Source organism: Anomaloglossus baeobatrachus, chromosome 2 (genome assembly GCF_048569485.1).
Source record: "Anomaloglossus baeobatrachus isolate aAnoBae1 chromosome 2, aAnoBae1.hap1, whole genome shotgun sequence".
Taxonomy (NCBI): domain Eukaryota; kingdom Metazoa; phylum Chordata; class Amphibia; order Anura; family Aromobatidae; genus Anomaloglossus; species Anomaloglossus baeobatrachus.
This window is the reverse complement of record NC_134354.1, coordinates 62190796-62334974: the sequence shown is the minus strand read 5'-3', so window position 1 is coordinate 62334974 and position 144179 is coordinate 62190796. Positions and strand designations below refer to the sequence as shown.

Sequence of the window (144179 nt, the reverse complement as noted above, 5' to 3'; positions counted from 1 at the left end):
TCACTTGTAAGGCCACATCTAGAATATGGGATCCAGTTTTGGGCTCCACATTTTAAAAAGGACATTCAGAAGTTAGTCAATTCAAAGGCGGGTAACTAGACTACTACAAGGAATGGAAGGCCTCCCATATGATGTTGAAAAAGATGGACTTGTTTAGCTTAGAAAAAAGACGTCTCAGAGGAGATCTCATTTATATGTATAAATACATGTGTGGTCAATATAAAGGACTGGCACATGACTTATTCCTTCCAAAGACAATACTAAGGACCAGGGGGCACTCACTGCGTGTGGAAGAAAAGCGATTCCGACAGCTAAATAGGAAAGGGTTCTTTACAGTTAGAGCAGTCAGACTGTGGAATGCCGACCACAAGAGGTAGTAATGGCTGATACTATAACCGCTTTTAAAAAAGAGCTGGATGATTTCCTCAGTACACACAACATTGTTGGTTATAAATGATTTAGTGACAAAATGTATAATTGGTGGAGGAAGGCGGAACTAGATGGACCTAGGGCTTTTTCATCCTATGTAACTATGACGCCGGCCGATCAGACACTGATGACCCCGGCCGATCAGACACTGATGACCCAGGCCGATCAGACACTGATGACCCGGGCCGATCAGACACTGATGACCCAGGCCGATCAGACACTGATGACCCCGGCTGATCAGACATTGATGACCCCGGCTGATCAGACATTGATGACCCCGGCTGATCAGACATTGATGACCCCGGCCGATCAGACACTGATGACCCTGGCTGATCAGACACTGATGACCCTGGCCGATCAGACAGTGATGACCCAGGCTTATCAGACATTGATGGCTCAAGCCGATCAGACATTGATGACCCCGGTCGATCAGACATTGATGACCCCGGTTGATCAGACATTGATGACCCCGGCTGATCAGACATTGATGACCCCAGCCAATGAGACACTGATGACCCCGGCTGATCAGACACTGATGACCCCGGCTAATCAGACATTGATGACCCCGGGTGATCAGATACTGATGACCCCGGCTGATTAGACACTGATGTCCCCGGCTGATCAGAACATTGATGACCCCGACTGATCAGACACTGATGACCCCGGCTGATCAGACATTGATGACCCTGGCCGATCAGACACTGATGACCCCGGCCGATCAGATATTGTTGACCCCGGCCAATCAGACACTAATGATGACCCCGGCCGATCAGACACTGATGACCTCGGCTGATTTGACATTGATGACCCCAGCTGATCAGATACTGATGACCCCGGCTGATCAGACACTGATGTCCCCAGCTGATCAGAACATTGATGACCCCGGCTGATCAGACACTAATGACCCTGGCTGATCAGACATTGATGACCCTGGCCAATCAGACACTGATGACCCCGGCCGATCAGACACTGATGACCTCGGCTGATCAGATCAGACATTGATGACCCCGGCCGATCAGACATTGATGACCCCGGCCGATCAGACACTAATGACCTATCCTAGGAATAAGCCATCAATGTAAAAGTAGTGGCCAACCTCTTTTAATCATGATATTACGCGTAGTCCTACAGCTATGATTTTCCCTAAGTAATTAAATTATGCATTTTTTCCTTTCTGGAAAAATCAGTGTCCAATAATTTATGGCAATCCCATTTATTACTTTATGGCTGCATATTAAACAAAGCCAAATTTTGATTAATTTAGAAAAAATTGCATCTGCAGGAAAATCAGTCACAGCTGTTAAAGTTATACAATAGAGAGAGATGAAGAACGTTCATATAAACTAAATAATTTGTGTAAAAATTCCCCATCGGGATAAGCTAAGCTTGACTAGGTGTGCTATAGTCTGGCCTGAAAAAGACATTAAATATGTAGCCGTGTGCACTTTTTAATACAACTGTAAGGAAAAAAAGTAAAATCTCAATACATACACAGCTGCCGTGCATTAATAGCTAGGACCACTACAATAAAAGGTTTTAGTCATTAGCTCTCCCCCATATGTGGCTCTCAGGACTCCTCTTGGCCACACAAAAGGTTTCTATACTTTTTCAAAACCAATTTTATTTTATGGACCACATCACATTTAAAGTGACTTTGAGAGGCCTAGGTGACAGAAAATACTCAAAAGTGACCCCATTGTAAAAGCTGCACCCCTCACACTGCTCAAAACCACATCCAAGAAGTTTACTAACCCTTTAGGTGCTTCACAGGAACTAAAGAAATGTGGAAGGAAAAAAATGAAAATTTTACTTTTTCCCGCAAATTATGCATTTTTACAAGAGTAACAGGAGAATATGCACCATACAATTTGTTGTGCAATTTCTCCTGAGTACGCTGATACCTCATATGTGGTGGAAAACTAATGTTTGAGCACACGGCAGGGCTCGGAAGGGAACAATCGCCATTTGATTATTTTTTTAAAGTAAAATCATCTGGAATCGTTAGCAGATGCCATGTTGCATTTGCAGAACCCCTGATGTGCCTAAACAGTGTAAACCCTCACAAGTGACCATATTTTGGAAACTATACACATCAAGGAATTTATCTAGATGTTTGGTGAGCATCTTGAACCCTCAGGTGCTTCACAAAATTTTATAACATTGAGCAATGAAAATAATTAATTATATTTTTACCAAAAAAATGTTGCTTTAACCCCACATTTTGCATTTTCACATGGGTAACAAGAGAAAAAACACCATAACATTTGTTGTGCAATTTCAACAGAGTATGCCGATACTCTATTTTTGGTGGAAAACTATTATTTGGGTGAAAGGCTGGGCTCAGAAGGGAAGGAGTGCCAATTGACTTTGGGAGTGCAAAATTGTCTGCAATCATTAGCGGACACTATGTCACATTTGGAGAGCCCCTGGTATGCCTAAACAGTGGAAATCCCCCACAAGTGACCCCATTTGAGAAACTACACCTCTCCGTAATTCATCTCGGCATTTAGTAAGCAATTTTAACACACTGGTGATTCACGGACTTGTATGACATTGACAAAGTTTTATTTTTGAAAAAGGGTAAATGGAGATAATGGGCCAAAGAATTAGTTATACAATTTCTCCTGAGTTCGCCAATACCCCATATGTGGTTAAAAACTACTTTTGAAGCACAGTGCAAAGCTCAGAAGGGAAAAAGTGCCATATTAGAGTTCAGATTTAGTTGGCATGGTTTGCAGGTGCCATGTCGCATTGGCAGAGCCCCTGAGGAGTCTTAAAAGCAGACCCCCCACAAGTGACTCCATTTTATATACTACACCTCTCAATTAATGCAACTAGGGGTGCAGCGATCTTATTTACATCACAGGTGTGTCACAAAATGTTATACTTTTGGGATGTGAAGAAAAAAAATAATTTAATTTTTACTACTAAAATGTTGTTTTAACCCCAGACTTCCAATTGCCACAAGGGAAATAGATAAAAAAAAAAGGTCCCATAATATGTTACACAATTTCTCCTGAACGTGCCAATAGCCCAGATGTAATTGTACAGTACTGTTTGGCCACAGCACAAGGCTCAGGAGGGAAGGCGAATTTTGAAACACAGATTTTCCTAGAATAGTTTGCGGACTTCATTTGCAGAGCCTCCAAGTGCCAGAACAGCAGAAACCCCCTCAAGTGACCACATTTTGAAAATTACAACTCTTCAGGAATTCATCTATGGATGTATTGGCGATTTTGTCCCAGAAAAATAAATAAGGAGTTAAATACAGTGAATGTTGCAGAATTAAATATTGCAAATAAGCCCTTGTAATGCCCAGTACATTGTAGTTCTGGTACATTGTGCCCAGCTCATGCTTCTGGAGACACACACCCCATAAATTCAGCAAGCTTTCTCACTACAACAATGCCAAACATGTGGATGTTTAGGCACATTGTGGTGCTTGGCAGGGAGGGGGCACTTGGATTTTGGAGTTCAGATTTTGCTGGATTTCTTTTATTGGGGGGGGGGAGCTATAGTGCTTTTCCAGTTCTTTTGTGTTACCAGTAACGAGGAAGTCCCCTATTTTTCTGCAAACAGATGGCGAACCTCAATGGGGACTTGTGTTTTTGTGGGTTGAGTTGAATGCTCTTTGTGGCAATTTTGGTTACAGAACATTTTGGTTCAGTTCACATTTATCCTGTGCTCAATGCTGAGCACTTACATCAGGATTCCCATCTACATCTACAAAATACTTGATTCAGGTGAAAACCCCGATGGATCCCATCACTATAATGAGGCAACAGAGTTACTCCAAACTGGCCTTTGTTCGGCGGTGTCCGTCTTTTCAAAGGTGCACAAAACTGTCGTTGACCGCACTTTTGTGTGCGCCTAAAGAGACATATAAAAATATGGACACCGCTGGACCACAAGCAAGATGTGAGGCCAAAGTGACTCCCTCTTTCTCATTACAGTGAACTTTCCATTAGAAATATTGTCTGAATCACATTTTTCAGAGATTTACATGTAATTTCCAATGTAAACGCTCAGCGTAGAGCACAGGATAAATGTGAGCTGCGCTGTAATGCGATCTTTGGAAGGCAGAATGTACAAATCAACAGCAGAATTAACTTTATTACTATTTATACGCCATTCACCTTGTGGCATAAGTGATTAGGCGGCTTTGCCCCCCGGTCAGTATAATTACAGCAATACCAGGTTTATATATTTTTTTTTTTAGGTTTGGCTACTATCACAATAAAAATGCTTTTTTACAAAATAAAGATTTTTTTGAATCACTGGATTTTGAAGACTATAGTTTTTTTTTGACGATATACTCATATGAGGGCTTGTTTTTTTACGGCATGATTTGGAGTTGTTAATTGTACCATTTTGTGCCATATAATATTTTTTAATCACTTTCTATTCTGCTTTTTTAAGGCAGAATCAAGAAGAACGAGCAATTTAGTATTTTTTTTTACGCTATTCACTATGTCGTAAAAGTGATAAAACAGCTTTATGCCTTAGGGCCATACAATTACAGCGATACCACATTTATGTTGTTTTTTTGATGTTTTGTCGCTTTTACACCTTAAGACCAATTTTTTTTTTAAAAAAAAGTTGTTTTTGCATTGTTGTATTCTAAGAGCTATAGCTGTATTATTTCTCTGCTGATGGAGCTGTTTATTGGCTTATTTTTTTGCTTGACAAGATGATGTTTTCAGTGATACCATTTTTACATAAATATACACATTTTTTTTGTTCTTTATATTGTGATCAATTAAAAATATTTTTACAATTTCTTTTTACTTTTATTTAATTCTTTTTTACTTAGTCCCTCTCTGGGACTTTAACTTTTATTACTTTGATTACTGATATATTCCATTGCAATGTACAGTACAAGCATTGCAATGGATTATACCTGTCAGTTTTATGTGCCGCCCCTGCAGCAGTCGCCCTGCTCGGATCCGGGGTCGCTGTGTCTCGAGGGTCTCCGGACCTGGGGGCTCGCTGCCACTTCAAATGAAAAGGGGGAGTATTTACAAGGGGAGAGTTCGTGACGCCACCCATGGTGCGCGGTAAGGGGACTACTGCCGCTGCCGATGGGAATACCCGGTGGAGATGGAGTGGGACAGCCAGATGGTGTTCCCTCCACGGGTAGGTAGGGGAGACTTCGGGACTCTGGATGGATTGATGATGTAGGGAAGTGTAGGCTGCATAAGCTGGAAAGTCCTATCCCCTTCGTTGTGTTGTTGCCTTCAATCTCTGAGCTCTTGGGGACAGTTCATAGAGAGACTTTCCTCCTCAGGTGAGTTACCAGGTTGCGTGAAGCTACTCCCTGATCTAGGGTCCTGTACCCTGCCATGCTCGGTACCGGTCTGGTTACTGGATTTTCTGCTGCCGACCGTTTTCCAAAACTAAGTCTGGGCACCCTTCTCCAATACCCTGCGACCGGGTCTCCGACTCCTCCGGTCCCAGACCACTGCCTGCGACCTAACCAAAAGTCCCACAGGGAGCTCCAACTCCCAGCTCCTCACTCTTTGGGAGCTACTACTGAACTGACTCTAAGCTGACTTCCTCCCTCCCACCAGTCTGCCTGACCCATAGGCGGGTGGCCCTGTTCCAGCTAGACCACCCACTGGTGTGCCTGACAGGGTGTGGTGTGAGGTGTGGTTAGGATTTGAATGCTGATGGAAGCAATACCAACAGTTAGGATCTCAGAACCATGGGGGGTGAGCTCTGCACCATATGAGAAAAGAGTGCAGTTCGCTGTGACACCCTGATAGATTCAGGGGCATCACATTCCCCCTTGGTTAAACGTAGCTCGTCCCCGAGCTACAGGACACCCAGAGTTTTTATTTATTTTTTTAACTGAAAGAAAGAATAACAAATTATGCATACTTATTTATCCCACACAGGTGAGACACAGTGCTTAAAAGTTACGTAACTCTCAAAGTTCATTTACTTAGAACAACGGGGAATGCTACCGGTTGTAGCGGTAGTTGGTGGCTCAGCCTACTCTGCTGCAGCCCTTTCCTGCGACAGTCCATTTCCATTGTCCCTCTCCCTTCAACCCGTCACCCAAACAACCTGGATCCTTGGTGCCACCTCTAATCCTGGTGGGCACCCTTTTTCCAGGCACCTTAGTAGCTCATGGTGACAGCGTTTAAGTCCTGCAGGTGCAGAAGACGGCTCTGGTAACTGTCCTGAGTAACCTGTTAGCCGTTACCTATTTGCGCCAACCTCCACCAAGGGCCCCTAGTACCGTCTACCAGCATCGCACCATCCAAGAACCAGATGGCCTTTTTACCTTCAACGGAGCATGGGAAAAAGGTTCAACAAGAATGACACAATCTATACTGCATGCATTAGCTCTCCTGTCACCCTCCACCGAGTACTCTGTGACCGGTCTACGACGGCCTTCTCCGCTTGAACATAACACTGGAGAACGTTCAACAAGGGTGGCAAGTCCAAATCACCATTTCTCAACCTTTTTAATACACTTGTGGGTAGCTATCCGGGTTCAGCTACCACTGCTGCTCCTAAGAACTGGTTCTGGCTCCTGGGTGTTGGGCGTTCCCTGGGCACACTCTAGCAAAGTGCCCTGGCAGGCCGCAGAGGCGACATATGGGTACCACAACATCAATAGTATCAGCCGGGGACTCATCATCCAAGGTGGACTCCTCTTCCACCTCCATCACCACTAACTCTGACACCAACCGTGCTGCCAGGGAGACCCGGTAGCCGTTTCCTCCAAAGCGTGGAACCCAGGCGGCTTCCAGGTGTACTGGAGCCTGAATCCATCTCTTCCTCCATCTCCTCCGTGTCTGAGGCAATGGGGGCCGGAACAACTTGATCGGCATCCGCAGCCTGGTCGTCCTCCGCGGGGCTCGGGAGTTCCACCACTGGTGTTGCGGGCGGTGTCTCAGCGGCAGCTTTAGTTGAGGGCAGAGGAGGCAGTATGATGGTGGCGATGGCCGGGGGCAGACCGGGTTCCGCGGCCGGGTAGGCCGGATCAACCGGAACTGGGCTTCTGATACCAGCTCCACACACAGGGTTTCCATCTCGCAGGCTTGCACCGCCGCGGCCACACTCCTCATCTCGATCCAGGCAGCCGTCCCGGGAGTAGCTCCTTCTGCCGACCGGTCACGTTGCTCCGACATCTTGTCTCTCAGAGTCCCAGGAACTTTATGGCAGAGTCCTGGCGTCCCTGAACCACTTCCGCTGTTACATCACGCTACACCCCCTTGGTTTTCGGCAGCGAGCACTCCAGCTTATGCTGCGCTCTCAGGACAAGGGGCGGCGCTTTGGCTTCATGCGCTTTTGATCGAGAAGATGGTGTAGTTGTCCTCTATAGGCACCAAAGATGGCGGAAAATGGTGGGAACAGACTTTCAACACCGCAGTTCGGATTTTCCAAGGCGCACGTCACCCAGGTTAGTGGGCCCAGTCCGACCCTGTTCGTGACGCCAGAAATTTGAGGTCTGCCGCCCCTGCAGCAGTCGCACTGCTCGGATCCGGGGTCACTGTTGCTCGAGGGTCTCCGGACCCAGGGGCTAGCAGCCACTTCAAATGAAAAGGGGGAGTATTTACAAGGGGAGAGTTCGTGATGCCACCCGTGGTGCGCGGTAAGGGGAGTACCGCTGCTGCCGATGAGAGTACCCGGGGGATATGGAGTGGGGAAGCCAGATGGTGTTCCATCCACGGGTAGGGGAGACCCCGGGACTCTGGATGGATTGATGATGTAGGGAAGTGTGGTGCAGGCTATGTGGCAGGCAGGACGCAGGGGAGAGCAGCGTACTCACTCAGGCCGTGTGGATGTTGATGCGACCATTAAGTAGACTCTGACACATGAGTAAACCAAGTCTCTGGGTGCCGCTGTCACTCTGGGGGAGCTCATCCGGGTATCCATCTCCATTGGTAACGCTAGTGGTCCGAATCCTGTCTCCATGCACATGTATTTTAGATGTTTCTGAATGACCCCTCGGCCTGAAGTGGTCGGGGTCCTGCTCCCTATCGTTAGACAGAGGAGCTGTGCTCTTGATGGCTGACACTTGGGATCTTTGCAGGCTGCATAAGCTGGAAAGCCCTATACCTCTCGTTGTGTTGTTGCCTTCAATCTCTGAGCTCTTGGGGACAGTTCATAGAGAGACTATCCTCCACAGGTGAGTTACCAGGTTGCGTGAAGCTACTCCCTGATCTAGGGTCCTGTACCCTGCCGTGCTCGGTACCAGTCCAGTTACTGGATTTTCCGCTGCTGACCGTTCTCCAAAACTAAGTCTGGGCACCCTTCTCCAATACCCTGCGACCGGGTCTCCGACTCCTCCGGTCCCAGACCACTGCCTGCGTCCTAACCAAAAGTCCAACTCCCAGCTCCTCACTTTTTGGGAGCTACTACTGAACTGAGTCTAAGCTGACTTCCTCCCTCCCACCAGTCTGCCTGACCCCTAGGCGGGTGGCCCTGTTCCAGCTAGACCACCAACTGGTGTGCCTGACGGGGTGTGGTGTGAGGTGTGGTTAGGATTTGAATGCTGATGGAAGCAATACCAACAGTTAGGATCCCAGATACATGGGGGTGAGCTCTGCATTATAAGAGAAAGGAGTGCAGTTCCCTGTGACACACTGATAGATTCAGGGGCGTCACATTTACACTGACAGAAGCTTTTTAGACTATGCTTCTGGCATGGTCTAATAGGCTTGTTGTAGCTGGCTGCCCCAGAGGTCGTCTTGAAGATCTGCAACAATTGGCCCTCATGATAAAGTAGCAAGGGTCCAGGTCGCTTGCAAGAGGAGCTCCCTTCCTTTCTCAGACTCCTAAATGCTGCGATTGCTATTGACCGTAGCAATTAGGGGGTTAAACAGCCACTCTTCGCTGTGAAAGCTGAGTCTCAGCTATTACATAAGCTGCAGTCCCAGGGCCGATCGTGCATGCCAAGTGCCCGTGCGATCGCCATGACATACCACATACGTCAAAGGTCAGGAACCTCTTCCAAGCTATGATGAATGGGGTATGTCATTGATCATGAACCCCTTCCAAACCATTATGAATGGGTACATCAACAGTCAGGAACCCCTTCCAAACCATGATGAATGGGGTACATCATTGGTCAGGAACCCCTTCCAAACCATTATAAATGGAGTGCGTCACAGGTTAGGAACCCCTTCCAAACTTGATGAATGGGGTACGTCATAGATCAGGAACCCCTTCCAAACCATTATGAATGGGGTACGTCATTGGTCAGGAACCCCTTCCAAACCATTATGAATGGGGTACGTCATTGGTCATGAACCCCTTCCAAACCATTATGAATGGAGTACGTCATAGGTCAGGCACCCCTTCCAAACCATGATGAATGGGGTACGTCATTGGTCAGGAACCCCTTCCAAATCATTATGAATGGAGTACGTCACAGGTTAGGAACCCCTTCCAAACCTTGATGAATGGGGTACGTCATAGATCAGAAACCCCATCCAAACCATTATGAATGGGGTACGTCATAGGTCAGGAACCCTGTCCAAACCATTATGAATGAGGTACGTCATAGGTCAGAAACCCCTTCCAAACCATGATGAATGGGGTACGTCATTGGTCAGGAATCCCTTCCAAACCATGATGAATGGGGTACGTCATAGGTCAGAAACCCCTTCCAAACCATTATGAATTGGGAACATCATAGGTCATGAAAGGGTTAAAAAAATCTACCTGCTTTCTTTACCTAACAGTCTGTGAAAATTGGACCTCACTCAGATGGCAGTCGACTGCTGACCGATGTTCTTCACAGGTCCCATAGATATGCATTTTCGATTTTTGTGCGGAAAATCAACGGCATGTGAATGATCGCATTTACTACTTACAGGACGAGTGCTAACCGTGAAAAACAGACAGAACTCATACATAAAGAATGGACACCTGAATGAGGCCTGACACTGCAAGAGAAGGGCGTAGAGCGCTGTCCGGAGCTCTATATAGCCTGGAAACACCAGAAGACATTTGATATACACAAGGGAGGATATATTTTTTTCTCAGTAATCTGGCAGTATTATGTGATTCACTACAACAAGCAAAACACATAGGAATGTTAATGAAGACTCGCACTAATGTCCACTGAGGTCTGACTCACTGCGACATAATACAGTATCTTTACTACGGGACACGGCGTCCAGACAAGAAGGATTCTGCTTAGAAGAATAAAAGTTCCAAAAGAATCGACAACACAACTTACAATCAGACGAGGAGCTCTACAGAGAAAATCACTGTGTGAACTGCCACATAATGAAGAATATATATCCCAACAGGAAGAAATACGGATTTTTTCATCCCAAAAAGGAGTATACAGTGTCTCAATAATACAAAATTAATTTTTATTGACATTCAAATTTTAGAACAACACCACACAATTAAAATGGTAAATTGCAGTCAAAAAGTATGTGTATCAGGGTGTAGCGGTATCAATATTGCACATAATATCCAAATAAGTGTCTCATACTATATCCATATACGCATAATCTGGACTAATCAATGAATATCGCTTCAGTTTGTCAGAATATACCTGTGAAGCAGACTTCAGCACAATGGTCGCTATATGACGACCTTTGCGACCTTTGCGTAGCTCCGGGATGTTCAATGTAATGCTAATGTGTACCCATAGGACCTCCTCCCATGCTAAATCGACTCACCCCATCCGATGTTAACGCGTGTGAGCCTCGACCAATGTCAACAGTATGGCTCCACTGCGTATCACTTGGAAAAATTATGCAACAATCAAGGGATGGAGAGAGCCAAATCAGCATGAGAGGCGTGTCAAAATCCTCTAATCTACCACCAAATTTATGAATAGTATATGCATGGCCTGGGAACATATGCTATATCCAAATACATATAATAAAATTTCTTGGATAACCAAGATAATAAATGCATATAAATAAATTCAATGTGAAAGACAGATAGAGCACAGAAATCCCTATATTAGGGCTCTATTACCATTGAACAATCCCGGAAGTGTAGACACCGTGCCGAAATGTGCTTAACACAGCCCTCCTCCCATATTGGATCGCAATCACTCCATTCAATGTTGCTGTTTGTGTGCAAGTCACCCGTGCACAAATTCAACGTGCCTCTCGTGAATAGTTGTTACAGCACACATTAGATGGAGGGAGTTAGATCAGCGTAAAGGATATACGAATAAGTCCAATCGGACACTTTGGAATGTGTGCAAGGTCTCTATTGCTATATCATAATACCGCACTTAAGCGGCTTCCTAGATGTCAGCAGTAATCGCTCAATAGGAACCGGCAAGGTACAGGACCTCCGATACAATGTGCTAGCATGACATCACGGAAGTGAAGCAAAGTTACCTTAATGCGTGCACCGCCAACACCCGATCCCCGACACGTGTTTCGCTCCCGGCTTCTACAGGGGGCATGTCGGGTCACACTAGCCACAGGGGTTATATGCACTGAACCCACCTATCAGGGATCCATTGTGCGCTTGCCAAAATCCGTCACTTCCTATTGAACAAGGGAACTTCCTGCCAGGCGATAGTGGAACGCACTCTGCGTGTCAAGCACCGGATGTGTGCATCGACGCAGGAGCGTCCCCCATTCATACGCCTATTATTCAGTCCGAGGAAGATTTTGGACTCCTGCAAGCGCTCCGTCCCAAGAATATTAATTCCATCTATGCGCGTAAATCATGTCGGGCTGAAAGGAACACCACATATACATATATAAAACATAACTATTACCAAAATGCTATCACATTCCTATACAGCTATTAAGCAAATATTTATAATACATGGTCCTCCTCTTCAAGCCCGATATTTCATTCATACTCCAAGAAAGAGAATATAGTCCCATCCTGGATAGGTCCAATAAGTTCTCAATTTCATCATTTCATCATGGAACCATCATCATTAAGGTGGGTACAGATTATGGTATGCAAATATGCAATTTATCTACGAAAAATTAAAACACAAATACATGAATACTCACTATAAACACATCCTGCATGCATGCCCTTCCCCGCTAACCAATAACCCAACATGAAAAATAAAACAATATACAAATTTAAAAAAGATAAAAGACCACGGATTGACCAGGAGACAGAGAAAAGGTCCACCAAGCATCTACATAGGATCTACAGGAACGCCCCGAATCCAAGGGTCTCATTGAGACCCTGTGGATTCAGTGTACCCAACCTGAAGATCCACCGACTCTCCACCCTCGCCAGAATTTTACTTAAATCACCCCCCCTTATGCCCAATTCCACCTGATCAATTGCTTTTACTTTAAGGGCATGAGGGTTACTGTTGTGCATTTCTTTGAAATGACGTGGGAGCGTCTTGAGTTGAGTGTTATCTTCCACCGTTTTTGCTTTCGCAATGTCCCTACAATGTTCACGTATGCGAACCTTGAATTCACGGGTCGTAAGACCCACGTACAGCAGGGTCTTACGCAGGGAAAGGATCGATCTAGGAGTTCATCGGTGCAGTCGATGTCATCTAGCATTGCAAGCAGTAATGCATCCATGGACCGTAGCCACGGGGTGAACACACGTTCAAGGAACAAACAAAAATTCACTAAGCGCCCATATGATATTTTTAATAGAGACAATGTGGAAAACCAGCAACAACTTAAGGTGATTAATCTTTCTCAGCATAATTTGACGGAATTACAGATATTGCTTCTGAGTAAAGGCTTATCATTCTCTCCCACTTGTTTGGCAGATCCAGTCACATCCGTAAAGGATTTGCACATGTTTGCGAGGAAATTATTTTTTAGACGTTTATATAGCAGAACAGAACAATCCCAAGATCAGTGGTCCACACGGGAGGAGGAAGCTTTGGCTATTCTGGAATCATTGGAAGAGGAGAGTCAATCACAGATGGTGAGTGCGTTTCCGCATGATCTTTTAAATAAATCCACCAAATTCCCGGCCTTCAACTCGTGCCCAGCCATAGAAATATTTACACGTATGGTTACACAGGAATTTCAGCAAAAATTCACAGGACCTTTTGGTCCTTCGAATTTAACTAAAGGAGAAAGGGCAGCGTTGATGGAGTTACAGACATGGGATGATGTTGTGTTCAAGCCCGCCGATAAAGGCGGGAACATAGTGATATGGCCTACCACTATGTATGAGCGCCAAGCTTACAAATTACTTAACAAGAAGCAATGTTACAAGAGATTGACCACCAACCCTCTCCCTCTGTTTAAGGAGGAGTTATTATCTATTATTGAAGCAGGCTTTGGACAGGGAGTGGTACCCAAGAAATTAGTGGACTACATCAAGAAATTGCACCCTAGGTTAGCAACATTCTACTTGATACCGAAGGTACACAAGAGCATAACTGATCCGCCGGGTAGGCCTATTGTGGCGGGAAATGGGGGACTGTGTGAAGTCGTCTGCAGCATCATTGACCACTACCTGCAGCCATTGGTCGGTGAATTACCATCATTCATTAGGGACACGACGTCGGCCTTGTGTAGGCTGGATGGCATACAGTTGGGACCAGGTATGACGTTGGTCACGGCCGACGTCGAGTCCTTATATACGTCTATCAAGCATGCGGACGGACTGCGAGCAGTCTCATATTTCCTCAACAATAGTAGCATCGAAAAACCTATGATTGAATTGTTATTGTTGCTATTGGAGTTTGTACTCACGCATAACGTATTTACATTCGATCAAAAATTCTTTTTGCAAACACAGGGAACTGCGATGGGGGCGGCTTGCGCCCCCTCGTATGCGAACCTTTTTTTGGGGGCGTGGGAGCGGGATATTTTTCTGGGGGAGACCATCCCGGGGTGTAGTTGCATCCTCAATTGGATGCGATACATCGACGATGTACTGTTTATCTGGGATGGCCCCCCCGATGGTCTTGATCAAGTGATGCGATCACTTAATGATAATCAGTTAAACATCAAATTAACATTCAAACAAGGGAGGGAACTTGACTTCCTTGATATTCTAATTCAAACTAGAGATGATGGTTTTCTCTCAACTTCCATCTTTAGAAAGAGCACGGCTACTAACAGTCTGCTGCATGCTTCTTCTTCGCATCCTAAATCAGTAATCTCAGGGATACCTGTGGGCCAGTTTCTGAGAACCAAACGTATATGTTCAGATCAAGAATCGTTTGAAAGACAATCAGGGGAACTGGCCAATAGGTTTAGAGAAAGAGGCTACAGTAAAAAAATGATCCGGAAGGGTTTTCAACGGGCTGTACATACCCCAAGGAATATCTTGCTATTTCCCAGGAGTCAAGAGGTTGGAAGAAGTGGTGGTATGGAGAAGAAAGAACCTATACGATTCATCACCACATACCATAACAAATGGATGGAGATGAGGGAAATAATGATTAAGCATTGGGGGATCTTACAATCAGACCCTATTATAAGGAAGTTTCTCCCTCCTAAACCCCTTATTACAGCATGTAGATCGAAAAGCCTTAGGGATATATTGGTATATAGCCATTTTGACCGGGAGAAAATAAACAAAAAGGAGATACCGGTATCGGATCAGGGCTTCTTCCCATGTGGCCTTTGTAAGGCCTGTGCCAACTGCGTTAAATCGAGAACTTTCTCCAATTTTGATGGTACCAAACAGTTTGATATACGGAAACGTCTAACTTGTTCCTCGAAGGGGGTTATCTATGTAGGTGAATGCCCTTGTAAAAAGCTGTACGTGGGTCTTACGACCCGTGAATTCAAGGTTCGCATACGTGAACATTGTAGGGACATTGCGAAAGCAAAAACGGTGGAAGATAACACTCAACTCAAGACGCTCCCACGTCATTTCAAAGAAATGCACAACAGTAACCCTCATGCCCTTAAAGTAAAAGCAATTGATCAGGTGGAATTGGGCATAAGGGGGGGTGATTTAAGTAAAATTCTGGCGAGGGTGGAGAGTCGGTGGATCTTCAGGTTGGGTACACTGAATCCACAGGGTCTCAATGAGACCCTTGGATTCGGGGCGTTCCTGTAGATCCTATGTAGATGCTTGGTGGACCTTTTCTCTGTCTCCTGGTCAATCCGTGGTCTTTTATCTTTTTTAAATTTGTATATTGTTTTATTTTTCATGTTGGGTTATTGGTTAGCGGGGAAGGGCATGCATGCAGGATGTGTTTATAGTGAGTATTCATGTATTTGTGTTTTAATTTTTCGTAGATAAATTGCATATTTGCATACCATAATCTGTACCCACCTTAATGATGATGGTTCCATGATGAAATGATGAAATTGAGAACTTATTGGACCTATCCAGGATGGGACTATATTCTCTTTCTTGGAGTATGAATGAAATATCGGGCTTGAAGAGGAGGACCATGTATCTATATATATAATTGCCTTATTCTGTCTGTCTGTCTGTCTGTCTATCTGTCTGTCTGTCTGTCTGTCATGCTCCGAAATTGTGTCCTTACGGTGACACAAAGCTGATTGGCCGCTGGGCTCGCCATGGCCCCGCCCCCCACACGGATTGGCCTCTCGCCCCGGCTCTCTGCAGGCCCCGCCCCCCTCACGCAATGCACGCTGGCTGTGGCCCAACTGACACGGAGCCGCAACTCCCAGGTGAGTACACACACACACATCAGATCACACTCACTCTCACACACACCTCACACATCACAACATGCTGGGATATCGCTTGCTTCTACACCGGCTCCGTCAGGATCCCGGCAGCGCCACACATAACCTTGCGATGCTGGGATCTTAACGGAGGCCGTGAAAGCTGGTAACCATTATACACATCGGGTAACTAAGGTCCCTTAGTTACCCGATGTGTATCATAGTTACCAGTGTACACCGGCTCACACTCACACACACATCACATCGCATCCACACATCAAGGTCCTGCAGCTGCAGAACATACATAACATAACAGCACACACACACACACACACACACACACAAATCAGATCACACTCACTCACATACACACATCAAGGTCCTGCAGCTGCGGAACATACATAACATAACAGCACACACACACACACACAAATCAGATCACACTCACTCACACACACACATCACATCGCATCCACATACTCACAACATCCTGGGATATCGCTTGCTTCTCGGCGGCGATATTGTGCTGTGAGCTTCCAGGACCTGCGGGAGGATCACATGGCCAGAAGCATGTGATATCCCCGGATGTTGTGAGTATCAGCGCGTATGTGCAATATCGTCAGTGTCTGTGTGTGTGAGTGGATGCGATCGGGTGTGTGTGAGTGGATGCGATCGGTTGTGTGTGTGAGTGGATGCGATCGGGTGTGTGTGAGTGGATGCGATCGGGTGTGTGTGTGAGTGGATGCGATCGGTTGTGTGTGTGAGTGGATGCGATCGGTTGTGTGTGTGAGTGGATGCGATCGGTTGTGTGGGTGAGTGGATGCGATCGGTTGTGTGGGTGAGTGGATGCGATCGGGTGTGGGTGAGTGTCGGCAGAGGAGCACGGCGTGCTGGAGGAGGCTGGGAGCAGAGAGGCTGATCTTGGGGAAGGCTGGGAGGGGGGGGCTGATGCTGAGGGAGGCTGGAAGGAGAGAGGCTGAGCAAACGTGCTCCATCCGCCATACTGCGCACTCCCCATCGTGCTGCATCCCCCATGCTGCGCACTCCCAAACGTGGTCCATCCGCCATGCTGCGCACTCCCAAACGTGGTCCATCCGCCATGCTGCGCACTCCCAAACGTGGTCCATCCGCCATGCTGCGCACTCCCAAACGTGCTCCATCCGCCATGCTGCGCACTCCCCATCGTGCACCATCCGGCATGCTGCGCACTCCTAAGCGGATGGAGCATGATGGGGGGTGCGCAGCATGGCGGATGGAGCACGTTTGGGAGTGCGCAGCATGGCGGATGGAGCACGTTTGGGAGTGCGCAGCATGACGGATGGAGCACGTTTGGGAGTGCGCAGCATGACGGATGGAGCATGTTTGGGAGTGCGCAGCATGCCGGATGGTGCACGATGGGGAGTGCGCAGTATGGCGGATGGAGCACGTTTGGGAGTGCGCAGTATGGCGGATGGAGCACGTTTCGGAGTGCGCAGCATGGCGGATGGAGCACGTTTGGGAGTGCGCAGCATGGCGGATGGACCACGTTTGGGAGCGCGCAGCATGGCGGATGGAGCACGTTTGGGAGTGCGCAGCATGGCGGATGGAGCACGTTTGGGAGTGCGCAGCATGGCGGATGGAGCACGTTTGGGAGTGCGCAGCATGGCGGATGGAGCACGTTTCGGAGTGCGCAGCATGCCGGATGGTGCACGATGGGGAGTACGCAGTATGGCGGATGGAGCACGTTTCGGAGTGCGCAGCATGGCGGATGGAGCACGTTTGGGAGTGCGCAGCATGGCGGATGGACCACGTTTGGGAGTGCGCAGCATGGCGGATGGACCACGTTTGGAAGTGCGCAGCATGGCGGATGGAGCACGTTTGGGAGTGCGCAGCATGGCGGGTGGAGCACGTTTGGGAGTGCGCAGCATGGCGGATGGAGCATGATAGGGGGTGCGCAGCATGGCGGATGGAGCACGTTTGGGAGTGCGCAGCATGGCGGATGGAGCACGTTTGAGAGTGTGCAGCATGGCGGATAGAGCACGATGGGGAGTGCGCAGCATGGCGGATGGAGCACGTTTGGGAGTGCGCAGCATGGCGGATGCAGCACGATGGGGAGTGCGCAGTATGGCGGATGGAGCACGTTTGGGAGTGCGCAGCATGGCGGATGGACCACGTTTGGGAGTGCGCAGCATGGCGGATGGAGCACGTTTGAGAGTGCGCAGCATGGGGGATGCAGCACGATGGGGGGTGCGCAGCATGGGGGATGGAGCACGATGGGAGGTGCACACCTCCCCCCAACACACACACACACGCGCACTGCACAACACACACACACTAGGAATCACAAACAACGCCCTACACAGACACCCACACACACAGACAACGCTGCACACACAAATATACGCACATACTGCACAACACACACATTGCTCAAAACATACCTCCCCCCAAAACACACCACACCCACACAAACCGCACAACACACACACACACACAACGCTACAGACACACAGCGCTCCACAAACAACGCAACACACGCAACACACATACAACACCGCTCTCACCCCCCGCGACACTCAGAACATGTACAGCGCCCTACACAAACACTTGGTAACTACACACAACAACATCTATATATATAACAAAAATCATACATGAACTACACAATACGTAAATTCTAGAATACCCGATGCGTAGAATCGGGCCACCTTCTAGTTATAAATATTTGCTTAATAGCTGTATAGGAATGTGATAGCATTTTGGTAATAGTTATGTTTTATATATGTATATGTGGTGTTCCTTTCAGCCCGACATGATTTACGCGCATAGATGGAATTAATATTCTTGGGACGGAGCGCTTGCAGGAGTCCAAAATCTTCCTCGGACTGAATAATAGGCGTATGAATGGGGGACGCTCCTGCGTCGATGCACACATCCGGTGCTTGACACGCAGAGTGCGTTCCACTATCGCCTGGCAGGAAGTTCCCTTGTTCAATAGGAAGTGACGGATTTTGGCAAGCGCACAATGGATCCCTGATAGGTGGGTTCAGTGCATATAACCCCTGTGGCTAGTGTGACCCGACATGCCCCCTGTAGAAGCCGGGAGCGAAACACGTGTCGGGGATCGGGTGTTGGCGGTGCACGCATTAAGGTAACTTTGCTTCACTTCCGTGATGTCATGCTAGCACATTGTATCGGAGGTCCTGTACCTTGCCGGTTCCTATTGAGCGATTACTGCTGACATCTAGGAAGCCGCTTAAGTGCGGTATTATGATATAGCAATAGAGACCTTGCACACATTCCAAAGTGTCCGATTGGACTTATTCGTATATCCTTTACGCTGATCTAACTCCCTCCATCTAATGTGTGCTGTAACAACTATTCACGAGAGGCACGTTGAATTTGTGCACGGGTGACTTGCACACAAACAGCAACATTGAATGGAGTGATTGCGATCCAATATGGGAGGAGGGCTGTGTTAAGCACATTTCGGCACGGTGTCTACACTTCCGGGATTGTTCAATGGTAATAGAGCCCTAATATAGGGATTTCTGTGCTCTATCTGTCTTTCACATTGAATTTATTTATATGCATTTATTATCTTGGTTATCCAAGAAATTTTATTATATGTATTTGGATATAGCATATGTTCCCAGGCCATGCATATACTATTCATAAATTTGGTGGTAGATTAGAGGATTTTGACACGCCTCTCATGCTGATTTGGCTCTCTCCATCCCTTGATTGTTGCATAATTTTTCCAAGTGATACGCAGTGGAGCCATACTGTTGACATTGGTCGAGGCTCACACGCGTTAACATCGGATGGGGTGAGTCGATTTAGCATGGGAGGAGGTCCTATGGGTACACATTAGCATTACATTGAACATCCCGGAGCTACGCAAAGGTCGCAAAGGTCGTCATATAGCGACCATTGTGCTGAAGTCTGCTTCACAGGTATATTCTGACAAACTGAAGCGATATTCATTGATTAGTCCAGATTATGCGTATATGGATATAGTATGAGACACTTATTTGGATATTATGTGCAATATTGATACCGCTACACCCTGATACACATACTTTTTGACTGCAATTTACCATTTTAATTGTGTGGTGTTGTTCTAAAATTTGAATGTCAATAAAAATTAATTTTGTATTATTGAGACACTGTATACTCCTTTTTGGGATGAAAAAATCCGTATTTCTTCCTGTTGGGATATAGTTGGATTATGGGAGTGTCCATAGATGGATTTGACCTATTGTGTGGTATTATAATGAAGAATATGTAAAATCCCTCTCTAAGCCAACAGGAACTAATATAGGACTAAGAAAGCCATACACACCCTATAGGCCATGTCACAGGGGTCCATATTGAGAAAGACATGGCAGAGATCCACTGATGATCGAGCAGCTGCTCATTTGTCCTCATTATTGTTTGCATCCATGTGAAAAAGTCTTTAACCAAGGACTGATCAATTTTCTAAATTGTTAATTGATAATAATTATGGGCAAAAATTTGCCAGCTTAAATGTGTCTTAAAGGGGTTGTCCATCCTCGGGGGTAAAGTCTGCAGTCACTATATATGATTGCAGTCTTGTGAGGATTCTCCAGTGCCAGCGCCGAGAGTGAGTGGTCATGTGATTTGCACACTTCCGGCCACATTCCAAATAGACGTATAAGGCCTCACTCAATTCTTTTGCATTCAGTGAGGCCGCACACGCCTAGTCTGCATGTGACACGTGTTTACACACACTGCACATGCATACCAGGCTGTCTCCTCTTCAGCTCTAGACTCCTACAGTTAAGAGACCTTTGGTGACATCAAGGTCATATAAAGGTCCTTAAGCAGTGTTAACCTCACAATAGAAAGCTCAGCGCCCCTAAAAGAGTGGGGTCCTGAGAATTTGCCCAGTTTGACTTTCCCTAATGCTGACTGATTGTAACTAGGGATTATTTTTGGAGTAGGACCTATATTTCAAGCATTATCCAAAATGTCGTTTCTGCGGCAGCACACATCGCTGTGTGTGAAGCCACAGGAGCGAGGAACATCTCATTACCTGCCTCCACCGGCTATGCAGAAGGAAGAAGGTGGGCGGGATGTATCCCGCTCATCTCCGCCCCTCCGCTTCTATTGGCTACCTGCCGTGTGACGTCGCTGTGACGCCGCACGACCCGCCCCCTTAGGAAGAAGGCGGGTTGCCGGCCAGAGAGACGTCGCAGGGCAGGTAAGTGCATGTGAAGCTGCCGTAGCGATAATGTTCGCTACGGCAGCTATCACAAGATATCGCATGTGCGACGGGGGCGGGGACTATCGCGCTCTGCATCGCTATCATCGGCTACCGATGACGCAGCGTGCAAAGTACCCCTTAGTTTTGGGGAAAACAGCAGAGCCACCTGTCTATACGTTCTAAGGCCCATAGTAAAAAATTAAAATAGTACCTGACAATCCCTTTAATTACGACATTTTTAAAACTTTCTAGCATAAAAAGTATATATTAAAAAAAAGCAAGTTAAGAGAAGAACTTCCAGGATGGTGAGTGGACTGTTTTGTAAGACACACTGGATTATAAGACACACCCTAAATTTAGAAAAAGGAAAATAGTAAAAAAAAAAATTTTTAATGTTAAAATGGGGGTCCATCTTATAATCCTAGTGTGCCTTATAATGGCTCAGCAGGGGGGAGCAGCGATGGTGGAGCGGCTCAGGAGGCACGGTCACCGATGCTGCGGGCTTGGAGGAGTGGGATGCCGCGGCTCAGTGGGGTCAGTAAACATAGGGTTGACAATGCTGTGGGCTTGGAGGAGGGGGTGTTGTGGCTCAGGTGGGTCAGTGGACGGAGGGTCGGTGATGCTGCGGTCTCAGAGGAGGGGGTGTTGCGGCTAAGGAGGGTCCGTGGACAGAGGGTCGGCGATGCTGCGGCCTTGGGGGAGGGGGTGTTGCGGCTAAGGAGGGTCAGTGGATGGAGAGTCGGCGATGCTGTGGGCTCGGAGGAGGGGGTGTCGCTGCTAAGGAGGGTCAGTGGACAGAGGGTTGGCGATGCTGCGGCCTTGGGGGAGGGGATGTTGCGGCTAAGGAGGGTCAGTAGAGGGAGGGTCGACGATGCTGTGGGCTTGGAGGAGGAGGTGTCACAGCTCAGGAGGGTCAGTTATACTGTGGGCTTGGGGGTATCGCAGTGGCGACGGGTGTCGCGGGCGGAGGAGGGGACGCTGCGCTCTCCCACTGCTCGGGTCCGGCTGCCGCTGCTGCTGCGGCCGCTGCTGCTCGGTGGCTCGAGCGATGGGCCGGATCCCGAGGACTCAAGCGGCGCTCCTCGCCCGTGAGTGAAGAGGGGTTTGGTTTTGCGGATTTATTGTCCGTGACGCCACCCACGGTTGTGGTGATTCTTGGTAACACCACCGCTGCTCTGTATGGGGATCCCGGGAGCGGTGACAGGGAGCAGCAGAGTTGTTAGTTCTCACCTCCGTGGGTAGGGGTTGGTTGTCCCGGGGCCCAGTGATGGGGTGGAGGATGAGGGATGGCAGGCCAGGTGCGGGGCCTGGTGAAGTGCAGGGTCGCGGGGGCAGCGCTGTGCCTCACGGCACGGTGGTACTCACTCAGCGTGAGATGATGACACTGTTCTCGGTAAAACACACGGCTGGAAAGACGGTTCCCACGGACGGCTGCTGTTGCTTTTCCCCGGTAGGTAACGGTGACTGTCTCTTTCCCTGCACCTATGTTCAATGTTGGTAGCGATGGATTCCCACCGGTAACCCGCTCCCCGACTTGGATATGGGCCAGAGGAGCCCCTCTTTGCCCGCAGGCGATGGCCCTGAGAAACTGGTGCCTTGGCGGTGGTGGTGTCTCTCTCATACGGTTGGACGGTTGCCTTCAATCGGGACTTAGTTGTTTGGAGACCCGGAGGTCCCCTTCACTGACGGATTTGGCAAATTCACGGTGACTCCTAGCCTTGCCGGGATCCGAAAGGCCCCTGCCAATGGTGCTGGCTTCTCCTTGTGTACCGGTCCGGTACCGCCGGGCCACCACCCGTCCGCGGTCCTTACGGTAACTCTGATAGGCCACTCCTGCAGACGGTCACCGCCGTCTGCTAACCTTGCTGTCTCGGTCCGGGGCACACACCCGGACCAACTTCAGGCTTTCAAACTGTCACTTTTCCTCTTTCACTACTGTCCCTCCTTCTACTTCAAACTCCAAACCTATCTGCCTGGTTTTCCTGCCTCCGGGACTGTGAACTCCTTGGTGGGCGGAGACCAACCGCCTGGCTCCACCCCCTGGTGTGGAGATCAGCCCCTGGAGGAAGGCAACAAGGATTTCAGGTCTAGCTTAGGTGTGCCTAACCGGGGTGTAGGGTGTGGTGATGTCATTACCTGTGACCCCTGGCTTGTCCAGGGCATCACATTCCCCCTTAGCAAAATGCAGACCGTCCGCGGGCTGCCCGTCCAACACCGGTTTTATTTTTCTGAAAAAAAGATAAGAAAACAATACAAGTAGAAGAACATCATCCCACAACGGGAGGCACTTTTCTTAAACGTTACGGTAACAGTTTCAAACGGTTACCGCTTTCCGCTCTCACCCACCCAAGTAACCTGGCCCTGATGCTGCCCCTAAGAAAACAGGCAGCACCCCTTGACCCCAGTCCTGCACCAAGTTACCCGAGCGGGATCTGTCCTTTCCAGGGGACCCACGTCCATGGGGAACCCCTGGAACCCCCAGAGGGTAGCCACCGGTTCCGGTGGTGGCTGGGTCCCAGCCTGCTACACTGCGGGCCCTTCCTCCAACCTGCCTCTCCGGAGGCGGTAACGGTAAGCTGCAACAAAACATTTTTATTTACATTCCACAAGTTTGTGGTTGCCCTGCAAGTTCACGGGCTTGTCCGTAAGGAGTCCCTTACGCAACTTTTCAATCGGTCCCCACAGGGACAACGGTGCCGGTAACGACCGGTTCAATCAGCAGGTTAATCAGATGACTTTTCACGGTTTCATTTCTCTTATCATTTTCAAAAAGTTTTAACTTTAACACATACAGGTGGTCCCAACGGGGACTGTGACAACGGTGCTCCGCTGCCCTTACTGTGACTCTTCTGTGTCTGCTGGGTCCTCTGCCACCAGCATATCAAACATGCAGTGACAGGCTTGCTGTGACATGGGCGCCCGGTATCCATTCCCACCATTACGCGCGGTGTAATGAACTACCAGTTCCCCCACATAGCGGAGACGCTCACTTGCCTCCTCACCTTCAAGGGCGGGTTCAACACCAGAGCTGGAGTCGCTGGAGTCACCATCACTTGCATCTGCGTCAGGCGGGTTGCCGCCAGCTGCCGCAGCTTCCTGGCCTCCAGCATCCAGCATATCAGATCCTTCTGCAGTAGCACGGGGTAGCAGGTCAGGCGAGTTTACACTGAGGCACCCCATGAGTAACGGCAGGGGTGAAGCATAGGTCGAGACTAGGCCGGGCCCCTCAGCCACAGTGACCGGTCCTGGTAGGACATAGGGACGTGGGTCACCAGTCAGCTCTGTTACATCTGTTCCCCTCCCGTACATCGGGGCAGTGGCAATCAGCATCTCCACCTCGTTAGTCCACTGCTCCATCATCCGGAAGATCTGATCCTGTTGACGTTGGTGGAACGCAATCACCCGGGCCTTCATCCATGCTACGGTCCCGGGCTCGGGGTCTGGCGCATTCACTGCCGGGACTTCTGGCACATTTGTATTAAGGGGCCGCGGCCCCAGTGGTTCCCCCGGGAGTGATTCAGGGACGTCCTGAGCGTCTGCAGCCAGTTGGTCCGCCGGGGCGGATTGGCAGGGTATCGCTACCGGTTGGGCAGGTAGCGGGCCTAGTGGCGGGGCGGCAGCAGCTAACACGGGTAGCGGGGAGAGAGGCAGGGTGAGCGGATGAAGGCCGGGCTCCTCAGCCTCAGTGGCCGATCCCTCAGGAATACAGGGGCGTGGGTCTCTTACCCGCTCCTCCAAATCCTCTTCCACCTCGCGTCTCCGCATAGCAGCCACTACGTCCGCCATGTCGGTCTCCCACTCCTCTAGGAGGAGCTGCATATGGGCTTGCAGACGGTTATTTAACGGGGCCGTCCGGTCTCTCAGCCACATCGCCGTGCCGGGTGCGGGAGCGTCCTCGTTGGCGGTCGGACTGTGCATCTTGACAATCGAGCCTTTCAGGAACCCAGTAGTGCTGCAGAGTCCTGGCGTCTCTGCTTTTATAGCCGCGGCTACATGTGATCAGTCGCCATTTCGTCCCCCCTAGCCTCTTTCCGGCTCCTCCTCTATCGGGGCGGGGTTTTGGCCTTCGCGCCTCCACTACTCGAGGAGACGCTTGAGCGGGAACTTTTCGCACCAAAGATGGCGGCTTCTGAAATTTTCCGGCCGGACACCTCCGGCGGTAACAAGGCGCACTTCTACCCAACAGCAGAGCGGTAAGATCCTGTTAGTGACGCCAAGTTGTCGCGGGCGGAGGAGGGGACGCTGCGCTCTCCCACTGCTCGGGTCCGGCTGCCGCTGCTGCTGCGGCCGCTGCTGCTCGGTTGCTCGAGCATTGGGTCGGATCCCGGGGACTCGAGCGGCGCTCCTCGCCCGTGAGTGAAAAGGGGTTTGGTTTTGGGGATTTATTGTCCGTGACGCCACCCACGGTTGTGGTGATCTTTGGTAACACCACCGCTGCTCTGTATTGGGATCCCGGGAGCGGTGACAGGGAGCAGCAGAGTTGTTAGTTCTCCCCTCCGTGGGTAGGGGTTGGTTGTCCCGGGGCCCAGTGATGGGGTGGAGGATGAGGGATGGCAGGCCAGGTGCGGGGCCTGGTGAGGTGCAGGGTCGCGGGGGCAGCGCTGTGCCTCACGGCACGGTGGTACTCACTCAGCCTGAGACGATGACACTGTTCTCGGTAAAACACACGGCTGGAAAGACGGTTCCCACAGACGGCTGCTGTTGCTTTTCCCCGGTAGGTAACGGTGACTGTATCTTTCCCTGCACCTATGTTCAATGTTGGTAGCGATGGATTCCCACCGGTAACCCGCTCCCCGACTTGGATATGGGCCGGAGGAGCCCCTCTTTGCCCGCAGGCGATGGCCCTGAGAAACTGGTGCCTTGGCGGTGGCGGTGTCTCTCTCATACGGTTGGACGGTTGCCTTCAATCGGGACTTAGTTGTTTGGAGACCCGGAGGTCCCCTTCACTGACGGATTTGGCAAATTCACAGCAACTCCTAGCCTTGCCGGGATCCGAAAGGCCCCTGCCAATGGTGCTGGCTTCTCCTTGTGTACCGGTCCGGTACCGCCGGGCCACCACCCGTCTGCGGTCCTTACGGTAACTCTGATAGGCCACTCCTGCAGACGGTCACCGCCGTCTGCTAACCTTGCTGTCTCGGTCCGGGGCACACACCTGGACCAACTTCAGGCTTTCAAACTGTCACTTTTCCTCTTTCACTACTGTCCCTCCTTCTACTTCAAACTCCAAACCTATCTGCCTGGTTTTCCTGCCTCCAGGACTGTGAACTCCTTGGTGGGCAGAGACCAACTGCCTGGCTCCACCCCCTGGTGTGGACATCAGCCCCTGGAGGAAGGCAACAAGGATTTCAGGTCTAGCTTAGGTGTGCCTAACCGGGGTGTAGGGTGTGGTGATGTCATTACCTGTGACCCCTGGCTTGTCCAGGGCGTCACACGAGCAGCATTGATCTGCCGGTGTGCTGCGGGCTCCATTGAACTGTCAGCTGTTTACGCAATGGACTTCAAGAAAATGGCTGTAGAAGCGCCACGTGCACAGATTGGCCTCCGCGTCCATTTTCTTAAAGTTCATTGCGTCAACAGCTGGCAGTTCAATGGAGCCGCAGGGCGCTGGAAGATCAGTGGTGCCTGCTGCCGCAATACCCCTGAACCCACAGTGTCGCAGACCCTCTGTCCTGTAACTCTCTTGATCTGCTCCACTGCAGTGATACCCCCCTCCTCCGAGCCCTCAGTATCGCCGACCAAGTAAGCCATATTTGGATTATAAGATGAACCCCTATTTACCCCCCAATTTTGGGGGAAAAAATTGTGTCTTATAATCCAGAAAATATGGTATGTCCTAAGAGGAATGAAAGGACCTGGGAATGTCTAGTTTGCAAAAAAGAAGGCTAAGAGGAGACTTAATAGTTGTCTACACATATCTGAAGGGCTGTCACAGTGTAGAGGGATCATTCTTCACCAAACCCTGGGGTAATATAGAAGAAAAACAAAGATTAAAAAAGTCAGGAGGACTTAGGGGTACTTTGCACACTACGACATCGCAATCCGATGCTGCGATGCCGAGCGCGATAGTCCCCGCCCCCGTCGCAGCTGCGATATCATTGTGATAGCTGCCGTAGCGAATATTATCACTACGGCTGCTTCACACACACTCACCTGTCGTGCGACGTCACTCTAGCCGGCGACCCGCCTCCTTATTAAGGGGGTGGGTCGTGCGGCGTCACTGCGACGTCACACGGCAGGCGGCCAATAGGAGGGGAGGGGCGGAGATGAGCGGGATGTGAACATCCCACCCACCTCCTTCCTTCCGCATTGCAGCCGGGACGCAGGTAGGAGATGTTCCTCGCTCCTGCGACTTCCCACACAGCGATGTGTGCTGCTGCAGGAGTGAGGAACAACATCGGACCGTCGCGTCAGCGTAAGTATGGTTTTCGCTGACGCTGCACCGATGATACGATTACGACGCTTTTGCGCTCGTTAATCGTAATATCTAGGATTTACACACTACGATGTCGAGAGCGACGCTGGATGTGCGTCACTTTCGACATGACCCCACCGACATCGCACCTGCGATGTTGTAGTGTGCAAAGTACCCCTCAGTTTGGGGACCACATGAATTCCCAACAACAAGACCCCATGATTACCTTTTGACAGGGCACCCTACAAAATAAGCTTTTTTGCGCACCAGACGCCTCTATACTACCTAGAAAAATAAATGTGGTTTTTATATAAAGTGGGGTGACACATTTGTTCACTGTTTGCACTTAGATCTGCTCCATTTTGTGCCATCTCCACAAGTTCTGGCTGCAGGAGGGATATAATCACAGGCCGCTCCTCAGACTCTGTGCTCATTTATCATTTGTGACTTTGCCAAGTTATAGCATTTTATTTTTTTGAGGAAGAACGAATTGAACTTTTCCTGACCACAAGAAATTTTGCTGATATGGATAAAAAAAATGAAAGTATACGAAATGCTAAATGATCAGATATACTCGTCACATTCTCCCTGTAGATCTCAGTGGTTGATCTATATGGATTGCTAGGCTGCGTTTTGAGTCGGCCATATACTATTTTGACTCTCAGAAGACTCCGCTCATCCTATCAATGGCCGCAGACTTGCCCCCTTCAGTAGTCATTTCTTGTGAGCCAAGAGGGACCAGGGAAATTTGGGACAGGGATAGCAGAGATTAGTGGAGATATCACTAATTTTCTTTTGTTATACCACTTGGAGCCTTTTTAAAGGGAATGTATATGCTGCCCTCTGTGAGAAAGAGGCAGGCACATTGTATCACTTGCTTAGTTTACAGCTGTAGTTTGGATAAAATCCATGTTTTCTCTGCTGCGGATTTAGCAGTTCCCTTAATGCTGAGCTCTGTATAATGTCGCCTACACCACTAATTGACAGCTTTCTGTATATGCTGTGCGTAGACAGAAAGCTGCCAATCAGTGGTGGAGCGGGGTTATACAGAGCTCTGTATAATCCTGTCCATACCACAGATTGGCACCTCTCTGCCTATGCACAGTATATACAGAAAACTGGCAATCAGTGGTGGGACGGGGATATACAGAGATCTGTATAATCCTGCGCACACCACTGATTGGTAGCTTTAGGCTATGTGCGCACGTGTGCGTACTGCATGCAATTACGCTGCGTTCTGCACCGCAGCGTAACTGCATGCGTCCTGCGTCCCTAACACAATCTATGAAGATTGTGCATGAGACATGCGCACAGATGTCACACGGAACGCAAACGGACCACACAGAGTTGCTCCGTGTGACACGCGCCGGAGAAAACACACGTATCTGAAAAAAAAACCTTTACTCACCTTCTCCAGCCCTCCTGCCTCTGCCGCTGCTGTCACTTGCTTCGGACCGTCGCTCATTATGCTCATTGCATCTTCGCTTCACTGCGGCCGATAGCAGCAGCAGCGGGGAGTCGGCAGGACCGGAGACCAAAGATCAGCACCACGGACAGCAACGCCAGGGACAGGTGAGTAGAAAGTTCCTGTTCTCCGTGTGTTATCACGGATAACACACGGAGAACACACGTGTGCCATAAACACGGCTCACGGAGGGCAAAACGCACCTCTGACACATACGTGAAAAACGTGCGTGGTTTTTCATGAACGTGTGAAAGAGGCCTTATGTGTAGCGTAATTTGTGCATAGGCAGAAAACTGCCAATCATTGGTGGGGGGGTAATACAAATCTCTGTAAAATCCCACCCACACCACTATACTGTGCATAGGTAGAAAGCTGCCAATCAGTGTTGGGTCAGGGACAAACAGAGCTCTATATAATCCTACCCACACTACTGCTTGGCATCTTTCTGTGTTGTATACACTGTACATAGGCATAAAGCTGCCAATCAGTGGTGGGGCAGGGATATATAGAGCTCTATATAATTCCACCCACACTACTGCTTGGCAGCTTTATGAGTAGCGTACATTGTGCATAGGCAGAAAGCTTCCAATCATTAGTGAGGGGGTTATACAGAGCTCTGTATAATCCCACCCACACTACTGCTTGGCATCTTTCTGTGTTGTATACACTGTACATAGGCATAAAGCTGCCAATCAGTGGTGGGGCAGGGATATATAGAGCTCTATATAATTCCACCCACACTACTGCTTGGCAGCTTTATGAGTAGCGTACATTGTGCATAGGCAGAAAGCTTCCAATCATTAATGAGGGGGTAATACAAATCTCTGTATAATCCCACCCACACCACTATACTGTGCATAGGTAGAAAGCTGCCAATCAGTGTTGGGTCAGGGACAAACAGAGCTCTATATAATCCTACCCACACTACTGCTTGGCATCTTTCTGTGTTGTATACACTGTACATAGGCAGAAAGCTGCCAATCAGTGGTGGGGGGGTTATACAGAGCTCTGTATAATCCCACCCACACCACTGATTGGCAGCTTTCTGTGCAGTGTACACTGTGCATAGGCAGAAAGCTGACAATCAGTGGTGGCGGGGTTATACAGAGCTCATGAATATGGAAGACTACACTAAGCAAGTTTACTAGTCCTCTAGTGATAATCTCCTGCTGATAAAATATTTATTTTATCAGAACTACAGCAAGCAGACCAGTAAGGGACATATTGCTGGAAACAGGGTGTGTGCCACTACATTATGCTTCTCACATTAGCTGGTAAAATTTGTCAACAAATTTCAATGCTTTTTTTTAAATAAAGTCTCCAGTTTACACCTTAGGCCGGGGTCACACCAACATGCGAGAGAATTGGATCGATTATGGTAATAACACTCCGATCGGAGTTTGATCAGAGTGTCAGCTTAGTGGGATCCGATTATCTCGGATGAGAGAATCATAGCTCTGTCAGGAGAAGATAGAGAACAAAATTCCTCCATCGTCTCCGCTCCGCTCTGAGTCCGCAGAAATCGGACGGCACTTGATGCCATAGACTTGAATTGGTGCGCACTATCAAATTTGTGCTGCCAGTCACATCTGCCATCTTTTTTTGATGCCAAATTGGCATAAGAAAAAAAAAAGACGCCTGTACTTCCCCATAGTATAACTGTGATGGGATGGCTGTCAGATAAAGTTATACAATGGTGCCAGCGAGCCCTCACTCAGAGGCCTGCACATCGCTGTAGACTTCAGGAACCAGTTAGGTCACTCCGAGAACCAGTCTTTATATTTTTATAAACCACACAATAAGGAACTCTTTAAACATCAACAGAAAGAAAAAAAAAAGTTCAGAGCAAAGAGAGACGGAATTTGTACTGGATTACGAGAAAGGCTTTCCATGTGACAGTGAATCATTTTTCCATGTGGGAATGATCCATTTTGTCACCAATGTTCAGTTTAAACATTTTGTTTTCCTTTTGCACATTAAAAGGAACCTGTCATCAGCAGATCATCCACCGTGAATCACTCACCCGCTGCACAATTGGAGCCAGGTAAATTTTAGGTAACAACATAGTATAGGGCTTATTTTCGGGAGACGTCTTGTATTTTGTATTAATGTCAGTGATTGGGTCGCCTGTTAATGCAAAATTAATATTCACCCCTTCCCCACCCATAATCCCACCCACCACTCTGTTAGCGTCAGTGATTGGAAGTTGTGTTAATGAAAAATGAATATTCACCTTTTTCTCTTGCATAATCCCGTCCACCCCTCTGTCAGCGTCAGTGATTGGAAGTTGTGTTAATGAAAAATGAATATTCACCCCTTTACCTTGCATAATCCCACCCACCACTCTGCCGGAGTCAGTGATTGGAAGTTGTGTTAATGAAAAATGAATATTCACCTTTTTCTCTTGCATAATCACACCCACCACTCTGTTAGCGTCAGTGATTGGAAGTTGTGTTAATGAAAAATGAATATTCACCCTTTTCCCTTGCATAATCCCACCCACCACTCTGCCAAAGTCAGTGATTGGAAGTTATGTTAATGAAATGAATATTCACCTCTTTCCCTGCCCATAATCTCACCCACCACTCTACCGGAGTCAGTGATTGGAACTTGTGTTAATAAAATGAATATTCACCCCTTTCCCTGCCCATAATCCCACTCACCCCTTTGCCGGCGTCCATGATTGGAACTTGTGTTAATGAAATAATGAATATTCACCCACTTTCCTGCCCATAATCCTACCCATCACTCTATCGGAGTCAGTGATTGGAACTTGTACTAATGGAATGAATATTCACTTCTTCCCTCGCCCATAATCCCACCCATCCCTCTGCCGGCATCAGTGATTGGAACTTGTGTTAATGAAATAATGAATATCCACCACTTTCCCTGCCCAATCTTCTGTTCTGGGTGTCAGTGATTCCCTCAGACTGTCATATTACTGACCAAGAATCAAAGAGCAATACTCACACTGGCCGGTGGCTCTTCTGACTCGAGCGTATCAGCATGTGTTACTATGCAGCTGTCATGCTCGGGTGAGGAGATCTGCCGGTCAGTCCAAGCATTGTGCTGCGATCCTACAATGACAGCTGTCGCGGGCGGAGGAGGGGACACTGCGCTCTCCCACTGCTCGGGTCCGGCCGCTGCTGCTGCGGCTGCCGCTGCTCGGTGGTGGCTCGAGCGGTGGGCCGGATCCCGGGGACTCCAGCGGCGTTCCTCGCCCGTGAGTGAAAAGGGGGTTTGATTGTGGGGATTTGGTTATTGTCCGTGACGCCACCCACGGTTGTGGTGAAGTTGGTGACACCACCGCTGCTCTGGACGGGGATCCCGGGAGTGGTGACAGGGAGCAGCTTTGTTGTTAGTTCTCCCCTCCGTGGGTAGGGGGTTGGTCGTCCTGGGGCCCGGTGATGGGGTAGGGATGGATGGCAGGCGGGTTACGGGGCCTGGTGAGGTGCAAGGTCGCGGGGGCAGCGCTGTGCCGCACGGCACGGTGGTACTCACTCAGCCAATGATGAGGACACAGTTCTCGGTAAAACACACGGCTGGATGGACGGGTCCCGAAGACGGCTGCGGTGTTGTTTCTCCCGGCAGGTTGATGATGACTGACTTTCCCTGCACCTATGTACGGTAAACGGTTCCAATGGGTTCCCACCGGTAACCCGCTCCCCAGCTTGGATATGGGCTGGAGGAGCCCCTTTTGCCCGCAGCCTCTGGCCCTGGGAACGGTAGCCTTGGCGGTGGCTGTGTTTCCCTTTCACGGTTGGACTGTTGCCTTCTGTCGGGACTTGGCTGCTGGGAAACCCAGGAGGTTCCCTTCGCTGACGGATTTGGCAAATTCACGGCAACTCCAAGCCTTGCCGGGGTCCGTAAGCCCCTGCCAGATGGTGCTGACTTCTCTTTGTGTACCGGTCCGGTACCGCCGGGCCACCACCCATCCACGGTCCTTACGGTAAACTCCGATAGGCCACTCCTGCAGACGGTCACCACCGTCTGCCAACCTTGCTGTACCGCCCGGGCCACACACCCGGACGCTGTCAGTCTGCTCCTCTACCACTTTCCTTCCTCTCACTTTCTCTTCCCTCTGTGACCCCTGGCTTGTCCAGGGCGCCACATTCCCCCTTAGTAAAATGCAGACCATCCACGGGCTGCCCGTCCATCACCGGTTTTATTTTCACAACTGAAAAAGATAACGGTAAAACAATGATTACAAGTAAAATAACATCTTCCCACATCGGGAGGTACTCTTACGTTAACGTTACTTAACGGTTACGGCTTCCGCTCTCTCCCACCCAAGCAACCTGGCCCTGATGCTGCCCCTAAGCAAACAGGCAGCACCCCTTGACCCCAGTCCAGCACAAGTTGCCCGAGCGGGTTCTGTCCTTTTCAGGGGACCCACGTCCATGGGGAACCCCTGAAACCCCCAGAGGATCGCCACCGGTTCCGGTGGTGGCTGGGCCCCAGCCTGCTCCACTGCGGGCCCTTCCTCCAATCTGCCTCTCCAGAGGCGGTAACGGTGAAAGCCACAACAACATTTTTTTTTACATGCCACAAGTTTGTGGTTGCCCTGCTAGTTCTCGGGCCTGTTCGTAGTAGTTTCTACGCATAATTTGAAAAAGGAGGGTCCCAACGGAGACCAGTTGCCGGCAACGACCGGTGCAATCAAGCTGACAATCAGGTGACTCTTCTCGGTGGATTATTCTTTTCATTCATTTAAATGGTACTTTTATGGTCCCAACGGGGAACAACTGCAACGGGACTGTGCCGCCATCACTCCGATTCCTCCGTGTCTGTTGGGGGAGGGGGCGCGGTGCGCACTCGGGCCTCCTGACTGCCCCTCAGCTTCGCATCCAATGCGAACCACCCCCTCTCCCCACAGTGCCGGGTATACTGCACCAGGTCTCCGGGCATCAGATTGCGGCCTGGATCCTCCTCCGGCAGGTGGGCATTAACATCCCGCCGGGCTATAAAGACTTCGGCCTCCAGGCCCGGTTCATATATAAAGCCATAGCCCCGGCAGACATCAACCCGCCTCACCTGCCCTTCATACAGGGGGCCCCAGACATGGAAGGTTGCTTGCCTCAGACTCCCCTTTTCCCGTATCGTACGGGCCACCAATTCCGCCTTCTTCCTTTCCCTTTCCGCGATCTCCGGGCCCAGCGGCGTCGGCTCCCTGTCCCAATATGGAGCTGCTGCGAGCTCCGGCGCACGGGTCGGGCCCCGCGAGACCTTCTGGACACTGCCCACCACTGGCAATCTGGGTGGAAGGTCCCGCGGTGACTTGGCCTGGGGTGCTGCTTTGCAGCGGCAACCCGGCGCAACCTCAGTCGAGGTGTGGGGAATGGGCACAGGGGCTTTCCTCCGCTGGGCCTTCTGCACGGAGCGACCTGTCGGCTCCGGCTCGGGGAAAGTCTCTGTAAATGCCTCCGGCTCGGGCTCCTGTACTTTCCAGGGCAGCACTTCCGGTCGGTCACGGGCTCCGGCTACAGGTCGATCCGCCTGGGCGGACATGCAGGGTACCGCTACCGGTTACGGGGGTAGCGGGCCTAGTGGCGGGGTCACGGCAGCCGATACGGGTAGTGAGGGAGGTAGCAGGGCGAGCGGGTTCAGACCGGGTCCCGCAGCCACGATGACCAACCCACTAGGGGTACCGGGGCGTGGGTCACTCACCCTCCCTTCCGAAGCTCCCTCCTCTTCGCGTCTCCGTACGGTCGCTATAACCTCCGCCATGTCGGCCTCCCACTCCTCCAAGAGGAGCTGCATCTTGACCTGCAGCTGTTGTTGGAGCTGCGCGGTCCGGATCTCCACCCACGCCGCGGTTCCAGGCGCGGGGGCTACGGTGCTACGGGACGGCATATACATCTTGCTGGCGGCCTCTCCCAGGAACAAGATGGCCGCAGGGTCCTGGCGTCCCTGCTTTTATAGCCGCGGGCTACATTGGGCCAGATGCCATCAGTTCCCCTTAGTCTCTTTCCGGCTCCTCCACTACAGGGGCGGGGTTTTGGCCTTCGCGCCTTCACTACTCGAGGAGACGCTCGAGCGGGAATTCTTCGCGCCCAAGATGGCGGCTTCACAAATTTTTCGACCGGACACCTCCGGCGGTCACACAAGGCGCACTTCCACCAGTTGGTAGAACGGTAGGATCCTGTTCGTGACGCCAAGTTGTCGCGGGTGGACGAGGGGACGCTGTGCTCTCCCACTGCTCGGGTCCGGCCGCTGCTGCTGCTGTGGCTGCCGCTGCTCAGTGGTGGCTCGAGCGGTGGGCCGGATCCCGGGGACTCGAGCGGCGTTCCTCACCCGTGAGTGAAAAGGGGGTTTGATTGTGGGGATTTGGTTATTGTCCGTGACGCCACCCACGGTTGTGGTGAAGTTGGTGACACCACCGCTGCTCTGGACGGGGATCCCGGGAGCGGTGACAGGGAGCAGCTTTGTTGTTAGTTCTCCCCTCCGTGGGTACGGGGTTGGTTGGCCCGGGGCCCGGTGATGGGGTAGGGATGGATGGCAGGGGGGTTACGGGGCCTGGTGAGGTGCAGGGTCGCGGGGGCAGCGCTGTGCCGCACGGCACGGTGGTACTCACTCAGCCAATGATGAGGACACAGTTCTCGGTAAAACACACGGCTGGATGGATGGGTCCCACAGACGGCTGCGGTGTTGTTTCTCCCGGCAGGTTGATGGTGACTGCCTTTCCCTGCACCTATGTACGGTAAACGGTTCCAATGGGTTCCCACCGTTAACCCGCTCCCCAGCTTGGATATGGGCTGGAGGAGCCCCTTTTGCCCACAGGCTCTGGCCCTGGGAACGGTAGCGTTGGCGGTGGCTGTGTTTCCCTCTCACGGTTGGACTGTTGCCTTCTGTCGGGACTTGGCTGCTGGGAAACCCAGGAGGTTCCCTTCGCTGACGGATTTGGCAAATTCACGGCGACTCCAAGCCTTGCCGGGGTCCGTAAGCCCCTGCCAGATGGTGCTGACTTCTCTTTGTGTACCGGTCTGGTACCGCCGGGCCACCGCCCGTCCACGGTCCTTACAGTAAACTCCGATAGGCCACTCCTGCAGATGGTCACCACCGTCTGCCAACCTTTCTGTACCGCCCGGGCCACACACCGGGACGCTGTCAGTCTGTTCCTCTACCACTTTCCTTCCTCTCACTTTCACTTCCCTCACTGAACTGCCTGGTTTTCCCGCCTCCAGGACTGTGAACTCCTCGGTGGGCGGGGCCAACCGCCTGGCCCACCCCCCTGGTGTGAACATCAGCCCCTGGAGGAAGGCAACAAGGGTTTGTGTCTGACTTCGGTGTGCCTGACCGGGAGTGTGGGGTGTGTTGGTGTTGTTCTCTGTGGCCCTTGGCTTGTCCAGGGCGCCACACAGCCATAGGGAATCACTGAAACCTGGTACAGCAAGTCTGTGCGGCGAAGGGGGTGAATATTCATTTTTCATTAATACCAATTGCAATTACTGACGCCGACAGAGTGGTGGGTGGGCTTATGGGTGGGCAAAGGGTAAATATTCATTCCATTAACTAGCCGGTATGTGACTATAAACTTCAGGGGTATACAGCAACATACACCAATAAATGTTATACTGAAAGGGCTGCCCAAGCCCTATTTCAGGATACTATTAGCATGATGATCCACAACTAGGGTTTATTTTTGGAGTAGGGCTTATATTTTAAGCATACTTCAAAAAAGCCAAAAAATCCTCCTAGGGCTTATTTTTGGGGTAGTTCAGGCAACTTTGCTTCTGCAGAATGGGAGACGCTTGGTGGGACTAAAGCTGGTCAGATCCAACAATTTTGCCAATTTCAGGTCGGTGTGAATCAGTTCTAAAGGAAAGAGCCTGCAGGCTGCTGTTAGGGCCAGGTGGACGGGCAGACCCAGGAGGTGGATCCACTGGGCCGAACTCCTTGATGATGGTAAGGGGTCCGGTAGCTGGAGCACTACAGGTAGCAGAACAGTCCGTGTACAAGAGGAGAATGCAGAAGTCCCTGGGACCACGGAGTCACTGATGGTAGTCCGGGTGACGGAGCTCAGGTTCGGAGGCCAAGATGTTGTCAGGCGGAGTCCGGAACCGATGGAGCGAGCAGACGGGTCACCGCAGGGATCAGAGATGGAATGGACTGTCAGGATGGCAGATAGGCAGCGTTCGAGGTTCGGGATTCGGCAGGACCGGATGGCGAAGCAGGATCGGCTCTAGAAGAGAGAGAGGTGAGTATCTCACAGGAACACAAGGAGACCTGACTCCTAGCTTGGGAAACACGAAGAACAGGCCCCGCCCACTTGGACACTTAACCCCTTTATACCCTGTACCTGTGTGCCCAATTTCCTGTTAGTGGACGCTGGCCCTTTAAGAAAGGGTCAATGACCGCGCGCGCGCCCTAATGCGCATGCGCGAGGCCCGAGTGCCAGAAGCCAGGGCAGGGAGCGGTGAGGAGGAAGCAGCAGAGCCGGGCTGGGGCTGAGAAGCCGACGGGCGCCGGGAGCGGGGACCAGGACGCCTGGGAACCGCAAGCAATGGAGGCTGGAGACCGGGGAGCGGTGGAGACCGGACAGAAGAACCGGGGAGCGACGCAGGGAAGCCGGGGAGCGTGGCAGGTGAGCCGGGGAACAGAGCAGGGGACCCGGGGAACGTGACAGTACCCCCCCCCATGCCCCCCTCCCCGCAACCGGGATAGGAAGGCACGGATCAAAGGAGTACCCACATTCTCCCGGGGTTCCCAGGACCTATCCTCAGGACCATACCCTGCCCAGTCCACCAGGAAGAACTGTCGGCCCCGTACAGTTTTCATGGCCACGATATCCCTTACCGCATAGATGTCGTCATCGGCAATAGGAGGGGGAGCCGAACTGGCAGCAGCGGAGAAGGGACCAAGGACAACCGGCTTGAGCAGGGAGACGTGGAAGGAGTTGGGTATCTTCATCGTGGCCGGGAGCTGCAGCTTGTAGGAGACCTCATTGATCTTGCTGAGGACTTTAAACGGCCCGATGTAGCGAGGTCCTAGCTTGTAGGATGGTAGCTTCAATCGGACGTACTTGGAAGCAAGCCAGACGAGATCTCCTGGAGAGAAACACGGAGGGTCCAGACGCCTCTTGTCTGCGTGTCTTTTCATCCGCAGGGAAGCACGTCCAAGGGACGCCTTAACAGAGTCCCAAATGGTTGCAAAGTCACGGGCTACAGCATCAGCAGCAGGGACATCCGAGGAAGAGGATACAGGTAATGGGACGGAAGGCTGAAGTCCGTAAACGACATGGAAGGGAGAGCTGGAGGAGGACTCACTGACGTGGTGGTTATGGGAGAATTCAGCCCAAGGAAGAAGCGTGGACCAGTCGTCATGATGGGCGTTGACGTAGTGACGTAAGAAGGAGGTCAAGATCTGATTGACCCGTTCCACTTGGCCGTTCGACTGAGGATGGTAGGCTGAAGAAAAGTCCAGAGTCACTCCCATATGTTTGCAGAGAGCCCTCCAGAAGCGGGAGGTGAACTGAGTTCCTCTGTCGGACACAATGTGTGATGGAAAGCCATGCAAGCGGAAGATGTGTTGTACATAGGCGTCAGCGAGTTCCTGGGCAGAGGGCAGTCCAGCCATAGGGACGAAATGAGCCATTTTAGAGAACCGATCCACCACGACCCATATGACTGTGTGTCCGGAGGACAATGGCAAGTCCGTAATAAAGTCCATCGCAATGTGTTGCCACGGTACTGAGGGTATAGGCAGAGGCAGAAGACGGCCATATGGCAGATGTTTGGGCGTCTTATTCCTGGCACAAGAGGAGCAGGCTGAGACAAAAGAAGCGACGTCCGTGCGAAGGAATGGCAACCAGTAATGACGTACAATCGTACTCCATGTTCTCTTCTGACCAGCATGACCGGCTATTTTCAAGGCATGGCCCCAGTGTAACACTTTTTGCCTGTCAGTCTCAGAGACATAGGTCTTCCCGGGCGGTATTTGGGCCAGAGTGACAGGAGTCACCGGAATGATCTTACTAGGGCAGATGATGGGCTGGGATGTCTCCTCCTCCTGCTCCATGGGCATGAAAGACCTGGACAAGGCATCTGCGCGTACATTCTTGTCCGCGGGTCGGAAATGGAGCTGGAAATCAAATCTGGCAAAGAACAAGGACCACCCGGCTTGCCGTGGGTTCAGTCGCTGAGCAGACCGCAGGTATTCCAGGTTCTTGTGGTCCGTGTAAATAATAACGGGGTACACTGCTCCTTCCAGAAGGTAGCGCCATTCCTCCAGAGCCAGTTTGACTGCCAATAGTTCTCGGTCACCGATGGTGTAGTTGCGTTCAGGCGCTGAGAAGCTCTTGGAGAAGAAACCGCAAGTCACCATCTTCCCGGAGGAGGACTTCTGCATGAGCACTGCTCCAGCTCCCGAGGAGGAGGCATCCACCTCCAAGGTGAACTGTCGGTTTAACTCCGGACGGTGGAGCACAGGAGAGGAGGCAAATGCCCGCTTCAGAGAGCCGAATGCGGCGTCGGCCGCAGGTGACCAGTCCTTTGGATTAGCCCCCTTCTTGGTCAAGGCGGAGAGAGGAGCAGTCAGAGCCGAGAAGTGAGGGATGAACTGGCGGTAATAGTTGGCGAATCCCAGAAAGCGTTGGATTGCCTTCAGTCCAGAAGGAGGGGGCCAGTTGAGAATGGAAGAGACCTTCTTCGGATCCATCTGCAGTCCGGTATCGGAGATGACGTAACCCAGGAAGGGAAGAGAAGACTGCTCGAAGACACACTTCTCGTACTTGGCGTACAGACGATTCTCCCTCAGTCGTCGTAGTACCAGCTGCACGTTCTCTCTGTGGGTCTGGAGGTCCAGAGAAAAGACCAGGATGTCATCGAGATACACCACCACACAGATGTAAAGAAGGTCCCGGAACACGTCGTTCACCAATTCCTGAAAGACTGCTGGTGCGTTACACAGGCCGAAGGGCATCACACAGTATTCATAGTGCCCATCGCGAGTATTGAACGCGGTCTTCCATTCGTCCCCCGAGCGGATGCGGACCAGGTTGTAGGCACCCTGAAGATCCAACTTGGTGAACACACGAGCTCCTCTAAGCCGATCAAACAATTCGGGGATGAGCGGCAGGGGGTACTTGTTTTTCACGGTGATTTGGTTTAATCCCCGGTAGTCTATGCATGGACGTAGGTCACCTTCTTTCTTCTTAACGAAGAAGAAGCCTGCTCCAGCAGGAGAGGAGGACCTCCGAATGAATCCCCTTGCCAGGCTCTCTGTGATGTAAGTAGACATGGCCCTTGTTTCGGCTGGAGACAGCGGATATATCCGTCCTCGAGGTGGTGTAGTTCCCGGGAGCAGGTCGATGGCACAATCGTAAGGACGATGTGGCGGAAGTACCTCTGATTCCTTTTTGTCGAAGACATCTGCGAAGGGCCAATAGGCCGAGGGCAGTCCCGGTAGGGACTCTGGAACCGGAGGTCGTCGGATGGGTTGTATGGTCTTCAGACACTTCTCGTGGCAAGAGGAGCCCCATCGGGTGATTTCACCAGTAACCCAGCTGACTGATGGTTCGTGTGTCCGTAACCAGGGAAGTCCCAGCAGGATTTGATGGGACATGTGTGGAAGGACGTAGAGAGCGATGTTCTCGGTGTGCAGGGCACCGATACGCAGTTCGACCGGCCTGGTGATCCACGAGATGGTGTCAGAGAGGGGTCTCCCATCCACAGAGGCAATCACGAGGGGTTTGTCGAGTGGAGTAACAGGCACCTGGTACTTGTCCACCGTGGCCTGCTGGATGAAATTGCCTGCTGCCCGAGAATCGAGGTACGCCTCAGCCGTGAACCGCGTCTCTCCCGTTGTCACTTGCACAGTCCAGGTAACCGGGTCTGAGAGAGTCCCAGCACCTAGGGTGGCCTCTCCTACCAACCCTAGGCTTTGGAGTTTCCCGGCCTTTCTGGACAGGAGCGTAGCAGGTGTGTGCCCTCTCCACAGTAGAAGCAGAGGCCCTTGGCGAGCCGCTCTGCTCGGCGTTGTTCAGACTGCCGCACACGGTCGATCTGCATGGGCTCGTGGACGGAGACACCAGATGCCGTTGACTGAAGTACGGCGGGCTTCTGCGGAGGAGAGGAATGCCGTACCGGACGTCTCTCACGGGACACCTCTTTGGATCGCTCCTGAAAGCGAATGTCCACTCGATTCGCTAGGGTAATCAGGGCATCCAGGGTGGACGGTACGTCACGACCAGCCAGCTCATCTTTAATTCGACCCGAGAGTCCTTCCCAGAAGGCGGCGGTTAGAGCCTCGTTGTTCCACCCGAGTTCCGAAGCCAAGGTGCGAAAACGTATGGCGTATTGACCCACCGTCAGAGTCCCCTGACGTAACCGGAGAAGAGATGAGGCAGACGCGGAGGCGCGTCCGGGCTCGTCAAAGGTGCCACGAAATGCCTGCAGGAACTCCTGGATGTTCGTGGTCACAGGATCCTCCTTTTCCCACAAGGGGTTCATCCACGCCAGTGCCTCACCCTCTAGATGGGACATGATGAACGCGACCTTGGCTTGGTCGGAGGCAAACAAATGCGGCAGCTGCGTGAAATGGAGGGAGCATTGGTTTATGAATCCCCTGCAGGTCTTGGGATCTCCGGCGTACCGGGGTGGTGAGGCCAAACGATGTCTGGAAGCATCCGAAGAGGCTGCCACGGGGGCTGGAGCCGTGGATTGTCTAGTGGAAGCCCGAGATGCTGAAGATGTAACCGACGCTTGTAGCGTGTTCAGGCGGGCGTCCACAGAAGACATGAATTGCAGCATGCGGGTCTGAGTCTCTCGCTGGCATGTGAGTTCCTCCTGCAGGGCTGCTAGTGCTTCAGCGGGATCCATGGCCTGTTCTTACTGTTAGGGCCAGGTGGACGGGCAGACCCAGGAGGTGGATCCACTGGGCCGAACTCCTTGATGATGGTAAGGGGTCCGGTAGCTGGAGCACTACAGGTAGCAGAACAGTCCGTGTACAAGAGGAGAATGCAGAAGTCCCTGGGACCACGGAGTCACTGATGGTAGTCCGGGTGACGGAGCTCAGGTTCGGAGGCCAAGATGTTGTCAGGCGGAGTCCGGAACCGATGGAGCGAGCAGACGGGTCACCGCAGGGATCAGAGATGGAACGGACTGTCAGGATGGCAGATAGGCAGCGTTCGAGGTTCGGGATTCGGCAGGACCGAATGGCGAAGCAGGATCGGCTCTAGAAGAGAGAGAGGTGAGTATCTCACAGGAACACAAGGAGACCTGACTCCTAGCTTGGGAAACATGAAGAACAGGCCCCGCCCACTTGGACACTTAACCCCTTTATACCCTGTACCTGTGTGCCCAATTTCCTGTTAGTGGACGCTGGCCCTTTAAGAAAGGGTCAATGACCGCGCGCGCGCCCTAATGCGCATGCGCGAGGCCCGGGTGCCAGAAGCCAGGGCAGGGAGCGGTGAGGAGGAAGCAGCAGAGCCGGGCTGGGGCTGAGAAGCCGACGGGCGCCGGGAGCGGGGACCAGGACGCCTGGGAACCGCAAGCAATGGAGGCTGGAGACCGGGGAGCGGCGGAGACCGGACAGAAGAACCGGGGAGCGACGCAGGGAAGCCGGGGAGCGTGGCAGGTGAGCCGGGGAACAGAGCAGGGGACCCGGGGAGCGGGACAGCTGCGCGGTGCTTCTTGCCTAGGTCACTTAACACTCTGAGACTACAGAAGTGGCCGGTAACCTTAGCAACGATCTACACGTTATAAAATTAAAAATCCTTTTTCTCTTGAGAATGGAAAGTAGCTTTGCAATAAGATAAAGGCAAAGTTAAGTGTTTTACAAACACTTTGTAAATACAGTGGAAAGTATTCAGACCCCTATAAATTTTTCATTTTTTTATTTCATTGCAGCCATTTGGTAAATTCAAAAAAGTTCATTTTTTCTCATTAATGTACACTCTGCACCCCATCTTGACAGAAAAAATCCAGAGATTTAGAAATTTTTGCAAATTAATTAAACAAGAAAAACTGAAATATCACATGGTCATAAGTATTCAGACCCTTTGCTCAGACACTCATATTTAAGTCACATGCTGTCCATTTCCTTGTGATCCTCCTTGAGATTGTTGTACTCCTTCACTGGAGTCAAGTTTTGTTTAATTAAACTGATAGGACTTTATTTGGAAACACACACACCTGTCTATATAAGACCTCACAGCTCACAGTGCATGTCACACCAAATGAGAATCATGAGGTCAAAGGAACTGCCCAAGGAGCTCAGAGACAGAATTGTGGCAAGGCACAGATCTGGCCAAGGTTACAAAAGAATTTTTGCAGTACTTAAGGTTCCTAAGAGCACAGTGGCCTCCATAATCCTTAAATGGAAGACATTTGGGATCACCAGAACTCTTCCTAGACCTGGCTGTCCAGCCAAACAGAGCAATCGTGAGAGAAGAGTCTTGGTGAGAGAGGTAAAGAAGAACCTCAAGATCACTGTGGCTGAGCTCCAAAGATGCAGTAGGGAGATGGGAGAAAGTTCCAGAAAGTCAACTATCACTGCAGCCCTCCACTAGTCAGGCCTTTATGGCAGAGTGGCCTGACGGAAGCCTCTCCTCAGTGAAAGACATAGGAAAGCCGCATACAGTTTGCAAAAAACACATGAAGGACTCCCAGACTATGAGAAATAAGATTCTCTGGTCTGATGAGCCGAAGATAGAACTTTATAGTGATAATTCTAAGCGGTATGTGTGGAGAAAACCAGGCACGGCTCATCACCTGCCCAATACAATCCCAACAGTAAAACATGGTGGTGGCAGCATCATGCTATGGGGGTGTTTTTCAGCTGCAGGGACAGGACGACTGGTTACAATTGAAGGAAAGATGAATGCAGCCAAGTACAGAGATATCCTGGAAGAAAACCTCTTCCCGAGTGCTCTGGACCTCAGACTTGGCCAAAGGTTCACCTTCCAAAAAGACAATGACCCTAAGCACACAGCTAAAATAACAAAGGAGTGGCTTCAGAACAGCTCTGTGACCATACTTGATCGGCCCAGCCGGAGCCCTGACCTAAACCCAATTGAGTATCTCTGAAGAGACCTGAAAATGGCTGTCCACCAACGTTCACCATCCAACCTGACGGAACTGGAGAGAATCTGCAAGGAAGAATGGCAGAGGATCCCCAAATCCAGGTGTGAAAAACATGTTGCATCATTCCCAAGAAGACTCATGGCTGTACTAGCTCAAAAGGGTGCGACTACTCAATACTGAGCAAAGGGTCTGAATACTTATGATTATGTGATATTTTAATTATTCTTGTTTAAAAAATTTGCAAAAATTTCTACATTTCTGTTTTATTTTCTGTCAAGATGGGGGATCGGGTGCAGAGTGTACATTAATGAGGAAAAAAAATTAACTTTTTTAAATTTACCAAATGGCTGCAATGAAGCAAAGAGTAAAAAATTTAAAGGGGTCTGAATACTTTCCGTACCCAGTATATATCCATTTACGAACTGGAGACAACCCCTTTAAAGGTGTATTACTGTCTCCAAGACCCTATCCCAATATGTAGTAGGTGTAATAATAATATTAGCAAATACCTCTAATCAGAAATGTAGTATAGTTCTCCTGATATAGCCATGTCTCTAAACCTCATGTGCAGGGTATTGCAGGAACTTAGGGGTACTTCACACACAGCGAGATGGTTGCTGAGTCACGGTTTTTGTGACGCAGCAGTGACCTCATTAGCGATCTCGCTGTGTGTGACACTGAGCAGCGATCTGGCCCCTGCTGTGAGATCGCTGCTCGTTACACACAGTGCTGGTTCATTTTTTGGACGTTGCTCTCCCGCTGTGGAGCACACATCGCTGTGTTTGACAGCGAGAGAGCAACGATCTGAATGTGCAGGGAGCCGGCTTCTGGCAGCCTGCGGTAAGCTGTAACCAAGGTAAATATTGGGTAACCAAGCAAAGTGCTTTGCTTGGTTACCCGATATTTACCTTGGTTACTAGCGTCCGCCACTCTCAGGCTGCCAGTGCCGGCTCCCTGCTCCCTGCACACGTAGCTGGAGTACACATCGGGTAAATAAGCAAAGCGGTTTGCTTATTAACCCGATTTGTACTCTGGCTAGGAGTGCAGGGAGCCAGCGCTAAGCGGTGTGCGCTGGTAACCAAGGTAAATATCAGGTAACCAAGCGCTTGGTTACCTGATATTTACCTTAGTTACCAAGCGCAGCATCGTGTCCACGCGTCGCTGCTGGCTGTGAGCTGGTCATTGGGCGCTGGTGAGATCTGCCTGATTGACAGCTCACCAGCGACCATGTAGCAACGCACCAGCAATCCTGACCAAGTCAGATCGCTGTTGGGATCTCTGGAGCGTCGCTAAAGTGTGACGGTACCTTTAGGTTATGTCCAAGAGCAACTAATTAACTGTGACTATATGCATGGTTTTAACCATGGATACCTAAGCTGCAATACCCTGCACATGAGGTAAGAGACATGGCTATATCAGGAGAACTATACTACATTTCTAATTGGAGGCATTTGCTAATATTCTTCTTATTACTCCTACTACATATTGGGATAGGATCTTAGAGATGGGATTACCCCCTTTAATATTATATTTGAATAAGGGCAGCAAATTAAATATTTCCCCTGCAGAAAGAGCATTTACCGAAACAGTCGGTACTTCCCGCATCCATACAACCACATGAGGAGGGGACGGCAATCGCTGCTTTTGTTTACAAATATCTCCTATCGGAGAGCACAATATCGTGTTTTTCGGATTTCTTTCCTGGGAATCCCTGACCATCTGACCTGCAAACAAAGAAATGTATGGGTACCTCAATTAGATATGTCTTATCCAATTACGGGATATTCTCCTGACAGACAGGAGGGAAGACTTCAGCCGTCCTGTAACAAGGGAGCATTATTTCCCATTACAATTATCCCGCTGACTAAGGGGTTTGAAGCAACAAAGATTTGCTCTTAGCGCTAATCCGTCGCAGCTCATCATTGTGTTAGCCGAAAATACATGACTACGCAATCTGTCACAAACATGAACACTGATGCACAAAATCCAGATATTTACCGGCCGGAGACGATCAGAGTTTAGAAAGTTACAAAATACGGTATAAGCAATAAGTGAAGTGCGGCTCCCGGCTGGGATCACGGCGGAGCGACGACCATCGGTGGATTATCAACCAAATCAAATCCGGAAGTAGGAAAATTCCAAGATTTATATAAAGATTAGTTGAAACTTTGTAAAAAAAAACCCCAAATACCGTTTGTATACAGAATAGGTCATTAAAGGGATCAGATCAGAAGAGCCTGATTCGCACCACGTCATTGTGGGGTCCTCCTTGATGCATTTGTACCATAAGAAAAAGTGTATACTGTATTTTTCGGATTATAAAATGCACTTTTCCTCCCAAAAATTTGGAAGGAAAATGAGGGGTGCATTTTAAAATCCAAATATAGCTTACTGGGAGGTGGAGAATTGGCGTGGGAAGCTGTCTGTGTGGGTGGCCGGCTACTTCTCTGTGCGGGTCTCTGGCTTATCCGGGCTCCATTCCTTTGAAGCCCTGACCGCCGACAGAGCATCTTGGACACTGGGCTGCTCCACACAGCCACTGCAGCTTCTGCTGCCAGTACAGACCCACCGCTGCCAGGACAGACCCCACCGCTGCCAGGATAGACCCACTGCTGCCAGGACAGACACACCGCTGCCAGGACAGACCTCACCACTGCCAGGATAGACCCACTGCTGCCAGGACAGACCCACAGCTATTAGGACAGACCAACCGCTGCAAGGACAGACCCCACCGCTGACAGCACAGACCAACCGCTGCCAGGACAGACCCACCGCTGCCAGGACACACCCCACCGCTGCCAGGACAGACCCCACCGCTGCCAGGACAGACCCACCGCTGCCAGCACAGACCCACCGCTGCCAGCAAAGACCCACCGCTGCCAGTACAGACCCACTGCTGCCAGGACAGTCCCACCGCTGCCAGGACAGACCCACCGCTGCCAGGACAGACCCCACCGCTGCCAGCACAGACTCACCGCTGCCAGCACAGACCCCACCGCTGCCAGCACAGACTCACCGCTGCCAGGACAGACCCCATCGCTGCCAGCACAGATCTCACCCCTGCCAGCACAGACCTCACCGCTGCCAGCACAGACCCCACCGCTGCCAGCACAGACCCCACCGCAGCCAGCACAGACCCCACCGCTGCCAGCTCAGACCCCACCGCTGCCAGCACAGACCCCACCGCAGCCAACACAGACCCCACCGCTGCCAGCACAGACCCCACCGCTGCCAGCACAGACCCCACCGCAGCCAGCAAAGACCCCATCGCTGCCAGCACAGATCCCACCGCTGCCAGCACAGACCCCACCGCTGCCAGCACAGACCCACCGCTGCCAGCACAGACCCACCGCTGCCAGCACAGATCCACCGCTGTCAGGACAGACCCACCACTGCCAGGACAGACCCCACCACTGACAGCACAGACCAACCGCTGCCAGGACAGACCCACCGCTGCCAGCACAGACTCCTCCAGCACCGCCCCTGCCTCCTGTGACTACTCCATCACTGCTGCCACCCCCCCTCCGGTAACACAAAACCGGAGTATAAGACAGACCCCATTTTTTTTACTTTTTTATCTCTAAATTTGGGGTGCATCTTATAATCCGATGCGTCTCATATAACAAAAAATACGGTATTTACATAAAAACAGACATCACATTGGATTCTACTTCTATTCTGCATATAATCGTTTTTCTTCAAAACACAGTTTTTTCATCAAAAAAATAAGCATGAAAAACAGTTCTTTTTTTACAATATTTCACCCTATAGAAGATAGATGGAAAAGTTTTGTTATAAGTTTGCAGTCTTATTGTTACAATCAGATGATCTTGTGATATTCCCTCCAAGTGTCACATTAGGTACGGGAAATACCAAGTGCACGGTGAAATGGAAGGGAAACCCTATGTCTAGGGAAAGAGAAGATGGTGACCCCTGACTGACCCTACTGCTGGTCACTGGGGTCCCTCACCACCCTAGATAGGTTCTGCACCTATGCACCGAGCAGGATACCTGACCCTAGGTATCTCTAGTGCTGGGCCCTAAATAGGGAACGGATGGGATGAGCTCTTTGTCAATCCCACTAAATAGCTAAAGAAGACAAGGGAAACTCACAGGAGGAAAAGCATGAACTACTTATCATTAGATGACTCAGGTAGGAGTTCAACAGAGTTTTCAGCAACAATATCACAGAGGAGTACAAGCCACTTGTTTGCAACCTCGGCTTGAAGGAACTGAAAATATCACCAGCACCAGTTCACAGGAAGGAAGGGGTATACTGTATAAACACCAAGATAATGCTGATGGCAGTAAAGGCCACTTTACACACAGAGATAAATCTTTGGCAGATCTGTGGTTGCAGTGAAATCATGGACATATTGTTCCATTTGTACACAGCCACAAACCTGGCACTGATTGTCCACAATTTCACTGCAACCACAGATCTGCCGCAGATTTATCTCTGTGTGTAAAGTGGCCTTTACAATGGAAAGTCATAGAGCAGTCTGCACAGCCAGACGCTGTGACCTTCTATGGCCAGAAACCACATGACTGTCTGTCACACATGACTGACACACCAATGACACCATATCATTTAAAAGAAAAAAACACATCATTTTAATAAAAAAATAAAAAAAATGCAAATGCATGCAACGTATATGTAAAAAAAAATAAAACAGATAGATTTGCTTTAAGATGCATCCATTTGTATTACAGTAGTTTTTTAGTTTTTCAACAGATCAGGGGTTTTTTTTTACAATAAAAAGACATGAAGCTGTTAGTGGTTACAAAATTGTGTAGTGAAGTAATTGTGTAAATTGAAAAAAAAAATTGTAAAAAGGAACGCTTTAAAGAAGATATGTGAAATGTATCAGCAGCTGGTTATTAATACAGAAAATATCATAAAAAATATAAATAAAGTGGAGCTAATAAGAAATATGTGGGCATGGAGCAGTAGCCAATGGTAACAAGCCATGTGGCTACTATGGAGGCCATGGCGTGGTGGTGGTGGCACTGACAAGCGCCTGCCTGATTGTCCTGAGATCTGCTGTATAGGCCTCATGTGCAGTCTGCATTTTTTGCCGCATTTTTCGGGTGCAGTTTTGGTCACCAAACAACATGCATTTCCTTCCCCAGCAAAGTCTATGAGATTTCAGTTTTTCTGTCCGCACGTTGCAGCTTTTTTGGCTGCATCTTTGTGTAGTCAATTCTTTCTTCGTTTTGTCCCTACGTTTCTCACGGGGGATTCATCCCTGGTATCTGGATAGATGCCGGTTTTCATATAAAGTCCATGGGGACAAGAATCTGGTGCAAAGGGGTTGGAGCAAGAGCTTCATACTTACCGAGTCACCAGCGCAGCGGTACGCTCCTACTCATTACCTTCATTGCATATGCACTGCTTCCTCCACCCACTGGCGTCTGTGATTGGTTTCAGTTGGATGCGCCACCATGCTGAGTGACAGCGTGCCTGATGCTTCCAATCACAGACACAGTTAGCGGGTCTATATCGTACAGTGAAATAAATAAATAAAATGGCATAGGGTCCCCCCATATTATGAAACCCAGCACAGATAAAGCATATGGCTACAGGCTGCAGCCCTCAGGTGTACGCTTATATTGGCTGTCTATCAAAATAGGAGGAACCAGATGTGGCTTTTTTTTTTTTAAATATTTCAATAAATAAGTTTTAAAAAACAGCGTGTGGCACCCCTCCAAATTTGATACCCATCCAAGATAAAGTCAACAGCTGGGGGCTGGTATTCTCGGGCTGGGGAGACCCATGTTTATTGGGCGCCCTCCAGCCTAAAAATAGCAGCCTGCAGCCGCCCGGAATTGCCCCATCCATTAGATGCGATAATCCCAGCACTTTGCCCAGCTCTTCTCGATTCCCTGATGTAGTGGCAATCGGAGTATAGAGTTAATGGCAGCTCACGGCAGAAAAAAAATACACACAAACACCCCAAAAATCCTTTATTTGAAATAAAATACAAAAAAGCTCCGTCTTTCACAACTTTATTAACCCCCAAAACACTCCTGCAGGTCTGATGTAATCCACGTGAGGTCCCACAATGATTCTAGCTCTGCTACATCTAAAATCACAGTGAGTGATCATACAACATGACTACCTGCTGTGAGCTTCAGGCAGAAACTGAGTGAGCCACGTGATCAGCACTGACGTTCTCGGGTTAGTCGCGCCACAGCTGGATGTTCCTACGGCCCTCCACCTGTGGCCACAGGTAACCTGATCCTAGGGGACCTAAATGAACTCAGTGAAGTCACCTGAGGTCAAGTTACCTACGGTCACCAGTGGAGTGCCGTAGGAACCTCCAACTGTGGCCACGACTAACCTGAGTGAAGTCGCCGCTGATCACGTGGCCACCATAAAAGGATGTTTTTAGGGAGCTTCTGAAGCTGTGTAAGTTGTGGATTGTCCTAGTTTCTTGGAGTAGAGCATTGAGAAAATAACTTTTATTTCGTATGCAAATGAGGTAACTTTGGTGCTCCCTTATTATTCCTCATTTTCATATTAGGGGTCTTCACCCCCATCTCATTGACAGTGCTTGCTTCCAAGAGTGAGCACTGTCTAAATGTGTCCAAAGGTTGCAGGCATTGCAGACTGTCATGGCGGTGTCAGGATTTGGGGAAACTTCAGATTCTTACACTCTGCATTCTAACTTCTCTGATGTTTGTGATCATTGCAGGGTGACTGGGGCATCTACTCACAGACCTGTAGTTCATAGGCAGGCTAGCAAGAGTTAATATCTGTTGGACTGCTTGTTAGTCTTCTTTAAACACATTCTATGGGACAGCCAGTCATATTCACTCTCCTCCTATATATGCTTGCTGGACTCTTGCATTAGTGCCAGCTATAGCTTGACTATAATGGCCTGGAGAGGTGGATTTATCCAGGCTTACTGGTGGTTGTTATATTTTTGTTGCGTGTGGTTGTGGTGTTAACTCTTGTTATCCTCCCCTTTCCAGCGGTCCCAGGTGTCCCATTCCTGCCCCGGGGCCTGCCACAGCCTCTTCCTGCTTCCAGGCTACACGCAGGCCTTCTGCGAGTACCCATAGGGTGTGCGCAGCCACGCTTCCTGTCTTAAAGAGCCAGTGTCCTATTACCAGGAAGTTACCCCTGAGGTCAACGATCACCCTGAAGGTATTTAAGACTGCCTCCCCTTAGGGGAGGTGCCTGTGCAACATTGCCTATACTTAGTGTGTTGCTAGTTCTCAGGTCCCATACCTGCTACTGCGTCTAGTTCAGTGTTATGTATCCTAGTACCAGTGTCTTGTTCTGCTAACCTGTGTCTCTTCTTAGAGCCTGCTTTCTGCCACCACCTCCGTTCTTCCACATTCGAGTTACCACCTCCGTGCTGCCACGTACAAGTTACCACCTCTGTGTCGCCATATCTGAGCAAACCTGTAGCAGACATCCGAGACGCACCAGTCCATCAGAGCCGACTTCACTGGTCCTGGCTGCCGTGTATTTCGGACCTCTGGGCCTGCGCCTGACAATCCCTGTATCGGGTATAGCTCTATAGGTTAGCTCCTTCAGGGGAGTCCAGTGTATGGCACAGTGGGCCCACTCCCGGACGTTCGCCGCCTATCGGCAACCATAACACTGTTTATTCCTGTGAGTTTGCAAGGTGACAAAGTTTCTGAAATACCTGTCTGTTTTATCTGTGTTTCCATCACACTCCTGCTTCTTCCTTCCCTGGGGGAAGGAGGGAATAAATTATCTTTTCTCAGGACGTGACTGCAGCATCTCTACCATCAGAGGTAATCTGGAGGATAGGGAAAGTCTAGAGTCCCCTAGTATGAGGGACAGATAGGAGCCCCTGTCACTTGTTATCCCACAGTCATACCATGACAAAATGCTGCTGGTGTGTGTGCGGCTGTGTGAACACGCAGCGATTGCACATTCTCCTTTCTGTCTCCTTTCTTCTAATGCTGCTTGCTGCACTTCCAGCTGAATTAATAGAGAAAGCGGCATCAAAAGAAGGACACAGAGAGAGACTGTGCGCAGCAACTGCGTGCACAAACAGCCGGACACAGGCACTGCGCATGCGCACACTCGCCTGCAGCATTCAGACAGTTTATTCAGCCAATCAGTAGAGGGGAATAGCCCCCAGTATGCAAATAAAGAAGTCTATCTGTGCCCCAAACTCTTGGCCACACCAAGGGTACACCGAAGTCTCCACATTTACCTACAAATTAAAAGTTATTTTCTCAGGCACTGTATCGGTAACATCAGGGCCGGGTCCAGGTTTTTGTGGACCCCGGGCAGAAGAGTCCCAGTGGGCCCCCTAAACACGCAGACACACACACATACACAGATGCGTACACGTACATATACATATTTAAAGACAAACTCACAAAAATACATATAAACAGACAAATCTATACAGTCATATACACTGACATACATAGATACACATCATACATGCATACAGACAGACACACTGCTCTGCTGCATACATACAGACACACACACACACTGCTCTGCTGCATACATACAGACAGACACACACACTGCTCTGCTGCATACATACAAACGGACAGACACACACACACACACACACTGCTCTACTGCATACATACATACGGACAGACACACACACACACACACACTGCTGCTGCATACATACATACAGACACACACATACTGCTCTGCTGCATACATACAGACACACAACTCTGCTGCATACATACAGACACACACTGCTCTGCTGCATACATACAGACACACACACACACTGCTCTGCTGCATACATACAGACACACACACACACACACTGCTCTGCTGCATACATACAGACAGACACTGCTCTGCTGCATACATACATACAGACACACACTGCTACAGACAGACACACACACACTGCTTGCTGTATACATACATACAGACAGACACACACACTGCTCTGCTGCATACATACATACAAACAGACACACACATACTGCTCTGCTGCATATATATATACATACAGACACACACATACTGCTCTGCTGCATGCATACATACACACACATACTGCTCTGCTGCATACATACATACAGACACACACATACTGCTCTGCTGCATGCATACCTACATACAGACACACACATACTGCTCTGCTGCATACATACATACATACAGACACACACATACTGCTCTGCTGCATGCATACATACATACAGACACACACATACTGCTCTGCTGCATGCATACATACATACAGACACATACTGCTCTGCTGCATACATATATACATACAGACACACACATACTGCTCTGCTGCATACATACATACATACAGACACACACATACTGCTCTGCTGCATGCATATATACATACAGACACACACATACTGCTCTGCTGCATGCATATATACATACAGACACACACATACTGCTCTGCTGCATGCATATATACATACAGACACACACATACTGCTCTGCTGCATAAATATATATATATAAATATATATATATATACATACAGACACACACATACTGCTCTGCTGCATGCATACATAGAGACACCCACATACTGCTCTGCTGCATACATACATACAGACAGACACACACACACCTTGCTTTGCAGGGCCCACACACGTGGCTCTGCGGGGCCCACATACCTTGCTCTGCGGGGCCCACACACGCGGCTCTGCGGGACCCACACATGTGGTTCTGCGGGGCCCACACACCTTGCTCTGCAGGGCCCACACATGCGGCTCTGCAGGGCCCACACATGCGGCTCTGCGGGGCCCACACACGCGGCTCTGTGGGGCCCACACACATGGCTCTGCGGGGCCCACACATGCGGCTCTGTGGGGCCCACACATGTGGCTCTGCGGGGCCCACACACGCGGCTTTAGCGAGGGGAGGGGGGGCAGGGCATACATCGCGGGGGGAGAAGCCCAGACAGTTCACCGGGGCCCATAAATCGGGGGGCGGGGAGGGCACATACAGATCGAGTAGGGGGGAGGGGGGAAAGAGTCCCACATACTGCTCAGGTCACGGAAGAGAGGGGGCCCACACAGCGCCGGAGGGGAGTGCTGTGCTGGGGGTCGCTGGCTGGCACTGCGCCTCCTTCATCTGTGGGACCGAGCAGGACGCCGGGCGGTAGCTCTGCCCACAGATGAAGCTCAATCCAACGAACGCTGTGGTCTGCGCGCCCTTAAAGGGACGGCAGCCACAGTTTCCTGCCGAGGACTGTGGTTCCCAGAACCCGGCCCGGGGGCTGCAGAACTGACGAGGCCGAGTGTGCCCCCCAGCTCTCCAGGGCCCTGGCATTTGCCCAGGTATGCCGGGTGCTGACGCCGGCCCTGGGTAACATGTACCGTGCTAGTATGGTTGTATCTGGGGCTCAGTCCCCTGCAACACAGTATACCTCATTTAATATACATTTTGGGGGTGACAGACTCCCTTTAAGGGCTATGATGCTTTGCAGCAAACAAGATGAAGGGGAGCAGTTATCTAATCTACAGAACTTTAAGGGATAAATAATCTTGTTTCTGTTTATTCCATATTGAATCTAAAAGCAGCTGAATTCCATATTTGCTGTCAGCGCACATAAGTGGATTAACCTCGATGTGCAGAGCGGTGTAATTAGATGGTGTGTAGCACATTGCTTGTTCCTTGCTGTATAAATTATAGTGCAAAAATAATAACCAGAATAGAAAAGCTGCAGGCTACAGAAACAATGATTTATCCAGAGACTGCATCTGTAAACTTTCCTAACAAATCAGTGCCGGTGTGTTATTCCTCCGCACTGCGCTGGAGCAGCGGACACTCAGGTGAAGCCGGATCATTACCAACATGGAGCTAAAAATAAAATGTGCAAAAGGCAAAGTGGCCAGAGATCACTGGTGTCATCGACCTATGCAAATACCCCATCCCAGTGAGTAGAATGGAAACCAACAGGGTAAGATTTAAAGAGCCAACACCCGAAATAAGAAAAAGTCCCTTAGGTCTCATGCACACAGTATTAGAACCAGGAAAACAGGAGCTTTAAGGTCAATTATCACTTTTTTTTTAATTTAATTTAAACACAGTAAAACCACATATAATAAACACTCATAGAAACGGTGGTAAGAAATGCTACTTGAAAGGGAACACCCACAAGCATGTGAGAGACAGGGGCTAGGAGTTATGTAGACAGAATACTAGGGAGCCCAAGTAATGTTAAATAATGCAAGTTGTCTAGCCGTTAAAATGAGGCCATCAAAAGTAATAGATTCAGGCACTTGCTTATTTGTAATCATAAACTGATCAGCAGCTTACTCATAGTTAGTATGCCTCACCCCCGTGTCCACATGAAACAAAACCTCTCCAACGCACGTTTCGCGTAGCACAGTGTCAGCTTCCTCAGGCACATGGTGCTAATTTTTCTTGTCTGAGTTTAACCACTGTTTTGGATCTGTTCTATCAGAATTTTTTGTCTGTATTTATCAGTTCTATCAGTGTCAGTTTAACCAGTTTCATAAATGTCTCTTATACCCCCCAAAAAAAAATCTACAGGAGCTTTTGCCAGCTTCACACAGTCCATAAAATCTGACATAGCATCCGAGAGGTGTCCAATATCTTCTCAGATCCATAGACTTGAATTGGCAAATTTGATCCATGACGGGGTTCAAAATAGGACAAGTCTCTGTGTTTTGGTGCAAAAAAGAGTCATGGAACAGCCATACAGACCATAATAGGTACGAGTACTATCCGTGAAAAAACACAAATGAACCCCGTGAAAAAACGGCATCTGAACTGTACCTAAATATCAGTCCTTGTCTGTCTAGTATTCCAAAAGCCTAATAATCTGTCATTAATGCTGACAACAACAGTGCCTGCCATTACATATTCCATAAGAAATGTCAACCAAATTGGTTAAGTGCAATAATCTATTTAGTTATGTAGGCGACTTTGGGTGTCACGCTAGGTACGGGGGAGTACCAAGCACACGGCAAAAGGACCTTGTGTCTAGGGAAAGGGAACATAGTGACCCCTGATCGAACATACTGCTGGTCCCTGGGGTCCCTCACCACCCTAGATAGGTTCTGCACCTATGCGCCGAGCCGGATACCTGACCCTAGGTATCTCTAGTGCTGGGCCCTAAATAGGGAACGGATGGGATGAGCTCTTCATCAGCCCCACTAAATGCTATAGAAGACACAAGGGGAAAATGCATGAACTACTTATCTACAGATGACTGAACTAGAAGTTCAGCAGAGTTTTCATGAACGATACCACAGAGGAGTACAAGCCACTTGCTTGCAACCAAGGTTTGAAGTAACTTAAAAATATTGCCAGCACCAGTCCAAGGAAGGAAGGGATATTTAGCACCAAGGGAATACTGATGATCAGCAGCTGGGTGAAAGGCGAGCTCCTGCTGGGCCTAAAAGGGAGAGAGATGAATCCAGCAGGAAAGCTACCTATATACCAATGAATACCGACAACAGAAACAATGGAAAATCAGGGAACATTCTGCACTGCCAAACACTGTGATCTTCTATGGCAGAAACCACATGACTGTCTGTCACCCATGACAAACCCTTGACAGACACTGATCGAGTGGCTAAAGATGGCTGCATGCTACTGCTGTATGGTAGTGTGGTGCAAGTGAATGGGGCTGCATTGTAACCCACAGTTAACATCAACAATGGGACTGTCCTATATTGGGGATCTGCTGGGGAGCATCTCCTCACCCATACAACAGTGGTGTAAACCGGTGGGCGAGTGCTAGAAGATGAAGTCATATTAATAGCAACTTGACTGATCACTGGGGATTCCACTACTGGGACAGCCATCCATCCCTAAAGCACGTCAATTCTTTCCAAACGTTTGTTTTCCCCACAACTATTTTTACTACAGGAAGAAGGCCAAGTATGAACATACCCTTAAAGGGAACCTGTCAGCAGATTTGGGGCCTATAAGCTGTGGCCACCACCAGTGGGCTCTTATATACAGCATTCTAACATGCTGTACATAAGAGCCCAGGCCGCAGTGTAGAACATAAAAATCACTTTATAATACTTACCTAATTGGTCGCTGCGGTGGAGTTGGGCCATATGGGCGTCTCCGTTCTCCGGTGCCAGCGCCTCCTCTTTCGTCCACCTTCATCCTACTTCTGAAGCCTGTGTGCATGACGCATCCTATGTCATACACACTCGCCGATCCCGCGCAGGCGTACTACAATACTTTGAGCTGCCCTGCTCAAGGTAGATCAAAGTGCGCCTGCGCAGTACCTGAATGCCAGCGAGTGTGGATGACGTAGGATGGCTTCAGAAGAAGGATGACAAAGATGGCTGAAAGAGGAGGCACCGGCACTGGAGAACAGAGACACCCATCTGACCCAACTCCACCGCAACGACCGTTTAGGTGAGTATTATAAAGTAATTTTTACGTTCTACATAGCGGCCTGGGCTCTTATATACAGCATGTTAGAATGCTATATATAAGAACCCACTCGTGTTGGCCGCAACTTACAGGCCCCAAATCTGGTGACAGGTTCCCCTTAATATGATTGTCCAGTGAGTTATTGCCTATCCATCAGGTACGTGGAAACGTATTGATCGTTGGCGTCCAAGGGCTAGGACCTGCACTGATCAGCATATTTTAGCTTTTAGCACCATTTCAGAATAGTGTGGCAGGTGTGATAACTACTAGGGATGATCGAATATCACAAATATTCGGCAATATTCGGCTTCGCGAATATCCAATGAATAGGTCGCCAACATGCGAATATTCAATGCGCAATGTAAGTCTATGGGAAGCCCGAATAGTTGCTATTCGGCAACTATTCGGGTTTCCCATAGACTTACATTGCGCATCGAATATTCGCAAATAGGCGAATATCGGCGACCTATTCATCGGATATGGGCATAGCCGAATATTTGAGGTATTCGATCATCCCTGATAACTACATGTCGCTCCATTAATTTTCCTATGGGTCTCCCAGGAAAGATAGTGCAGAGCTCAGGTGCCCCATAAGAAATGAATAGTATGTCAGTTGAGCATGCGCAGTGTCGCTCCATTAATTTTCCTATGGGGCTCCCAGGAAAGATAGTGCAGAGCTCAGGTGCCCCATAAGAAATGAATAGTATGTCAGTTGAGCATGCGCAGTGCCGCTCCATTCATTTTCCTATGGGGTTCCCAGAAAAAGCAGTGCAGAGCTCAGCTGCCCCATAAGAAATGAATAGTATGTCAGTTGAGCATGCGCAGTGCCGCTCCATTCATTTTCCTATGGGGTTCCCAGAAAAAGCAGTGCAGAGCTCAGCTGCCCCATAAGAAATGAATAGTATGTCAGTTGAGCATGCGCAGTGCCACTCCATTCATTTTACTATGGGGTTGCCAGAAAAAAAGAGTGCAGAGCTCAGCTGCCCCATTGGAAATGAATGGGGTGTCGGTCGAACACTCGCACTGCCTCTCCATTCAAATGGGGCTAAAAGTTCCCATTCTGCTGATCGGTGCAGGTCCCAGAGGTCGGACCCCACTGATTAGTGAGCTATCACTTATCCAGAGGACATAAGACGAATGCAGAATTGTCGTTTTTTGTTTCGAGTCGGGGCTCAAACTCTTCCATTCAATCAATGGGTCCATGAAGAATAGACAACACAAGGAGGCCCGAGCACTGATGGAAAATGCTCCTTATTTCCTCGTATGCAAAAATAAAGGCTTTCTGGATGAAGCCATAGTTACTGAGTGAGGTTTTCATGTTGAAACCATTAGTTTGGGGCGTCCCAGATACAAATTACTGAAGGAATTACAGTCATTTTATGACTCAACATCATTCAGAAAATATCATTTTTTTAATTTTTTTTTCAAACATCACATCTATGGAGGTTCCACCTCTAGGAAACAGTCACACGAAGGAAAGTGGGATGATTTTTTTTTTGGCATCCATGTGCAATCTGTTTATTTTTACTCAGTGTTAATCATTTACAGTTTCTTATGTTACAGAATTGCAACATAAATGTAAAAATTGGAGGTCATGCTGCAATCTGCTGCAATAGTTTTTTCACGCTGAATCGGCATGACAGAGAAAACGTTCATCAGCACTGCCTCATTGAATAAAGACGGGTCCATGTCAATAAATTAGAAGATCATCAAAAAGTTAATTAATTTCAGTAATTCAATACAAAAAGGGAAACATATATATTATATAGAGTCATTATACACAGAGGGATCTATTCCTATTTAATATATAGAGTCATTACACACAGAGGGATCTATACATATATTATATAGAGTCATTACACACAGAGGGATCTATTCCTATGTATTATATAGAGTCATTACACACAGAGGGATCTATTCCTATATATTATATAGAGTCATTACACACAGAAGGATATATTCCTATATATTATATAGTCATTACACACAGAGGGATCTATTCCTATTTATTATATAGAGTTATTACACACAGAGGGATCTATTCCTATATATTATATAGAGTCATTATACACAGAGGGATCTATTCCTATATATTATATAGAGTCATTACACACAGAGGGATCTATTCCTATATATTGTATAGATTCATTACACACAGAGGGATCTATTCCTATATATTATATAGTCATTACACACAGAGGGATCTATTCCTATTTATTATATAGAGTCATTACACACAGAAGGATCTATTCCTATATATTATATAGAGTCATTACACACAGAGGGACCTATTCCTATATATTGTATAGAGTCATTACACACAGAGGGATCTATTCCAATATATTATATAGAGTCATTACACACAGAGGGATCTATTCCTATGTATTATATAGAGTCATTGAACACAGAGTGATCTATTCCCTATATATTGTATAAAGTCATTACACACAGAGGGATCTATACCTATATATTATATAGAGTCATTACACACAGAGGGATCTATTCCTATATATTATATAGTCATTACACACAGAGGGATCTATTCCTATTTATTATATAGAGTCATTACACACAGAGGGATCTATACCTATATATTGTATAGAGTCATTACACACAGAGGGATCTATTCCTATGTATTATATAGAGTCATTACACACAGAGGGCTCTATTCCTATTTATTATATAGAGTCATTACACACAGAGGGATCTATTCCTATTCATTATATAGAGTCATTACACACAGAGGGATCTATACCTATATATTATATAGAGTCATTACACACAGAGGGATCTATTCCTATATATTATATAGTCATTACACACAGAGGGATCTATTCCTATTTATTATATAGAGTCATTACACACAGAGGGATCTATACTTATATATTATATAGAGTCATTACACACAGAGGGATCTATTCCTATATATTATATAGTCATTACACACAGAGGGATCTATTCCTATTTATTATATAGAGTCATTACACACAGAGGGATCTATACCTATATATTATATAGAGTCATTACACACAGAGGGATCTATTCCTATGTATTATATAGAGTCATTACACACAGAGGGATCTATTCCTATTTATTATATAGAGTCATTACACACAGAGGGATCTATTCCTATATATTATATAGTCATTACACACAGAGGGATCTATTCCTATATATTATATAGAGTCATTACACACAGAGGGATCTATTCCTATATATTGTATAGAGTCATTACACACAGAGGGATCTATTCCAATATATTATATAGTCATTACACACAGAGGGATCTATTCCTATTTATTATATAGAGTCATTACACACAGAGGGATCTATTTCTATATATTATATAGAGTCATTACATACAGAGGGATCTATTCCCTATATATTATATAGAGTCATTACACACAGAGGGATCTATTCCTATATATTATATAGAGTCATTACACACAGAGGGATCTATTCCTATATATTGTATAGAGTCATTACACACAGAGGGATCTATTCCTATATATTGTATAGAGTCATTACACACAGAGGGATCTATTCCAATATATTATATAGTCATTACACACAGAGGGATCTATTCCTATTTATTATATAGAGTCATTACACACAGAGGGATCTATTTCTATATATTATATAGAGTCATTACATACAGAGGGATCTATTCCCTATATATTATATAGAGTCATTACACACAGAGGGATCTATTCCTATATATTATATAGAGTCATTACACACAGAGGGATCTATTCCTATATATTATATAGAGTCATTACACACAGAGGGATCTATTCCTATATATTGTATAGATTCATTACACACAGAGGGATCTATTCCTATATATTATATAGTCATTACACACAGAGGGATCTATTCCTATTTATTATATAGAGTCATTACACACAGAAGGATCTATTCCTATATATTATATAGAGTCATTACACACAGAGGGACCTATTCCTATATATTGTATAGAGTCATTACACACAGAGGGATCTATTCCAATATATTATATAGAGTCATTACACACAGAGGGATCTATTCCTATGTATTATATAGAGTCATTGAACACAGAGTGATCTATTCCCTATATATTGTATAAAGTCATTACACACAGAGGGATCTATACCTATATATTATATAGAGTCATTACACACAGAGGGATCTATTCCTATATATTATATAGTCATTACACACAGAGGGATCTATTCCTATTTATTATATAGAGTCATTACACACAGAGGGATCTATACCTATATATTGTATAGAGTCATTACACACAGAGGGATCTATTCCTATGTATTATATAGAGTCATTACACACAGAGGGCTCTATTCCTATTTATTATATAGAGTCATTACACACAGAGGGATCTATTCCTATTCATTATATAGAGTCATTACACACAGAGGGATCTATACCTATATATTATATAGAGTCATTACACACAGAGGGATCTATTCCTATATATTATATAGTCATTACACACAGAGGGATCTATTCCTATTTATTATATAGAGTCATTACACACAGAGGGATCTATACTTATATATTATATAGAGTCATTACACACAGAGGGATCTATTCCTATATATTATATAGTCATTACACACAGAGGGATCTATTCCTATTTATTATATAGAGTCATTACACACAGAGGGATCTATACCTATATATTATATAGAGTCATTACACACAGAGGGATCTATTCCTATGTATTATATAGAGTCATTACACACAGAGGGATCTATTCCTATTTATTATATAGAGTCATTACACACAGAGGGATCTATTCCTATATATTATATAGTCATTACACACAGAGGGATCTATTCCTATATATTATATAGAGTCATTACACACAGAGGGATCTATTCCTATATATTGTATAGAGTCATTACACACAGAGGGATCTATTCCAATATATTATATAGTCATTACACACAGAGGGATCTATTCCTATTTATTATATAGAGTCATTACACACAGAGGGATCTATTTCTATATATTATATAGAGTCATTACATACAGAGGGATCTATTCCCTATATATTATATAGAGTCATTACACACAGAGGGATCTATTCCTATATATTATATAGAGTCATTACACACAGAGGGATCTATTCCTATATATTGTATAGAGTCATTACACACAGAGGGATCTATTCCTATATATTGTATAGAGTCATTACACATAGAGAGATCTATTCCTATATATACATATAGAATAAGTGGAACCCCTCCAAATCCTAAAAGACACAGAATGGGAAAATGCCGGGAAGCGAAACACACAAACAAACCGCAGGGAAAAACAAGATTATCCTAAACGGAGGAGCTGGAACTCCAATCTTCCTCAACCTTCGAATATAACCAGCAGAGAAGGCATGAAGATGGTGAGTATAAATAGACCCTACCAAAATGTGAGAGGGCAAACAAAACGAGGAAGGGAACACACCTGAATAAAGTGAAACAGAAAACCAAAGCAATGAAAGGAAAGACAAGAGAACTAACAGCAGTTGGACTGAGATACATCAGGTATAATGCCACGCCAGTACGTCGCATGCGAGCATGTGAGTGAGCGTGGACCCACTGGAGAACAGGAGGAGCTGGGCTAAAAAAATATCAAAAATAACAAAACCCTGCAGTAGTGCCTTGAACGGTTATTCCCATCTCCAAGATCCTATCCCAATATGTAGTATATGTAATAATGATATTAGCAAATACCTCCAATTATAAATGTAATATAATGTTCTCCTGATATAGCCATGTCTATTACCTCATGTGCAGGGTATTGTAGCTTAAGTAGCCACACATATAGTTACAGTTACTTAATTACTGGTGGTTGTAACCATAGATACCTAAGCTGCAATGCCCTGCACATGAGGTAAGAGACATGGCTAATCAGAACTATACTACCGTACATTTCTAATAGGAGGTATTTTCTAATATTATTATTATGATTACACCTACATATTGGGGTCGGGTCTTGGAGATGGGAATACCCCCTAATTCCTCCCCAGTGTCAGTCAGCTTCTGACATAAACCCTACAGGGCAGTCAGTACACACATTGGACACGAGCATCACACATAACTGTATCTTGCTCATGATGGTGAGGGAATATTCCATTACTATTCTCTGCAGGAATAGAATTAGCTCAACATTTATAGGAAACCACAGGTGACTCCATGAACTACAATTCCCAGCGTTCCCTGCCAGCCACAAAGCTCCTCTGTGACCCTGGGACACGGACACCTGTAGTCAGAGCGCCTGATGCTGCGAGCAGAAGGGATGCTGGGATTTGTAGTTCAGCAGGACAGGTGCGCTGCAGAGGTCACGTGACAGGTGCAGTCCGCTATCCTGCCAATCATCTCCCTGTAGTAGGGGAGGGGGGGTGCAGGGAGTGTCCGGCCGGAAGTGACGTCACCGTTCACCTGCTGCTGGCTGGGCAGAGCCGGGAGGCAGCGCACAGTGAGCGGGGAGTCTGCGCTGCGCACGGTGTCCGGCACCTCACAGTTCACCGCGGGCTACTGACGGCCGGGTCTGGGCGGATATTACCGGCGCACCTTGTGGAGCAGCAGGCGGCGGGATGGCGATACTTGTACGACTCTCCCTCCTCACCCTGAGCTGCGGTAAGTGCCGCCGTGCGCCCGTGTCCTCAGCACTCGCTCTTCATTAACTATTACCGCTTACAGCAGAAGCTGCGACTTTCCCCCGCGGCTGGAGATGCAGGTCCTGAGCTCGGCGCTGCTCGGAGCGTCCGCTGTGTGTGCGCCGCACAGGACAAAGTGTCGCACACCTGCGCCCGGCAGCCGAGCCCCGGAGGGAACAGTAACTTGTCGCGGGCGGCGGGGATCCGCTCTGCTTTGTTTTCAGCCAGAGAACAATAAATCCACATTTATCTCCCCATCAGGAGCCTTGTGTGTCAGGGACAGAATACTCCAGAGACTGTTGTAGGGTCATCTTTATCACCGTGTATGGGGGAGGGGGTGGAGGGTACATGGGGGCTGGTAATGGGGGAGGGGGTTTGGATGGTGCTAGCAGGGGGGTGTTTGGAGGGTGTTGATAACGGTGGCGTCGTTTGGATGGCGCTGGGGAACGGGGAGTGGGGCACTGCTTGGATGGCGCTGGGGAACGGGGAGTGGGGCGCTGCTTGGATGGCGCTGGGGAACGGGGAGTGGGGCGCTGCTTGGATGGCGCTGGGGAACGGGGAGTGGGGCGCTGCTTGGATGGCGCTGGGGAACGGGGAGTGGGGCGCTGCTTGGATGGCGCTGGGGAACGGGGAGTGGGGCGCTGCTTGGATGGCGCTGGGGAACGGGGAGTGGGGCGCTGCTTGGATGGCGCTGGGGAACGGGGAGTGGGGCGCTGCTTGGATGGCGCTGGGGAACGGGGAGTGGGGCGCTGCTTGGATGGCGCTGGGGGACGGGGAGTGGGGCGCTGCTTGGATGGCGCTGGGGGACGGGGAGTGGGGCGCTGCTTGGATGGCGCTGGGGGACGGGGAGTGGGGCGCTGCTTGGATGGCGCTGGGGGACGGGGAGTGGGGCGCTGCTTGGATGGCGCTGGGGGACGGGGAGTGGGGCGCTGCTTGGATGGCGCTGGGGGACGGGGAGTGGGGCGCTGCTTGGATGGCGCTGGGGGACGGGGAGTGGGGCGCTGCTTGGATGGCGCTGGGGGACGGGGAGTGGGGCGCTGCTTGGATGGCGCTGGGGGACGGGGAGTGGGGCGCTGCTTGGATGGCGCTGGGGGACGGGGAGTGGGGCGCTGCTTGGATGGCGCTGGGGGACGGGGAGTGGGGCGCTGCTTGGATGGCGCTGGGGGACGGGGAGTGGGGCGCTGCTTGGATGGCGCTGGGGGACGGGGAGTGGGGCGCCGCTTGGATGGCGCTGGGGGACGGGGAGTGGGGCGCCGCTTGGATGGCGCTGGGGGACGGGGAGTGGGGCGCCGCTTGGATGGCGCTGGGGGACGGGGAGTGGGGCGCCGCTTGGATGGCGCTGGGGGACGGGGAGTGGGGCGCCGCTTGGATGGCGCTGGGGGACGGGGAGTGGGGCGCCGCTTGGATGGCGCTGGGGGACGGGGAGTGGGGCGCCGCTTGGATGGCGCCGGGGGACGGGGAGTGGGGCGCCGCTTGGATGGCGCCGGGGAACGGGGCGCCGCTTGGATGGCGCCGGGGAACGGGGCGCCGCTTGGAGGGCGCCGGGGAACGGGGCGCCGCTTGGAGGGCGCCGGGGAACGGGGCGCCGCTTGGAGGGCGCCGGGGAACGGGGCGCCGCTTGGAGGGCGCCGTGGGAGGGGGTGCTGTTTGGATGGCGCTGGGGAACGGGGAGTGGGGCGCCGCTTGGAGGGCGCCGTGGGAGGGGGTGCTGTTTGGATGGCACTGGTAATGGGGGGGTTAAGTGGTGCTACAAAGACTTATCAGTGGGCTGTGGAGATATAGTGGTGAGTACGTGAGTGGGGTGTAGTGAATTAGGTCCTATATCGCCGGCTCTGGTTTATACTTTCTTGCTTTGTCTTTTGCACAGATCTTGGATATTTTGTGATCACCTACACTACAATCCAGTGAGCAGCTCTCATTGGGGGTGGGGGGGGGGATTTTATTTTTTGCATTACTACATGAAAGGGTTAATCGTGTAGATTTCTACCCTGTACTGCCTCCTGGCACTGTGCCCTTTATGTCTAGCATGTACTTATGATCTGATTATCTGGGTTGATGGGCACATAGCTTTGACAAGTAACCAGGATGACCACCTCTTGAGGTGTTGGTGGGTTTCTGCCTTCTGAATCCTATTGTAATCATCAGTCGCGGTCACATTTACCCCACAAGAAACATAGAAATACGTTGTGTTGATGCGCCACTTGGTGAGTCAAGAGGATGAGGACGCCGCTCCTCCCTTATTCTTGAACTGAAAGTCTGTGACCTAAGGGGTATTTTGGGGTTACGGCCTCCTTAGGTCTGTGGCTTCGGTCGATCTGAGCTGTGTAGTACCCACCTCAAGGGACTGCCCCATGTTCTGTTACTCGTGGAGCAGATTGTGGCTTGTCCGTGCTGCTCAGGGGTCTCTGATCAGGCTCCTCTTATCTCTGCCCCATGGTCCATTTTGTTTCATTAGCTGAAAGTTGCCCTCTTCCCTCCCTCCTCCATGTGCTTTTTCTTCTTTATCTTCTTCCCATTGTGGTCGCTGGGGGGTTTCTTACATTGGGGGATGGTGATGGAGACCTGATCCTATTAAACAATAAATAAGAGGGGTCTTAACCAGAGGTGAGGAGGGGGCTGCTGACAGTCTGCTCGGCTGAAAGACGCATCTCATTTCCTTTGATGAAACATTCATTGGGTGTCAAAAATGTATCAATTATTTATCTATTTGTAGCAACAATGTCACAACTGTAAACAGAGCGGAACAGGAAAGTAAAGCGAGACTGGAGACTGGAATCGGTGAGTCTGAGCCTTGTGATGGCAGAACCAGCTCCATTATACATGTCTGGGTATACAGAACTGGGATCCGACAGGTGGTACTGGTGTACGACGAGGCTATAGCGTCCTCCAAAGCATAAGAAAAGGACATGAGATGGTCCAGGATCCGGCAATTATTGTCCACTCACATGATGCAATGCTTCTGGAGTCAGACAACCATATAAAAATTAGTGTTATTCTCATCCATGTGCAGTCTGTATATGAGCTGTGTTCATTTTTTTTTCTACACACGACAGCTGTTAATAATTTGCAGCTCCATTCACAGTTTCCTTTCTTATATAATTGCAGCGGATCCGTCCAAATTAGATGCTATACGGTGACATACAATTTTTTTTTTCTTGCACCCATAGACATCAGTGGGTGAGTCTCAACTGATTTCTGTAGTGAAAAAAATATTGGTTTTCTGCACTTAAAAGGAACCAATCACCAGGCTTTTTGTATATAGCCCAAAGCCAGTGCTATACTGGCACGATCAGGCTGATTCTATACATTATCAAGTGAAAAAGGGTATACATAAAAACTAAGTACAACAATCATTAACAATACAGGGAATAGGGCTCACAGTCTACAGGGAATGGATGAGGATACAGGAGGTGAGGACAGAGCTGGTTGCGCAGTGATGTACTGGTCTAAGAGTTATTGTAGGTTGTAGGCTTGTCGGAAGAGGTGGGTCTTCAGGTTCTTCTTGAAGCTTTTCACGGTAGGAGAGAGTCTGATATGCTGGGGTAAAGCATTCCAAAGTATGGGGGAGGCACGGGAGAAAAATTCTATGCCAGAGTTCACCAACTCCAGTCCTCAAGGACCACCAACATTGCATGTTTTTAGGATTTCCTTAGCATTGCATGGGTGTTGGAATGATCACCTGTGCAATACTAAGGAAATCCTGAAAACATGCACTGTTGGTGGCCCTTGAGGATTGGAGATGATGACCCCTGTTCTATGCGATTGTGGGATGAGAAGATAAGAGAGGAGTAGAGCAGGAGATCTTGTTAGGATCTGAGGTTGTATGCAGGTAGATACCGGGAGACTAGGAAATACATACCATTAGTGGTCAGCTCGGATGTTTAGGTTTTGAAATCCAAAAAAGTAAAGTTTATAAAATCATAAGCTTCTTGAGTGACAGCAGCTGAGGATCAGATAATATCTGGGGGGGTATTCATACTTATCCCCTCCCTCTGTTAGAATTACCATAAGTATTATACAATCGATTTACATTTTCATTTGCAGGACCTGTGGGAGGTCATACCCATGTGACCAGAAGGGGCGGGGCCTCAGCCAAAAAAGCTGGTGCCACAAAGCAACATTTTTCTGTTGGCTGAGGCCCCGCCCCTTCTGGTCACATGAGTATGACATCACAGAAGTCCTGCAAGTGAAAAAGTGAATCGTTTGTATCATACTTATGCTAATTCTAACAGGTGAAGGGGATAACTATGAATACCCCCCCAGATATTATCTGGTCCTCAGCTGCTGTCACTCAAGAAGCTGCCGATTTTATAAACTTTACTTTCATGTATTTCAAAACCTAATCGTCTGAGCTGACAACTAAAGGTATGTATAGAATCAGCCTGATAGTGCCAGTATAGCACTGGCTTCAAGTTATATATGAAAATCCTGGTGATTGGTTCCCTTTAAATAAATTTAGTCCGATGTCAGTTTTTTTTTTTTCCCGACGAATAATAATATAGTAGTAATTTTATTTACTTATATAGCGCTATTAATTCCACAGCGCTTTACATACATTTGCAACACTGTCCCCATTGGGGCTCAGAATCTAGAGTCCCTATCTGTATGTCTTTGGAGTGTGGGAGGAAACCAAAGACCCCGGAGGAAACCCACACAAACACGGGGAGAACATACAAACTCCTTGCAGATAGTTTCCTTGGTGGGATTTGAACCCAGGACCCCAGCGCTGCAAGACTGGAGTGCTAACCACTGAGCCACTGTGCCGCCACGAATGGCAGTCAAACCAAAAATATGTTCGTGTGAGCCTGGGCTTCGGGTGAGCAATCCAGTAATGTGGCATGCGATAGCGGATGTCACATTTAGGCGGGGGTCAGACTGTTGTATATTCCTTCATCGGAGAGAACCGGGTCGATTGTGTAAATCGCACTGTAATGCTCTCGGATGAGGGGGTGGAGAATAAAAATCCTCTACTCCATTGTCAGTCTTTTTCCACGAAGATATTCACTTGTTTGGTGGACCAGCTTGGTCCGTGGAAAAGTTAATGTGCTTGGTTGGCCCCGTCTTATAACATTCATCCATTTTGCGATCCGATGTTGTGTGGGATCTCCCTCGGACAGAAGTTATGGTGGTGTGAACGTGCCCTTAAAAGAAACTATTGGCCTCCTATTTGCTGGCTTCCTGGCACCTCGTAGACTAGTAGGCCATGCCTGATGTCACACGTGCCACCATGCAATGTCATCACTGAGCCTACTCATCGGCAGAGGTGCCGGCAGGGGTTAGGTGTGCAGGGCTCTTGTCTGCCGGCTGCTGGACCAGGGTCCTGTCACTCTTTTTGATCAACTACACCTTCATGCCAATGAGACACATGAACAATTGAGCAATGCACATCTCGTATTTAATGCATATTCCACTCCATAAGGGATTTTTAGAAAGAATTGAAAACGAGTTTTAAAGGCTGAGTATAAAATATAACAACTTTATTTGATATGAAAAGGTTAAAAAGATTCCGTTTATATAATTACAATATCATGGTGCTGAATGATGGGTGAGAACCCACATGCTAGTGAGAGAGCCCAAGCAAGATCACCAAAGGAATGGGAAGTCCAAGAGAGAAGGACTCGGTATAACTATAATCATATCCTGGCTGGCAAGTGGGGAGCCTCCAACACATACTCCAAAAGTATAATGGATAGACTACCATGCAACTGACCAGTGTCAGGCTATGTCTATGCAAGAGGCAACAAACGAGTCAGCATAAAATTTATAAGGTTAAAGTCCTAAGACTTACACATGGCTAGGATGGTCGCCTGGACGTCTCACAGCAAGAAAAGAACCCTCCAACGCGCGTTTCGCGGTACAGTAGATGTTACGAGCTTCTTCAGGGAAGAATATGACAAGAATTCTTCATGCCAATGTGACATTTCAAATACTAAATAAAAAAAATTGCAAGCAACTTTGCTACTATAACGAAGACTTTGGATTTTCTGTAGTAGTTACACGGTTAAAGAAAAGGGATATATCCTTCCGTTCAGGACTCCAGGAGAGATGGGTAGGTGCACGGCTCTGTTAGAGGCTGACATGACCGATCCCTGGACTGTTAGTGATCTCGTGTGACCGGTGTATATACGTTTCTGTCCGGCACTCGTAGATCCTCGCAGTCGGCACTGTGAATTATTTATTCACCCCAGGCCATGGCGTTTATCTCCCTTGTACACATCTAATTATTCCTGGTGCTCCTCACTATTTATCTCGTCCCTCCAGCCCCTATTGTCACTGAGGGACGATCTGTCATTAGTGAGAACAGTTTTATTTATTTCCGTCTTTTTTATCATTCACCTTTAGCCGTGTTATCTGCAGCCTGCGCCTCTCCAGCTGCTGCTCGACTATAACTCCTATCATCCATGGCCGCAAGTTTTACCAGATAGACGACTGCCATTTAAAATAGTATACCAGCAGTTCCAGGCATTTCATAGCATATCTGCTATCTGTCCAGCTGTTAGAGGGGCTGTCAGCCCCATGGGGGGGTACCCAGGGGATAAGCAGAAGAGCAGTCTGGTTGGCTGAAATACTTGTTTCCAATACTTGTAAAATGTAGCTGATTGTTATAGTTAGGCCTAAGGCTAGTTTCACACTTGCGTTGGGTTGAATCCGCTGGGTCCGTTGCTGCGTCGGTTTGACGCATCCATTATTTTTGTGTTGTCAACGGATGCAACGGGTCCGTTATTTCACAGGAATCAGTTAACTGATTCCTGTGAAATAACGGACCCATTGCATCCATTTGGCGTCCATTAGGCGTCCGTTTAACGGAATGAGTCGGCTCAGTTTTTTTTTTTTCATTCTGCGCATGCTCAGTAGAAATAAGCGGAATCCAGCGGCGGATTCCGTTGTAAAGCACTTTACAGCGGAATCCGCCACCATAGGGATCCATTATAACTATTGACGGATGTAACGGAATCCGCCGCTCGGCGTCATTTTAACGCAAGCAATTAACGTTACATGCTGCGTTCCTTCCACCAAGCGGAAGCAACGCAGCGTCGGCCAGCGGAAGCAACGCAGGTACATCCATCGCAATCTGTCATCCATACAAGTCTATGGAAAACAGCGGAATCCGTTAACGGATTCCGCTGTTTTCCAAAACGGCGGATTACGACTAAAGGGAAAAAACGCAAGTGTGAAAGTACCCTAAGACACACGGCGAAAATTGGAGTGAGTGGAATGTGATAAAACATCGCATTCCACTCGGACCAATATTACTCTGTGCGCCAGCACCCATGAGCGATTATTTTCTCAGCCCTAATCGGACCGAGAAAACAGTCGCAGCATGCTGCGAGTGTAATGCGATCCAGGTTTCTCTCGTACCCATTAAAGTCTATGGGGCGAGAGAAAAATGGCTCTGCACTCGCAGAACACCGGTGTACCCCGTGAGTGTAGGGCGACAATGGCAATAGCCGGCTACGGAGGAGAGAGGGAGATAAATCCCGCCCCCCCCCCCCCGCAGCTGTGGTCCGATCGCAAGATCAGCCCTCATTCGCAGTGACACTCGCATGACACTTGGCTCCCGCTGTACTGCCAGAGTGAGCAGAGTGTCATGCGAGTGTCACAGTAGTCCCCCGTGTGGCCCTGGCCGAATTAGAAACATTTCCTTCGTTGACTCTTCCACCAGACCCCCGAGATCAGGGGTTAATTTTTCATGATTCAGTTGACCACCTTTTATATAGTTTGATCATCGCTTAAATGGAAAATCCTACTTCACTGTAAATCCACATCTCGTGTCCTCCTTGCGTCTGGCCTCAGACTTGTGGTCTCATCATCATCATCAATCATTCTCCATTCGTACCAATCCTTATTTCCTCTTAGAGGTAACATTCTCCCAGAAGGGTCCCTTTAAGTATATCTGTCTCCGGTGTATATAGTGTGAGTTCTCCATAGTGCAGTATGTGTCGTTGCTCGCGGGAGCGTCAGGTCCTATATTTTGGTATTTTTTTCCCCCCTCGGTGCATTGTTGCCCCTGGTCCGGTTCTTGTTGTTTATTGGTGGCAGTGTCTGGAGTGTACAAGCTGTGTATAGCAGGAATATATTTTACAGGTGGCTGTAAACAGGTTTCCGCACTGGAGTCCTGGTCCTGAGGTGAAGGCAGCCTCCGCTCTACGCGCAGACAATCGTTTTGTTGGGTGTCTGTGCCCCTCTTACATACACCTGGTCACCACGGCAGCTCAATGAGACGGGGTTCTCTGGGAACATTGGTGGTTTATATATCTTTAATCCAATGATTGCAAATATCTGTTCCAAGTTGCCAAATCCCACCGCTGAAGGTGAGCAGTATGGCAGCGGTTGACTTGCCGTCCATTGTGGTGCGGTTGTTTTTCCTCTCCTGTGCAGGTGAGCAGGGTAAATCGGTGGAGAACGATGTGTTCTTCTCTTGGACCGCATGTTTGTATTGTGAAATAGTTTGTGTGGAGGCTGCGCTCCCTCCTCTGTGCCTTCGCCCTTTGTCCTCCTGGAGCGGAGCTTATCTCCAGTGAGTGGGCATCTGTGGATTTTCAGCCTCCAGCTCGGAGTTATGTGCTGACAAACCCCAGCTCCGGCTTCTTATCTGTACTCTGCTGATGTTAACCGAGAAACGAGCGTGTAGTCTGGAAACTCATATCTACATGTCCCGCTTTGATGGTACCTGCCAAGAATTTGGATGACTTGTAGGAAACTTCTAGAGTCTTCAAATGCAAATGACGATCTCCTTCCCGGCTTTATCCTGCTGCTGAATACACTCAAGATCTCACCCGATTTTATGGCTTCGCACAGTGAAACCATCAGTGAGCGGCCATACAATGCCTCCCCGGACACAATGAGTATCTGAGGAGGCTTTTCTTCTGTGGTCAGAGCATGGCAACATCCTACAGAGGCCTTTGTGTGGCTGAAGCTGGTGATGGGATTCACCTCTGATCCTTCCAGTGTCCTGATGAATTAGGTCCTGGTCGTTGTCAGTCTGTTCTTAAATTTTCTAGTCCTAATTCTGTCATCCAGAGATGACGCTCGCAGTTGACTATGTTCTACCTTAGTGTCTCCGTGACTTCACATATTGGTGAATGGCGGTTTGCTCCATAATGATTCAGCGACATGGGCCACCACATCTCACATTATGGAAGTATATGCTTCACCAGAAGATGGTGCCATGAGGAAATGCCACCTTCACAAGATGATCTCACCCAACCTTACCATACACTGGGGAGCTTGGCCAAATGTTCATTTGTTCTCAAAGGGGCAGTGGAGGAAGCTGCTGACCGGAAGCCCCGGTAGGTGTCTTCTCGCAGACAACCAAAGATTTAGGCTAGCTGTATGCATTAGATGGCGGTCAGCTGGATGATTCTTCTGCCAATCACTCAGCCTGCAACCATATGGGGCGTCTCTCCCTTAGGCCCCCTTCACATGTTCGTGATAAAACACACGTATTTCACTGTCCGTGTTGTAGGTGTGTATGGTCATCAGTGTGCCGTGATTGTGGCACAAGTGTGATAGCACACGGAGATCAAGAAGTTTTCACTCCTGTCTCCGGCGCTTCTGCTGCTTCCGGGTCCACGGTGCAGTGAATATTCATGAGCATAATGAACGGGCCCTTAAGCAAGCGACTACAGCGGTGAAGACAGGTGAGTATAGACAATTTCAAAGATACGCATTTTCTCCGGTACGTGACACGTGGGTCACATCAGTGTATGGTACGTGTGACACCTGTGCTGCCGGAGAAAAACGGACTTGTCTAATTGCAGAACACACAAACATACGTCCATGAAAAAACACATGAGCACAGACCCAATTGATTTAATGGGTCTGCGTGTCTGTGTCTCCGGTACGTATGAAAACAGATGTCACACGTACCGAAGACACGGATGTGTGGAGACCTAACACAGGAGCACTCAATCATCCGAGAAAGCTGCCGAGAACATCTCAGGGAGAATAGTGCTATTGGCAGTCTGACATCTGAAATGCTCTATCGATATCTTCAGAGTAGACTGGCAGCAGATCCCGTTGGTATTGGTGGGTTCAGCTGACATTAGCCTAATGTGTATGATGGTGCTTAAAGGGAAACTGTCACCAGGTTTTTCCTCCCCCATCTGAGAGCATCAAAATGTAGAGACAGAGACCCTGATTCCAGTGATGTCACTTACTGAGCTTTTTGCTTTCTTTTTGATAAAATCACTGTTTTCTCTGCTGCTGCAGATGAGCATAAACATGAGCTCTGTATAACTGCGAGGACTATCTGGCAGCACGACAGGTAGTCCTGTAATGATGATCTCCTGCTGATTAAACAGTGATTTTATCAAAACTACACTAAGCAGCCCAATAAGTCACACATCGCTGTAATCGGGGTCTGTGTCTCTATATTATGCTGCTCTCAGCTTAGGTGGCAAAAACCTGATGACAGCTTCCCTTTAAGAGTTGAAATTTTGACTGCTCTACCACCCTGACATCACCTATTACAAAACCTCACATACACAATTACGCTGTTTGCCAATTTTGCCCGGTTTGGCCAACTTGAGTGCTTGTGGGCTGCAAATTAACCCTAAGGGTCCGATTACCGACCAGCGGCATGATGCAACCACCAATCTGTCATAATTTACCGATCGGCGTCTCTTGAATGCCGGGCAGACAAAGTAAACAATGCGCACTGTGCCATCTGTACCGTATTGATCAGTGCACATAGGCTTATTGGTCTCCGCAGTGCCAGTCCTGATCATGCACCGTCAAGAACAATGATGTTTTATGCTCCATTTTACCAAATGACCGAGCATTTTGCCTCTGTTTACACGGCAAGATAATTGTGAATCGTGATTTTAACATGGTTTTCGTCTGTTTGCACTGTTTTTGCTCTATTTTAGCATGGATGGCTCATCAAAGACGTCTTCATAGGGTTAAGTTTCTCCAATGGAGTGCAAGAGTCGGTCGACTTGCCCTTGTTGGGTTGATATTCATCGGTAGCAATAGCGTAGTAGACTGTTCTCCAACCGGTGCGGAGCCACGGGCTGGAGATCACCGGCCGGTGGCATTTGCCCTTTAGATAAATGAGCTGTTTGGTGCGATGGGCATGGTTTCATCACGCCATTATCACCATTGTGGATCTGTTAGTCACAGCATTGTCGCTGGTGGACTCTTTCATTAGTCACCGGCTGTAAGGAAGCGAGCGGAGCTCTGCTGATTTGGTATAGTTCACTGGAACAACAGCACTGATTAGATCCTATCATGTGAGGCGCTCGCTGCAATTTCATGCTCCGACTCTTGCCGCTTCCTGCCTTGTTACACCATTGCTGGAAATAATGAGAGATTTACTTCTGTGTAAGGACTGATGTGGCCTGTGTGCCCAGATCCGCGCCCGTGAGATTGGGCTGACTGATGCTCCACACAACTGACGAAGTAATATCCTACTATAAACCAGAGCAAATAATTACCGTGGACGAGGAGCAGGACAATGGGGGGGGGGGGGGTTTGTAGTATTCCTTCAGTGGATTGGCAAAAAAAACCTGTAAGAGGCCTTTTAGCATGGGCAATGGTTGCCCAAGTGTATGAGATTGATAGGCAGGGATTAGCCATTGATGATCACATCTATTACACTCAGTAGGATAATCATTGGTCAAGGAGATATAACACCGGCAAAAGTGAATGGGAGCAAACTATCCTACACATGATCGCTAGGGAGGACCCCCCCCCCCCCTAGGTAGCGAAGGGCGCCCCCCCCCCCCCCTAGGTAGCGAAGGGCGCCCCCCCCCCCCCTAGGTAGCGAAGGGCGCCCCCCCCCCCCTAGGTAGCGAAGGGCGCCCCCCCCCCCCCTAGGTAGCGAAGGGCGCCCCCCCCCCCCCCTAGGTAGCGAAGGGCGTCCCCCCCCCCCCCCCCAGGTAGCGAAGGGCGTCCCCCCCCCCCCCCCCCCCCAGGTAGCGAAGGGCGTCCCCCCCCCCCCCCAGGTAGCGAAGGGCGCCCCCCCCCCCTAGGTAGCGAAGGGCGCCCCCCCCCCCCCTAGGTAGCGAAGGGCGCCCCCCCCCCCCTAGGTAGCGAAGGGCGCCCCCCCCCCCAGGTAGCGAAGGGCGCCCTAGGGACTTGTCAATGGTATTGGCACCAGCTACAGACAGTAATCTGCCCCGTTTTTTAGTTACTTTCCCCTTTTGCTAGGTACCACATGGCTTTACTGTGTGCACTAGGACATTACAGGGCTTATCGCACCCTAGATTAGTCCTTTAAGGTTATGTGCCCACGCTGCGGAAAATGCGCGGAATTTGCCGCGATTTTTTTTTTGCGGAAATTCTGCGGATTTTTCAAAAATCTGCAGCACAACGAGTCCCGAGCCATTTCTATGGCATTTGGGGATTGCTGTGCCCATGCTGCGGTTTGTTCCGCAGCGGAAATAATGCGGATTCCCCTGCGGAAAAATCTGCAGCATGTGAATTATTCCTGTGGATTTCTCCGCAGGGTCCCATATACTTACCTGCTTTGATAGCAGACACCGGAGTCACTTTCTTCCGGTGGAGCGCGGTGGATCCAGGAGCAGCAAGGAGGTGGGCGGGGCCTGCATGAGCTCCGGTCATGTGACAGCCGGAGCTAGTTCAGGCCCGCCCACCTTCTCCTGCAGACGCTGACAGTGACCTGGCCGCCGGAAAGCGAGGTGCTGCATGATGGAGGCGAGTATGAACTCCCCCGATCACTCAGCACTTGTTCTGCATTGAGGATGCAGTGCCGAAGCCATGGTACTGTATCATCAGTGCAGAGTGACTGCAGGATATCCGCAAGACATTCCGCAATAAAACCGCAGCATGGAAACAGACAAGAGTTGTGCTGCGGTTTTCTGGGAGCTCCTGCAAATATAACTGCAGGACACTGTCCCCGTGGGCACATAGCCTAAAGAGTTCCACTCACCCGGTCAAGTGTCCAGTTTTTGCTCTTATTTTATTTCTGCCGTTCCCCTGACTACTGCAATTTTTAGTTTTTGTAAAATCCGCCATATGGTTTTAGAGATGGTTTTTTTTTTTTTTTTTTTTATTTAGTGCTAATCTTTTATGGTCTTTACAAAGAGGTGTGGCTAATGGTAGCTATGCAGAGCACCCTAAAGACACGCCCCCATATAATCCTGTGAGCCACGCCCCCATATAATCCTGTGAGCCACGCCCCCTTGTAATCACTGTTAATAAAGGCCATATATCTGGAACCGTATAGTGGATTTTAGAAAAAAAAAATGCATAACTCGGGGGGGAGCAATGGGAATAAGAGCAAAAACTGCCCAATTTTGATCTGGTGGCAGGTCCCCTTTAACATGGAGCCATGTTTTTCTCTCTAGGCACCCTCAGCATTTAGCCTTACTCCACCGAGCGAAGTCGCTGCCGGCCTAACATTTCCTCCTAGAGCGGCGATGTAATGTTACATCAATGTCAGACATGAGTTACATGGATGCCCAGAGCAAGAGCTGCTGCAGCGGTGGAGCGAGGCACATGGATAGGACACACACCTAATGGATTGTGTAGAAAATATCCATGTTTGTTGGTCTTTAGCAGCAATGCTGTGACTGTATATCCCACCGGGTATGGCAGGGCTGTGTCTGTTCCTGGGGTTAGGCGCCACCTGTGCTTACTGGGGAAATGTTCATCATCGGCTGATAGCAGAGGACACTGCGGCCCCGGCTTCCTGCTATAGACAGCAGCTGCGCCAGATGTTTACTGGACCCTCCTGTGTGGGTGCAGCAGTCTGTTTTTTGGGCTCTGATTCCTCCTCATTTTCCAATATTTCACTAATTAGTAAGAAACATGAGTAACATTGGATATAATGTATGCGCTGCTTAATCCAGGGGGTTATTTACTTTTTTAACTTTTAATTAGGGCTGAATGTGGCGCCACCAACATCAGTGTTCAGAATACAGCCGGCAAACCACAATCTGTGCAGGCGGGGGAGGGGGGGGGGGATTCTGTAGGGGCAGCATTTCTAAATACAATGAAGTATCAAAAATGTATGCCTTCCTCCAATATTGCAGTCACTTGATATATACTAGCTGTAGTACCTGACATTGCCCAAGACTGGCCCTCTGGCCCTCTGGCCCTCTGGCCCTCTGGCCCTCTGGCCCTCTGGCCCTCTGGCCCTCTGGCCCTCTGGCCCTCTGGCCCTCTGGCCCTCTGGCCCTCTGGCCCTCTGGCCCTCTGGCCCTCTGGCCCTCTGGCCCTCTCTATAACTACCAATAAGATACATTATAAAGTCTTGCAGCCCTCAAGTTAAAACTGCTTTGGGGGCATGTGCCAGTCAAAATGAATTGTGCTGTGTAATTTATAATCCACACAGATTGGGCGATTTCTATTCATCAGCACTTTGCAGCACTATGAGAGTTGGGACTTCCTTTTCCTTCCCAGTTTGCTTTCTGCCTACTTTCCTGAACTGAAATCCTGCCTCTGTTATACATGTATACGTTGTAATGAAAAAGTAGTTCCCTCCAAACTTCTTGTAATCCATCTTGACATCTCTGCTGTTAGACAGATTAAGACCAAAAATAATGGACAGCAAAACGGAGACCCCTAGGGACCAGTCTGTGGAGTCATTTTACTGACCCTAAGCATCATTATTGGTAAATAACATACATGTCAATTTCTCGTCATTGCATTGCCCATCAAATCAGCTAATTTATTGAAACGTCCATGTTTAAGAGGCGGCAGCCGTCCGTCCTGGGACCTTGGTAGATAATTTTTCTTCTCTAGCGGCATCATCACATAAGCCGATGTTTGATTTATTTTTCCACAATTGGATCATGTTAACAAAACGTTCTGTAATTGTAACCTAACTGTAGCAAATGCACCGTGCCTATCTCCATGCCCAGTCCTGCAGGCGAGTGTGTGAATATATCCGGGTGACTCGCAGCTGTATACTGTGTATGGTGAGTGATGTATGTATATTTATTCCCATTGGCGTACTGTTGGGTAACAGCAGCTGGCACCTGCATCTTTCTTTTCTGCCACGTTTCTGTTTTGGAAATTTAATACATCCGATACAGCGCACCCAGCTTCCTTTTGCAGAGGTAAATGAAAATTCCTCTTGAAACCTGGTGTCTTTAGCCAGTGAGCGGAGGCCGGAGTATTGGAGGACAGCCGCATGATGCCCACCGCGGCCATGGTGCAGCCACTTGTCATCGCACGTAGTGTACACACATGGTGGATTCTGTTACGGATTCCCCTACATTCTATATCACTTATACTACACTCTATTGTAGTATCTGGATGGCACATACACGGAGTACTGGTTACCAGTTCTGTAATATGCCAGTCCCATCCATCTGCTCCGTTACTGGGACCCTCAACAAACAAATCAACCGTCGGCTCTTTGGAGGTTTGCTTTGGATGTGGTGCAGGAAATCCAAGGGGAATCAGTAGTGATGTATTAGTGAGTTGCCTCTAATCTGTGCAGTGTTGCTGTGTTACTGACGGCTGATCCTCATTGTGGCTGCAGAAATGGAGGTATTTTAAAGGGACGTGGTCATCGGAGAAGCTTTCCTTTATATTTTGAACTGCTTGTGAGGTTTCTGCCTTTCCTTGCCACTGGTTGGGAAACACTATATAACCTATATCTTTAGTCCTGATGGCTACAGGGAGCAAGCTATCTGATGTGCCCATAAGCCCAGATGGGTTTTCACCAGCCAGCTCGTTTCGTCTCCTTAACGGGAACCTGTCGCCACTTTTTTGGCGTATAAGCTGCGGCCACCACCACCACCTTGCTCTTATATACAGCATGTTAGAATGCTGTATATAAGAGCCCAGGCCGGGGTATAACATAAAAAACACTTTAATACTTACCTAACGGTCGCGCTGTGGGTCATATGGGTGCCTCCTCTTTCGGCCATCTTCGTCCTCTTTCTGAAGCCTGTGTGCATGACGCGTCTACGTCATACACACTTGCAGGTCCCGCGCAGGCGCACTACAACACTTTGATCTGCCCTGCTCAGGACCTGAATGCCGGCGAGGGTGGATGACGTCAGACGCGTCATGCACCGTGGCTAGAGAAGAACAAAGATTACCAAAAAAGGCGGCAGAAGACAACGGAGACACCCATAAGGCCCACGGCGCGACAGTTAGGTAAGTATTATAAAGCGTTTTTGTGTTATACCCCCGGCCTGGGCTCTTATATACAACATGTTAGAATGCTGTATTTAAGAGCCTGGTGGTGGCCGCAGCTTATAGGCCGAATAAAACGGTGACAGGTTCCCTTTAAAGCTATGTTCACACACTGCGTCTTTTCTTAACCACAAAGATGCAGCGTTGCGTTTTTGGCCCAAAAAAACGCACCTGCTGCAAAAAATGCATGAAAAAGGCATGCTATTTTGCCCAAAAGCATTTAAGGCTACTTTCACACTTGCGTTGTTTTCCTTCCGTTACAATCCGCCCTTTTGGAAAACAGCGGAATCCGTTAACGGATTCCGCTGTTTCCCATAGACTTGTATGGATGACGGATTGTGCCAAAAGGACCTGCGTTGCTTCCGCTGGGCGACGCTCCGTTGCTTCCGCCCAGCGGGAGGAACGCAGCATGTAACGTTGTTTTAAACAGCGGAATCCTTAGGATTTCACTGCGCATACTTTTTTTTTTTTTTTTTAAATCACTAACTTTATTTTGTCTCGTGGTGGCCGAACGTTCAGCTGTGCGCCCGCCCGCCGGCAAGTGACAGCGCTCAGCTGTGCGCCCGCCCGCCGGCAAGTGACAGCGCTCAGCTGTGCGCCCGCCCGCCGGCAAGTGACAGCGCTCAGCTCAGCGCCCGCCCGCCGGCAAGTGACAGCGCTCAGGTGAGCGCCCGCCCGCCGGCTATTGAGAGTGATCAGCTGATCGTTCACAATAGTCTGCTGCCGGTAAAACTGTGTAAAGAAGAAGAAAAAAAAAAAAGCTTTCCGTTGTTTTGTACGATCCGTAGCATCCGTTGTGCCACTATATGCAATGCATGCGTTGCATCCGTGACAATGCAATGCTACGGAAGCCGTCCAATGCAAGTGTGAAACTAGCCTAAGTCAAATCTATTGACTGGAAGGGCTCAAAAACGCAAAAGGAATTGACATACTGCATCTTCAATAATGCAGCCAAAAAAATGCCCAGTGTGGACAGCAAAATAGAAATCTTAGGCTTTGTGCGCACACTGCGGTGTTTTTTTTTTCTGGCCCCAAAAAACACATCTGTGGCAAAAACGCATAAAAACACATGCGTCTTTGCTGCGTTTTTGACCCAATAAATTCAATGGGTGAAAAACGCAAAAAGAATTGACATGCTGCATCTTTTATGGTCACCACAAAAACGGAACAAAAAAAACTGCACTGTGCGGACAGCAAAAATAAATTCTCATAGACTTTGCTGGGGAATGAAATTCATGCAGATTTGAGATTAAAACTGCACCCAAAAAACTTGCAAAAACGCAGCGTGCGCACATAGCCATAGACTTTAATAAAAAGAAATGCATGCATTTAGGTGCGTCTTTGTGACCTAAGATGCAGTGTGTGAACATAGCCTTACACAGGTCACTGCCGGCCGTGTGGACACTGAATGATTAGTTAGACAGTTTATATTTTGTTGGCGGTACATCCACAGTTTATAGGGAGATGGACAGTGATTTATTTTCTTCCAGTATAAAGATCCAGTTTGCTGATAAGTGCAGCCTTCAGCCGGTCAGCGCCAAGTTTACACGGGCCGTGGTGACTTGGATAGGTTTGTTTTTTTTTTTTTTTTTTTTTTGGCGTAAACCTTTTTCTGGTCTCCATCATTTTGTGAAATGATGTATTATTTGCCTTTAAGAAATCTTAAGCAAGAAGCTCGTGTGGTTAGGGCTCAATCTGACCGCACTTTATCATGGACAGAAGCTGTGCTAGTTGTAGTCTATGGGGCTGTTCACATGTCCATGATTCTTGCAGACCAGGAAATCCACAACCTATTTCAGAGACCTGTCCGAGTGATCAAAGTAATCCATTCAAATCTATGGGTCCATGAAAGAAATCTGACAACTCAGATGGCAGCAGCGTTCTCTCCAGTCTTCATGTTTGAGGTTTTCAGGCCTCTGATTGTCGGTTGATTCTTGAAAATCTTATAAAGATCAGTCAGTTTTTTGCACGAGTCTGAATGTTCTTCTGATTCTCGCCATGTCAGGAGGATAGATTACGGTGACTGCACCAGTGGGGAGCTCAGGTTACTGTTGGCCTGTTTAGAAGTGGATATACCGGAAACTTAAAGGGAAGGTGTCGTCCAAAAACAAAAAAAAAATTCAATAACTGAAAAATGTAAAGTACTAATGTTTTATTGTTTTTTTAAATATTTGTTTTTAATTGAGCAAAATATAAAGAAAATAAAGTTTGATATTTTCCACTGTTAAACACTAGGGGGAGAAGCTGCTGAAATCCTACTGTAGAACTAGCTTACATTATAGCTGCAGTAAAAGTGGGTGGAGACTGCTCTCCTGTGTGTGATGTCACCTCCCCCTCCCAATCTGGGGGTTTCCAAAAGGATAAGAGAATGAAGTTTAGGATCACAGTGCGGAGCCATTTTGTTGTTGAACACAAGTGCCACCAAGGACAGCTACATAGTGCTCCCCACATAACGTTCTGCATGCCCCGGTCCAGCAATGTTCTGCCACATGCACGCCCACCCACAATGTTCTGCCACACACACGTACACACAATGCTCTGCCACATGCACCCACGCACGCGCACACAATGCTCTGCCACACGCACGCAGTGCTCTGCCGCACGCACGCAGTGGCAAGGAGAGTGAAGGGGGAGGCTAGCGGCTGCACGGGGGGGTTTCATTGGAGACGGTAGCAGTGGCCGCGAGGGTGAGGGGCACCGGTAGTCACAGAGGCCGAACAGGTGACAGGGGGAAACATTGACAGGGAGATGGTGCAGCGGCAAGGAGAGCGGGGGAAGGGAGGGTAGCGGCGGCTGTCATTGGAGATGAATACAATATTTATGAAACATTTGAGGGAGAGCATATTGTAACGTATTATAAATAGCCAGTGCTCATATACTCCCCCCATAATAAAGGATTAAGAATAATGGGATTAACTCCTGCAAGGATACCAACTATGTGAAAACACACAATGGAGTATGGTAAATCCAATATAAATTTATTATGGTATAAATGACATACACATAACAGAGTAAAGACTACTCTATAGTAAAGTATGAATATTGTGCACAGTAATGAGACAATTAACATGGAGCAAGTACATCTCATCAAGGTGGGGACCAGGGGACTAAATTAGTATCAGAATATCAAAAATGGTTTAGGGGAGGGAGAAAAACTTGAAAGAGGTTGGATAAAAACCGCATATCCTGCTCCCCTCAGACCTAATATTCTAACAGAATCCTGCTTATATCCAAAGGGTTACACTCATAGCAAACCACCTCATCCCGTGGTGCATGCAATATGATGCCAGTGTACAAAAAATGATCAGGGATGTTGTATCAAAATATCAATATGAATCATATTACATACCCTCTGGATAACTAAGCAGTCCTCTGTCCAGGCCCGACGCGCGTTTCGTGATCCTTTCTTAAGGGCCACCACACATTGTCATTGGAGATGGTGGTAGCGGCGGGGGGAGGGGCGCCAGTACTCACACAGGCCGAACGAGTGATGGGGAAAGTGTAGCATACAGCATATGATGTGGGCTGCACAGAGATGGCACCGATCTACTCCCTCTGCTGTGATCTGGAAAGCCCAGGGGCGCGTCCGGGTCACAGCAGGGAGCTGTCCTGTATTAAGTATAGGGTCGCAGCGCGACTATCAGTCTATGCCCAGGGGACTGCCATAGAGGAGGCAACTGTTGTTACTCGCAACAAATCCAAGATGGCAGCCCCCAGTGCTTCAGTAACACTAGAATTAAATAAAAACTAAATAAACAGTGAATTTATTTTTGTATTAAAAATACTAGATTTCATAATCACTATTATTAATACAAAAATATAAAACCCAACACCTTATCTTGAAAGAAAAGTGACAAATTTCTTCAATTTCACAGAAAAGCACAATTAAAGCTTGGCCGTATATGCACATTTATGAGGGGGCCTGATAACGTCTAATCATTTGACTTCTGCTTTTTATCCATTTTTTTTTTCTTTTACCGATAAGCTCGTGGTGGTCTACAACTGAAAAAAAAATATACAAAACTAAAAACATCAGTCTACTAGACCAATGCTTCTCTTATTCCAGGCAGCACCTTATGACCGCTGCAGTTAATCAGCAACCCCTGATTGGTGGCAGCAGCGTCCTTCCATCTGAGCCAGAAGAGACGGTCCACCATGTCTGCTTGGATGGAAAGTCACCACTGCAGCCAATTTGTGTAGAGGACTGGGTGCGGAATCTGGCGGGGGAGTATCATGGGCAGCTGTGAAAAATAAGATAATATAGGTGGACAACCTCTTTAAGGCCCTGTGCGCACTGGAAAATGGAATTTTCTCAAGAAAATTCCGCAGGTATTCAAAGATTACCGCACCCGTGGTAAAAAACCGCGGCAAACCGCACCCGAAAACTGCATGCGGTTTGCTGCGGTTTTACCACGGCATTGTTCGCGGTATTGCCGCGGTTTTGCCACGTGCGGGTTGGTATGTGCTTTATTGCATTCAATGCAATAAAGCACATTGAAAAAAAAAAAAAGTAATTTCATTCTGAGATAGAGAAATAGATAGAGGGACAAGAGGGATAGATAGAAGGATGATAGGATGACAGAGGGATAGATAGAGTCCCTGTGAGCACACGCTGCATTTCTCACGGTCGGCAGTGAGTTCACATTACCGGCCGTGGGAAATGCCCTGTGGTTACCTCTGCTGTCTCGCTGCGAGGCTGCATTCAGCAGTGTCTGTGTCAGTCGCGGCTGGATGCAAGCATCGCAGGACGCCGGAGCTGTGGATTATGTCGGAGCTGTGGATTACGTCGGAGCTTTGTTTCGGGAGGGGTTAATAAAAGGGTGAACGAGGCTTATTTGTGTTTTATTTAAAATAAAGGATTTTTCGGTGTGTGTGTTTTTTCACTTTACTTACGAGTTGATCATGTCAGCTGTCTCATAGACGCTGCCATGATCAAGCCTGGAGTTAATGGCGGTGATCCGCCACCATTAACCCCTTGTATTACCTTAACTGCCACTGCTACACGGCAGCAAGAAGAGCCGGGGACACTCCGGTACTGCCGCATAATGCATGCGACAGTCCCGGGACAGCTGCGGCTGATGTTCTCAGCTGCGGGAGGGGGAGTGAGGTGGGGGGACATTAACCCTGCCCCTCTTCCTCCCCAGCCTGAGAATACCGGGCCACCACTGTGTGCTTACCTCGGCTGGACGGTAAATATACAGCGGAGCCCACGTGTTTTGTTTTCTATATTTTTGTTTGATTTCTGTGTGTGTTCTATGTGTCTGTGTTCTATGTCTGTGATGTCTGTCTGTGATGTCTGTCTGTGTCTGTGATATGTGTGTGTTTACTCTCTGCTCGCTTCCTCTTCCTGTCATAATGACATCCCTTCCCTGCAAACCGCAGACAGCGATGCACATTACCGGAGGTAAACTGCGAAATACCGCAGGGAATAACGCAGGAAAACGCAATGAACCGCACAGAATTTGCTTCCTGCGTTATTCTGTGGGATTTCACGATTACATTGGAGTCAATGGAGTGAAATCCCGCAGCGACGTGCGGAAAAGAATTGACATGCAATTGTTTTTGCTGCGGGAATCCCGCAGCAAAACATGCAGCTGTCAAAATCCGCCCAGTGCGCACAGGATTTTTTTTCCCATAGGTTTTGCTGGTGAATCACTGCAGAGATGTTATGAACATTTTCTGCAGCGAAACATGCAGCAAATCTGCAGAAAATCCGCTGCAAAATCCGGTAAGTGCGCACAGGGCCTTAAAGCCACGGACCTTCTGGTCCTCATTGATTGGGAGCAAACAGGTCATCTGTCATGGTCTTCTAGGCACCGTGCCTCCTCTCGTACATGTGACGGCTGTGCTTGATACATTCTTTCACATTCAATGGGTGTTTTTGAGCCTCGGAAAAATGCTGGTCACATTCTGGAGTTTTTTTGTTTTTTTTGTGCGTGTAGACTAAAACTAAAATTTTTGTATTTTGGGTTTCATTAAAAATGCTGTTCAGATGGCCGCCTAGTGTAGCTTTTACCTATCTTCTCCTGAGCTCCCCTCAGAAAGCACATCACAGTTCAATGTGCAGCAGAACAAGACTTTAAAAAGACAAATGGTGCAACAGTTTCAATGAAACAGAATCTAAGTGATGGTTATCCCCATGTGCATGCATTTAAATAAAAAAAATCCCCCTTTTAATATATTTAAAGGGAACCTGTCACCAGTTTTTTGGCGTATAAGCTGCGGCCACCACCACCGGGCTCTTGTATACAGCATTCTAACATACTGTATATAAGAGCCCAGGACGGGGGTATAACATAAACACTTTATAATACTCACCTAACGGTCGCTCAGTTGGCCAGATGGGCGTCTCCGGTGTCGGCGCCGCCTCTTTCGGCCATCTTCGTCTTCCTTCTGAGTCCTGTGTGCATGACGCATCTATGTAATTCACACTTGCTGGTCCTGCGCAGGCGCACTATAATGCTTTGATGTGCCCTGCTCAGGACCTGAATGCCGGCGAGTGTGGATGACGTCGGCGCGTCATCCACCGTAGCTAGAGGAGGAGGACAAAGATGACCGAAGGGTGGCACCGGAGAATGGAGACGCCCATCTGGCCAACCGAGCGACCGTTAGGTAAGTATTATAAAGTATTTTTTATGTTCTCACAGTGGCCTGGGCTCTTATATACAGCAATCTAACATGCTGTATATAAGAGCCCGGAGGTGATGGCCGCAGCTTATAAGCCAAAAACGTGGTGACAGGTTCCCTTTAATGTTGTGTGATCACTCGTGGCCAATCGGTGTCTCTTCTCTGGACACTTAACGTCTCCCTGTTCACTGTCACCTAATTTTCCAGCGTGTGCAGACAGCCCCAGAATCTGCAGCGTCTGTAGCCGTTCACACAGCGATGTTTCCAGCACGGGCTGCTATTCCAGGTGGCGTTGTGTTGTGGCACAGTGCCCAGGTGTGGCGCTGCAGGGGTATGCTCAGTGTGTGGTGTTCTCGGTGTCGGAGCCTCTTGTGCTGGGCGAGTTGTTGCTGTAATCCTGGAGGAGTGCGGTCGCTCATCCCTATACTTGTTGCTTAGAAACCTGGAGAGCGGCTAAACAGCGGGCGCTGTGTACACGGATCCGGCTGAGGTTACATCACTCTCACAGATACAAGGAGGATCATGGGTCATTATTTTATTTTTTGGCACTGTTCTTCCCTTGTTTTTTTTTTTTTTTTTTTGTAAACTCTAAGGACACGTTAACACTGCAAAAAGCGCACTCTGGGGCGTTATATTAGAAGAGGCTGCAGTGCACACCTATGGGGGGAATCATGATATCACCTCCTAGTAATGATGCATCAGACCGGACTGTGCTTGTAAAGTGTGATATCATCAAAGCTGCATTAAACGCTGCCATTACTTGCACCATGAAGGCCTGTTCACATGTTACTCCATCTCTGTATGGACAAACAAGGCAGAGGATTACAATAACGGCAGCATGAAGATCTCAAGATTGAAACTGACCTGTTGTCAGGGGCGGACGTATCATTGGTGCAACCTGTGCAACCGTACAGTGGTCCAAGAGGTGAGTGGGCCATATATACCTCCAAAGCAGGTGCAATTTTTGCATTTTGATGAGTTTTTTGGCTGCAAAGAACCCATATACTGATGTTACACAGGGGCCCATTCTCTCTGTCTCCCAGTGTATATATCTGTTGCAAATCTGCAACACTGTGACCATATTTGCACAATTTATTTTTTTTTTTTCCCGTGCAACCATATCCCAAAGAGTAATGGTAGGAAAGGAGAAGGTAGGACTCAGCACCAATACCATATAGTAAAACCTGGAAACTTTATTTCATCCTTTTAAAATAATCAAGGGTTTCCCAGAAAGAACACCATGCGGCTTGACGATTAAGGCTTATGATTAAGGACTGTTTTTTTTTAATTCCCCTTTCTTGTCCGAAACGCGGCAAGCCGCATGGCGTTCTTTCTGGGAAACCCTTGATTATTTTAAAAGGATGAAATAAAGTTTCCAGGTTTTACTATATGGTATTGGTGCGGAGTCCTACCTTCTCCTTTCCTACCACTACTCTGGATCACGGACCTGCCTGTCTGTTGGACTACGGGCATCCATCTATACCTGGAGGACAATACATGGGTGAGCTGAAATATATATTTTTTTTCTTCAAATCCCAAAGAGTGCCTGTTTAGGACTTGTTCATACAGTTCAGTTATGCTCTGAAATTTCCAAACAAAATTCACTGGAGGGGGCCGGCCCTTTATGGGGGCCGGCCCTTTGTGATGAGTTTCATGAAATCTCATTTGGCCACTACATGTAGAATATAGAGACAGCACCAAAGGGGATCCGACATTCCTGCAGCACTAAAATCTGGTAGTTTCCGATGTTGAAATGCTGCTAGTCTACCAGTGATCTTGCCCTTTGTATTGCAAGGGTTAATATCCGTGCAGCATAAGAGGACAAGCACATCCACCATGCCGGTCGGCTTCCTTTGTAGACTTTCTCCATGGCACGTATTGGAAATCTGGAAATCTGTATATATTTTTGGGGATTCCTGTGATTTAGGTCTGTCCTTTCCATCTGAACAGATCGTGTTTGCAGCAGGTTTTGTCTGGAGGAGAAGGAGTTAAGATTCACTGCACTTGTAAAATTTAGAGGCTCTGCTCTAATACGGGATTATTGTGATTCATTGCGAAAACTATTCCTGCCCCGTTCCCTTATGTTGTACTCACTGCTCTGCGGCTGGAGATCGGTGGACGAGCCACACAAATGTCTTTACCACGCGCTTCAATAATCACCATGTGCTTCCTGCGTTCTTCAGTGAGCGGCGGATGCTCTGGGGCCCCATCTAAAGAGGACATTTTAATAACTATTTTATGGATTTAATATGGATGTGAATCATTATATGAAGCAGTTCCACATGGATCTGACTGATCCCAAACTGACTCCTGACTTCTGCATTGCATTACAAGTCCTGGGCTACCACAGTAATGGCGTTTGCATTTGTTGTGTCCCAGGATTAAACCGTTCAGGACTTCTGATGACCACTGACACGGTCTACTTTGAAGGGAAGGTGCCAACAAACATTAGATAAAAATTATCTAAATCTACCGGTGCTGACGAATCAGTGTGGGTCGTATGAGTCTCCTGCCTCCAATGCCAAATCCCAAGGAAGAAAAAAGGTTTGTGGCTGTATAATTTCCCCCTAAGTGAATAGGTGCTTGGCCCACTGGATTGTAAAAGCGGTCAGCTGAGCTATTGAAGGTGTATAAGCAGCCTAAAGTAGACCCATCCGTGAAATAATAAAATACGACACAGACAGCAAAGATTTTTTTTTTTTTTGCAAGTGACGTGTTTCTGCACAGATATCTAAACCTTTGGACTCTGTCCTGTTCCATAAATCGTGAATACAATGTAGATCGTGGAGCTCTTGAAGGGACTGCATGAATGTTCAAGCAAAGTACAGGCACTCAGTGCATCATGGTGGCACCAGTCATTTAAGTGCACCTTCCCTCCTTGTATTCCTTCTCACTCCACCCTCCACTCTTCCTTGATTGACAGCTCTGGCTTCATAGAGCCAGAGAAGTCTGGGGAAAGTTGGAAAACAAGCAGGTGGGAAGGTGTACTTAAAAGTTGTCCACTATTTTAACATTGATGGCTTCTCTTTAGGATAGGTCATCAATGTCTGATTGGCCAGAGTCTGATACCCCTCACCCCCGCCGATCAGCTGTTTTCGGTGCTTTCGGGTGCAGCAGGTGCCTGGAAACGCTTGGTCCCAGAGCTGCCCCGTCTCCTTATAGCGGCTGGGTAGTGCACCTCCGCCCCCTATTGATTTGAATGGGAGGCGTAGCACGTGGCAGCTATCAGAAGGCAGGGAATCCAGATATGAGTATTTCTCGCTGGCACCGAAGACAGCTGATTGGCAGGTTGTCGCACCCCGGCCGATCAGACATTGCTGACCTATCCTAAGTACAGACCATCAATATAAAGTAGTGGTCAACCTCTTTGAATGTTGAAAGGAGACACTTGTGTGGCTATGCTTGGTTTCAACAATCATTCTGTGCCTACAGTAACTTCAAAGACCCCTTACATGTTAGTTTGCAGTCACCTGAACCTATGGAATTGGCAGAATAGACCAATCTATTGGAGGGGTTTGTGATTGTTCCTGATGGACCTCATGAGACTGACTTTTGTGAAGGGGCGAACCAGAAGGCTGAAATTAATTCTGGTTAGCATTAATATTAACCTATTCTAATTATTTTATAGTATTTGTATCACCCAATATTGAGTGAATTAAGTATGATGGCATCTCTGAAGATAGTGTGGACTCACACACAGTCCCCATGAACAGTGGTACCTCGCTTAACGAGTAACCCACTTAACGAGAATTTCTCTTTAACAAGCAAAGCTTTCTGTAAATTTGTAACCCGCTTTACGAGAAAGCTTTGCTGTACGAGCGAAATCCTCACCGCACACACTTCCGGTTCCGTCCATCCACCGCGCTCTGACCCGCACTTGCAGTCCGCACAAACACACTTGTACGCACTAACACGCACGCACGCACATACAGTATTATGCTCACCTTACCTTCCGTTCTACCGCCGGCCTCATGGTTCTTGTAGTTCCTGGGTACATCGCGACGTCTTCGCGGTGAACTACAAGACCCAGGAGGCCTGCGATGGAACGGAAAGGTAAGGTGAGCATATAATAAAACATGTGTATCTTTCGTTTCATCGCCGGCCTCCTGGATCCTGTAGTTCGCCGCTCCACTACAGGCGGTGTATCGGCATCCATAGAAACGAGGCAGGAACTTCCTGTCACCGCTACTGAAAGGCAGCGTGCTGGCCAATCAGAGGCAAGCGGCTCTGCCTTTGACGTCAGCGCTCTGGCTGGGAAGTTCCTCCCTCGTCGTTATGGTAACGCGATACACAGCCCAGCCCCGTACCAGAGAACAGCAAGTCCCAGGAGACCAGCGATGGAATGGAAGGTTAAGGTGAGCATATAATGTGTTTGTGTGTTTGTGTGTTTGTGTGTTTGTGTGTTTGTGTGTTTGTGTGTTTGTGTGTTTGTGTGTTTGTGTGTTTGTGTGTTTGTGTGTTTGTGTGTTTGTGTGTTGTGGAATGAATCGTCTACATTGCAATGATTTCCTATGAAAAATCTTGCTTTGCCTAACGAGTACCTTGATTAACAAGCACACTCCCAGAACGGTTTGTTCTCGTTAAGCAAGGTTCCACTGTATGTGTAAATATATTATCTCAAACAAAACTCACTCTCTCCTTTTCCCCGGCGCTCTACTCATGTGGTTGCGATGTAGTGAAGTCATCGCGTCTGCTGTCTGTCACACACGCTGATAGGTGGAAGGAGAAGCGTCGGAGGGCACGGTGTGGCGCGCGGTCCAATGTTTTCAGCCGTTCTGCTGTCTCGGTTTGCAGGCCGGACGTAGTCCACGGGCTACACTTTGCCCAGGTCTTATCTGAGTCCTGGCAGTGCTACTCTTTTCTGTCCCATGAAAGTGGATCAGACCACTTTTCTGTTTTTAGGGTCTATTAATCTATTCTCCTTCATGTACTCTCATTAATATACTCAGCTTCTGATGCTTTCGTTGGTATCCAGCACTGTTGTTTTTTTTTTTTTTTTGTTTTTTTTTCCCCATTTCCATGTTACATCACCCCTCTTCAGAATTAAAGGTCTCCTCTTTGCGTGACCCGGAAGTCTCATCTATAACGAGCTCTAATCGCCGTACACTAAAAACACACACGTTTATTAAAATAAATCTTCATGGGAGCGCTTCTATAACTGTATATCGGTGTGCACACGAGCGATTAATCTGTTCATTGCATAAAGCCCTTGATTATCTGACTTTTTTACATCGTTTTCTAGATGTAGCTTGTTGAAAATAATCTTTCGAATCATGAAAAAAACAAAAACGATCCAAATAAAATAGGATTACTCACAAGAATCCTTAACTTTAATCTTAGGTGAAAAGTCAGTGTTGTAGAGAATGCTATAACCCACCTGTCTTCAGTATCTCGATTTATCTTGTAACGAACACAATAAAACAAATATCTTTGGTGTTTTCTTGTTGTTCAGATCCAGGTTTTTCTCTGCTGCCGCCGCTCCTGGAATCTCTTGTACTTTGCCTTGGGTGTATTGTGTGTTCTGCAGGTTATCTCTCCTCATTCACTTCCTCGGTGTACATAACCTGCAACGCTGTCATTTCTCCTTTCAAGTTGTTCTCATTTTGCAATATTGTTGCCTGTTATTTTGTGTCTGTAAATGTTAGGTGACAACCAATATGGCCGCTGCTACAGACTCCACTGGGCTTGTCAGACAGAATGGCATGCTTTTTTTTCGTTTGCATGTTTTTTTTTTTGGTTTTTTTTTCCTAGCTTAGTTGTCCCATCCAATGTCCTAGGTTGAAGATATGACCAATATATGAGAATAAACTTTAGCCATTTGGTTGTTAAACATTATAGCAATACCTAAGAAAAGAGCCGGACTATAAGCTGGTACAGTGAAACCTTGGTTCCCGGGAACAATCTGTTCTGGGACTGTGCTTGTAAACCAAGTTACTCGTCTAGCAAAGCAAAATTTCCCATAGGAAATAATTCAAGCTCAGACAATTCGTCCACAACTTGTTCGATTTCCCATCCTGGTCCCCTATTGTGCCATTCCACACATGCACAAACACACACACATTATGCTCACCTTACCTTCCGTTCCATCGCCGGCCTCCTGGTTTTTGCAGTTCGCCGGTACAGGATGTGAATCGGGTAACCATCGCGACCGATGCCGGAGCTTCCGCTGCCAGAGCGCTGACGCCAAAGGCAGGAGCCGCTTTCCTCTGATTAGTCAGCGCGCTGCCATTGAGTAGCGTCTGACATAGGAAGTTCCTCCATCGTCGCGATGGTTACCAATACACATCCTGTACCGGCTACCCACAAGAGCCATGAGGCCAGCGATGGAAGGTAAGGTGAGCATAATGTGTGTTTGTGCGGACTGCAAAAGCGGGTCAGAGCCTGGTTAAAGTATGGAACTGGAAGTGTGTGCGGTATTTGCTCGTACAGCAAAGCATGCTCGTAAACTGAGTTACAAATTTACAGCAAGCTTTGCTCGTATAGCGAAATACTCGCAAACCGGGGTTCCACTGTATATGTGCAAAGTGTAAGCACACGTTCAAACTGTCCATTTCACAGATAAAACCCAAGAAAAGCTAAAACTAACAAACATCACCTAGTCAAGAATCTTTTTCATCTTATTGCTTACTAGGTGTTCTAAAATTTTATGGTTTTATATCCATTAAAAGCTAGATAAAAAGCTTTACCAAAATCAGAAATTCTTTTAAAATTTTAGTTTAGTTTTGCTCAATTGACAAAATGCAAAGGGAATGAACAAAAGGGGAGTCTAAATCCCATCAATATTCGGCGTGACCGCACTTTTTCTTAAACTCTTCAATTCTTCTAGCTACACTCGGACAAAGTCAGGTATTTTGTAGGATTATAATCAGGTATATGAATAACTAGTTATATCAAACAGGTGATAATGATCATTATTTTTATATGTCGGACAAGGCTACTTTCACACATCCGTGTTTTTTGCTAAGCGGCACAATTTTTTTGCCGCCGGTTGCGTTTTTTTTGGCATAGACTTACATTAGTGCCGTATTGTGCCGCATGGGCTTGCGTTCGGTCCGGTTTTTGCTGCATGCGGCAGATTTAGCCGATGCCGCGGCCGGATGGAATATTCCCTGGCACGTTTTTTGCTCCGGCAAAAAAACAGAATCCGGCCACTGCGTCGCATTTTTCAATGCATGCCTATGGACGCCGGATGCGGCGCGATGCGGAAAAAAACGCATCCGGCCGCCGCATGCAGTTTCTTCCACTGCGCATGCTCAGTAGCATGCCGCAACCGGAAAAAAACGGATGGGCCGCATGTAAAAACTTATGCAAAGCATGCGGTGTTTTCGCCGCATCCGTTGCATAGGTTTCACAGCCGGATTGAGCCGCACTGCTCAAACCGGATGTGTGAAAGTAGCCTAAGTCATCAATTGAAAAAAAAATCAGCTATGTTCATGACTAAAACCGGGTGAGGAACCGCCAAGCTCTTATACAAAGTTGAGGTTCTGGAAAACCATTTAATTTCACAATTCATACTCCATGGTAAGGTAGTTATACTGCATCAGCAAGGTCACTCCCAAGGAAATATTCCAAAGCAGAGCGGGGATTCAAGATGTGCTGCTTTGAAGCATCAAGAAATGGGCAACGTTGAGGACTCTTTCAGTGGTCGGCTAAGGAAACCTTTTAAATATACAGAAACTAAACAAGCAGTCAGCTCACCACTTGGTCTCTGTGGAGTACAGACATCCAAGTCTAAAGGACCAAATTTGCATGTAAAATAATGAAGTTCCAACAGAAAGCACACATTACTTATGAAACATCCAGTTAGTTTTATCCATATTGAAATTCCAGAGGCCAGATCCACCAACCTACGCATCTCCGACAGATATGTCTTCCATTTTGTCTAAAAGTCCATACTTTATACATAAACGAGGCCAAGTGACCTAACAATGCACAAAAACATAGGAAGTGGGTGAAGAAAATGGCACCAGGTGCTCACGACTTATGAGTGAAATATTTGGCTATAACAAAAAGTAGATTGTTTACAGAAGGCCTAGAGAGTGGTACAATGAATGTATGTAGCAACAGTGAAGCATAGTGGAGGGTTCTTGCAAGTCTGGGGCAATAATTCAGCAAAACATTGATTTGGTCAGAATTTAATGTTGAGCCCCATGCTGAGAAATACAGGCAATTACTTATACATCATGCAATACCATCAGGGAGGCACCTGGCTCCAAATTTATTAAGCACCATGACCCCAAACATAGTCAATGCTATTAAGATCTATCGTGAGTGTAAAGAACAAGAGTCCTGGAAGCGATGATCTGGCCCATAGAGCCCTGATCTCATCATTCAGGCTCCGTGGGATCACCTGCAGATACAGAAGGATTTGGGCAAGCCTTGTACACAGTTGTGCGCTTGTTTATCAGAGATGTTTGGAACAACCTCCCTGCTGAGTTCCTTCAAAAATTGTCCACGTATATCTAGAAGAATTAAGGCTTTGATGTGGTTTTGATCGCTAGTGATGAGTGAGCACTACCATGCTTGAGTGCTCTGTATTCCTAATGACCATTTTGACGCTCGGACGAACTCAACTTGTTTACCAAGTAGAAGGAAAGTCAATAAGGAATTCCAGCATTTTTCTGGAAGATCTTCCGGAACAATGCTCGCGTTCTCCGTAGACTTCAATATACTCCGTAAACGAGTGGAGCCCATCTGAGTGCTCATTAAGAGACCAAAGCATAAATCACATAAAATATTGATTTGAATTTAGGTTTCTCTTATTTTGCTCAATCACGTTTGCAGTTTATTAATGAACATAAATTGACACTTGTATTTTTACTTAACATCACTTTTTTTCTCCCACAGTACTGACTGTGGCTACCCAATATCTGTCCATTACCATGGAGGCTCTGTCACAATCTGTATTTGCAAATCAAAAACATCCGTGGAGCCTCTGTTAGGAGTCTCGACACGGAAAATAGCCAGATATCCCTCCTGGAAGGACCCAGCCAAGGAGTGGCTCTTTTTAGGAGACCAGCATAACCACCATATTAAGTGGCCTTTTTAGTCGATATCCAACTCTTGACGAGTTTAAAGATATGACAAGGGAAATACCAAGGCCAGGTATCCATCCACAGACAGCTGTTTCGGTGACTTCGCGGAAAGAATCCTGTACATATCTGTGGAGTGTGATAGCGCAAACTCCTGCTGGGTTATATTTATCTGCCGTATGGTTGAGGCCTAATGGATGTCTGGAAAATGTAGCTGTGATATGCTCATGTAGTGAAGTTTTAACGTCAGCGCCTGTGTTCAATATAGTTCCCTAATGTTTGATGCGTGGAGGCCTAGTGTCCAGGGCAGAGACAGATTGGCATCGGCACAGTGCCGTACATACGAGTGCCACTCCAACCTCAATGGAGAAAAGCACAATTAAAGGACCAGGCTATCCTTACTTTTGTACAGTCCTGACTCTCTCTCCTGACCTGAGGGTTGGGCACCCACTAATCCTATCTTAGTGATCCATCTTAATAGGAAACTAGCTGTGAGTTCAAGTCAACTTCTTCTGGTATTTACACTGTAGCAGGTGCCACCATGCTGGTGCATGATACTGTTTTATGTTGGGGTAGCAGCTTTATCTTTTTTGTTTTTCTGATTATACGGATCCCAAGAATGTGGTGACTACATTGACTTTTAGGAATAGCGCATCAATGTACAGTCTATAGAATTTAGAAATATATGGAGGCGGCCCTAGAACTTCTTGTGAATTCTAAACTCCCCGTATAAAGGAAGACTCTACTTTCTTTACCAGGTGTAATTCTTCTCTGGATAACTTAGAGTTGTCCGACATACACTCTAAAAAAAATGTTTTAAGCTAAACTCTGCAGTATTGTCATATAAATCATCCCTATATTTTTTTTTTTCCTTTTTGTTCCTCTTGAATTATCCCTTTATCTTTGCAGCTTTGTTTACATGTAGCTCAAGCAAACGTGACTTGTTGCTATCCTTGGTTGCCAAACCTCAGTCAGAGCTGGCACCGCCCGGCCTCAGTGTCCAGCCCCGCCCCCTGCCCAGCCATTGGCTGTCAGTATTTTGCTCAGCATAGACCTCTAGGACAGCACAATATGGGCACATATAATGTAGTAATGTGCCCATCCTTGTGCTCATCGTATAGTAATGCCCCCAACCTGTAATGTGCCCCATCCTTGTGCCCATGCTATAGTACTGTGCCCCATCCTTGTGCCCATGCTATAGTACTGTGCCCCATCCTTGTGCCCATCATGTTCATCCTATAGTAATGGCCCCTTTCCTGCTCCTGCGTCATGTAGTAGTGTCCCCTATTCTGCCATACTTCACACACAAAATCAGACAAATTCTTCTCACCTGTCCTGGTTCCTTCGGTGTCCTGCTTCTCACAGCGCTTTATATTAGAGGACAGATTCCCAGGCGCTGTGCAGAACGAGTTCTCTATGCAGCTTCTCCAGTGATCAGCTGCTGCCTCTGGTTGGTGGCTGATCACCTGCAACCCCCTTGATGAACGCTGCCGGTGCAGGGGCCGCAGCTGACAGATTCTCGGGCGCTGCTCAGACGCGAGCTCTGTATGCAGCTCTCCAGCTTCCTCAGATGCATCAGCTGCTGCCTCTGATATGTGGGAGGGTCGGGGAAGAGGGGACAGGGACTCCACGCAACGCACGGTACCCGCCCAGCAGGACGGCAACATGGTCCTGCCCCTGTTGACATGAAATCACAGGAAGCTGCTAAATCACGGCAGGATTGGCACATGACCACTCTGAGCTGGGGGAGAGGGGCTGACAGCAGGGCAGGTAAGGGTATAATTATATTTATTGCTATCCTTATTCTAAAAAATTAAGACAATAACATGAACAAATTTCACAAATAACTTGTAAGTATATATACACAGGTGTAATTTGCTATTATAACTGACAAGTGAACAAAGTCTAAAAAAAACGTGGCGCCCCGGCCGGCGGCAACCACAGTCAATTGCTTAAAATGTGAAATTACAATAAGTTCTTAATACGATCATGCAATCCCCCCTCTGGGTGATTGCTTCAAAGGTCTATTCAAGGCATGTACTAACAGTACCAGTCCGTGATATCTCATCAGTAGTGTAAGTATAATTTTACAGAGGCTGTAACTCCTCCACGTATTGCAGTCTTTATTGCAAGCCACGCGCTCCCCACAAATCAGGAGCCCTTGGTAATTTTAAACTTTTCGCACTCCTGGCAGGGAGTATAGCAGGAATGTAACAGTACACCGGGAACCCGTGACAGATCCCCAGTGCAGGTTACCTGAAGAAATACCGGACAGAGGAGCTCCGTATAGTATGGTCCCAGCGCGATTTAGCTTTTCTTCTGCCTGGATGGAATTAGCTTAGTGCAGATCTGCCCTGTACGAAATCTTCAAGCCCGGAGGTACCAGGGCTGACAGGGCACTATTACGTGCCGAGGGTCAAAGAAACCAAGTCTTTGCTGGAGCAGGATTCCTCCGTTTAACTGCTTGGGTGTCCACCCGTTAAACAAAATGCAGGTTACAAGGTCCAAGGTAGACCAGACAATTAGGTCTTCACCGAAAAAAGTGAACTGAGCAATATCCGACGTGCGTTTAGGGGGCGTTACCGGTCCCCTTCCTCAAGAATCAGATACCCTTGACTAGTGGCCTGGTGCGTATTGTTGGGAATAAACATGTGACTCTACATGTGTGGCTCCCTCTATATCTGTAATTTCAAAATCTGGGTGAGTATAAAAATGGGAGGGTATTGTTTATCCTTGGTGTTCTCTATAGAATATAATCGGCCCAGTAGTGCTGCCTGGTAATGCAATTGTTTCCAATGAACTCTCCTCTGTCTAGTGACACCAATTAGTAGTAGCTGCTTTAAGTGTTATTGGGGTCTCCTCCAGCAGAGACTGGCTGGGGAGCTCCCCACCATTAAGTGTCTTTTGTAATGGCAAAGCAATGCACTCTGCTTCCTCCGGCAGTCCCATAGACAAAGGAGTGGAGGTAGAGATGATAGACATCTGCTCCATTCAGTCAGGGCTCTGCAGAGCCTCATTATTGTGTATGCTGGGGTTAGACCCCCAGAAGTTGGTTAGTTATTCCCTATTCTGTCAACTTTTATTTATGGGAAAACTGAAACTCTTAACGTAAGCAGTGTGGATAAAGGCCACCTTGTTCTCCTCGCCCTGTCCTTGTCTGACCTACAATCCCTGAGGTAGAACCCCTAACAATGTGAGGATTTGACATATTCTGCGGATATGGTATTGTCAGTGGGACTTTTAGGGGTTGTTTTGCAAAAACCAATTTTTTTTTACTTTACCCTGATAAGGAATTATTACTTCATAGAAGACATTGCATGTCACAAGGTGCTGCGACAAAATTTGATGCTTCCAGGTTGCTTACAGATTGTAGTTGATGAGTTTCTCTTCAGGGATCAGCTTATTGACAAAGGTCCATTTTATAAGGTAACGATTGTCCAACCTGGTTAACTTCTTAAATCCCTTCCTTACATGTGATGTAAATGTATATTACACGTGGAGTCTCTGTGTATGGCCTAAGCCACACGGCATGAAAATCGGACCGAGTGGAGTGCGATAAAACATTGCATTCCACTCGGACCAATATTGGCCTCTGTCAGCTCCCATGAGCAATTATTTTGTTGGCCCAATCGAACCGAGAAAACAATTGTAATGCGATCCTTGTTTCTCTCGCACCCATTCAAGTGTATGGGGCAAGAGAAAAATCGCACTACACTCGCGGTACACCGGTGTTCCGCGAGTGCAGGGCGAGAATGGCAATAGCTGGCAACGGAGGAGAGAGGGAGATAAATCCCTCCCCTCTGCTTTGCCATCCCTCCCCTCTGCTGCGCCGGCCCTCCCCCGCTGAGGTCCGATCGCATGATCAGACCTCAGTCGCAGTGACACTCGCACGACACTCTGCTCCTGCTGTGCTTCCAGCATGAGCCGAGTCATGCGAGGATCGCATTAGTCCCTGAGTGGCCCCGACCTATGGAGCAGGCTCAGGAGCTGAGCCAGCAAATGTCAGCTTTGTGTAACATCTGCCTGAACAGCAGCGACTTGAGCTTTCTCCAGTCACTGCTTTTTTAAATGACCGTAACAGTTAAAAAGCTCATAAGACTAACAATATACCGGTAAGCATTCATAATACTCCTTTTCCCTTGTTTAAAAATAAAGCATGACACAAGAATATTTTTTCATGTGAAAGTCATATATATCAAAATGAAATTAACCCGTAAAGAGCACACTAAAAAAAAAATTAAAATAAACTCCAGGATTACATTTTTAGTTTTTGTTTTTGTGTTTTTTTGTTTTTTTTTCTTTTACATTCCTTAAAAATGTTTGTACTAAAAAGTGATCAAAACATGATACATAATACACAAAAGGCAAAGCCTTCAAGGAGATCCATTGACAGAAAAATGTAAGTGTTAAGGTGCTTGGGAAATTATGACAAAAAACAAATTTCTTCTTTTTTTTTTTTTTTTTTTTTCTTGCACGCTTCAATTTTATTTTTTTTACTCTAAAAATTAAAAGAAAAATAGTTAAGGCTCCTGGAGGAAAGTGAGGAATAAATGAGCACGAAGAAATGGTAACAAAAATTAACTTCAGTGGGAAAGTGATTAAAGTTTTGTTGATTTAACAGAAGTCCATCCTTTTGTGTGCTTTTTTTTTTGTTTTTTTTTTTTATTACCTCTAAGGTCTTTTGTTTGTCTTTTCAGCCTTTTTGAACGCTCTGGAGCTCCTACCATCAGACAAGAAGTATGAAGGGATCCAAGGAGAGAAAATGGTTTTGGATTGCAAGTTCACGTTAGCAATTGAAGATACAGGAACATTGGACATTGAGTGGTTCCTGGTGGCTCCTGATGCCCAACAAGCCGATCAAATGGTACGTATGTGAAGAGTGGTTGTCTCCTGCACACTGTGGTCACCCCAAAATAATCACAAGAATGATGCCCCATATGTTGTAAAGAAGCTTTCCACATTGGTTGTTTTACCCAGAGGTTTCCTGGTGTCTCTTATCCTCAAACTGGTAAATGAGCAAGCTTGGGCAGTCTAACCATGCGATTCTTTAGGGGATGGATCTTCTCGTATGGGTTGGAACTATCTTGGATGTATGTGGCATCCTTACTAATTGCTTCACATATGCTCTTTACAGTATAATGTAGTTTATAATATCCTGGGGTGAGGACACACTATTCCATCCCGTGGAGGTTAATTTTATGATTCAGTCTGATGAAAGCTTCAAGAGGAACCTCAAGACCCACCTCTTCCAACAAGCCTACAACCTACAATAGCCCTCAGTCCAGTAGACAACTGCGCAACCAGCTCAGTCCTCACCTATTGTACCATCACCCATTCCCTGTAGACTGTGAGCCCTCGTGGGCAGGGTCCTCTCTCCTCCTATACCAGTCTGTTTTGTACTGTTAATAATTGTTGTACGTATACCCTCTTTCACATGTAAAGCGCCATGGAATAAATGGCGCTATAATAATAAAAAATAATATAATAAGGAAAGGAGGGCTCCTCCAAACCACAGAAAAATGTACAAGCCTTAAGATTGTAGTCTCCGCATAGACAACCGTTTTAATCCGAGATCCTTTGAGACACCAAGCAAATAGATGGTTTTGCTGGGGAATATTGGCCTCGCTGCTGATCTCAATTCAGTGGTGTCTGGAAATGCAGTCGTACATGTTCATTGAATAGATGAAGGGCAGAGGGTGTTGTGGGCGATGTGAGGATATTTTTAAACTGAATTCTTAAAAGTAAAGTGATTTTCAACTACTTCAATATTGATGAATTATCTTTGGGATAAGTAATCAGTAGAACAGCAGTGTTCCCAGCACCCATCCCTCCCAATCAGCTGGCAGCCGAATGTATAATCCCGCATTTGTGTTTTTTTTTGTAATATGTGATCACTAGTGATGAGCATGTACTACCACGCTCGGGAACTTGAGTCGAGCATGTCAGATGCTCTGAAAGTTCTCCACTCGAGAGAGGAGTATAATGGAAGTCCACGATTGGGCAGTCCGGTTGTCCGCACACACAGAGCCAGCCATAAACAGAGCATTTTCAGGGGGTAGGGAGAGCAGTTTTTTTTTTTTTTTTGATACAGTAATTCCGAAAATGTTTCAGCCCCAGTGAGAGGCATTCAGAGACTGCAAGTGAATCTCACATCAAGCAGCGAAGCGATCCTGTGTGTTGTAGTCGTTCACGGATGGACACAGCCAAACACATACTCAGCAGAACTCTGAGTAAGGCCGAGGCTACACTGGGACTAATGCGATCCTCGAATGACACTCGGCTCACGCTGGAAGCACAGCAGGAGCCGAGTGTCACTGCAACTGAGGTCCGATCATGCGATCGGACCTCAGCTGTGGGGGCCGACCAGTGCTGAGGTGGGGGGGGGCGGCGCTGAGGAGGAGAGGGAGGGATTTATCTCCCTCTCTCCTCCGTAGCCGGCTATTACCCTTCTCTCACTGCACTCGCGTTACACCGGTGTACCGCAAGTGCAGTGCGATCTTTCTCGTACCCATTCAAGTATATGGGGTGAGAAAGTCTTGCATTACATACTGCGATTGTTTTCTTGGGCCGATTGGGGCCGTGAAAATAATCGCTTGTGTGTACTGGCACATAGGCTAATATTGGTCTGAGTGGAATGCGATGTTTTATCGCATTCCACTCGGACCAATTTTCATGACGTGTGTCTTAGGCCTAACAAACAGTGGTGAGCATGCTCGCTCATCAAGAGATGAGCTAGTTATAACGTGGGGGAGGGGGGGGTTGGGATTGGTGGTCTTTTAAATAACTTTTTAAATTTGTGTTTTTAAAGATTGTTGAAAAAAAGTCTGTAATTTCCTCCCTCAATATGTTCTTCATTCTCCACTAGTGTATACAGGAGAGCAGACAGCTGCAGACCTACAAGGCTCAGCATGCTCCATCCACTAGTGTATACAGGAGAGCAGACAGCAGCTGCAGAACTACAAAACTACAAGGCTCAGCATACTCCATCCAGGACTTTATGCAGGAGTTTTTTTGCCCCCCCCCACCCCCCCTCCCCTCCCAAAAAAAATTGTGTGGGCTTCGCCATATTTTTGTATGCTAGCCAGGTACAGCAGGCAGCTACGGCATGCCCCTAGCAGCCTATTTGTACTCGGCTGGGAACCAAAAATGTAGGGATGCCTTTTTTTTTTTATTTTATGAATTTCATGAAATAATTATAACAAAAAAAAAAAAAAAAAGACGTGGGCTTCGCCCAATTTGTGTGTCCAGCCAGGTACAACTAGGCAGCTGGGGATTGGAATCCGCAGCGCAGGGTGCCCAAGCTTTCTGGGCACCCCCGCAGCGAATTGCAGTCCACAGCCTCCCCAGAAAATGGCGCTTTCATCCAACTCTTCCAGCTGCCCTGGTGACGGGTGGCTCACTGGGTAATAATGGGGTTAGGGCTAGCTGTATATTATCAACTGGCCCTAAGCCCGAAATTCATGGTGTCACGCCAATATTAGACATGGCCACCATGAATTTCTAGTACAGATAAATTAAAAAAACACAACACACAGAAAAATATTTTTATTAGAAATAAAACACAACACAATTAGTGACTCCATCTTTATTGAAATAAAGAACCCCCCTCCACAGTAATCCTGGGTCAAGGGTCCCACGTCGTCTAATCCGGATCCAATATCATCTGATCGGTTTGCTGGAAGGCAAAGCGATCAGATGATGTGTCAGTTGAGAGAAAGGAGAGAGATCACACGCAGGCACTACCTTAGTGAAGTCTCCGGTGACAGCGCAGCTCACTTCAGTTGCTGCGTGGAGCTGACAGCGGTAGTGTTCTACGGTGCTCCCTGTCAGCTTCATGTAGCAGAGCTGAAAGCGTCGTGTGGATTACTTCTGACCTGGATGGGTGTTTGAGGATTAATAAAGAGGTAAATTAGGGGGGTTTTTTTTTGTCTTTTATTCCAAATAAAGGATTTTTCATTGTGTATGTTTATTTACTTTCACATACAGGTTAATCATGGATGGTAACTCGGGGAGACGCCTGCCATGATTAACCTTAGGACTTAACTCCTTTATTACCCTGATTGCCACCGCACCAGGGCAATTCGGTATGAGCCGGGTAGAGTCCCGGGACTGTTGCATCTAATGGATGCAGCAATTCCGGGCAGTTGCTGGCTGATATTGTTAAGGTGGCACTCCCCATCCTGACAATACCAGCCTTCAGCCGTGTGGCTTTATCTTGGCTGGTATCAAAATTTTTTTTTTAAATTTTTTATTTTACTGCACGATATAGACCCGCCCGCCGGCGGCTGTGATTTGGTTGCAGTTAGACAGCTGTCACTCAGTGTGGGGGTGTGCTTGGCTGCAACCAATCATGGGCGCTGGTGGGTGGGGGAAGCAGGGAATACCAGATTGAATGAGTGGCAGCCATTTTCAAAAGAGGAAAAGCCGCTGGAGCTCTGTGACAGCTGTGCAGCTGATCGGTGAGTAGGAAAGAGAAGATTGTGCTGGGGACGCAGGACGCATGCAAAACACAAGCGAGAGACTGCATCGCCCCAAACCCTGATTGTGGGTGCAAGTAGCTGTGGTCTCCTGCGGAGGAGTCTCGCAGCCCCACAGGTCAGGACCCGTTGAGTCCAGGACGCCGCGAGTCCTGATTGTGGGCACGTACCCTTATTTTTGGCATAAATTATAATCTAAACTTCACAAGCTGATGTCTAGTTCTCAATCGGAGGTGAGAAAAGCTACATTGTTCTCTGCTCAGAACTGTATTATTCCATGATGTGGCCTCTGCTATTGCAGTCACCAACCTGCCTGTCTGCCCTCCTCCTTTCCGGTCCACACTTGAATTTGTTGAAAATGAGTGAAGAGACGAGAATTACATTGTTGGGGCCAGACAGACTAATTAACTAACGGTTGAGGGTCACTTATCTAGGTGAATCCATGCAATTGTCTGTCTGTTCAGAGCACAGTATCTAGTATGCCGTGCGAACACGGGATGGCACAGGCCTTATGGTTGGTTTTATGGAGATGGTTATTTATTATTGAATAAAGGTTGTGAAGGGTTAATAAAGATTTGGTGTATGAAGGGTTTAATATTTGATAACGGAGTCTGGTCAAAACTGTTATATTCCAGTTTTGCACGCACATTTTTTTTCTATCAGCTGATTGGTCAGCTGTTAGAAAGTGTGGGAAATTTGTGTTTAAATTGAAGCAACTTTCCATCAGCTGGCTGTCAATTTTGAAGATCAATAACAGCTGATGGAGAGCCTGCTGCGGGAGCTGATGAAGAGGGCGAGTGAAGACTGCAGCGAAGCCTGGCTAAGACAATGCCTGGAGGAGTGTAGTCAGCCAGCAAAAGTGCAAGAATCCATAGAAAGCAACGCCGCGGTTACCCAGCTTACCGCTCCAGAAGAGATGGCAGCGCTGACAGCTGAGATCCCGGAAAGAAGATGGTCCTAGCGTCAGTGTACCTCCGACTGCATCGCGAGAGGACAGAGCCAGTGCTGACGCTGAAGGGTCCCCGCCTATCTTGATTGCCGAGGCGCGTCATCATCCTGCGCCGAGTAATGTAGCCAGGAAGAGCATGTCATCTAGTTGGCGCCGCTGTAAAAGCTCAGCGTGACATAGGTATTTGAAAACCCTGGCAGGACCAGGGCCTTGCCGGTGAGGATCTTTCCGCAGGCCAGAAGAGTGACTGGATCCCCCTGGTCCAAATTCCTGTGCCAGCTGAAGCCAGTTACAAGAACCGGAGGCACAGCTCTGCTGAGGAGGCTAGACATCCAGAATAGGGCCGAGGATCGCAGAGGAAAGGGGGGAGATGCTCAATGTCCCCTTTTCGGTCTCGTTTGCAGGCCCTCTCTTGTAGCTTAGAACCATTAGTAATGAAGGTAATAGGTGAAATGTTAGCAGGAGGGCAGTGGCTAGGGAGAGTGGTACAGGCATTATTGGTAGTAAGGAGTCAGTCACTGCCTGGCTATTTAAAGAGGCTTTGACATGTGACTTGTCCCCCCGTAGGGTTTCATTTGCCGCAGCTAGTTAAAGAAAAGATTTATAAATGGGATTTTATTTTTTTGTTTACACTGCTTCCGTCTAATAGAGATATTATTAAGAAGGACGAGAAGACAGGCTTGGATGATAAAATGAAGGGTGCCCCTAAATCTTTTCATAACTGCCTGTAAGCATTCTGTATTTTTTCTTCAGTGTTTGGTGACAAGAATCCAGTGGTCTGTTCGGGTCTTTTTCAACACCTGGATAGCATTTTGGAAGCTCTTTGCAGTTTTGGTGGAATTGTATGGCTGAATTATGACAAGAGTTTTCGGAAAATGTTAGCCATCCACCGGAATACACAATGGGGCCAAAAAAACGTCGGTCTTTGGCTGAATCTTATGCTTCCTCAAAGGAGTGATCGTAATAGATTGACTCCAAATAATTCTAATGTAAAAAGAGGTTTGGGTTTCGCATTCAACGAGTCGACATGTAAATTTTCATCTAAGGCTAGTTTCACACTTGCGTTGTGCGGCATCCATCGCATTGCGTTGTGTGACGGATGTAACGGATGCGTTGCATATAGTGGCACAACTGATGCCACGAATACTGCAAAACTGAATTCGTTGTAGCTTTTTTTCCCCCAACAATTACTCAACTGAGCATGCGCAGTTTGTGTTAAAAGGATCAGTCACAGGAATCCGTCAAATGACTGATTCCGCCACCATAGGCTTCCATTATAAAAATGACGGACGCCGACGGAATCCAGCTCATTGCGTTTTTTGACGTTCAGGGAAGCGCAGAAAAACGCTACATGCTGCGTTCTTTCCGCCCGGTGGATGCAACGCAGGACCATCAGTCGCAATGTGTCGTCCATACAAGTCTATGGGAAGCAGCGGAATCCATTAACTGATTTCGCTGTCTTCCAAAACGGCGGCTTGCGACTGAAGGAAAAAACCGCAAGTGTGAAACTAGCCTAACTGCGGATTTAGGCACGAGTGCTCCTTCGGCGGGGGCAATCATGCCGTCTTCAAATGTTTCAAAAAACAGAACCAAGGTGCACAACAGCAACACAACACTAAGGAATCCAATTTTAAAAGAGGTGACGCCAGTGATATTACAAAACCTGCTGGGATGGTTAGGACGCTACTCAGACAGACAGAAGGCTAATTTAATTTTTGATGGTTTTGAGAACTGCTTTTTTGTTCCTGAATTTAAAGGGCCAGGGTGTGTTTGGGTGGAGAATCTACCTTCAGTGAGGGAGTTTGAATCCGTGGTAGCTTCTAAAGTGTTAAAGGAGATTCAGGTAGGAAGTGTAGCTGGCCCTTATATTAATCCCCCGTTCATGAATTTGAGGCTTTCTCCTCTTGGGTTAGTTCCTAAGAAGGGTAGTTTTCATTTAATTCACCATTTATCTTTCCCAAGATGTGGTTCTTTGACTGATGAGATCAACCCTAATGTAGTTTTTTAAGTACTCCTCATTTGATGAAGGTGTAGATTTATTAAGGGAAGCAGGTATAGGGGCTTTAATGGCGAAATCTGAATACAATCAGTGTTCAGATTGTTACCAGTAAATCCATTGGGTTTCAATTCCCTGGGTTTTCAGTTTAGAGAGCATTATTTTTTTGATCAATGCCTCCCGATGGGTTTTCTTTCCTGGTTTTACTTTGAACCTTTTTCATCAGCTTTGCATTGGGTAGTTGAGGTTGAAAGTGGTAGGGGCAAAGTATTACGTTATTTAGATAATTTTTTTTGTTTGGTGAGGCGGAGTCTGAGGATTGCTTAAGGTTATTCGTTACATTTCGGGAGTTAATGTGTTTGTTTGGTATTCCTATTGCGGAGGAGATGACAACTTTGCCCTGTCAGTGTTTGGAATTTTTGGGCATTAGCATTGACTCTTAATAGGATGGATTGTAGGTTGCCTCAAGAGAAAGTCGTTAAGTTAGAAACCGCTTTTGAGCATGATTGGCAGGAAAAAGACAACTCTGAAGAACCTGCGAGTCACTGTTAGGGTTTTTGAATTTTAGTTTACGGATTTTTCGTATGGGGATGGTCTTTTCTAGACGGTTATGAGGCCATTAAAGGCGTCTCGTCACCAGGTTTGTATATTCGTTTGTCCCAGCAGCTTGTTTATGTGGCTTTATTTTTGCAGGAAGTTTAATAGTAGAACAGTTTGGCAACAGGAATTTAGGAATTCCGATGAGTTGCAGTTGTGTTTTGGTCGTCATAGGTCTGGTTTTGGTGATTTTTGTCAATGTGAATTTTTACTGGATTTTTGGCATGATTCTTGGAAGGTTAACGGTGGTATGGGTATTGTCGTAGCTATGTCTTCCCAGTTTTGGTTTTAATTGAGGTTTGGGGTGTTAAGTTGGCAAATCAGAGGATTTTAGTGTTATCGGATAGTAAGAATCTGGTGTTTTCCATTAATACTATGTCAGCTTGATGTTGTTACGGAATTAAGATTGAGGTATTTAGTTTTATCATGCCTTAAGCATAACATTTGGGTTGAAGCGCGGTTTGTGTCAGGTAGGAGTAATGTGGTGGATAATGCTTTCTCGGCAGGATCAAGAGGATCTTCTTCGTATTATACCAAAGGCAATTCCTCTTGAAACTTTTCCAAAAAATCCAGCACCGAATCAAGGAAATATATTAAAAATATGACGTTTATTGAAACATATTAAAAGTCCAATTAGGGTCCAGAGCAGGGAAACGGAGAGGACGCGTTTCGAACTGTATAGTTCTTAGTCTGTCGAGACAGACTAAGAACTATACAGTTCGAAACGCGTCCTCTCCGTTTCCCTGCTCTGGACCCTAATTGGACTTTTAATATGTTTCAATAAACGTCATATTTTTAATATATTTCCTTGATTCGGTGCTGGATTTTTTGGAAAAGTCTCCTTACAAGATTGCCAGCTGGTTTATCCTTGCACGTGTCTGGGAAAGCATTGGTCTCCTTCATACCACAGGTGAGCGGATACATACACTTTCCTTGGAATTCCTCTTGAAAGTCTTTGCCCAAAGAATTTATGGAGTGTAGTGATGGATTAATCCCTTCGGTCATTAAGAGGTCTGTGGCTGATTCAACATGGGCCAGAAATTCGGCCGCATGGTTATAATGGCAAAATTTTTGTGCTCTATGCAAAGCTGATTGTTTTTAGAGCAATGTGAGATTGGCGCTCGGTTTCTTGGAATTTTTGATAAGGAAGAATTTAGCTGTAGGTTTGGTCTCTAACATATTTTTTGGGTGTATCGTTTTTCTTGAAGCTACACGTTTTTTTGTCATTAAGTTTTTTCCCTGTTCATCAGGCACTGAAAGGTCACACTAAACGACGTACCAGCAATTCCGACCACGATACTTCCTGGTCAGGATCGCTGGTAAGTCGCTGGGAGGTCGCTGGTGAGATGTCACACAGTCAGATCTTACCAACGACGCAGTAACGATAGAGGTCGCAGTAGTGACCTGTATAACGATCTCGGTGGTGATTGGGACCCTGTCGCACAGCGTCAAACACAGCGATACGTCCTGCCCTGCGGGAGCCCGGCGACCAAAAAATGAACCAGAACAGTGTGTAACGATCAGTGATTTCATAGCAGGGGCCAGGTCGCTGCTTAGTTTCACACACAGCGAGATTGCTGATGAGGTCACTGGTATGTCGCAAAACCTGTTACTCAGCAGCGATCTCGCTATGTGAGAAGTACCCTTTAGGAGAAATATGTGGATACCAGATAACCATAGGCCTATTGCAGTTGACTTATTGATGGTATTGTGGAATATGTTGCCCTCTGTTAGTTTTAATGTTTTAGTCAACAGTCTTTAGAGTGGCGTTTGTTTTAGCGTACTTCAGATCTTTTAGGATTAGCAAATTAGTTTCTGTGAGTAAGACCAGGTTGTCTGGATTGAGGTTTTCAGATGTCTCCATTAATAATAAATCGTTGGTTATTTTTGTTAGGAGGTCAAAGTCCGACCAAGAGGGCTTAGGGACGCAGGTCAGGTTATTTAGGATGAAGAATTCGGTTGTCCTATATCAAATTATTATTTATTATAGTGCCAATTATTCCATGGCGCTTTACATAGGGGTATACATAATGGGGACAAGTACAATAATCATAAACAATACAAGGCACAGACTGGTACAGGAGGATAGAGGTCCCTGCCCACGAGGGCTCACAGTTTACAAGGGATAGGTGAGGATACAGTAGGTGAGGGACAACAAATGTCAACAGTTGACTACAAATTAGACAGTCATCTGATGGGGCGTTCTTACTCTCAGGATGGAAGTTCGATAACTGTTTTTCACTTCAATTCGGTTTTTAAAAAGTGCTTGCGTGAGCTGAATTTGGGGCATCTCAGGTTATCCTCCCATTCACTTCGTATACGGGCAGCTACAGAAGCAGCTAGAAGGGGGTTATCAGCAAGCAAAATCAAGGGTATTGGTAGATGGGAATCCAAGCGTTATAAAATTTGTCCATCCGAACTTATTAGTGTAAATGTTCATCATATTTCTCTTTATTTTAGGTCCCATTGTCATTTGGGTAGTGCGACATTCTTACATTTTTGGGCCAAGAGAAGAGCGTCAGGGAGGTGTTATGGAGACAAGTTAGCTATCAATATGGAACATTTTAATGTATTATGGTACAGTGTTAGGGGAATGGGATGGATTGATGAAAGAAGTGTCATGTTGAAAAACTCTGTGGCCCTCTCCTAATTTGATCATTTTGCATTTGGGTGGGAAGGACATTGGGAAAGTGAAGACTTTGGATTTAATTGCAGCTATGTGAAGTGATTTATCGATCATTCGGACTTGGTTTCCTCAAGCGGGTATAATCTTTTCCGAAGTCATTCCCCGTTTACAGTGGAATTGTGGTAGGTTGAGGTTTAGGGAGCAAATTCGGAAAAGGATAAACTGAAGTATGGAAAGATTTTTGCCAATTTTTGAATGGGTCAACATAGACATGTCGACCTGGAGGGGTTTTTGAGTGGCCTTTACCGGGAGGATTTAGTCCATCTTTCAGATGTTGGTTTAGACATCTTCAATTTGGGACTTCAAAATTTGCATTGCAAAAATGGCTGTGATGATTATTAGTGGGGGTGGGCCAAGGCCTGGTAGTCCTTGGCATTTGGGAAAAGTCGTCCGCTTCGCTGGCGGACTGGTTTTATGGATTATGGTTATGAATTGTTAATAAACATTTGGTTTATCGATTGGTTATTAAGATTTATTTATGTAGCCCTTAATAAATTTGATTAGTGTCATGTCTATTTTTCATATATTTATAGGCCTTGTGTTGTCGTATAATAAGTGGTTTCCTTTTTATATTTTTTTTTTATACATTAGATAATTGCTTTTAATGGAAAACCATATCCTCAGGATGGGCCTCTGAAGGGCAGAGTGGATTTTGTGTCTTCTACGCCTGAAGATGGCGACGCTTCCATAATTATCTCCAACCTAAAAGAATCGGATACCGGCACTTATCAGTGCAAAGTGAAGAAAATGCCAGGCTCCCAGAACAAGAAAGTGATGCTGAACGTCTATAGTAAGTAATCTCTCTCTACTTCTCAAAATGGGAGACAACACTACAAAAATTGAGCGGCGCCCCCTAGCTGTCGCTGACGTGCAGCTGAGGGACAACTTTAACCCCAGAAGAAGCTCAGACCGCTGCGGCTGTAGGAATCTCTGGTTTCACAATGTTCTGTGTTATCGGGGTCTGGCTTATTTTGATGGTATTATGGTCTACAGAGGTAAATGAAAGCTAAAGAGATGAACAGATTTTTAATTGTCCATAAATTGTAAAGCCCAGAACTCTCCAGGCTAAGGATGGTGAGGCCCCAGTAGTAAAATAGAAGCCGTATGCTGGGAAAATGGGGCACCTAATGTTTTGCAGAGGCACTGATGGTGGGTTTCAGGGTCGTATTGTTGTGTTCCCACGGGGAGAGTACGGAAAGTCAATACTCTGGGTTTAGCAACGGATATATTCTTCAGGTCGTATTGAATTCAGAGACTGTTCAAATTTTTTACCAAAGATTCATTGAAGGGGTTGATCAGGATTTGTATCTTGATGACCTATCTGGATCCGTAGGGTAGGTCATCGATAACTGAGGAGTGACGGACTGATCAGCTGTTATTACCTCCGGCTATTTTTGGATAGAAGTGATGTACGGGGAGGAACAGAAGCGCCCCTTCCGTTATTTTGTGGCCGCTGCTTGGTGCTGCCCCCTTTTTTCATAGGTAATAGGTAGTAGTAGGTTTTCGAGGACGGCACCTTATCCTACAGATTGGTCATCAGTATGTACGTTCTGGATAGGTTTTTGTGGTCCTTTTTAAATAATTTGTGTGGATCGTATCCTAGCAGACTTTTGATCAAGACTCTATGAATTGGATTTCTTCCCCCTCTTGCAATCCTTGCTGCAGACACAAAACTAAACATGGAAACCCAGCCATAAAGTGACTGTTGATAACGTAATATATGGGAGATGATCATTAAACCAGAAGGGCTCTTCTCATTTCAAGGCCAGCAAGGTGAAATCTGCAAATATGTACCTGATAGGACAGCTACACCATGACCTGCTGCTTGTGCACTCGGCGGATATCTGTACATCACCAGCCCCGTTCACGTCTGGATGTGGGAGTGGAGCCTGATAACCTTGGCTTAAACACATACGTGGCTGACTGGACCAGTCTCTTCAGGCTAAAACCTGGCTGTGACATTTGGGCCATTGCAAAAAAAATTTGTGCCATTACCACTATATTCAAGTAAATTCTTGTAAATGCTATATGCTCTCCAAGATCTGCCCCCAAATCGCCCCCCATTTCATCAAGCTTTTACTAACTAAAAAAATGAATTTAAATCTATATTATATTTATAATAAAAAAAGTATAAAAAATATTTAAATTCAGTTATTCATAGGGTTACAAGCTACGAGTTGGGGAGAAAAAAAACAAATACTAGTGTTGGATTAGGTTTCTCAAGCGCAGTAGACTGAATGGATTAGTCTTGATAAAACTCACTCAACCACCCAACAGCAGCGGTGAGACCTTCCTATTAGTCAACGGCCCTGCACTGATGTCTGCGGGTGTCACCTTCAGCGTTGAGGCACGGTGAGTTGTTGGATCATCAATATCCGATTTGATGGTGTGATTATCCATACTGTATTTTGACAGTCAGACCTGCAAAGACGCGGTGCTTCATTGATGGAAAGCAGGAGATCGGGAAGGATCTTAACCTGAAGTGTAATGCCGTGGAAGGGTCCTCCCCGCTCACGTACACCTGGCAGAAAATCAGTGGTCAGGAGAAGCTGCCGACCACTGCAACAGTCGGTAAGTACTGCCATTTATGAGGGCTTTTATGTTGTCGTTTCCATTTGTGTCTAATTTCCATTCCTACTAATCGCGATCACTTTAGTTTGTCTTTCACCTTTTTTTCTTTTACTGGTCAGTTTTTGCTAGCGATGAGCAGTGTTGTTTTTTTTTATTTTTTTTTAATATATATATAATTATATTATAATATATAAAATATAGTAATATATATAAAATAAATATAGTAATATTATCATATAAAATAAATATATATAGTAATATAATATATATAATATAAAATAAATATATATAGTAATGTAATATAATATATAATATAAAATATATATAGTAATGTAATATATAAAATATAGTAATATAATATATAAAATAAAAATATAGTAATATAATATCATATAAAATAAATATATATAGTAATGTAATATATCATATATATATATATTATATATATATATATATATATATATATCTATATATTATAATATCATATAAAATAAATATATATATATTAATATAATATATAAAATATAAATATATATTTTATGCTAATGTGTTTGATTTTTCTCTCCCTAAAAAAAATAAATAAATTGACATGAAAAGGAGACAAGACATTTTATTACACTCCCCATTCAAAATTAAAGTCCTGTCCTGCCATAGAACATTTTCTCAAATTTATGACCCTAAAACAGAAATAACTACTTGTATGGAAAGATCTTGATGTGATTAGTTTTTTGCTTCATTTAGATGTTACTGTAGGCGTTCTCCATATCAAGAATGCTTCTCAGGAGTACAGCGGGACATACAGATGCACATCCAAAAACAGAGTTGGCTCCGACGAATGCCTCGTAATCCTGAAAGTCGTGCCTCGTGAGTATTCTCTGGCTTTGTGATACCTTTCTGAATTCTAATGTAGCTGTGCCCATCCTCCTCCAGATTTTGGGTGCTGAGTTGTGACTTCAACCATTATTTCACTATGCGCAGACCAAATGTGTCGCCTCATAGCAGCTTTGTCTCAGATATTAAGTGGATTTGGCTAAAGACCACCATATGTCGGCATGAAATGCATCCAATGCAGAGTTGGAAAGAGGTTTACCCCTATAGCGTGTGAACAGAGGATTACATGGCTGAGACACAAGGTGATAAATCGTACGTTTCATGATCTGTCTGCTCTGCTTTCCCCAGCTTCCAATACGGCAGGGATCATCGCCGGAGCCATCATCGGGACGTTATTATTCCTTATTGTATTAGGAGTTTTGATCTTTTTCTGCTGCAGAAAACAAAAGGAGAAAAAGTATGAGAAAGAGATACAGCATGAAATCAGGTAAGTGTTGTGACCCGTGAGCCCCCCCATTATCTGCGAGGGCAACGTATGAAATGTATCCAGAAACAAATGAATGAAGTCCCTGTAGGGCAGTGGTGGCCAACTGTGTGTGTGTGTGTGTGTGTGTGTGTGTGTGTGTGTGTGTGTGTGTGTAATTCGTAAAAAAATAAAAATATCTCCTGGTGTCACTTCTTGAAAAATCCATAAATTTGTGACATTTGTAGCTCTAATAACATAGTTACTTGATGAGTGCTGGGGGGGGAAGGATTATCACCTCTCCCCCTCCTCCCCAGCAGTCATTATCTTTTCTCCCCCCTCCACACCAGCAATCATTATCTTCTCATCCCCCCCTATTCCCCACCAGCAGTCATTATCTCCACACCCCTCCCCCAGCTGTAATCTCTACACCCCCTCCCCCCGCTGTCATTATTTACACACCCCCTCCCCCCGCTGTCATTATTTACACACCCCCTCCCGCCCAGAAGTCATTATCTCCACTTCCTTTCTCCCCCCAGAGCAGTCAATATCTCCTCTACCCTCCCCCCCCCCCCCCCCCCCCCCCCCAGCAGTCAAGATGACTGCTGGGGGGAGGGTGAGAGGAGATAATGATTTACGGCTAATAGATGAGGGGTACTGACCTTTTAATTGAGTATTATGATAGGTTTTATCAACCAGAAAACCCCTTTAAGCTATATCCTATTATACTGTAATCCTATAATGAATGAGCTGCTAATGTAAAAATTGCATCACAGATTGTAAATCGGAAATATATATATTTTTTTTTTCTTCCTCCTTTTACAGAGAAGACGTGGCACCCCCCAAAAGCCGAACTTCAACAGCACGTAGCTACATAGGAAGCAACATAGGAAGCAACCACTCGTCGTTGGGTTCTCTGTCCCCATCGAATATGGATGGTTACTCCAAGGGTCGATACAACCACGTACCCAGTGAGGAGATGGAGAAACCACCAAGCCAAGCGCCAAACTACGTCCCGCCCAAGGTAGCTGGTCCTAATCTTAGTAGAATGGGAGCCATCCCTGTCATGATCCCAGCACAAAACAAGGATGGCTCGATAGTTTAAGTCTCCCGATCTCATGAATTAGCGCTTATCAAGGGCGTTCCATAGACATTTTTTTTATCGGTCATGTTCCTTCCCCCACATTCCAGACGGACTCCTCTCGCTGGACTGTTATGGAGAGACATATCGGCTCTTTATCTGCAGTCACACGGCTGGTTCTGCACATTTATGACTCACTTTTATATCACATGGAGTTAATGTCGTTTTTAGGTTTTTTTTGTTTTTGTTTTTTTTGCAGTTAGGAAATTCACTGAACCAATTTCAGGTCTAATGAGGGTCGGGCCACAGAGTTGAGAAACCGGTCAGTTTGTCCTAGATTTCTGATTTCTCTCATGGGAGTTACCAGTGGAGTATTAGCATTTTTATGTATAGTTGTATAATTTTGCCTTTGTAGTGTACAAAACATGATTCTAGTCTTTGTCTATAGTGTGACGTGTTAGTGCAGGGACGATGCGCATTGCGTTCTTATTTATTTTGCTTCGTTGCTGACAGTTAAGTGGTCAGTAAAGTCTTCTGTGGTGTCGTAAGAAATCCCGACATTAAAGTTTTTATTTCTTTCTGGCTCAACCACCAGAAAGGGAGCAACTATTATAACAGGTTGGCCCCCTTCTTAGGCCGGCTTCACAAATCTGTCGTTTACGGTCTCGCTTGAATTTGTCTCTTCTAAGCCTATCTGGCTGTGTACAGGTCAGGAGATGCGTGACCAGTCCTTACATCGTGGTCCGTCCTTGGACTATGAATGATGGCATGAAGTCTACTTTAGTTGGACGTACAAAGTTTTGGGCTCCCTAGGTCATTTATGGTCTATTGCTCAGTGTGTAGTTTCCATTACTGTCAAACAAACTGGTAACCTTGTATATGTTGATGTCAAAAAGTGCAGTTGTGGTTTAGGTTGGAGACCTCCAATAACGCTCTACGATAGATGTGTTGACATTATTTGCCAAGTTTAGTTGGATTTCTACAGAAATGGTGGTGGCCTCTTCCATCCTGACCAGTACGTCATGTTCTTCCCGAATCATGGTCTTTTGAGGTGACCATTTTTCTTCTGATTACGTTTATTGACCATTTGGTCCAAAGTTTTGCGTTCATTCTGCCAGTAGTGAAGGCCAGTGGGTCCCTTTTACATATTTAAAGTTGTACATGAGTCTGTAAATAGTGCCCATGGTCTGGGTGTTCCCACTACCACCACAGATTTTTTAGGAAGCGCCACTACAAAGGTTGGCTTAGTGTATATATACCCAGTTATACGTCTGCTGCAGATCTGCTCCCTAAGATGGTGCCTTTATCATAATGACCCTAATGCAGGAATGTAACCTTGTGACCACGCTCGTGCCTACATTTGACTTTTCTAAAGGTGCTTTTATATGAAGTGAAGGCACAGTCTTCAAGATGGGAGCTCACCTCGCTGATTACTTGTCTTTTTTTGTGTAAAGCCGTTTTCATACCCACGAAATTTTAATGTCTGCACTCTGTTCATATAATAGGACCTTAATTGGCTCCAACCATCGCATGGTTTTGAGTATGACGACGGCTTGAGTTTATTTTCCTGCTCTTTTTGGCACAGTTCATCGTTAAATTCTGAAATCTCCTACCAAACGTTTGGGCGGCAATTCTAAGACCCTTTAAAAATTTACAGTTAGGTTTAGAAAACGGGCATTTGTCTTTGCCGGGGTACCAAGTTGTCTAGAAAATGGGCGTAGAAGAAGCAATACTAGACATGACCCATGGACAAGAGTGAAATAATTGTTGCAAAAAATGGAGACCTCTATAAAGGGGTAGTTCTCTCCGAAACTGGTGTGGGGTATAATGAAAAAGCACACCTAAATCCACTTATTTTTCCAGGCCCAACTTTAACGCTGTGTGGGTTACCCCACTGGTGTCTGCACTTCCTATTCCAGCTGGGCTGGATCCCCACAGTTCATTACTGGTCGCAATGGTGACCAGCATGTCACATGTAGGATGAGAGCAGGATACCCTTGTCTCTTCATGTTTTGGTTGTATAGAATTACTACATCCTAGACTAGCTGGATCAAAGGAGAAACATGAGAGATCAGGAAGGAGAGAAATTTAAAAAATAAATTTTTGGAGGTAGATTGCTTCTTCAGTCAGTAGTGTAGTTACAGGTGTAATCTCTGTTTTCACCCTTGACATGGAAGGGGGACTAGGAGACCACTGGGTCTACCCCCGACTTGGAGGGGGTTGCTAGGTGGCCTCTGGGTCTGCCCATTACCTTAAGGTGGGTTGCTAGATTGCCTCTGGGTCCACCCACGACATCTAGGGGGGGGGACTAGGTGGCCTCTGGGTCCACCCACGACATGGAGGGGGGATTAGGTGGCCTCTGGGTCTGCCTACAACATGGATGGGGGGGGGAGGTGGACTAGGTGGCCTCTGGATCCACACCTGACATGTAGGAGGGAAGGAGACTAGATGGCCTCTGAGTTCGCCCCTGACATGGAGGCAGGGATGACTTAGGCCCCTTTCACATTGCGTTTTGCCTTACTTTTAGTGGTCCCGTCGGGGCATCCTTCCGATCCGCCCCTATCCCACACCTCAAAACGTGTTTCGGACGCATGCGCACAGGGCCATTGAATGTAATGACTACGTTAGCGTGTGCTCTGTTTTGTACCATTTTCGGGAATATACGTTTTCTGATGAAGGCGGACACTAAAACGTAGTAGACTACGTTCAGGTGTCCGCCTGCAGAAAACGTATGTGCCCGAAAATAGTGCAAGACAGAGCACACGCTAACGTAGTCTGCTCCATTACAGTCAATGGCCCTGTCGGCGCATGCGTCCGAAACACGTTTTGCGGTGTGGGGGAGGTGCGGTTCGGATGGATGCCCCCATGGGACCACTAAACGTAAGGCAAAACGCAGTGTGAAAGTAGCCTAAGTGGCCTCTGGGTCTGCCCACGACATGGAAGAGGGACTAAGTGACCTCCCGGTCTGCTCTTGACATGGAGAGAAGGGACTAGGTGGCCTCTGGGTCCACCCCCGACATGGAGGGTGTCTAGGTGTCACCTATTCCCCCACTTAATTCCTTATTTCTCCCCTTTAAAGCTATCAATCGTCTGTCCCCTGGTTATCATACATACATTTCACCACTAGAAGTAAAGGATGGATCCGCTTCACAATAATTTGGTTTTGTGTATCTGCTCTGATGGACTGTGCCAAACACTCTGAAGTGTAATTGGGGTAAATGTTTTGTCTGATTTTTGCTGTTTCTCAGTCCTAACAATTTTCTGTTACAAATATTTCTCCAGTTGTAAATTTATTTGGATATTTAAAAGAAAAAAAAACAAAAAATGAAGTGAAATTGATTCTTGTCTGATTTTTCTCTTAAGATCTGATCGCTAAATTCCCAAAGTAATTGTGTAAATATAAAATGATGCGATCACAAGCAGCCGCTGTGATACTCTGCTTGTCTTCGCCATGACGGCCGGGTCTACAGATTGCAGCTGGGTCACCATCTCTTACTTCTATATATATATTTTGAAAGCCTTGTATTTCTTTTTTATGAGGCTTCTTTTTCCCCTCAGTTTTCACAAATTGGAAAATGACCCCCACTGCAGTGTGTGGACCTCACCTTAAAGAGAATATCCACCATTAAATAGCAAATCTTTTTCTGATACATAGCACCAAACCCTCTGCACACAGTTAAATAACTTTGCAGCAGCTCTGACTAGTAAGATTAGTAGCTTACTGCTTTATTGTAGTAGCCGCCTTCTCCTCTCACCGCTCTAGCTGCTGCAGGTTGCCACTATTTTACCACTTAAAGGGGATTTCCTAGAATTTGCCTTAAAGTTATCACTATCCGATTGGGTGGAGTCCAAATGCCAGCACCTCCATCGATCAGCTGCTTGAAAGGGCTGTGAGGTGCCAGAAATTGGACAGCTCCCTATGTTGTGGCCTCGGACACTACTGCAGCTCTCATTTGTTTTAAATGGGGAGTGCTGCAGTACCATATATGGCCACTAGACGGTGCAGGGAGCCGTCACTAATGCACCACAGCCATTTCAACCAGTTGATTGGTGCGGGTGTGGTCAGACCCCCAACCAGTCTTGTATTGGTAACTTATTCTGTGATTGCTATGAATAGCTTGTGAATATTAAAGGGGTTGCTCAGCCTCTTCGCAAAATTTTAAGGTGGCAATTTCATCATAATTGGGCATAATCACCTGAACCAACCCCTGTGGATCCGAGCAACTTCGGGAGTCTGTACCAGGACAGGAAGCGATAACGTCTTGTTCTTCAGTCTCTTCACCTTGTAGGCCTGTGATTAGCTACAGCAGTTCCAGAATCCTGACCACTGCAGCCAATTAGGCTTCAGCAGTTAGGTGGCTGAAGATTGGTACATCATTGTTTCCTGTCCTTGCGCAGACTGTGCGGGATCCACATGGGTTAGAGCAGATGAATAGTACATCATTGCTTCCCATCCTTGCGCAGACTGTGCGGGGATCCACAGGGGTTAGGGCAGATGAATATGCGTTTAACTCATTCACTGCCACATGTAAAGTTTAACGATTGTCCAAACAACCCCTTTACCGTTCAGCCCAGGGGGTTTGTAACTCTGTATCAGAAAAGGTTGGTTCTGGCCCCTGTAAAGATAGGTTCAGGAACGAGTCTACAGACATGTGGACCAAAGAACAAGCTGATGGTACAAGGTGGAGATTCCCTTTAAGGTCCGCTCCCAGTTTCTCTAGGAGGATTTTCTGGCTTCCTTCAGCAGATCTGGCAGACCCCGACGGCCGTCTCTCCTTTTTTATACATCTTTCCTAATGAATTTGAGTAACACCTTTGTGTTGCTTTTTATTATTATTTTTTAATGTACACTAAGGGCTTTCAAACGTGTAAAGTTTTTTGTTTTTCCATAGTTTTGTGAAATTGTACTTTTTAAAATAAAAATTGGTATAATCCGGATGTGTCTCTTCAGCCTTGTGTCTATGATTTCACACTTTATGGGGGATGAGAACACTAACCGGGGTCTTCATGTCTATCTTTTTGTTTCTTCACTCTATCAATCACAGTTCTTCCTGTTGGGGTCATACTGGTTGGCACGATCCATATGTGTATGTGCCATAAGCTATGGCAGCAGCCGTGTCTTCTAAGACTTTATGATTCTGGCCTCAGTTTAATGTTGTCCCCACCATTGCAGTAGAAGCGGCTCAGAAGGGAGCTTGAGTTCTTATTTTTAGTGTAATAGTTCTGACTGAAGGGGTTATTTTATTTTTTTTTTTATATTTATTCAATATAATCAGCAAACTGCATAGAAAATAGTACAAGTAAATATAAAAAAAAATCTCATTTGAGAATTTGTAGTCTTTCTCCATCTATGAGCCACTTCTCCACATCCTGCTTCCTCAACTCATCCTTCTCTCTGAAGAATGGCTACAATCCTTCTTGGTCAAATCAATATGCAGGGTCAGCTCACTGATCACATTACAGCTGTCCATTAAAGACAAAAAAGAGGGAGGAAACAGTAGAGTGGAGAAAAAGAGGCTAAATCAAAGTCTGATTGTTCTACAGATTTCTAGTAAGTGTTTTATTTCACAGAGCAGGGAATTACAGCTAAACTGCTGGATGTATGTTGTCCATGCTGCTGCTTCTGAACATTTGGATGTATGTTGTCCATGCTGCTGCTGCTTCTGAACATTTGCTGGATGTATGTCGTCCATGCTGCTGCTTCTGAACATTTGCTGGATGTATGTTGTCCATGCTGCTGCTGCTTCTGAACATTTGCTGGATGTATGTCGTCCATGCTGCTGCTTCTGAACATTTGCTGGATGTATGTCGTCCATGCTGCTGCTGCTGCTTCTGAACATTTGCTGGATGTATGTCGTCCATGCTGCTGCTGCTGCTTCTGAACATTTGCTGGATGTATGTGGTCCATGCTGCTTCTGAACATTTGCTAGATGTAGGTCGTCCATGCTGCTGCTTCTGAACATTTGCTGGATGTATGTCGTCCATGCTGCTGCTGCTTCTGAAAATTTGCTGGATGTATGTCGTCCATGCTGCTGCTGCTTCTGAACATTTGCTGGATGTATGTCGTCTATGCTGCTGCTTCTGAACATTTGCTGGATGTAGGTCGTCCATGCTGCTGCTGCTTCTGAACATTTGCTGGATGTAGGTCGTCCATGCTGCTGCTGCTTCTGAGCATTTGCTGGATGTAGGTCGTCCATGCTGCTGCTGCTTCTGAACATTTGCTGGATGTAGGTCGTCCATGCTGCTGCTGCTGCAAGACTGGAGAACAGGAATTCCTTTATGTGCTGTGTATGGGAGATGACATGATAGCCATTCTCCACCCACTAGCTAAGAGACGACTAAAAATTAGAGATGGAGTCCGAAGAAGGGGAAACTGGTGATAAAGGCAGGATACAAGTCATGGAATGACCAGAAAGTTTTATTCCTCAATTGACGGCATATTGCAAAAATCTATCCGAAATGATGAGCACACTTTAGCTGTTTACCTGCCTGCACTGTCTGTACTGGAACTCCCTAACAATAAGATGTAATCTGTGAACTTGGCAGCAAGTGTTCAGTTCCCCTGCAGCGCCAGTAGAGGTGGCATTATGGATGACATGGATTACCCTGAATAACCATGATGTCAAATAAGTATTGCAGTGAGTCCTAGGTTGTATTGCAGCTAAGGGAATATGGAACTATTTAACGCATCCTCCATTGCGAGTGTGAAAGAGCAGGTGAGTGTGATTTGTTCTAGGTGTGGTTTGGAATAAGTGTGTGGCTTGTGATTCCGTGACATTGAATTCAGGGCGATTAGAAGGGAGTCGCTTGTACCGAATTGCTTTATTTCTGTCTTGTGAAATCCCCATTAGGAAAATGTGCTCAATTTGACAATGCCATCCAGTGTACATCTTGTCACATGGATGCAATCCTTGAACAGCCGTCTGAGGGTGCACACTGCTGTGTGAGATGTGTGCACGTTGTGCATTTGGAAGCCCAGGTACTAAATGAGCAGCTGGCAACATGGACATCCATTGACAATATGGAAAGGAGTTTGCTGCTCGCTGGGGTAGATGTGGAGGAGGGTCATAGTATGTAGCTGCAGGACCGTGAGGCAGTGAGCTGGGTCACAATTAAAAGGTGGGGTGCAAAGGAGGCTAGTCCTGATCTGGCACACCCCAACAAGTTGTCAGGTGAGGTGGGTGTCAGCACAGAAGTAGCACTGCTGCAGCAAGACATGTCCTCTGACAGCCAGGGGGGGAAAATTCGGAGGGGAAACAGGAGTACCGGACAGGCAAGACAGGTACTGTGAGGGACTCCATTATTAGGGGAACAGATAGGGCAATCTGTCACAGACAGAATCACTGAACCATGTGTTGTCTTCCTGGCGCTTGAGTTCGGCACATCGCGGATCGGGATGACAGATTACTGGGAGGAGCTGGTGAGGACCCAGCGGTCATGGTTTACATGGGCACAAATGACAAAGTTAGAGGTAGGTGGAAAGTCCTTAAAGGGAACCGGTCACCAGATTTGGGGCGTATAAGCTGTGTCCACCACCAGTGGGCTCTTATATACAGCATTCTAACATGCTGTGTAGAGTGTAAAAATGACTTAAACGGTCGGTGTGGTGCAGATGGGTGTCTCCGTTCACCGGGTGCGGCGCCTCCTCTTACGGCCATCTTTGTCCACCTTCTTCTGAAGCCTGGGTGCATGACGCGTGCTACGTCATACACACTTGCCGGCATTGAGGTCCTGCTCATGCACAGTACAATACTTTGATCTGCCGTGCTCAGGAGAGATCAAAGTGCGCCTGCGCAGGACCTCAATGCCTATCTGTGTGAATGAGGTAGGACGCATCATGCACACAGGCTTCAGAAGGACAAAGATGGCTGAAAGAGGAGGCGCCGCAAGACCCCATATGACCCATCTGCACCGTACCAACCATTTAGGTAAGTATTATAGAGTGTAAAAATGACTTTATAAGAGCCCAGGCCGCTGTGTACACAGCATTCTAACATGCTGTATATAAGAACCCACTGGTGGTGGCCGCAGCTTATAGTCACCAAATCTGGTGACTGGTTACCTTTAAAGATTATTTCCGGGAACTCGGCTGTTATCTGAAGTCAAGGACCTCCTAAGATTATATTTTCTGAAATACTGCCTATACCATGTGCCACGCCAGGGAGGCAGCGGGAGATTAGGGAGCTAAATAAGTGGCTCGGGAATTGGTGTAGGAAGGAGGGTTTTTGGGTTCCTGGAAAACTGGGCCAACTTCTATGTTGGCTACAGGCTCTACGCTAGGGACGGCCGCACCTTAATGGGGAGGGTGCAACTGTGTTGGGGGGCAAAATGTCAAGACTGTTGGAGGAAGGTTTTAACAGGACCGTGAGGAGGTAAATAGTGTACATAGTGACCTGGGCAGAAGTAATGAAATTGGGGGTGGCTTGGGGGAAGGAGTTAGGATCATCAATACACTAAGCAAGTACAGATAAAGTACATGTACACTAAAGGGTGCTTTACACGCTGTGACATAGCTAGCGATCTCGTTAGCGATGTGACATGCCAGATCGCAGATACGATTTGACGAGATCGAACATAGGTCATTTTTTTTGTACCGCCGGTCACATGTGTGATCTCGGCAAATCGTGTGTGCAATCTGGTGTGTTACATCGCTAACGAGATTGCTAGCGATGTCGCAGCGAGCAAAGCACCTTTTAAGGCCAGAAGCCTCACCAACTAGATGGCGGAATTAAAATTAATATTGTTAGAAGTGTCAATGTTATAATGGACTTTATCTACCCTGAAATAAATTGGGGAGCAGAAACTTGCAGGTCCAGCTAAGGAAACAGGGTTACAACTGGTTCAAGACCCAACAAGAAAGGGGGCACTGCGAGACCTAATATTAACCAATAGGCCTTACCACATATCAAATATACAGGTTGGGGGTCACCTGGGTTATACTAATCACAAGTATAAGTTTTCATGTATCCTTTAATAAAGATGTATAGTAGAGGGGCTTCAAGGTCATTAAACTTCAGGAAGGCGAATTTCCAATGTATAAGAAATGAATTTAGTGCCATAAACTGGGACAATGTCCTGAGAGAAAAGTACACAAAGCAAATGGGACGCTTTTATAGTCCTCCTGAATAGGACCTGTGCACAATATATAGCCTATGGCAATACAAAAGCTAGAAATAGGAGGAAACCACTATGGCTGAATAGGGATGTAAGGGGTGCAATAAGTGACAAAAAGAAAGCATTTCGAGAAAACGAGAGTAATGAGAGGAGGCATTAAATACTGAAAATTAAGTACATTCTGTAAAAAAGAAATTAAGGCAGAAAAGATTGAGACACACATTGCCAGAGAAGGTAAAAATAATCCAAAAACAGTCAACAACATAAACTGTAAGAAACTCCAAAAATGATAGCGTTGGCCCCCTTAATAATAGTCTGTGTGTAATGGTGGAAGAGGATGAAGGAAAGGCCAATCTGCTACATGGCGCTCTCTCTACAGTATTTATACAAGAAAATCCTAATACAGATGACCTGATCTGGGATACCATAAATTTCCCATTAAATGTCACCTGCTTAATCCTTCAGGAAGTACAGTGTCGCCCCAAATCCCCAAGCCTGGATGGCATATACCCCTGAGTACTGCAGGGATTAGGTACGGTGATGGACAGACCATAATTTTTTAATCTTGACAGACTCCATTATAACAGTGTCTGTAACACAGGACTGGCACATAGCACATGTGGTGCCAGTATTCAAAGGTGAGAAAAATCTGAGCCTGGAAATTATAGGCCGGTACGTTAAACCTCAACTGTCTGTGGGTAAAATTCTTGAGGGTTTCCTCAGAGAATGCTATCTTGGAGTATCTTAAGAAGAATAACCTCATGACCCAGTATCAACATGGGTTTGAGGGAGCGGTCCTGTCAAACTAATGTGATCAGCTTCTACGAGGAGGTAAGTTCCAGACTGGACAAGGGAAATGCAGTGGATGTTCTCTATATTGACTTTTCATGGGCGTTTGATACAGTGCCACACAAAAGGTTGGTACGTAACATGAGCTTAATGGGAATAGGGGAAAATGTGAACTGGCTCAATGATGGGAAACAAAGGGTGGTTATTAATGGACTCAGACTAGGTCACAGTTAGGCCGGCATCACACTTGCGATTGACACGCACAAGTGCAATGTGAGAAAATCTCGCATTACACTCGGACCAATGTTAATCAATGAGGCAGCTCCGATCTGCATACTGCGATTTTCTAGAGTTTCTCACGCGAGTCTCTCCAATGCAAGTCTATGGGTGCGAGAAACAAAAAATGGATGTCACACGGACCATCCAAGTGACATCCGTTTTTCTAAATACAATTCTATCATGTAGCAGAGAACACTGTAAATGATCCTGTACATGACTGTAATGACCAATAGCTGCTGAGAAAAAACGGATCACATACGGATTGAATACTGATTGCTCATGGACTACTATCATAAGAAAAATCACACTCTCATTGCACATGGATCAACACTTGGACATAGCTCATCCTATTCTCAATGAGAATCGGACCGATTTTTCAATCGCAAGTGTGACGCCGGCCTTAACAGTTGGGTTCAGGTCAGTATTGGGCCCTTTTTTAAACATTTATGAATTACTTGTGTGGGGGGCATACAGTAGAATTGCATTGATACTAAGCTCTGCAGGCTAATCAGAGGATAATTTTAATATTACAGAAGGATTTGTTTAAACCAGAGGCTTGGGCTGAGAAATGGCAATTTAAGTATAATGTGGATTAATGTAAGGTCCTGCCCTTATGCAGAGGAAATAAAATTTATAATTACCATATGTACCCAGTTGTGAAATACTGGGTAAAATTGTCACTGAAAGACTTTGGTGTATAGGTGAACAGCAAACGCCAAATTACTGACCAGTGTCAGGCAGCTGCTGCCAAGGCTAGAAAAATAATGGGATGCATTAAAAGAAGCATACATGCTCATGAAAACAAAACAATAGTTTTGCCTGTATACTATAGGCACTATGTATAGGCACACTGTGTGTCACCACACTTAGAATATTGTGTACAATCTTGGTCTCCAGCCTATAAGGCCTCTTTCACACATCCGTGAAAATCACGCCCTTTTTTCACGGACATATCAAAGGTGTGTATTGCCCTCCGTGTGCCGTCCGTGTGCTATCCGTGATCACACACGAACGGGAACTTTCTGCTCACCTGTCCCTGGCGTTGCTGTCCATGGTCCTGATCTATGGTCTCCGGTACTGCCGACTCCCCGCTGCTGCTTCTGGCCCGCATATGCAATGAGCATAATGAGCGGGGGTCAGAAGAAAGTGCCAGCAGCGGCAGAGACAGCGCTGAAGAAGCAGAGTATAGAAATTCCTTTTAATTCAGACACAAGTGTTTTCTCCGGTGCATGTCACATGGATCACATCCGTGCGGTCCGTGTGACAGCCGTGATGCTGGAGAAAAATTGACATGTCTACATTTGGAGCACACGGGCACACGTATGCTCCACACGGACACACGGTCCATGGCAAAACAGACGTGAGCGCAGACCCATTGATTTTAATGGGTATACGTGTGCCCGTGTCTCCGGGACGTGAGGAAACTGACCAAACACATACCGGAGACAGATGTGTGAAGGAGGACAAGAGAGACAGCTGAACTAGAGCGGGTGCAGAGAAGAGCAACCAAGGTTATTAAAGGAATAGCTGGACTGCAATACCAAGACAGGTTATTAAACTTGGGAGTTACTCAGGAAAAACAAAGGCTTAGGGGTGATTTAGTTACAATGTACACATGAATAAACTAGAAACAGGAAGCGCAATAGGATCTTACCCTGATAAACCAGGAAGGATTCGATAAAATAAGGCTCCTATTGAGTTTAAAGGGGTTGTCCACTAGTTCTTGGACAACCCAAATTATTCCTTGTCAACCCTCGTAAAAATAAATAAGCCTATATTCTCCTCCGGTGAGGCCGCAGTTCCAGCAATGTCTAAAGTCGCGTTCCAAAGGCCCACAAGACCCGTGGGCCCTGAGATCAATCATTGTCATTCTTCACCCCACCTTCAGACGATTGAGCCGGAAATTAGCGCAATGTTCACATCCTGCTCAAATGTCCAAAGGTGGGGAGACAAAAGCTGGGCACTGGTTGCGGGCCCCTCGAAAAACCAATGTCACGTGGGCCCCCGGGAACGCAGCTTTAGACATCGCTGGAACCACGGCCGCATCGAAAGCGAATATAACCTTATTTATCTTTATGGGGGTTAACAAGGGGAATGAGAAGGGGTTGTCAAAGTAGTGGACAGCCCCTTTAAGTCCTACCTATCCTAAGGGTATATCAATATCTGGTTACTGTAGAAGCCCCTTAAATTTATATCTTGGCTCCCAAAATACAATTTCTAGTAACCCACAAAAAAAATAATTGTTTTAAAATGAAGTGTTCAAAGGAATATCCCTTTAACTAATCTATTGGGTTAATTTTTCTTATGTGCCATTTTAACCCTTTCACGGTGAATGGCATACCTATACATCATTTGTCATGTCTATCCCTTTTAATGCAGGCTTACACGCCGAGCCCGCATTATTCCCCTAACACGCGACAGCAGGATTGTTCCATTCCCCGACGCCATCAGTGGCCCTGTAACGTGATCGTGGAGTGTTGATGCGTTCTCGCTGTCATGACTCACTTCCTGTCAATGACTGCACAGCGCCGGCATTCACAGGAGATCAGCATTTCTGCTGATCAGAGGGATGCTGTAATATCGCTCGGGACAGTCGAAGCGGTCGCACAGTATGAGCTTCAAGTCCCCTAAGGAGACTAGTAAAATCCATAAAAAATGTAAAAAAAATATATATAAAAATAAAACTAAAAGTTCAAATCACCCCTTCTTTGCCCCATTGAAAATATAAAAAAATAAACATTTGGCATTGCTCAGTTCAGAAACGCCCGATCTATCTAAATTTAAAATCAATTAAAACTGGGTAAAGATGCGTAGTGATTTAAAAAAAAAAAAAAAAAAATGCCAGAATGACTTTTTTTTTTTTTGTTCGCCACAACATTGAATTAAACTGCAGCAATAGGCAATTAAAACATGGCAGCTACCTACAGATGGTTTAGATGGTTTAATTAAAAATGCCAGCTCAAGACTTATTTTTTTTAAGTCATCACTGAGCCCCAGATCCTGAAAAACGTTTTTTTGTGGGTTTTTTTTTAACAAATTTCAGAATTTTTTTTTTACCACTTTAATAAAAGTAAAACTATACAAGTTGGGTATCTACAAACTCATCCCGACCTGGGGAATCAGAATGCCAGATCAGTTTTACCATATAGTGAACATGGTAAATAAAAATAATTTAAAAAAAATTGCAATTTTTGTTTTCTTTGCGGTTTCACAGCACTTGCAAATTTTCTGTGGCGGAATGAATGGTGTCATTCAAAAGCACAACTCAAAAAAAAGAAGCCCTCATATGGCAATATTGATGGAAAAAATAATAAGTTATGACTCTTTGGAAAAAGGGGAAGAAAAAACGAAAAACAGAAAATCACCTGGAGTTGAAGGGGTTAAGTCAGTGCTCCTCTTTACAAGTACAGGCGCTTCCTTCATCCTTTTACAGGGATTATAAACTTCATCTCTGACATTGAGGGATGTTTTATGGGCCCAGTCATGTGATGTCATCGCCTGTGATATACAGCCCCCGCCATGGATAAGCTCATAACTAGTCAGTCCTCGTTAATGGATTACTAGCTCCATCATTTGTTTCTTAGAAAAACAATCCTTTAAGGATAATCAATGGATAGACTTAAAGAAAAAAAAGACACCCCTTCGTTGTACTTTTCTTAAATGGCACCCACAGCATGCAAATACAATATAGAGCATAAGTGACATAATCTGACAATGGAGGGAGAATAATGATAGCATCAAACAGCAAATAGATGCTATACAGTGAATGAGCACTTGTGCCTTAATAATGGCATTTATCATGCAAATGACAGGTAGGGTCAGCTTGGTGGGCACATATCATACAGTGTGTATGTAATAGTTCCATAGTGTATGCTAATAAAGCCCTTGGCAAGCCAGTCAGGCACTGTGATGTGCTTTCTGTAAAACGGATGTGAACAGAGACTTTAGGAGAGAGAACTTTTTTCCCATTGGCTATCTAAGCTGTATGGCTACCTTTTTGTGAAGGGATTCTTCAGAGATAAAATTAATATCTGTATGATTAGTATCTTATCTCAGCACCCCTGATATCTCTTATTGCATCAGGAGCACAGCAGTGTGAGCAGCCTCTTCTTAAATCAGCATTCTTTGTACCTCCAGTATTAGATCAGAGATGGGGAGGATAGCAGTGTAAGCAGCCTTTTCTTACCTCAGCACTCCTGTTATCTCTAGTGTTAGATTAAATAGAAAAGGTGGAGAGCAATGTGAGCAGCCCTTTTTACCTTGGCACCCTTGATGTCTTCAGTATTAGATTCAATACAGGGTAGACAGCAGTATGAGGAGCCTCTTCTTCCCTCAGCGCCCTGGTTATCTTCAGAATTAATCAGATACAGAGTGAACAGCAGTGTTGGCAGCATCATCTTACCTCAGCACCCTTGATATCTTCAGTATTAACTCCAATACAGGGTGAGCAGCCTCTTCTTACCTCAGCATTCCTGGTATCTCCACTGTTAGATTAAATAGATAAGGTTGGCAGCAATGTGAACAACCATCTCCTTCCTCAGCACCCTTGCTATTTTCAGTGTTAGATTCAATACAGGGTGGACAGACCCTTTTTACCTCCGCACCCTTGATATCTTCAATATTTGATCCGATACAGGGTGGACAACCTCTTCTTACTTCAGCACTCCTGGTATCTCAAGTGTTAGATTATATAGAGTGGACAACGATGTGAACAGCCACCTCTTACCTCAGCACCCTTGCTATCTTCAGTGTTAGATCCAATGCAAGGTAGACAGCAGTGTGAGCAGCCTCTTCTTACCTTAGCACTCCTGGTATCTCAAGTCTTAGATTAAATAGGGTGGACATCAATGTGAACTGCTGCCTCTTACCTCTGCTCCCTTGCTATCTTCAGTGTTAGATCCAATGCAGGGTGGACAGCAGTGTAAGCAGCCTCTTCTTACCCCAGTACCCCTGGTATCTACAATATTAGATGATATTGACAGGGTCTGTTGGGAGCACAGTAGGGGAGGGTAGGTGCAGAGCTTCTTACTGCCCAAATGGACTTCTTTCCTATTAACCCCCCCCTCCTCCCCCATCCAATATATTTCTCTCCAGGCTATATGTTAGGGATACTTTTCTGATCACTAAGCCCAAGCTATCCTGGGAACCGTGCTCTGGAACGCCATAACTGGGCTCTGTATTGCTTGGAGTTCATTCATGGAGACTGCCAGACAAAGCCGAGCGCTGTACTTCCTCAGGTTGTCCCACCTCTTGTACACGAGCCATTGGCCTGGGGAACAAGTTTTCTGACGCGATGAACTATGGCATGAATGAATGCATTGAATTCCGTTTCGATCTTTCTGTTGGCCTCTATGTACATATCGCAGTCACATCTGATATTTATAGAGGAACCTTTTAGTTTCAGGCTATTGTAGGAGTAAACAGCTGATAGCTTATCGCCATAGATTAGTTATATTTGTTTAGTGACTGGTAACAAGTGACCTGCGCTGACATCCGGGCAGCAGCACAAGCGCTCGGTATACTGTAGAAGTAATGACTGTTTTATATACAGCAGCCCAGTGGAGTATATAGGTAAAAGTCAGTATATGGCGCCATATAAATGCTTTCCTTGAAAACTGCTCATATTAGGAGTTCTCGGATGATGGAGCATTGGATCAAAGACTAGACTATGAATCACTTAGGTTTCATTGTGACATAAACATGTTGCTGCCATCTAGTGAACTTAAAGGGGTACTCCTAGTAAGTGATGGCATATCTTATTGATTACTTTGATGGCAAAATTCTGGTAGGTTAACATATTTGTGACCAGGAACCTGCTGCATCCTCGGAATTAACAGAAAACTTAAAGGAGCAATCCGGCCCCGCTTACTTCTTCTGGAGGTAAGCGTGACCATTACCACACATCTACAGCGACATCCCGACCTGATGTACATGAGGGCTGAAGACCTCTGTAGTAGTGAGGTCTCCACCCCCTGATGCAAGAGTAGGCCCAGATTACTTTACCTGTGAGATCACTTTACTTTTGTGCAAATTTTTCTGACATTTGTGATTTCTTGGACATGTCCTATTCTAAGAATGTCTTGTGTTCTTCCGATAAGAATATTAAAGGGATTGTCCATTACTAGGACATCCTCCGTCTATTCCCATTTGTTTCCCCCAGTTAAAATAAGAACCTGTACTCTCCATTTCAGCGCTGTTGGTTCTGGATTCACGTGACATTGTAACATCGTGCGAGTCCTGCGTCCAATCACCTCTGGCTTCCATCTCCCTGTTTTCGGACCAATTGAGTTAATCAAGACTCTATGGCTACCAGTGGCTTCCTGTTGATTGCAAGGCGTAGCTAGAGAAGTCACCACTGATTGAACGCAGGGCTCCTGTGATGTCACATGAGCCCCGAACCACGATTACGGACAGCGTTGGAACCGCGTCAGAACGGAATGTGAGTACAGGGTCTTTAATTTTAAATGGGAGAAACACAAGGCATTATCCTAGTAGTGGACGACCCCTTTAAAGCTGTTTTGCAAGATTATTCCCAACCACAGGACAAATTTATGATTGTTAGAGTTCTGACAGCCCTCCTACCGATCCCTAGAATGGTGCTATAGGGACTGCTGGAGTACCTCTACACTCACTCATATGGCTTATGGTGGCGTTAGTGCACGTGTATGATTACCGCTTCCATAGTGAGCAGTAGTGCTATCACTCCAGTCACATAGGCCCCCCACACTGGTCATACATCTACCACATTGTCTGGCTAGGTCAAAGATTTTGGAGGGAAAACCATATAAGTCCTTAGTGATCAGCCCAAATTTTCTTCATGGGGTTAAAGCATCTAAGGTGTTTAATTGGTCATGGTCGGTGAAAACACTGATAGTTACTGATGAAGCAGGGTGTCGGCTATAGTGTACAGCCGACAGCTGCAGTGTGCTCACTCATTGAGGGAGGCTACTAACTTATATCTCAGGTCCGTTTTTAAGTCATGTTGATCATCAAGGCTAAATAGGAAGCTTATTAAAGGGGTTGTCCACTACTAGGCCAACCCTTTCTCAATTCACGTTCCCCACCCCCCCTATTAAAATATAAAAGCTTATACTCTCCTCCGGTGGTGTAGTGGTTCCATCCGTGTAAGGGCTCACATTCTCAAGGGTCATGTGAGGTTGTGACTCATACGAGCCCCATGACTATTCACCGCCTGCTTTGGTCTCCCCGCCTCTGGACAAATTAATCAACAGGAAGTGAGCACTGCAGCTGCCACTACCTTCCTGTTGATTGCTCCTGTGTCTGAAGGCGGAAAGAGAGAAACACTGTAATTGGTCACAGGGCTCCTATGAGCGTCCTTGACATCGCTGGAACCGCTCTACCACTGGAGGTGAGTATTGGCTTTTTTTAAATTTCTATTTTAATAAGAGGAAATGTGGTTTCGGAAGGTGTTTTCCTAGTAGTCTGCAACCCCATTGATCCTGAAGATGAACTACTTGGAGATTCTGTTGACCTGTTCTGTTCTCATTTCTTTCAGACTGTGTCGTTAAGGAGTTCTTGTGTGGATTTAGATTCCCAGGTAGAAAAATGCCCTCATCACTTGGCCTGAATAATATCCATTGTGTGTGTATATGGGGGAAGAAAAAAAAAATCAATGTTTTTGGTGCTATTAGGGTATGTGTGCACGCTGAGTTTTTGTTGCTTTGGTGCAGATATTTTCTGCATCTAAAATGCACTTTATGGCAGAAAAACATGAAAAAATGCATGCGCTTCTTGGGGGGAATTTTTTTTTTTTGGGGGGGAGGGGGTGTTTTTGAGCCATGTTTTTTTAATGGTGTAAGTGCTAAAAAAAAAAAAAAAAAAAAGGAAAAAATGCACCCCAACAATTGACATGCTGCAGATTTTTTTTTTTCTGCACCCAGAACTGCAAGAAAAAAAATAAGCAACGTGCGCACAGCACTTCAGAAGCCTCATACACTTTGCTGGCATAAGGAGCAACATGCAGATTTGTGCCACAAACTGCACCAAACAAACGCATCAAAAACTGCACCGTGCGCATCGGGCATTAATCAACACGAGGTCTTCATGACCATAGCGTGCCTGACAGAAAACTGAACTAATCTCAATAATGCAGTCTCAAAGATAATGATTAATCTCTGCATAGAAGTCAAGTTTCCATTTTGTCATGTACAGTTGTGCTCAAAAGTTTACATACCCCGGCAGATTTTTTGCTTTCTTGGCCTTTTTTCAGAGAATGACTAACAAAAAAATCTTTTTTCCACTCATGGTTAGTGGTTGGGTGAAGCCATTTATTGTCAAACTGTGTTTTTTTAAATCATAGTGACAACCAAAAACATCCAAATGACCCTGATACAAAATTCACATACCCTGGGGATTATGACCTGATAACACGCACAGACGTTGACACAAATTGGTTTGAATGGCTAATAAAGGTAACATCCTCACCTGTGACCTGTTTTCTTGCAATCAGTGTGTGCATAAAACCTGAGTGAGTTTCTGGGATCCAGACAGACTATTGCATCTTTCATCCAGCCACTGACGTTTCTGGATTGTGAGACATGGGGAGAGCAAAAGAATTGTCAACAAATCTACGGGAAAAGATAGTTGAACTGTATAAAACAGGAAAGGGATACACAATCTTCCAGGTGTAAACTTTTGAGCAAAACTGTACACTAATGATCCCCATTCTTTGATCAAAATGGTAAATTAAAATATTCATATTTATATTCTGTATGTAATCAGGAGTGCTAGATACACAAGTTGCACACTAATTCTTGGAATAATTAATCATATCCATTGCATGTCAGGAATATGGAGCAGCTTTTATCGGACGTTGTCCCATTTTATTTTTTTATTTTTAAGCCACAACTGGAGCAGTGTCTATGCTCTGGGGACAGGGACTATGCCTGTTAGTAAATCATTCCCTCGCATTCATCTAATATGTGGGGAAAATGTGTTTTGCATGCCGCCACCTAATGTCATCCATTTTGTCTCCTTCATTCAAGTATCATGGCTTAACCGTGGTGTAGAGCGGACCCTCACCTCCAGTATGAGCAGCGACTGGGACATGACGCACTTTTATGTACATTAAGGTTTACTCCACACACAGACTTGTCTCCTGCCCGGCCGGAGGAGCCCTAAAAATCAATGAAGGAATAATGACTGCCACAGAGACCACTACAAAACTACAGTTTGGGGGAAGTTCTGCCCCATCATTGTCCTATAGATATTTCACAGAGACCGGATACATCAAGCATAACCCAACAGTTGACCGCTCTCCGCATCCGAAACGTGTGATCTGTTTTATTTATAATTATTTTTTTTTTGTTTTTTTTCGGATCTATAAGTGTCATTGACTCTCTTGCTTCAGGATGATAATTTCCAATCTTAAAAACGGAACAAAAAAAGCATGAAAAACGCATGTAAACTTTCATTTTTTTTTTTTATGGATCTTAGTGGGTAAAAAAAAGGCCAATGGAAAAAAATGACATCCTGTAGTCTGTAAAAAAAAAAAAATGCAGAGCAGATCAAAAAACACAAGGAAAAAAAATCTGCAATATGTGCATTACATTTTAGAAATGTTATTAATATTGTTGAAGGTATAAAATGTTCATTTTTTTTTTTGTATATGTGTGTGACGAAGGAGCCTTTAGAAAAGGGGTTAGCAGTTTTTACTTTAAAAAAACCATATTGATTCCATAAAATAAGGAGTGAAATGTCTGCATTTTTGTGTATGGCCGCAAAACGCTATTTTCACCCCCCCTTCCCCCTCCGGTGATTTGTGAAAAACAAATGGTCACTTGTGACCCTAAGGGCAGATTTTGGTTGTGCGCACACTGCAGTTTTGTTTCCCCAGCAAAAACCCCTCTCTTGGCAGAAAAACGCATAAAAAAAAAACCACGTGGTTATGCCGCGTTTTGGTGCATTTTTGTCCCTGCATTTGTGTTTTGTTTTTTTTTTTTTATAACATTGTCAATGACAAAATGCAGGGAAAAACGCAGAAAAGAAATGACATGCTGCTTCTTTTTTTGGCAACCAAAACTGGAGGCAAAAAAGAAGCAACGTGCGCACAGCCTTTTTTGTTTCTCATAGACTTTGCTGGGGAAGGTCATACATGCAGTTTAGGGCCACAAACTGCACCCAAAACTGCACTAAAAAAAGCAGCGGGCGCACAAGGCCTTAGACGGCAATGTCTGGATTGATGGTGGGTCTTCTCACCTGAACGTACAGCCTATGAATCTGTAAGGTCTGGTAAGGCTAGGTTCACATTTCTGTTAAAATGTATCAGTCACAATCCGCGGCTATGGTAAACAACGGTATCCGTTTAGCGGATTCCGTTGGGTCCCATAGACTTCTATTAGTGGCGGATTGCAACTGATGACCTTGCGTTGCATCCGCTGCGCTGCGGTCAGTCGTTTTTTGACTGACCGCCGGGCGGGAGCAACGCAGAATGTAATGTTTTTTTCTGGCCGTCAAAATTAACGTGCCGCGCAGGAATCCGTCGCCATCCGTCAAGCTTGCAATGTATGTCTATGGTGCTGGATTCCATCGTAATCCGTCTTACGACGGAATCCAGTGCTGGATTCCATCATGCTCTACTGAGCATGCCCAGCATGTTTGGCACACCAACTGGGCTGTCCCAAACACAAACTGATCATGACTGATCCGTCAAAAAACAGACGCATAGTGGATGTAACGGACGCGACGGATCAGTTTTTTCACAGAATTCCTGTGAAAGGAATCCTGTGAAAAACACATCCGTTGCGTCAGTTGACATCTAAAAAAACAACTGATCTGTTGCCGACGGACCTGACTGATTTAAAACAACGGAAATGTGAACCTATCCCTAAGGGTAAAGCACAAGTAGTCTGATCGTTGCCTCCATATACAGTTTATCAAATATGGTATTGTGAACATTGTCTTAATGAAAACCTTCGTAGGAACCACGATACTGGGGAAAATGTATGAAAAATGCCTAAAATGCAGCCAATCACAGCAGTTTTCATTTTACCACAGCAGATAAGGGAATGAAAGCTGAAGTCTGATTGGTTGCTATGGGCAACACAGCCAGTTTTGATAAATGAGGCCTGTTCTGTTTGGTTATTTTTGCTAATTTACTATCACAATTCTATCTAATAACTGTGAATTAACTATTTATATCCCTTCATAGTTTTCCTCCTAATACCCATCATTAGGGTACGGTTCCACTTGCGTATATCTTCTGATGCAAGAGCATCAGGAGCGATATGCTAATGACCCTCTGTTGCAAGCGTCGGCTGAGGGTCATGTGACTGTGATGTGATCTTGTGATTGGGTTACAGCTGCGGAGAAGAGGGAGGGAGCACTTTCTCCCCATCTCCTCCGCTGCCCGTCTCTGTGGGCATCGCACTGCAGTCGCATAACATGTGAGTGCAGCGCGATGTTTCACACGCTCCCATAGACTTCTATGGGGGTGCGTGATCCGAGACTCGCCACCAAACGCAGCATTCTGCTATGGCATGTGAACTCAATTGCAGATGGACACTGCCCCATAGGTTTGTACTGTGGTGCAAGTGCAATCCGATATTTTATCAGATCGCACTCGTCCGAGCAAACCGCAAGTGGACCTGAACCCTAAATGTATTTCTTGGGGAGCTGGGAGAGGAGTTTTGTCATGAGCTGCTGTAAAGTTAATTTTAAATATGGAGCCTCATTTATTAAAAATCGTTGCTAGGGACAATAAAGGCCATTAAAGTTGTTTTTATTTTTTAAACTGATGTGGTTGCTAAGGGTAACAATTTTTTTTTTCTTTTAATAAATCTTCCTACGTTGGCGGTCATCAAAAATAGTCCTTTATTACGGCCCTGCATCTAGATTATGAAATTAATAATTCTGAATGATCAGATGGCGCTGTAAAGTAAACCAGCCGTCAATCAGAAAACTAAAATGTCTATGTCTGACGCTACCGTCATCAAAGAGTCTGTTTATCTCTGGACTATTAGATGACAGATTCAGGAATTATGTATTCTGTGAACAATTGTATGTAACATGTTGTTTTTATTTCCATGAATTTATCTGTTATGAATGGTGCCTTTTTTAGATATATGAACAAATTTACATTACGTTTATACTGAAGAGCGCTGGGACAATTATTACCAAAAACAATGATGTTTTGGTGGAGAAAAGCGAACTGAAGTGACTCTGACCGCTCCTGTATACTGAAAGGTGTCATGGTGCCTCAGATAGATGGCACACCAGCAAAAAGAAATGCTCCTTTTGGAGCAGGGACTGGATGTAGTCCTTCTCTGCATACGGAGTGGATTGTTAGTGACCTTTAGATGGCTGCCATTTCTTACAGCCGTATGAACAAGTCTATATTTTTGCTGCTTTTGATCAGTTGTTTTTTTTTACCTTCTAATAACTCAGACTCTACGTAAAGAAAAAAAAAAACCACTTGTGCCTATTATATATGCTGTCATGAGCTACTCGTGTGTACTTTATCCAGATTATCCATGGTATCTTCCATTTGCTTACTCTGTCCCCTTCCCACCCCAAAAAAGGAAAAAACAAAACACGTGGATTGAATAATTATTGAAATTATGAATGTACAGGTGGCCCTTTTTATTTGACCCCACCCGCCCCTCACATGGAAGGATGCTCCTCACACAGAATTTGGAAAGAAAAGAAAGTATCATCTTAAAATGCATCTCCGCCTTATATCAAATGGTGCTTCCATACGATTCCCCAGCGGTGATGTGCTTTTCCTTACCATATGTTTTCTTTCATCTTAATATTTCCGGAGATGACTGGCAGGAGGTGACAGACTTTGGAGCTGGGAATAAAATTTATATGATTTTGTGATACTCAGATGTGTGTTTTTATGCTATATGTGGTCCACAAGTACTTGTAATATGTCTTGGGCTGCGCGCACATCAGCGGTATTCTGCCGCAATGCCGGATCCGTCAGAAATGCGGTACAGTTCAAGATAGCGGAATCGCGGCAAGATAAGGTCATATGAAGCCGTGGTCGCATGTGACCTTATCTTGCCGCGATTCCATTTTAACCGTATTGAACTGTACCGCGTTTCTGACCCGGTATTGCGGCAGAATACCGCTAATCTGAAGCCCGCCTTACTAATACGTTGTCATCTGGTTTTGACTGTAAAAATTGGTGTCCTTTTCAAAAGGTGTTGTCTCAAGTTCATAAATTGGTAAACGCAAGTGAAAACAAATAATTTTGAACTTTACCCCTTATTAAAAATAGTCTTTGTTTTCCCGCAATGGAGGGATTTAAAATTTTTAGATATTACAGCTAGCCTGGCCGGATAAGTAGGTAAGCAGCACGGCACACACACTTGCTCTATGCTTCACAGCCTGCACAGAAGCTGACTGAATCTACCACCCTGGTCAGCTTCTCTGTACTTCTCCAATGCTGTGAAAGCAGATTGGGAGAGCAAAGTTTGGGCCATTGGCGCGTCCCCAGCAAAGCAGGAAGATGGGAGCAATGGGCTCTTAAAGCTTTGTATTGAGAAAGCTCCCCTTTAACAACAGTTGAGGGGGGTACACTGAAGGCACCATTTTCCTTTTACAGTCATATGAATAAGTTTGGGCACCCCTATTAATGTTAACCTTTTTTCTTTATAACAATTTGGGTTTTTGCAACAGCTATTTCAGTTTCATATATCTAATAACTGATGGACTGAGTAATATTTCTGGATTGAAATGAGGTTTATTGTACTAACAGAAAAAGTGCAATCTGCATTTAAACAAAATTTGACCGGTACAAAAGTATGGGCACCTCAACATAAAAGTGACATTAATATTTTGTAGATCCTCCTTTTGCAAAAATAACAGCCTCTAGTCGCTTCCTGTAGCTTTTAATGACTTCCTGGATGAAGTTATATTTGACCATTTCTGTTTACAAAACAATTCCAGTTCAGTTAAGTTTGATGGTAGCCGAGCATGGACAGCCCGCTTCAAATCATCCCACAGATATTCAATGATATTCAGGTCTGGGGACTGGGATTGGCATTCCAGAACATTGTAATTGTTCTTCTGCATGAATGCCTGAGTAGATTTGGAGCGGTGTTTTGGATCATTGTCTTGCTGAAATATCCATCCCCTGCGTAACTTCAACTTCGTCACTGATTCTTGCACATTATTGTCAAGAATCTGCTGATACTGAGTTGAATCCATGCGACCGTCAACTTTAACAAGATTCCCGGTGCTGGCATTGGCCACACAGCCCCCAAGCATGATGGAACCTCCACCAAATTTTACTGTGGGTAGGAAGTGCTTTTCTTAGAATGCCGTGTTTTTTTGCCTCCATGCATAACGCCTTTTTGTATGACCAAACAACTCAATCTTTGTTTCATCAGTCCACAGGATCTTCTTACAAAATGTAACTGGCTTGTCCAAATGTGCCATTGCATACCTCAGGCGACTCTGTGTGTGGCGTGCTTGCAGAAACTGCTTCTGTCGCATCACTCTCCCATACAGCTTCTCCTTGTGCAAAGTGCGCTGTATTGTTGACCGATGCACATTGACACCATCTGCAGCAAGATGATGCTGCAGGTCTTTGGAGGTGGTCTGTGGATTGTCCTTGACTGTTCTCACCATTCTTCTCTGCCTTTCTGATATTTTTCTTGGCCTGCCACTTCTGGGCTTAAAAAGAACTGTACCTGTGTTATTCTATTTCCTTACTATGTTCCTCACAGTGGAAACTGACAGTTTAAATCTCTGGGACAACTTTTTGTATCATTCCCCTGAACAACTATGTTGAATAATCTTTGTTTTCAGATCATTTGAGAGTTGTTTTGAGGAGCCCATGATGCTACTCTTCATAGGAGATTCAAATAGGACAATAACTTGCAAGTGGCCACCTTAAATACCTTTTCTCATGATTGGATACACCTGCCTATGAAGTTTAAAGCTCAGTGAGGTTACAAAACCAATTTAGTGCTTTAGTAAGTCAGCAAAAAGTAGTTAGGAGTGTTCAAATCAAGAAATTGATAAGGGTGCCCATACCCTTCAAAGTTTGTTTAAATGCGGATTGCACATTTTCTGTTAGTGCAATAAACGTCATTTCAATCCAGAAATATTACTCAGTCCATCAGTTATTAGATATAGGAAACTGAAATAGCTGTTGCAAAAACCCAAAGTGTTATAAAGAAAAAAGGTTAACATTAATAGGGGTGCCCAAACTTCATCATATGACTGTACTTCCACATCTTCCATTGAGGGGCAGCTATTTTACTTATATATTTCTTATTTCATACTTGATGAGTTCTTTTATATATATATATATATTTATATATATATATATATATATTTATATATATATATATATATATTTATATATATATATATTTATATATATATATATTTATATATATATATATATTTATATATATATATATTTATATATATATATATATTTATATATATATATATATTTATATATATATATATTTATATATATATATATTTATATATATATATATATTTATATATATATATATATTTATATATATATATATATTTATATATATATATATATTTATATATATATATATATTTATATATATATTTATATATATATATATATTTATATATATATTTATATATATATATATATTTATATATATATATATATTTATATATATATATATATTTATATATATATATATATTTATATATATATATATATTTATATATATATATATATTTATATATATATATATATTTATATATATATATATATTTATATATATATATATATTTATATATATATATATATTTATATATATATATATATTTATATATATATATATATTTATATATATATATATATTTATATATATATATATATTTATATATATATATATATTTATATATATATATATATTTATATATATATATATATTTATATATATATATATATTTATATATATATATATATTTATATATATATATATATTTATATATATATATATATTTATATATATATATATATTTATATATATATATATATTTATATATATATATATATTTATATATATATATATATTTATATATATATATATATTTATATATATATATATATTTATATATATATATATATTTATATATATATATATATTTATATATATATATATATTTATATATATATATATATTTATATATATATATATATTTATATATATATATATATTTATATATATATATATATTTATATATATATATATATTTATATATATATATATATTTATATATATATATATATTTATATATATATATATATTTATATATATATATATATTTATATATATATATATATTTATATATATATAATGTGCAGAGCCAATAACTCTATTGGAGAAAAAGTATAATCTATTATGCAGAATATTACTAATAGGGGTTTGTGAGAACTTACTCCAACTTATGAGTGCTGTCATTTATCCACGATCCACTGGGCACACAATTCTTTCAGAAATCCCTATACTAGAAAAAGAAATAAGAATTATTCTTACCGTTAATTCGGTTTCTAGGACCTTCCACGACAGCATAGGAGGTTGTCGCTCCATGCCCTAATTGGGACAGGAAGTACAAGAGAGGTTAAAAGGACCCTCCCACCTCCCATAGCCAGTGTCTTACAAAGAACCCATAGCATATGAGAAGTGCCACACATCCAGGAACATCGAGGATAAGGGAGGGAATTACCTGCTGTCGTGGAAGGTCCTAGAAACCGAATTAACGGTAAGAATAATTCTTATTTTTCTAGTCCCTTCCACGACAGCATAGGAGGAATACCAACGAATTGATACCTAGGGGGGGACCACAGCCTGCAGGACCTTCCTGCCAAAAGCCAAATCCCTGTTGGAATCCAGATCCAAACGATAATGCTTTGTGAAAGTATGGAGGGAAGACCATGTAGCCGCCTCGCAGATCTGCTCAGGAGAAGCCCCTGCCCGTGCAGCCTAGGAGACAAAGGTAGCCCTGGTGGAGTGCGCCGTAAATCCGGTAGGCGGAGACAGATGCTGAGCGAGGTAGGCCTCTCTAATGGCCCGCACAATCCAGTTGGCGACGGTACTCTTAGCCACCGTCCTGCCCTTATTTCGACCAAAGGGCTGGATAAACAGGTTATGATCAAGATGCCAAGGTGTAGTAACATCCAGGTAGTGCAACACTGTCCGACGAACGTCCAGAGAATGGAACACTTCCTCCCCCGGAGTCATAGGATGTTGACAGAAGGAAGGCAGGACGACGGACTGAGAACGGCGAAAATCCGAAACCACTTTGGAAGGAAGGAAGGGTCCAGCTGAAAGACAATGCTGTCATCTCTGACGGTCAGGTAAGGCTCCCGAATAGACAATGCTTGAAGTTCCCCGACTCTCCGAGCAGACGTAATAGCCACGAGAAAGGCAGTCTTGTGAGAAAGAGAACGGGTGTTACAGGAGGACAACGGCTCAAAGGGCGACAGAGATAGTCCGGTAAGGACCACAATGAGATCCCAGCAAGGTGTCGGGATCCTCTGCCGCGGACAGAGCCTACTAGCGGACACCATGAAACGGCGGATCCAGCGACGATCTGCCAGAGCCGTGTCAAAGACTGCACTGAGTGCCGAGATCTGCACCTTCAGGGTGTTGGGCCGAAGGCCTAAGTCCAATCCACTCTGGAGGAAGTCGAGAATCTGCGCAATGTTAGGCCGGAGCAGGTCAGGAGGCCGAGAACCACACCAGGAGGAAAATCTCATCCAGATTTTATTGTAAATACTATTAGTCACTGGTTTACGGTTCTTCTGTAGAGTAGCCACGATCTTGTCAGAAAATCCCTGGGCCTTCAGTGCCCGGGCCGCAGAAGCCAGGCAGCCAACTTTAGTTTCTGGGGGTCCGGATGGAATATCGGATCCTGAGACAGTAAACTGGGGTCTGAACCCAGGAGGACCGGTCGTCGATTCTGAGAGTCAGGATCAGGCTGTACCAACTCCGCCGCGGCCACAGAGGAGCTACCAGGATAGTCGTGGCTCCGCCGTTCCTGATCTTCCTCAGGGTTCGTGCGAGAAGAGGAATAGGTGGGAACGCGTAGGCGAGGCAAAAGGACCAATTGTGGCAGAAGGCGTTCACCCCCAACGCGTTGTCCCGAGGGTTCAGGGAGAAAAATGTTGCGACCTTGCGATTTCCTGCTGAAGCAAAGAGGTCTACCTCTGGAGTACCCCACCTTGCCACCAGAGAGCAGAACACCGCTTGGTCCAGACTCCACTCCCCTGGGTGAACATCCTGATGACTCAGGAAGTCTGCTGGAAGGTTTAGGGATCCCTTTAGATGGACTGCAGAAAGGGATAGCAGGGACTGTTCCGCCCAGTGGAAGATCCGGGAGGACACGGACTTCAGGGCGCCCGAGCTTGCACTGCCCTGATGGCGGAGATGTGCCACTGTGGTGACATTGTCCGAGTAGACTAGGACGTGAGTGTCCCGGACA

The 144179-nt window shown here is 46.4% G+C and overlaps 1 protein-coding gene across 3 annotated transcripts; it reads left to right on the top strand.

Moving 5' to 3' along the window:
• The first annotated feature begins 63881 nt into the window (after positions 1–63881).
• CXADR (CXADR cell adhesion molecule) lies at positions 63882–138566 on the top strand. Of its 3 annotated transcripts, XM_075335067.1 has the most exons (9): positions 63882–64090; positions 100585–100751; positions 111184–111382; positions 113008–113163; positions 113905–114027; positions 114343–114481; positions 115283–115481; positions 133237–133278; positions 134726–138566. In XM_075335067.1, exons 1-9 carry the CDS (start codon positions 64048–64050, stop codon positions 134747–134749), a joined length of 1092 nt encoding a protein of 363 aa, XP_075191182.1. In that variant the 5' UTR covers positions 63882–64047; the 3' UTR covers positions 134750–138566. The 3 variants fall into 3 exon arrangements, with proteins under 3 accessions (XP_075191182.1, XP_075191183.1, XP_075191181.1); XM_075335068.1 differs by lacking the exon at positions 133237–133278; XM_075335066.1 differs by lacking the exons at positions 133237–133278; positions 134726–138566 and having other exon boundaries at positions 115283–118253.
• Positions 138567–144179: the final 5613 nt, after the last annotated feature.

What these genes read in the sequence shown, in the direction of transcription:
- CXADR (XM_075335066.1), top strand. Translation starts at nt 64,048, where the DNA reads ATGGCGATACTTGTACGACTCTCCCTCCTCACCCTGAGCTGCG. An exon ending in CCCAACAAGCCGATCAAATG is followed by an intron (nt 100,752 to 111,183) that starts GTACGTATGTGA and finishes TTTATACATTAG; the next exon opens with ATAATTGCTTTTAATGGAAA. An exon ending in GCCGACCACTGCAACAGTCG is followed by an intron (nt 113,164 to 113,904) that starts GTAAGTACTGCC and finishes TGCTTCATTTAG; the next exon opens with ATGTTACTGTAGGCGTTCTC.